Here is a 144179-nt window from a genome sequence, read left to right on the forward strand (position 1 = left end):
AAATTCTGTAAGAGAGTAGAAAGGTAATTTCCACTTTATTCATGCTACTAATTCTTAGAGAATGATAATTTCTGTCTGTAGCATTTAGTACAAGGCAGTGCCGAGACCTCCTGTAGTCATTCTGCAGGATGCCCCACCGGCAGTTCAGGAGCACACTGGTGAGAAAGATTCTTTCCAGGAACCTTATAGACTACAATCACTTCAGATGCGGCGAGTACCAAGAAGGCGACAGTGCTCTGATTTTTCTCAGTGGATCCCCACCTAAGTTGTAAAATGGAGCCTTAACTAGCCTCCTAATTTATCTTCTCCTGTGGTAAAACTCACGAAATTTCCTGCCCAGTTCCCTACCCCTCAAGGCACCGAGTTGGCCTGGCCAGTACTGAAAAAGTTTTTCCTGCTATTAACCTAGAAGAAACGTAAAACGTCAATTATTTTCTGTGGGCCGTCCTGCCATGTTTACACAGTTCTGCCTTATCCTGTGTCCTTCAACGAGTCAGAAAGCTTGGGGTGACTTGGGTTCTTATGACTCGGAAAATGCCAGGGCAGACAAGCAGTCTCTGAGCAAAATCAAGAGGCACCCAATTAAGACTGTTTGCACAGATGCAAAGGCACAGAAATTTATATGGCAAGGTCTGAGGTCCAAAGTTTGTTTTGTTTGTAATTACACACCCAACCAAATGCATAAATTCCCACAAAATGAGTGTGGTGAAAACGTCGTCTTTTCTATTTTCAAACTGAAATATGGAGCTCATAAAGACGAAGCTGTCATAAATTTTCATTCTCGGGGATAAAAAGACTTCTAACCAGGAAAAAAAAAACATACACCCCAAATAGAACAGTGGTAAACAGTGTTTATTCAGGCAATGAAACATGGAAAAAATATATTAGTAATCATTATAATAATTTCATTTGTGTGAGTATAACTTTTACAAATATTTACCTGACATATAAAAGGGAAATTACTGTGCATATAAAATTTATGCAGATGATTATTCCACACAACACAATCCTGACAGCAGTAGTCAACGCAGCGTCCACTCCTCCAGGCAAGAGGCTCCTCACACACTTCATGGCACCCGTGGGGACACAGTGGAAGCAGATGTGCAATTAGCGTTCACTTGTTGGCACATTAGTACGAATGGGATCTACTGGCAAACACACACTTGTAACAGCAACACAGAAAAGTTTACCGCTGCCTCTGAGATTTGAAAATGCCTGGATCCCGCGGCACTGGGGGAGAAGGCCCACGCCTGGAGCTGTGCGGGCGGAACCCACAGGCTGCCCTGTGTCTGCACAGGCGGCGCTTCCAGAGTTCAAGTTTTCATAGGTCCACTTGAAAGTTATTCATAAACACAGAATGTCGGTTAACCATGTGACTAGGAGATACTTTTTGGAATTTATTTTAGATACCACTAAAAGGCAGAGGAGGAGAAAGTGGCATCTTTACAGTTCTAAAGTGAAGAATCGACACAGGGAAGGTTTAAGCTCCACTCAGCTCCACGCCTGGCCTCCTGCAAATGAGTTAAAGCGTTATGCAGACCGCCACAGGCCAGCGCCACGCCTCCACGTTAGAACTACAACCCGAAAAATATATATATATGTGTAATAGCTGTAACCATATTATAGTTAATAAAGTCATTCCTTAGGAATCTCGTTTGTCCAAATCTAACTGCATGCTAAGAGGCACAGAAATGGGATTGCATTTGGACAAAAAGAACTACGAAAAGTGCAATCTTTAGTCTCCAGAACGGCTAGCTCTGGGCACTAAGGAATGGGTCCTCGCTGGAAATGCTGTCATTTACATTATTTTCCAGAGGAGATCCTTAGAGAGAAGTGTCTATTATATCAAGTTGGGAGACTCAAGGTTTGAGCAATAAATTGCTTTTTTAAAATCACAAGAATCTGGAGGCAAAGTCTTTTTGAACAGATGTCTCCCCAAAATAGTTCTTTAATAAAATCCTTTAAGAAGATGACTTCTTAGACCTTTGGCTTGACCTTCTGGGGTTCCCAGACTATATTTGTTCTTTAATAAGCAAATAATAATCTGCTATCTTCTAAGTTCTTCAGAATATATACATCTTTACTTTAAAATCCTTTGCCCCAGTCACTGACTCTTTCAACACCTAGTTTCTCTCTTCCCAACAAGAGGATAAAGTAAGAAACCCAAGTCCGAGAGCAAGCTTGCATGGTTGCAAAGCTACAGAGGCAGCAGTGGGGTCCAGTTCATGAGATGGCTACCAATGGTAGTGAGAGACCAAAAGGACATAAAAAGGGAGCCTCAGAGCTTTCACTCCACTAAAAAGGGATGTGCTGAATCACTTCCAACTAGTGTACATGACTCTCCAGCGCTCGCCCTTTAAAAACTCCCCTTTGCGCGTGAGAGCCACCACAGAGCCCCTTGTTACGGGGTTTGAGTGAGTGCTCCCCTCTGAGTGCTTGCAGGCAGCCCAGGAATATTCGAGGCCGTCTATACTCCCCATTATAACAGGACGGATTCAGGGCTGTTCAACAAGTATCTAAGCATTTGTGAGAGCTGCACAGTGCGGCACAGGTACAAAGGGTAACTGGCTGGAAAAGAAATTCGACTTGAGCTGTCCTCCCGAGCGAACTGTAAACCTCCCTTTGACCCCATATCATTCTGGAAGGCTGCCAGATCCTCAGAGTTTCTCACCACCATGTGGTCTGCACTTCCTAATTTGGGCCGGGTCTGAAGAAGCTAGAGATCACGTGAGAAAACTGGGCTTCTCAATATTTCCAGAACAGTTTTACAGAACAAAAGGTTTGGGCAGGTCACCAGCTCCCAGGAGCTTCTCCAAATAAAGTAAATCTCCAGAGGTCTGACAGTAACTGACCAGCCAACCAAGTGACAAACTGGTCGCTCTGTCTTACATTAAACCCTCCAATTAAAATACTTTTAGGTAAAGACTATCTATCTACACTTTGGCAAAGTCAAAACCTTAAGACAGGGCTCTGGATCCAGAGCCTCAACAAGATCAGCTAACACTCCCCAACCACACCCGGGCCGGCAGCTGCCCCTCATTTCCCTCGCCATGTCTCTAACAGGGTTTATTCTTGCCCAGCTAACAAGTAATTTGGCCCTGACATGTTGGGAAGCACATCTCCGGGCTGTATTCTTACTCTCCAGAGGTCTAAAAGTTTGGGGTGTTTTTTGGCTTATTTTTAAAGAGAAATAAACAAACATACTTCATACCGCCCAGTACATTCTCTTAATTTGCCAGCTGTAAGCTACATTTTTATTCGTGTTGGGGAATATCCACCCATTAACTAAGAAGGGAGAACATTTCCTGGTCACGGGCGTGGTTGAGAGGCCAGCGGCAAATATCACTTAACAGGGCCCCTTTCTTATCCTTTGTGCAACAACTTCACTCACTAGGGTCTAGTTCTGAAGGGATCCCTTCCGCCAGTGCGCGAGGGACGGATTGTCATCACTTGTTTTAACACACAGCTACTTCTCTTTTCATACACAAGAAGCCTAAAGAAGATTATGGATTTATAATGGAGACCACTATAAGCCTTTCATGCTTAAAACAGATCAATGCAAAACACGGACATGTCACCAAGACACAGCAGCAAAAAGGTTTAGCAATGCTTCTGTCTGCAAAATGCAAAGTTAATTTCCCTCGTAGCAGAAGACTGAAAGAGGAAATCAGCTCCGCCAGCTGGAGACACTGGCCCTCCACTGACACTGTGACTACAGGACAGCGTTCACACGAGACCACAGCGACTGCTTTCAACGCCCAAATGATTGTCAAGTCACTTCTTCAACCACAAATCATTTCTGTCCTTTTTTGTACAAAATGTTAAGACAGTAGGCTTTAAAATACAGCCCAAGCACCAATTATGATAAATGCATATTGGTAAAACGTGACTTCTGGCTTTAAAAGACATTATTGACCTGCCTGGGGCCAAAGATTGCACCCTGTGAAGAGTACACTGCTAAGGAAGAATTCATTTGCAAAGATCTACAGAGGTTCTCCACTAGGCACGATTCACTGCTGAAGCTGGATCATGCAATGGTTTTACGAGAATGGGACGAAAACTTACACGTACTGAATATAGTGCACATTACGGTGAAGACTTTCAAGGTGTTAAGATTAAGACAAAAGAGTGCTTTAAAACACTTGCATGGATTTGGTTTTGCCTGTCAAATGGAAGGGAATTCACTGACCTTACATGGAAAATTTCCAGTGGAGGGTTAATGGCCCCACCACTCTGAACTGAGTCCAGGAAGAGCTTGAGGAATTTGGTTTTGTGAGTGTGAGCCTGCTCCCTGCGTGCCCCTCCTCCACTATTCAAATGATCTTTGTTTTAAAAAGATTCAAAACGCGCTGATTTCCGGAGTGGTTCACATGCTTCTTACTGCCCATTGTGTTTAAAATTCTACTATCTTAAGTTTGAAAGGATTTTTTTTGCCTTGAAAAAATCTGAAGAACAATGTATCACACTTGTCCAAAACCAACTGTTTCTTCACTGTATAATTGCTAATGGGGTTACACCTGCCTCTTAATCAGAGAAGGTCATCTAAACCTTTTACAAGTAGATTTCCCTTGCACATTTCAAATAAAGACAATAAAGAGTAAATGTTAATTTTGTAGCGACAAACGGAAGCAGAGGAGACTAAATGGTTCTAGGACAGACCCGCCAAACCCCAGCTTTGAGGGGTTCCCCAGCTGCTGTTCACGCAGGAAGCAGACACTTTTGGTCTTAAGACTCCCCCAAAGGGCCCCACTCATTAAGGCTGAGGAGCATTCAGATCCCAGGGCAACAAAACATCACAGCAAAACCTCCTCCCCAGATGTGAAACCTGAGTGCTGGGTTATGAGTCACAACAGGCAAGGGGCTGGGGGCTTCACATCTCCAACCCTCCCAATGCTGAAGTGGCATTCTGAGCCAGGACTCTATTTCAAAACAGGGTTTTACATTTATGGAAATATGCTCTTCTGTAGAGAGTTCTTATTTGACTACGCTTCAAGGCAAAAACAGCAGCATATGTAAACGCGTGTGTGTGAGTGTGTGAAAATGTGCGCTCTGAGTGTGTGAAAATGTGCGCTCGGAGTCCCTTCTTGTTTATAAACTGGAAGTAACAATAAGCCAAATTATCTCCTCAAGTAAAGCCACTAATATGGAAATTAACTTTAAAAGATTAAATAAGCACAAACAGACACACAGTGGACAGGAAATGATCCCAAACAGTAGACACAAAATCACAAATTGAACGCACCCGGGAAAGCAAAGATGACTCTAAAACGAACTAAAGATAGAGAAACCACAAACCCAGACTGAGCAGCCTGTCTAAGTGGACCCACTGCTGGAGAACTGAGAGGCTCCAGGGCAGCCAGACGCCGCTCCTTCCGTGACTGTGCGACACTCCAGGGCTCCTTCCAGAGCTGTTTCGTTGGCAGCAAAGCGGGACAGGTAGCAGTAGGCATGTGCTTTTTTTTAAAGGTTTTTTTTTTCTCTGCAAAGGGGAAATTATTCCTGGATAAGGCAAGATAATTGTGGTCACGAGAGAAGCAGCCAGATGCAGCTCTGCTGAGCTAACAGGGGGAACTCAGTCAGTCTTTCCCAGCTTTGCAATCAGCTCATCACAGATTTTCGTCAGTTCTTCGATTTCTTGGTTCTGAAAGACAAATGATGTATGATTATGCAGGCCAGCTGTGTCCTGAGATGAAGGCCAATTACAGCTAACTAGTCCCAAGACTGGCTATACTCTATCTAGACATCCTAACTCGGTGGTTCTTAACTCTTTTACGTAGAGACCCTTTAGAGAAAGGAGGGCTATAGCCTCCTCTGGAAAGTGGTCATGTGTTCACAAGGTTATGCTTGAATTGAGTAGGGGCTGAGGGCAGTCATCAGCTCTCTGCGGCTTGTCCATGAACCTCTTAGTGCTCAAATTTTCTTGTTATCACAGAATTACCTGGGGTACTTGTTAAAAACATAAGTAGGCGAGCCTCACTTGATGCATCAGCATCTCCAGGGACCTGGGATTCTGGAGTCTGAGTATCTGAGGGAACACTGTCTTAGGGGTTATTGGACCATGATAAAAACCCCAGCCCTAGCTGAATGGATGCCATAGGCATGAGTACGTATAGGAGACAGTCAGAAAAACACCAGAGGGGTACAAAAAATGAAGTCTAAGAATCACTGAGTAGTGAGCAATAGGCATCATCATTAACACTGGTTTTTATTTAGCTACAGCAGAGTTTCTCAACCACGGCACCACTGACATTTTGGGCGGGGTCAGTCTCTGTTGTGGGGGCTGTCCTGCATTGTGGAATGCTCAGCAGCATTTCTGGCCTCTACCCACCAGACGCCAGTAGCATCTCCCAGTTATGACAACCAAATATACCTCTAGACGTCCAAATGTCCCTTGGAGGGTAAAACTGCAATGAAAGGGGAACATGACTTCACATACTACATAAAAAGCAAAAACAAAGAAAAGAAGATCGCCTCAGAGCCCAACCAGCATGCTGCCCTGAACTTCAGTGAATGTAGCCCCCTCTCTGCCCCCTGCCTGGGGCTGGCCCCCACTGATATGCCTGGGAGTTGAAGGGTTTGCTTCATCTCCACCTGAATCAGTTCACAAAGGAGCTGGAGTAAAGGGTCTGAGCAAAAAGGCAAGGCCTCTGTCACCGAGACCCACTGTAAGCTACCACTGCGAGGAGGAACCACCACGCGCCCCTCTGTACCTTCTGCTGAAGGGCCCTTTCCAGGGACTCCACCCTCATCTGCTCCTTCCGGAGTCCGGCGTGGAGAGCTGCGCTCTCAGCCTTTGCTTTTGTTCGAACCTGAGCAATCTCTTCATTGGCTCTGTTTATGGTGTTTTGTTTGCAGAACAAAGGGACAAAAAGCACATGGTTAGTCATCAGCCACAGCTAAAGAGTCAGGGTACTAACCGCTGACATCTGTGAGACACAGAGCTACAGAACTGACTTCACAAATAAGAGGAAAAAACAGCAATCGGTGACCTAAATAATTCAATTGTAATTTATAAAAATTCAGTTTATACACAATTGCTAAGGAAATTTCCACGGTGCTAACCGATGGTAGAATTAATCTCAAAGTTCACAGTGCCCTTCAAAATTCATATGTCACTAGAAAATGGAATCACATGACAGTTTCTACAACAATCTCGGATTTTTTTAACCAGTACAAGAGCAGACAGGATTATCTGTGGGACTGTCACAGCTAAAGAGTCAGGACACTTACCAATGACATCTATGAGACACAGACCTAAAAGTGACTTTAATAATGAGATGCAAAAGGAAATTTAAAAAAGCCATGAATGTCAGTTGATAAACAGCCAATTAACTGATGAAAGAATGCTAAAAAGTCACTAGTAATCAGAGGCATGCAAATTAAAATGATAAAATTTATCAGATTGGCAAAAATGAATAAGGATGATCTTGTCTCATTCTGGCCTAGATGCCAGGAAAGAGACAGGCTCAGGTGCTGATGGGGGAATGAAAACTCTTTGTGGAGGGCGAGGTGGTGGTAACTACTACAGTTTAACGTGCATCCGCCCTCTGAGCCAGCAGCTCCCCTCTAGGGATCCAGCCACAGCAACACCCCCCGGCACAACGGTGAGTGCACAAGGACGCTCACCGCAGTGCTGTCTGCATGGAAAAGAGGGTGAAACTATTTAAACGCCCCTCAATAAAGGAATGTAATAGTCCTATACCTCATAAAAATCACTAGAGTGAACCATATGTTCTGACATGGAAAATGGCCATGACATACTATTAAGTGAAAAAGGAAACTTGCATTATTTGACTCCAATATTATTAAAAAAAGAGTCCAAAAACATTTTGGGTAGTATTTGTAAAAGCACAGAGAAAAGACTGGAAGGACTCATAATAAACCTTTAATAGCAGTACCTCTGGGGGTGGGAATGGGAAAGGCAGAACTTAAAAGGTTTTACAAACAGGAAGACAAGACAGCAAAACGCGCAGGTATGGACTACTTTCTACTTAAAAATTAAAGTTGGATGCATCCTTCACACTACTCCCCAGCACAAATTCCAAATGTGTCAGATTTAAAGATTAAAAAAATTAAGGCATAAAAGGATTAGAAGGAAAATAAGGAAGAATATTTTATATTCGGCACAGGGACCATCTTTCTTACTATAACAGGAAATCCAGAAGCTGTAAAAGAAATGACCAATAAATTTCATCACATAAAAATAAATTTCTGCATATCAGAAACAGCACAGGCAGAGCCAAAAGATAAATGACAAACTGGAAAAGTTATTCACAACTCATATTACAAAGGGCTGGCATCCTTAATACATAAACATATTTACGTACAAAATATATAAACTGATAATAGAAAACCATGCAAAGAATAGAGTTATTCACAGTAAAGCAAATACACTTACAGTCGGCTGCTAAAATATGTTCAATTTCAGTCATAAGATAAACACAAATCAAAACTACATCAAATAAAGTAAATGCTCTGTTCCTTACCAAAAACGAAACAAGTAAATTGAAACACCATCTTTCACCTATGAGATTTGCAGGAAACCAAAAATGTGATCTGTTGGCAAAGCCATAGGAAAAAGAGATGCTCTCATACATTATGTAGGGATGTAAATGGATAAAAGTCTAATGAGGGCAATCTGACAATACGTATCATAACTATAAACTCATACATTCTTTGGCCCAGCAATTCCTTTTCTATCACACAGATAACTCACATGCATGCAAGGTTACTTATCGCAGCATTGTTTGTAGCAGATTTTAAATAACCTCAATGTCCAACAGGAGGGGACTGGTTAACTAAATAACACATTCCAACAATGGAATAGCATATTGCTATTAAAAAAATAAGGAAGCTCTTCATGGATTGAGACGGAAAGATTTCCAAAATATACTGCTAAGTGAAAAAAGCGAGGTATGTGATCATCTGTACAAAAAAGGAAATTCTCACCCCGTAAAAAAGAAAGGTAATCATGTGCCCTGATGCAGGTGTTAGCTAAGGCTTTAGTGGTGCCACAGGTAAACGCATCAAGTCAACACTCACACGCCTCAAACTGACACAATGTTACATGTCAATTATATCTCAACAAAGCTGGGGCAAAAAGAAAGGGGAAAAAGTACATCTGGAAGGATAAAGGCATAGCAATTACTCAGGTGAGGAGAGAGGCAGGAACCCCGGGTGGCGGGGGATGGGGGATGGGGTGGAAGGACAGACGGTGTATCTTTTAAATTTCTGAACCATGTGAAGATTCTACCTATTCAAAAAATTCAATAAAGCGGGCGCGCACACACAGACACAGACACACACACACACAGAAGCAAACTGGAGTTGCAAAACGGCGATTTTTTTCTTGCCTCCATCAACCTTCTGACAGCATCAAGAAAAGTGAGATTCTCATGTGCAAGCTCTTACTTGTCTAGTTTCTCTTCCGCGTGGATTTTCAGCGCCTGATATCGCTGTTCCTCTTGTTTAACTCTGGCTAAGTAATCCTGAGCACACTTTTTCAGGGCTTCTTCATTCTGTTCCAAAGTGACAATTTAAAATAAAAGAAACAGGTCATTTTGTTTTTTTTCTACTAATAACATATACCATGTATCAGAGTTTTCATTTTTTTAAAAAATGAGAAAACAATTCAGATGACTTCACATTACACTCCATGGTAATCTGAAACAGGCACAAGTAATTCTCATTGAAGACATTCTAGATAATTTCTTCATGTATTAATTTTCAAATCATACAGTAAGGCTCAGTTACACCAACACGCCTACTTTAGGAGGGCAGTTTTTAAAAACTGAATGGCAACCTGATTCCCATTTTAGATAAATTGGCCAATCTTATTTTTATTTTAATATGAAAACAAAGAATGTTCACTGCTATAAATGTGTCTTATTGATGGTATGCAACTAAATTAAATCAATGTGCATCTAAATTTGAAACTTTACACTTACTTTCTTCTAGAATACACAGCCTGAATTTTTCAGTGCCTTGGCCAGAATCCTTTTTACTTTTACTAATATTAAATTGGTGAATAATGAAAAAGAGCATTTCTAGAATAATCCTAAGGTCTGAGGGCTCCACAGTTCTTACACTCCGTGCCACACTCTGTGTCCAGGATTTACTGGCCTGAGCCAGGAAAGGAATGACCAAAACACGCCACCCTGTGGGCCAGATGCCTGAACAACCCCAGAAAGAAAAAAGGGGGGAAAAGACTTCACTGCGACAGAAGATAGAAGGCTGAGAGAGACCCTGAGTCCCTACTGAAAAGGCTACCCACACCTCTGGCATACACCTTTGAAGATTCCTTACCAAGAAGACACACTAGCAAGGAGATAGAAGGAAAAGGACACACTACCTTCTTGAACCCTTCCAGAACGCCCTTCAGGTTCTCGTATCTCCGGAAGAGATCAGAAAGAGACCTTTCCACAGAGTTCAGGTCAGCCAGGGCCTGCTCCTTCTCCATGGTCAGTTGCTGGAAGCTTTTCTGAGAGGTCATACTTGTCCTCTGTTCATCTTCTGTGAATCACAATCAAAAGCACGACATATCCATCCAGCAAATGGTTAGCAGCTGCCCTCCAGGGGCTCAGCAGTGCTGGGCAGGGGGGCGTGGGGGGCAGCAGCAGTGGACGGAACAAAGCTCCCACTCTCAAGGACTTGCATTCCAGTGGGGGCAGACGTAAGTGATAAGTCATGGGTGGGGGGCGGGGGGGGGAACGAAGCAGGGAGAGAGGGGCCAGGGGTTCCTTTTTCATACAGAGCAGCCTCTCTCAGAGAAGAGATGTGAGCAGAGGCCCAGAAGGACTGAGGGCGGAGCCAAGAAGCTGGCAGGAGAAGAATACTGCACACAGAGGAACAGCTGGGCCACGGCCCTGTGCTGGGAAGGCAGAGGGGACATGGACAGAAGCTGTCGCTCCACTGCTTCTGTGCAGGGAGACCAGACCGCGATTTAGGCAGTCGGTCCTACAATATTGCCTACGAGAGGCTCTAAACGCAACACAGGAGGATCAACCGCTGTCGTCTTGTAAAGGCCCAGTCGGTCCAATACAGGGCAAGCCCAATTGCAGTGGGCTAAGGACACTGCCCCACAACAAAGACACGCCCCCCAGGGGGTGTTCACGATGTGGCTGGGCCATCAACACTCGGGGTACTGGGTGGAGGGCTATGCACAGAACTCAAGAGTTTGCTCTCTTCCAAAACGAACCTAACTACAGTTGATCCTTATTATTCGCAGATTCCGTATGTGTGAATCTGCCCACTTGCTAAAATTTATTTGCAACCTCAAAAAAAATACTGCTGGGCATTCACAGACATGCGCAAAACGGCAAAAGATCGGAGTCACCTGGCATGTGCTGCCCTCAGCTGAGGCTGAACAAGGGGATGCTCTGCCTTCTTGTTTCATAATGTAAACAAGCATCCTTTCCACAGTCCATTTAGAGCCACATTTTTTGCATTTTTGTGCTTTCTGCTGGTGACTTCATTGTTTAAAATGGCCCCCAAGCTTAGTGCTGCAGTGCTGTCTAGCGTCCTAAGAGCCAGAAGGCTGGGATGTCTTCCAGGAGGAATAACATGTGTGAGACAAGCTTGGTTCAGGCACGAGCTATAGCACTGTTGGCCATGAGTTCACTGTTAATGAAGCAACCACACACGTTCAATAAGACGTCTTTAAACAGAAACACACGTAAGACAAGGCCATGTACTGACAGAAAAGCTGTGACCAGAGGCTCGCTGTATTTTCCCTAGGAGCAGTGGTTCTGTGTTCGCTAACTCAGCGTCTGTGGCGTCTTTACATAACAGAACTACTGCAAATAACGAGAATCAACTGTATCTACGCGATGCACAAACTGAGGCCTGTATTCTGATTTGAAAACCATCTATGGATCCTAGGCTCATACCTTAGGAAACAATTTCCTTACCAATCATTTGGGCAATGGTCTTTTCATATTCAGCCACAATTTTCCTTAAAAAAAAAAAATTATTATCAGAAGAGGATTTTCAGACAATAGATGTTGGAGAAATGCTGCCCCAAATAATCAAACACATTAACATATACTGAAAAATTTACATAACCCACTTGTCTGCTTTGGGGCTCTCATTTTTTTTTTACATGGATGTAAGACTTGTTAACATTCAAAAAGGTTTTCCTTAAGATTTTATGTTTAACAAGCCTTTCACTCTATTTACAGAAAAAACTGCCCTCACTTTTTCTTTGCACCTCTGTGAACGACCTCAAGGCAACAGATTGATTCTGCCTAGACAAATCAATCTTCTACAAAACAAGTTCATGGTGCTGCTGGGGCTCCTCTGAAGGATCTGACCTGAGTCCTGGTCCCCCTGGCCCCAACCCACCCTTGCAGGCAGTCTGTCTCCTCTGATTCAGTTACAAGTTTTATTTTATTGTCCTAATTCCAAAAGTATTTCAGGTAGTCAAAGACTTTAAAGACCACCTTGTCGTATTATTCTTTTAGCGAACTGCAATAATGTTTTCCTTACCCCGTCCAGTCACAGAGCTCCATCCTGTGACCCCTCAGCGAGAAATGCTGGCTCCCCCGCCCCTCGCTGGTTGTGCCCATTACGGTGACCCTGCATCCAAGTTTCTCATGGTGGCTCCTGTGAGCTCTCTAAGGGCAGGAGCTGTCCCTTCCTCTCTACCACACCCAGCACGGTGCCTTACACCCATTAAATGCTCAAAAAAACCCAAATACAAGAGCCACAAGATAGAGCGAACATATTTAAAATGCTTCTTAATCATTCAAGTGCTGACCAAACAGCACATTCTTTATTTATTCTTTTTTTCTCCTCTTCTTTGATACCATCTTTAGTTACTTCACCGTGCCTAACCCTAGAGAGTGAGCAGCAAAAATAAAAAGATTTCAATTTAAAGTCGATCAATTTTGTTTCTTAATAATATGCTTTTTAGAATCTATTTCGTGGTTATGAAATTTGAAGCGACCATGTATAATTTTAGAAAAGCATTAGGAATTATAATGCCTCCATAATCATGTCAATAAATCTTATTACTCTGTATTTTAAACATGTATTTTTGCACAAATTTAGGTCTTTTCAAACGACAAGAATTACGTGGGTTCTGCTTACTTGTAATGTTCTGAACAAGGTGAAATAAGCTACAGTATTTGAACAGGGTAACAGGTCAGCAATACTCATGCAATGACATTATCAATCACAAATTAAGTGCAGATAGCAAAACCCTAAGTTCTCAACAGCTGGCTCTGTGGTAAACAGATACGTTCATTGCTTCATCTGTATTAAATCTAACAAAGTAGAATGGTACCCAACCCCACCCCCAAACCTCCCGCCTAACCTCATCTCCAAGACTTCTTGTCGAGTTTCTTCGTATTTTTTCTTCCATTCATTTGCTTCAATTTCTTTAGTGATTATCTAGATTATAATAGAGATAAAGCTTGTTTTTATCTACTCAATCTATTACAGTTTGAATTTAAGATCAGAGAGCTAAAACAACACATAGCCAGGTCCATCCCAAGACATTCAATCTACGTTAGGAATATAAAACCTCAACATCCATATATAATATCATAAGCATTTGGAAAAATGTGCTCTCAGCCACATAGCACACCGGAGCGTGGCCACCAGAGTACAGGTGAGCAGGAGATCTCCCAGGGAAATTCCAAGTGGTACTTACAACCTCTCTAAATCTTCCCTCAGTCCAGGGTCTGGCTCTCAGCTCGGTGGGCCCAGAACCCTGACTGGGACAGGGCACCAAGAGCAGAGCCATCTGTCCTGTAAACTCACCTTAATCACAGTGGATGCCAGGGCACCAACCTTACTTAGGACACAAAATGAAACTGCCACAAGATGAGAGCGCTAGAAGTTGGCATGACCAGCATATTCTCTTTTGACAGAGATTTCCAGCTGCTTGATAAGAAGGGAGCCAGAACGAGGGGCCCAGAAGTTCAATGCCTCCAGCCAGATGCCTGGGTCTCATTACAGGCAGGATCTCGTTAGTCAGACCAGAACCCACATCCCTGTTTGGGATGCCCTTGCCAACTGGAAAAAAATACTCTGAATTTACTGCCTCAAACTCCCTTTGCCCTGGGTGGGGCTCCGAGGGGATCCACTGTTCCCATTTTATTATTCTCCTCTGTGCTTCTCTCTTTCTCATTGGTACATTCTTTATTTTGGTGCCTTTAATCAGGATCTCAAGATCCTAGAAGCCAGCTGTCTGCCTCAGGTGACTAGGGACATCTTGGCTTTGCTCCACTAGGTGGCCATCTTACAGCTTAACTCTCGGGAAGAAGATGAGGCCAGTTTTCTCATTCACAGGATTCTGGCGGACCTCCTTACCTCTGCTCCCCAGTCTGACAACAGGACTAGCTCACATCCCTCATTACCAACCTAATGCTACTTTTTAAAAGCTTTAAAAGACCGACCTCAGAGGTAGTTAACTACTGTCATCATATTATAAAAATAAAACTGCTACATCAAGGGAATTACCTTCTTAAAAAAAAAAAGGGGTGGAGTCATCAAGAAACACACAAACCAAACACGTAAAACAGAGCACAGAACACAGCGAGAGGGTGGTAACTGAGGAACTGTGCATAGCACTGTCTTTCACATTTTCCCCATCGCCCAGGAAAGGCCTGGCAGTGACCTATTTTGAACAGAGGCTGCTCAAGAGACACACTACAGGAAATCAAGAGTTGAACTATTTAATTAAAGGGCAGACGAAGGCAGGAAACAATTTTCTATTATTGCAAGTCTAGAATTTAAGGAATTTTTAGGCATGAGCATATATCCTCTGTAAAATGAAGGCACTGATTTAGTTACCTACGTGGGTAAAGTTGGCAAAATGTGATATTTAAAACTTCAAGGCTGAAAGATAAGCAAGTGTACAAAACTCTCAAGGATATTTCAAAGCGTCAGCTTTTTTCTCTGGGTACAGAACGTCAGGACTCCAGCACCAATGTGGAGTTTTACAGGGAGCCCTTTTTACAAACTAAACAGGCTACAGGAAATAAGAACTTCCTGCCGGGGAGAACTCAAGCCAACAGAGATGGAATCTGGCCACTGGCACGTGGGCGTTACAAAGAAATGGAGTGATAGGCAGACAGAACAAGAAAGCCTTTACCTCTTCTCGTATCAGGGTGAGCACGGCTGTCTTATCTGATTCACTGAGGCAGATGCCATCCAGCGGGCTCTCACCTCCACAGGCCACCGACACAGGGGCCTTCTCCACGGGGGACTCCAACAGTCCCTGGGGGAGAGGTTCCAGTTAAAACACCAGTCTCCAGCTTCTTAACCCAAATATCCTTCAATAACCACCTCATTACTAAACTGATCGCATCCTTCTAAAATATATTTCAAGGAAAAAAAGCAGCAGAGGAAAACTTTAAAAAAACCGAATCTAGTAACAGTGTTATCGAAAGGATAAACTATTCTAATGAGTATTGGGGGTGGGGTGGTCTTAGCTCCTGTGTAATAGAGCCTAGAGTTTTCTTCCTATGCAAAAAGGAGAAAGTGTAATTATCATAGTGGTCAGTCACCAAAGAGTCACATACATAAAAGAGAAAAGCACCCATGGTCAATGTCTCATTTGGATGTGTTCCATGTGAATAAGTTTCAAAAAAAGTGTCAACTCTTTTAAGTACTGATGCTTTGTGTGTATTTTCTTAGCCGCTTTGAATGAAAATGTTTCTAAAATGCACTACTAACTTTCAGGCCTAAGGCAGTAGAAATGGCAAATATATGTGAACTCTGAGCCCCACCCATGGATGACTCAGGGCCACCAGGAACTTAGCTGCCCTGCAGGGATGCTGTGTGGTAACCCAGCGATCTGTCAGGTGCACACCGTGATTTGTTCCTCCACAGACCCGCCACATGAAAGTCAAGGTCTGTGCCCGGGCTTCTATTTTGTGGCTCTTCCTTGCCGTTTTCAGTTCCCTTCTGGCAGCACGTCACCTTCTGCTGTGCCAGCTTGCATTTATCATAAACTCAAGTTCCAGAAAACCACATTTGGTTAGTATTTTGTTTTCATAAGAACAGGGACTGCATGCTATTTTCCTTCCTAAAAGACATTTTTTGGGCTACTTCCTCCCACCTATATAAGTAAACTTTTTGGATAAATGGGAAAGAAGCTGATCTAATAACATGTAAAATGCCAGCCAAAGTGACCTGGGAATAATTTTTTTTTAGGATTAGGGTTAGAGTTAGGGAGTATTTTAATAATCTTAAATGACAGTATAACTGATCAGTTAGTTATTGATTATAATTAATCAGTTCTCTGATATCTTGTTGGAACCAAGACTGAAGGGAAAGTCCCAAGGTCAACTTAGACCAGCGGTTTTTAAGCTTCTCAGGGTGTTACAGACTCACCCTCTCTCTAGAAAATGCTAAAACACACACACACAATTTTTGCAATACAGCTTCACAGACCTCATCCAAGAGCCCAATACACAAACCCCTGCAGAGGCCACAGAAAGGGGAACTCAGAAGCCACAAGCTGGCAGTGCCATTTCCAGCAGCATTTGGGGAGGGCGGCCCACCATGCTGACAGAAGTCCAAGGTGCCCCATGAAACATTCTATCTTGGAATAGATCCGTCACTAGAGCCAGAAGCCACTTGCGGGCAGCCTCTAACATGGCCCCCGGTGACCCCCACCTCCTGGTACTAATCCTCTCCTGTAGTCCCTTCCCCCTCAGTGCGAGCTGGCCCTAATGACTCGCTTCTAAAGAACAGAATACGGTAAAGTCATGGGATGTCACTGCTGAGACTAGCTGACAAAGACTCCAGCTTCCACGCTGTGAGAAGCTCCATGAAGAGACCCATGTGACAAGGAACTGCTGTCTCTGCCAACAGTTATTGAGGACCTGAGACTTGCCAACAGCCACGCAGGTGAGTTTGGAGCGGGCCCCACCCCACGCAGAGCCTGGAGGAGACCACAGCCCTGGTCAATACCTTGCTCGCAGCCTGTGGGAGACGCTGAGTCAGAGGCACCCAGCAGAGCTGTCCCAGGATTCCTGACCCAGAAACGATGAGAAAATAAATGTTTGTTGTAGATAACCAGTACACCCTGGACATCTGAGTCAGCCCACTAACTTCCCGTGCCGTTTCTCATCAAGAAATTTTCTCAACATCTTGCTTCCTGTCTAACCCGTCTACGGGGAGACAACGCACTAGGTCAAGCCCACACATTGGTTCACCTTGTTGTTACATTTCTGATTCTAATTTAATACATTTCAAACCCAGTCTTCGTGAGTTTTTATGACTCTAAGTCAGAATACCCAAGTCGAGTCAACTCCAGGAAGCAGCCCGCTTGTGCCGCCCAAGACCCTCATGTTAGCAAGAATTTAGGAAATAAGTCAAAAGTTTTCTTAGTAAGCAAAATATCAACGTCTAGTCTAGAGCTCAGCATCACTTCCACTTGTTGAGGGGATAAATGCAGTCAGTCTGCGCCCTGTTTAACAACTTAATGCTAACACATGTGGGGCCAGAAGAAGCAGCGTTCTGAGTCAGAGGTGGAAGGTCAGACCTCAGATGCTGGCGAACATGTAATCCATGTAATGTTAATCCAGCTGAGCGGGCTCTGCAGCCGGGGGCTCCCTCCTGGCCACCGCGCTCTGCTGGACAAATGCCACAAGCCTCATGGCTCAAAATGCAACACTTACAAGGTGGTAAGGGCAGGAATTTACGCCATGGCCTATTTTGGTGATCTCTTCCCCTAGGATTTAACATGCTACATTCCTTAGTCCTTTAAGTTGTTTACTGAACACTGTAGAAAGCCTAAAGAATCCACCTTCATAAAAGGTTGGTCCGACAGTCTCCTTCTAGGCTGGGCAATCTAGTATGTGTTTAATAAAGATGCTAAATTGATCAATCACACCCTTCCAAAAGGGTCCCCCATTTCATGTCCCCTAATCCTTCTCCTTGTCCCACAAAGCACTGGCAACTGAGGGCCAACAACAGACAGTGGAACTCAATGGAGTCCTGGTTGCAAATTTACAGCAAGCACAGATGCCACAAAGTAATTCTTCTTGCTGACGTCCTTGCGGTGGGAGACCTGTCACAACATGCTGACTGTGCTCATCTCATTTGTCCTTGAACTCACTGGGGCAGGACCACCCCCTTCTCTTCTCTCTCACTGAGACATGCTTGGAAAAGCCAGATGAACTCAATGTTTAGAAAGCTGAAGACGTCTTAAAAAATAAATTGACTCCTAAGTGAAAACTGCTGCAGACCAACAGGTGAAAAGCACGATGAGACTTAATACCCACTTCCTACCCTGCTCTGGCCTTAGTTATCTTGCCTGGGCCACCACCTACCACTGGGCATGAGCCTGCTACAGGGATGCACTTGAAGCACAGAGAGGCTTAAAAACTAAGTGCTAGATTACACAGTTTTCTGTATTCCACATTTTGAATCTTGCAATATCTTTATGCAACGTTTATTCAATATTCTAAAGAAACAGAAATTAATTTATCTTTGGAAGTTCAACTGGAGTTACTTTTCAAAGATCACAACATATGATACGTTGTTCAGCAGCTGCCTCCAGAGACAAGCATTCCCCACTTTCCTTTCTCTCTCTCTCTCCCACCCTTTTCCTCTCAACGTCACCCCACCTCACACTGGCCCAGCACTTCACAGTTCCTCTTCCCTGATATTATTGCCTCTGGGCCTCACACCCACTCCACGAGGCAGATATGTGCTGCTAATTCTAGGGATGAATAAGCTGTGAATCTGGAAACGTAACCAGTTTGTTTTGAGGACTGGGTGAATCACCTAATCCTGCAGCCACGCGGACCAACGCCTGGTCCACTGGGCACAGCCTTCTTCCAGCATCCTGCTGCTACTTTCACACACTGAAAATACCAGAAAGTGCTTGGAAAACTTCAGAAGGAACGGGTCTCCCCAGCGCACAGCCAGGCTGTTTTGTTTCCAGCCTCCCACAGGTGGGGATGGCAGCACCCCTCTCACCGCTGAGGAAACCCAGGCGTGAGCCCATGAGGGACTGAGCTGGGATCAGATGACGGGGCTCCCACAAGAGTGATCTGCCCAGAAACAAATGTCAGGAACGTGTGAGGAGACAGCGCCTGTGCTTGTGCCTGTCACTTGTGAAGGCCAGTGCTCCTGAATCCTATGTGCACAGCTTCCTCCTGCTTGTGCTTCCACAGCTCCTCCTCCACCATGCACCTTCGCGTTTGCTCATTCTGCGTCCTCTGGGGAAATATCATGGGTCACACCCTAACAGGGAGTCCTGAAAACAATTTAGTGGGACAAATAATCTGCATTAAAAAAATGAAATAGAGGGGCCAGCCCAGTGGCATGGTGGTGAAGTTTGTGCGCCCTACTTTGGCGCCTGAGGTTTGCAGCGTCAGATCCCGTGCACGGACCCACACACTGCTCATCAAGCCAGGCTGCAGCAGTGTCCCACATAGAAAAGAGGAAGACTGGCATGGATGTTAGCTCAGGGACAATCTTCCTCACCAAAAGTAAGAAATAGAACTGAAAATAGAGTGAATCACATGAAGAAATGTAAAAACTATTTGGCGCAATTTGTTCTATAAATATATAAATACATATGTTGTGACGTGTCATGGATATTTATTAGTCAAAATTTTTACTGTGGATCAAAGTAAAGAATGTTTCCATCACAACTTCATCTAATCCTACGGTAGCTTCAATTATCCCCTGGGTCCTAAGGGCCCTCAAATCTATTAAAGCTCACACTGTGTACTTACAACCGCCTGCTGCATATAATGATTTAGAAACTGGTCCCACAGAAGTCTCAAAGCCACCTATCTAAAAACACACTTCCACGATCCTGCTCCTCCTCCTGCATTCCCCATTTGCTGACTCCCATGATCAGCAGCGTTTACTGTGGCAGGTGCTGAGGCACAGCAGCGAACAAGACAGGCACGGTCCTCACCTTCACCAAGCTTTGGTTTTCTAAGAAAGGCAGGGAGAGCGGGGAAGTGACTCAAAGGGCTGGGTTCACAGAACTGGAGGGAACTCCATTCGGTTGGGCAAGTGTCAGATGTGCGAGGGAGGGAGGAGACAGCTGACACTGGAGAGGGAGGCAGAGTCCCACCACAGAAAGCCTCGCTGGTCACAGGAAGAGTCTGAACTTCTCCTAAGACAAGGAGAGCTGATGAGGAGGCTTACGCAAAGAGTAACAAGGTTAGTTTTGTGTTTTAAAACGTTACCCTGGCTTATGTAAAAGGATGAGAGAATAAACCTGGGAACAGGAAGAGTGGTTGGGAAATCGCCAGCTTATTTTAAAAGACTGGTGGTCGTGGGCTTGAAAAAAGTAGATGGATTTACAATCTATGGTTTCTGGACAGTGAAACCACAGATCTTGCTCGTAGGAATAAGGAGGAAAGAGTCGCAGAAGATGACTCCAGGGTTGTGGCTCAGACAACTAGGTGGACAGTGGTGCCATCTGTTGAAATGAGGTCCCACTGGGGCAGGTTCATAGCAACACTGACCACTTGGATATTCAAGGAAGAAACCTTGAGCGGCCTTCGTCAACCTCCCCTCACCATCACCGCCCCAGCTACCATGTACGTCCCCAAGGTCACCAAGCAGTGATGGTTCTACCTGTAAATCTCTCTCAGCCTCCATCCCATCCTTTGAACTTTTACTGATCATGATGCTCCCTACTTAGAACCCCACAATGGTTATCTACTGCTTCCACCATGAATCCCACATCTGCTGGCACAATGACTATGGCACACTGTGGAGGGGGTGATCTGGGCCTCACCCACAGTATCCTCCAACCACGTGAGATTACTAATACCTACAATAATGTGCATGCTTTTTCTCACTCCCTGCCTTTGCACAGGCCAACTCTCCTGCCTGGAACAGGCTTTCTTGCCTTAACTGCCTGGCAAATCCCATTCTCCCTTTAAAAAACTTAGTTCAACTGGAGGAACCAGCAGACACCACCTTAACCAAGTGATCAAAGTCACCCCAACTTTAATGATATCTACAATGTCACTTCTCTCATATTCATGCCTAAATCTATTAAACTGAACTTAATCATGAGGAAACACCGGACAAAACCAAATTGAAAGACATTCTACAAAACAACTGACCAATACTCTTCAAAAGGGTCAAGGTCAGGAGAGACAAAGACCGAGGAACCGTCACAGATTAAAGGAGTCTAAGGACATGACAATTAAATACAATGTGGGATCCTGCACCAGAAGAAGGACGTTACTGGGAGAACTGATAAAATGAACAGTTTATAGATTAGACAATAATACTGTATCAGTGTTGATTTTGCTAACTGTACTGTGATTGCATAAAATGTTAACATTTGAGGAGCAGGGATGAAAGATTTACGGGAATTCTTTGTATATTTTTGTAATCTAAAGTTCAAAAAAAGATTTGCTCTTAATTAGCTCAAATTCAGCCATCCTGACACCTGCCAAGCAGCCGGTCAGCTCTGGCTCCCACAGCCCCTGGAACACGTTCTGTTACAACATTCACCACAGGGTATCACAGGTTTCCATTTGTATCTGCAACCAGTGGTGTTCAAAAGAAATATAATGCAAGCCATCCGTAATTTCAAGATTTTCAGTAGCCACATTAAAAAAGTATAAAGAAACAGGTGAAATTAATTTTAATAACATAGTCAACCCAATATATCCAAAATATTACCATCTTAACATTAATTGATATGAAAAGTTAGAAACATTTTATTTTCCTTTTGTTTGTCCCTAGTCTTCAAAAACTGGTTGCACTTTACACTTACAGGACACTTCAATTCAGACTACAGCTCAAGTGCTCAGCAGGCACGTAGCTACCGTATCGGATGTCTCAGGATAGAACAGGAGCTCCTCAAGTGAAGAAACTGTGTTTTATTTGTATTTCATCCCCATCACCAAACACCGACTAGAATTTATTTAATTTAATGCTTCAAAACAAATACTGAATAAATGGAGCTCCACTTACCCACCCCCCCAACCCCGATGTAGGAACTTACAGGCACGGCGGGTCCATCTTTTTCCATCTTCTGGCACATCTCTTTCTCTACGCCTAAAACAGAGAGTCATTTTTATGGTTATCCTAAGAAGTCAGTTCCTTTCCCTCCTAATAAAAGACACTTGGAAACCCCAGTGCAGGCCCAGAAGCACATCTATGGGCACATGAGTAGCATTTCAAGGTTTTCAAAGGAGCACTCGCCTTCTGTCAATTGAGGTACTGCGTTAAAAGTCCAAGAGGTTCAGAAGAAAGGAGTGCAAGGTCAGCCATAAATGGATCCGCGGTCCACAGGTGAAAAGAACAGCAAGGCTGCCCCCTTGTGTCCATGAAAATTTTGTAAATGAGTTGTACTAAGCATGAGATTATTTCAGAAAGAGGAACAATAACACTGAATGCTATTTTATTACTAAATCTGAGTGGATTTAAATTCCAGCCCAGAAGGGAACCCTCAATCTAACCAACGTAGCAGATAAAACAAGAAGCTTTAACTTTCAATGCCTCAAAAACTAAATTCATTATCCTCCCCACACCCTTCAAACTGGTTTCCTCTTCTCCAGTCTACCTTTCACTCCACCACCAGAGGCAATATTGGAAAGAACCCAACTCTATGCTTTTCCTAATTAAAGGAATATGCACTCATTGAAGACAATTTTAAAATTTGGGAAAGCACACAAAATTTTAAAGCTATAATCCTCCACATAGCAGTAACAAATTACTATTTTAGTGTACTATCTGTCAATAGTGAACTATTTAAAACATAAACGTGAACATCACTACTCTGCTTAAAAACCTTCAATGGCTCCCCTATACCTACAGGATCAACCCAGATTCCTCAGTGTGACCTCACTGACCCTGTAGTCACAGAGAGCTGCTGGGCGTTTTACCAACACAGCAGGTTCCCTCCCATGTCTGTGAGAGAGTCTGGTTCTCTGGTGCACATCGATGCACGTACCTATCAAGACCTAGCTCAAAGGTGACTCTCCCCAGGAAAGAGACTCTGGCTCACCTGACAGAGCCAGTGCACCCATCCTATCTTCATACACCTCCCGCCCCTGCATCACCATCGCCTCTGCTTGTTTCAAGGACATGGATAACCAGTCACATACAGAGTAACACCCGCAGTTCACTAACTGAGGACAACACTATTTCTAACAGAAACCCGGCTCTATAAATTTCCATGAAAGGAACCTCCTGCTAGTGAGGAATAATATAATTCAACAAATATCTACCATGCACCTGCACCAGAGGAAATGCAAAGATTCATGGTCCTTAACTTCAGGAAGTTCATCAAAGATACCCTTCTATGATTAACACATGGAGCAGGAATGGTAAGAAGAAATGTGGTGGGAGCGTAAGGCACGGCAGGAGCCAAATGACATTTTTGAGACAGAGCTGAAAGGATGGGCAGCATTGAACAGGAGATGGCAAAGAAAGGTATTCCAAGTAAGAGACATAAGTGTAGGTACAAGAGTACTCAGGATTAGCCCGCACAGCTGGGTACAGGGGCATAAAGGGAAACGGCAAACAAGATCTTTGGGAAACGGTCAAGCAGAAGAAGGCCTGGGAAGACATCTGGAACAGTGCCTGGCACATTTATTTTACAGACGGGAACTGAGACCTGGGGACCAGGAGGAGGCCGGGGAATAACTCTTGCCAAGTCTGATCTCCACCTGCTTCCTTGGTTTGATGAGAGACCATGATTTTTTAAATTCTAAGTTGCAAAGCCCCAAATTAAATTATGATGCTGAAGATCTAAGTTTTTAATAAAGTTTAATGTAGTCAGGAACATGGTTCTAAACATTTCTCAAGTCAAGTTTAAGGCCACAGAAATACCTTGGTACCTCAGTTCTACAATGTTCTCAAGAGTCAAGAGCGAGAAGCTTCAGCACAGGTCAGTCTAGGTTCTTCTTGGAACTTTAAGAAGGATTTTATAGGGCACTGGTCAATTTTAACCTACCACATCTGTGAGCAGAGAAATTTATAATAGTCTGGGGTCATGAAAGCAGGCTCTTCACACATCAGCACTGTGGTTAGAAGACCATGGAACCAGACTGCTGGGGTTCGAATCCCAGCTCTACCATTTACTAGCCAACAACCTTGGCTGAGTTACTTAACTTCCGTGTCTCACTCTCCTTCTATGAAAAATGGGAGAAAAATAATACCTAGCAAGGAGCACTGAATTAACATACGCAAACCACGTAGAACAATGCCAATACGGAGTGAGGCACTAACTGTGTTAGTTATTATTATTTCCCTAAGTTGAAGAATGAGCGTAAGTATCACGACATGATTACAGGCCACTATGCTTTAAGATATGACCACATTACATAACTCATTGAAAAACCCAAGCAGTCTCATACATCACGTCCCCTGTGCATCCTGCCACACTTCTCCAGACGCCCCTGCCGCTTCGATAAGACACCCCTTTGGGTCCTTTTCTAGGTATAGAAGCAAAGCAGAGATCAGCCTCCTAAATCTATCCTTCCAGTGGCCCAATGCTCTAACCTCTAAGGCGTCTCCTGCGTTAGGCTTTCAGGCATGTCCATGCTTATGTACATTAGAAAGATGAAGATATGCTTCCATACCTGCTTCTGAGGATGAAAACGCATGATTTATGGTAGACACAGGAACATTGGAACATTCAAAGTACTCCAGGTCTTCCTCTGGCTCACCTTTCACCTCGGCCCCGGTTGATTTCTGACCAGATGACGTGGATGCCAGTTTCTCCTCGTCGGTAGCATGGCCATCCCTACTAGAAATGTCTGAAATCTGGGAGATCACTGCTCCTTCATCCTGGGAAATGATGAAGACAAGATGCTACTGTGTAGGAGGGCAATCCGTGGGGAAAGCGACCTCTCAGGAATGGAGCAAGGCAGCCGCCATTCCACACGGATGTTCAATAGATCTGGGTACAAATCAAAGAGGAAGCTGGGGTCTCCCAACCACGCAGTGCTGTGTTTTCTAGAACCTAGCTTCTGTAACTCAAATCTGAGACTTGAAAAATTAAGGTTTTCTAGCCTAAATTTATTTTTTAAAGATTTTATTTTTCCTTCTTCTACCCAACCCCCCCCCCGCCCCGTACATAGTTGTATATTTTTAGTTGTGGGTTCTTCTAGTTGTGGCATGTGGGACGCTGCCTCAGCGTGGCTCGATGAGTGGTACCACGTCCGCACCCAGGATTTGAACTGGGAAAACCCCGGGCCACCAAAGCAGAGCACACAAACCCAACCACTCGGCCACAGGGCCAGCCCCTCTAGCCTAAATTTATAAGCAAGAAGTTGAAGCGGTCCAAGGCAGCGGTTTTCAAATATTTTATTCATATGCTTCCGAATTTCTTTTGAAAATCCATGTACCCCACTGTATCTTCAGGTGACATTTAAGAACTTTTCAGCATAAGTTTAATTAACTGGAAAGGATATAATATCTGGTCTATTTTAAATACCGGCCTTGCTTAACTCAATCTAGTTATTCTAGTGATCTCATACTCTACGATCTATATAAAATCTATTTAATCCTCTGTGATCTATTTAAAATCAAATACGAATAGGCTCTTTAGTCAGAAATTTACATTATTCCTTTTCCTCTCTGAATCTGTATCTCCACTCCACTTTCACCAAGAAATTATTGCAAAGAAATGCATTTGCACACCTGAAAGTCTCTTAAAGGCCTCCCTATCATACTTCTCTGTTAAAAAAGTTAAAAATTAAAAAAACTTGTTCTATGACCATAACTCTCTAAGTATTAACATCTTTTCTTCTGGAGAGTTTTCATTACAACTACTAGTGCACAATTTATTCTAAAAATGTTACGACTTTCGAGAAGTACTATCAAACACAAAAGTAAACTTTTACTAAAAATAGACATCAATTACATTTTGTTGCATCAATTTAAAAAAAACTTTTACAGTGCAGTATGTGTTATTTTTCTGAGTCAAATTTCTCATGGTTCTTGCTGCCTCCTTTAGCAGCATTTAAAAGTGGATATTTTATATTTTTAATAGATGAAGAATAAATCAAATTGCAAATCTTTTAAAAAAAATCTTAAATCATGTACCAAGGTTTTGGTCCAGATTGTGTTGGATAAGTTAAACTTAAAATGCATTTTATTAACCAATGACTGTATTTCTGTAATCATCATTTATGCTGAAATAAAGTTTTAAAAAGGAAAAAAGGATCTCATCGCAATCATATGGGCCTGGGTTTTTCTTCTTTGTTTGTGTTTCCCAATGAATTCATATAGTCATGGACAAATATTTATTGCTAGAATGAAACAAGGGTCGGCATCAATTTATTCCTGTTTCTCATTTTTATAATTATAATAAGAAGCCTTATTTATATAAACAGATGAAACAGGAGGAAGTTCTGTACTAAAACTTTCTCTCAATTCTTTGCACCGCTTTCCAAGTTTTGTACCAAAAAATTATACCACCAAAAATTATTTTTTAATTGAGATATAATTGACATAAAACATTGTATCAAAAATTATTTTTAATGGTCTAGGGCTGACAACTCAGGTTCTCCTGTTTTGCTGAAACCATCTGACTCAAGAAAAAAGAATGATTCAGTCGTTAGAGTCAATCGCCTTCTTAAAACCTGCACCCACATTTCAAATCTCCCCTTTGCTTGGTGCCCCAGAGGTGTCCACCCAGTGATAATGCATCTTAGTAAAAAGAATGAATGACAGGGAACTTTACCAAGCAAAAGTGGGAATAGGGTAATTGTGAAAGGGTCCCCTTGTCCTCAGGGGCCTTCTCAGATCAGTTTAGGAAGGTAAGGATCTGGAAATCGGTTCCCTAAAGCTGACTTCTTAGACACCCACTGGAAAGTCTTCATTAACGCCCTCCCCCTGGGGGGATGGGGCTGCAATCTCCAGTTTGGGAACCACTGGTCTAAGAGACATTCTGGAGACAGGCACAGACATACCTGAGAACACTCATCCAAAGCAAGAGACTGCGGTTCATATTTCTTCACCTTACAGCCACTCCTGGAAAGAAAAAAAAACAAAAAACAAAAAAAAACAGGCCGGTTTGGAATCACATTGGCAACTTCCGCGCTATGAGATGGAGCAGAGGTAGCAGTGTGTGCAGACAGAAGCCAAAGCATACAGCACCACACGAGTCACACATCTACAGTCAGAGGTGGGAACACCTTTTATGTCTCGGAATCTCCCGAGCCAGGGCAAGCACAGAACTATAGCTCAGCTCGTTCCCTGAAAAGACCTCCTCACGTGCTTCTGGGGACGTTCAGTCCCGGGACTCTGACCCCTCCAGTTCAATTACAAGCCACCAAAAGCCTTTCGGAGAGCAGCCTTAGCACCCAGAGACATTCCGTTCATCTGATCCTCACTCACTTGACAAGTCATTGGAAAAATTACCACGCCGGACCAGATTCTTTAAAAATTCTTTATTGCACTAAAAGCCACAGAAGTCTGATAAGACAGCTCCAGACCTGTGGGCTAACAGAGAAGAACTGTGGTCAACACAAAGTATAAAAATAAAAATATTTGAGTAAATTGTTACTGTTCCTATTCAGTAGTAAGATGGAAAATGAATGTCATGTATTGTGCAAAGGCCGGAACTGGGGAAAGCTGTTATTTTTTAACTAGCACATAATTTGTGATGTCAAGGCTGGTTCGGATTCTGTTCTGTTTTTAAGGAATTTAAAATTTCCAGTGAAAACGCCACTCTGACAAAGAAGAAAAAAATATTGCAACTTGTTCTTCTAGGGGGAAAAAGACAAGCATGTGAGTTACCAGAATGTGCACGGCCACTATCTAGTTCATGGTTTTCCTTACGAACGCTCTTACTAAGTGCTACCTCCTGCCACCAAACTTGAGTTAACTCTCAAATTTATCCCCTGCTCCAAGCCAGCAGCCTTATCCCAACAAAAAAGGGCAATTATTTCCAACATTAAATAGCAGAGTAGTCCCTGAAAACACCACTGGGATGACCTCGGGGCCAAGCCAGCACTCGGTATCAAAGCGCCACGTGAGGCCAGCCAAGCCAGGGAGCGCAAGCTCTCGCACCTAAGGCCGATGGCCACTCCTCTAGGGACAGACAATTGCAAGGCTAAGCTGACTCATGAAGTGGCAAATGAAATGCAAAAAATCATCAGAAGGTCAAACTCAGAAAGGGAAGCCAACATGCTATGGAAAGATGATCTGGGGAGGCTGGGAGAGGAACTGCCGACGGTCCCAGGGCCAAACCGAAACAACAGCAGGAGTACTTACAACAGAAAACAGAGAAATTTCACTTGCTCAGTAGTCCTGATGCACCAACAAAATCAGAGACAGGAAAGAGACAGACAGATGGAGAAAAAAATCATGTAAAGCCTGGAATATTTATCTCTTCTGGCAGATGTAAAGCCTGCAAAGTTCTTTCTACAAGGTGACACACACTAAAACTGTCACACTCGTGAAGGTCATCACTGGCCAGTGGATGACTATCAGCAACCTCAACTCTAACGGAGTAAGACGGTGGCAGAACATTCGGAAATGCCACATATTCAAATTCAGAGATGAAAAGTAAGCTTGCAAGTATTTGTAAATGTATAAAACCAACTTCACTGCTGAGAACACTTACTCTTAAGTGTCTAGTCATCAAGAATAAAGGCAATGCATGAAGAAAAATATAATTGAAAATGTATCTGCTTATATCTACAGTAGACGTATATCACTAAGAAGCTTAAAATGATTTACCTAATTTATCTTATTTGGTCCAGAAAAATCCCAATCTTAGTACGTCTCCATTTTACAGAAGAATCTGAGATGCCAATTATATGCATCTTTGAAAAAGCCACACAAGTAACCTGTTAACAGATCTTCTGGCTCTCCACTAGACTCGACCTCCACGTGTATACTTCTAGTCCCTACCAACGGAGGGATCTGCCAAACAAAATGCCAGCGTTACACAAGAGGGCGAGCACCCTTCTCTTGCAGAGAGAACAAGGGGACAAGAGTTTTGATTGCGTAAGAGTTAAAAAAAAAAATCTGTAAAGTATATTAGATCAAGAAGTTCATTCACCAAAAACAGAATAGGAGGAAAATGCTACCAGGTGAGGGTGGTAGGACTCGAGAGAGGGTGCTTCTTGCTACTGAAAATAAGGTGTAGGACAAATTTCCGTCCCTCTGGCCCAGATTTATCCTTATCTAACATGAACACACTGGCTACATACCGGCAACATGGGGCTGAAAGGAAGGCTCCCAAATGACTCCTTAGCAAGCTGGCTAGCCAGAGGCAACCTTTATTTAGGATATCCCATGTTAGGAGCACCAAGGCGATGGCACGGCCAACACGCACCCCAAGCACTGTCTGGACCTGTGTAGCCAATCTTAGCCACAGAAGGGCACTCTGAGGACACCAGAGCAACGCTGTTTTTTCAGGACCATTTAACTGCCGGTGTACAATCAAAGAACAGATCGAGAGCTACTGATGACACCTCCTTCCCCTTAGACGTTCAGGGGCATCTTCAGCGGTTGCTGAAGAACTGATTCCTAACAAGCTTCTCGGTTCTGATTGATACTCTCTGCACTGTAAACCATTAAACCTTTCTTTCCACTATAATTCACCACACTGTCTAGCATTTTTCTTTAATTCATAGTAATGCTGAAAATTATTTCCCTGACTGGTCTATGGTGACGAGAAATATGGCACCTCTTCTCATCTTTCCTTTTCATATTTCATCCTCCATGTCTTTGCTCCTTCTTTATACCTAATTGTTAGTAAAATGTCACAAGGGCCACAAGGGAGTATTGTTATCAACTCCATTTTTGTGATAAGGTGACCCTGTGACACATTTAAACTGACACGGAACGTGGCCTGAGGTAATCAGTCTGGGAGCTCCAAGGACCTTGCAAAAGGGGCTGCAAATTTCCCAGGAGAAGAGGAGTGGGGGAGACAACACACAACAAAGGACTGACTGACTCAGTCCAATTTACAACATCGTTCAAAACATTCTTGATTCTTATTGGAAATTCACCTCCTTACTGATGGAGCCAGAAGCTAAACATGGAGACTTAAGAATTCTCACCAACTTTTAGCCATAGGTTTGTTTCCAACAAAAAGCATAGCTTTCTGTTTTAACTGAAAAGACTTCTGTAAGACCCTTTTCTACACGTTACTGATACTAGACAGGTAATCTGCAGGCTTGGAATTTTTGTTTTATTCATAGAAGATCTGAAGATGGTGCCCAGCACTGACACTCAATTCTGTACAGAAAGCGAGTCCTGCCAGCCCAGATAGGATTTCTGAAAACTATCAAATCTCTACCTGCCTATCTCATGCCATTCTTTTTTTTACAAAAAACAGGAAAAAAGTACCCAAGCTAAGGGAAAAACTGCCCAGCTGAATAAGCTGAGGATTCAGAAACAGGCAGATATCTAAAAAGGAAACCTGGTATTTCTGAGTCCACACAAGAGTCATCGACACAGTGAGGAGTGCAGCATAAAGTTAAAAGCTTTGGGTCTGCCCCGCTGCCCCTCAACGATAACTTCAGTTCACCAAAACCAAAAGCAGCTGCTGCCAAACTCACAGAGAGTACACAGAACACAACGCCCGCTCCCACCGTCACTCACGTTATTAAACGCGACTTTGCCTTCTTGGGTGATTCTAAGATTTCACTGACATGATTACCCGAGAGCGAACAAAAGTCACTGCTCGTTAAAGCTGTCGTTGGTTTAAAGGGATCCATGGATTCGTCGAAGTTATCTGGGTCAAAGTGGTAGGAGCCCTTAGAGGAGAGGGTGGGGGAGTTCTGCAGGGTGGAGCGGCCCCCAAAGGGACTGAAGTTGGGGCTGTCCCACTGGCTGGGGTCCAGCTTAGAAGGTGCTGGGGAGAGAGCAGCACTGTCTGCGGCTGGCTCTGGGGGCTGCTCTGGACCTTTGGCGACTACGGGCTTATTGACGCCATCCTTCTGTACCTTGGGAGTCAGTCTGTTACCCAGTTTCCTGCCAAGTTTCCTTGGGAGGGCTTTCCTGGACTCGACATTTTCCACATCTTCTGTGAAATCAAACTCGAGTTTCAGAGGTGAGCTCCTCGACTCCTCCAGCAGCTCAACCCCTGAGTCGTTGGTGTCACTAGGAGTGCCTGATGTCTCCTTAATGTCAGGGGGAGACTTCTGGATCCTGGCGCCTCCCAGCAAAGAAGGATCTGTGTTCCCATCCATGTCATCAGGACCGAATGGATGGGATGCCCGGGGGAGAGGCGTGCCCTCCATAGCGGTCTCGGTTTCTGAGAAGTCGCCAACTGTTTTCTTTCGCAGAGAGACAGGTTTGGGCTTTCTTAGCTTGCTTCTGCTGGGCACAGGCTCTGGACAGGAGCTCCCGGCCTTCAGATCCGCTTCCGAGGGAGCCTCCAGTGCAACCCCCATGGTGCCTTCGGTCATCGCCTTGTCCTGGAGGGCTTCTGGGGTGCTGGAGGGCAAAGCATCCCCTAAGGCTGCGGTCACACGGCCATGAGCTGCTTTTGCTCCAAGAGCCACCGAGATATCCGTGGAATTCTTGGTTTCTATTGAAAATGGCCTCACCACCGAAATTTTGCTAATATCATGTTCTACCTCTTCTTTGAAATCCTTGACTGAGTAAGAATCGACAGCCTGCGGGGATACCTCATTTTCCGAGGCTCTAGAACAAGTCTCAGATGAACATTTTTCAACCACTTCTGCGACCAGCTGTTCATCAGCTTCTTGTGATTCTAAAACAAAACACAAAAGCGGTCTATTAGAGAATTATCTTTTTGGCACTGGTAAATATTCTCTACCATCTGAAGCCACCTAGACCAACAGCAAACTCTTCCCTTTCTGCTTTTCTGAAGCCTCTCCAGGGTTCGGCAAGTGCAGCCTGAAAGGGAACAGCTGGTACTACACCCCAAAATGAATTTTCCCACCCCAAACTCTGTGTGTGTATTATCCAAGTTATACAAATAATGATTATACCAAACAGAGCTATTTAGGAAAAGGCTAAATAGATCATGGGCCTACTGCAAAGTGTGTTAATATGATGTTAAAATTCTGTAGGTTAAAACTGGTCTGGAGGAAACTTCAGACACCAGCCGCTCAGGAACCGGGATCAGAGCTGGCACTGACACAGTTCCAGGCACTGCCTGATGGTTTCAGGGCCCACATTTTATGCGGTAAGCAGATTTTAATCTTTGGATATTAAAAACATAAGTATTCACTACTCCACAGAATAGAATTTAAATAATCAGACTGTTTCAAATTAAATGAAAAACCCACCATGACCAGCTCAGAACCCCTTCTCTGCAGACTTAAAAACTAAAAGAACCAAATAAAAAAACTAATTTGAAAAAGCAGATATAAGTAGCTTTAAAAATGAATAGCCCTTATTGTACCAAGACACGGACCATAAAACAACAAAGTTATTTTCTTTCTTTAGAAGTTCTGTCTCTAAGCTGAGCCGGACATTCTCTCAAATCACTTGTGAAAAATAAAGATCCTTCTTAATTGGGGTCTTATTAGAGAAATGCTGCAATTAGGAAGGTGTTAATGAGGGCATTTCTTCAAGGCACTAACTGAGACAGCGCCTTTCCTGACTTAGATATCTGGAAATAACAACAGACCAGCAACAAAAAATGGAAGAAACGGGTTATTATCACGGGGTCCACGATTTTAAAGGAAACTCACAGATGCCCCTCTAATCCTCCTGCCTAATCCTAATCCAGGATCAAAGAGCCAGCAATTGCCAGGACAGTTTTAATTTAACGCACACTTCTTTTTACAGGACTCCGCTCTGACTGGAATCGGGCAGTGGCTTACAAACCATATTCTGCAGAGGCGCTTTAGATACGCTACCACTGTCCAGTTTAAGTTTTGTTTTTAAATATATAGATAACTATTATTAAGACTGTAATTTTTAAACGCTCTCAATGTATGATACCTGGGATTTGCTTTAACGTACTTCAAAAGTATTTTTTTAAAAAAGAGAAAGTAAATGTGGCAAAATCTTGATAACTGTTGAATCGGGGATGGGTATATGGGAGTTCTCATTGTACTATTTTATCTGTCGTAGAGTCTAAAACCTTTCAAAATAAAAAATTTTAAAACACCTGCATTACACACAAAATTTTAACAAGAATGTTTTGGAGTGTCCTGACAGTTTAACTTGTGTGTGTGCATTCTCCTATTCTCTCTCTCCATATATTCAAACTGTTATGAATGTGTTATTGATTGTTTCTTTGTGCTGACAGGGGGTGAGGTAGACAAGTAACAATGAAAATACAACATCAAAAACCAGGGCTGCAAAAATCTACATGTGTCCAGGTGCAACGGTTAGAGGCCAGGCCAGGTCTGGGCACACCTGCTCAAGCCCTAGCATCAGTCATTGTATAAGATCTTGATCACATCACAGGAGAGATAGTTCTCACTTACTTTATTTTTTACTGCAGGAACATTGGTTTATAACCTAAGTTTCAGGTGTACATCATTATACTTCCATTTCTGTGTAGACTACATCGTGTTCACCACCCAAAGACTAATTACCATGTGTCACTGTAGTTATCACTTATTTTAAGTTTTGGTGCTTACTGTCAGCTTTTTAGGTTCAACATCTGTGGCATAATAAAAAATATTTTTGTTCCTAGCACAGATCTCCTAAAACCCTTGGAATCTCCAGAGTGGTAAGAGTGCCTTTGTATGCTAATGAGATGACTGGTGGCCCCTGTGCAGCTTCAGGATGGGGGCTGGTCACCAGAAAGACCAGGCCGTGATTGGAGGGTTAGAACTTTCAGCCCCACCCACCTTCACTTCAGGGCAGGAGGAGGGGCTGGAGTTTCAGCTCAATCACCAACGGCCAATGATTTAATCAATCGTGCCTATGTAATAAAGCCTCCATAAAAACCCCTAAACAACAGGGTTCGGGGAGCTTCCAGGTTGACGACCTCCGTAAAGAGCTGGGAGGTGGCGTGCCCGAGGAGGAGAGGGTACAGAAGCTCTGCGCCCCTCCCCCACACTTCGTCCTCTGCATCCTGACTGCTATGAGTCATTTTAGCGAATTATGGAAGCTGAAAAGCGGACTGTGGAAACCCCCAAATTTATAGCCAGCTGGTCAGAGGTAGTGAGACTCATGACTGACATCTGAAGTGGGGGGCAGTCCCGTGGGACTGAGCCCTTTATATTCCGGGTCTGTGCTAACTATGGATAGGTAGTGTCAGAACTAACTAAATTGCTGGACACCCCAGTGGGTGTCAGAGAATCTCAAATGTTTTGCAAAACAAGGAATTTGCCTTGAAACAGTGAATATTTAATAGAGACAGCCACAAAAGTATCTGAGACTTTTAAAAATGATACTGTTAAACATTTTAATATTACACTTTCTACCAAAAAGATCTGAACTCATGAGGAACCACTTTATGTACTTTCTCTAAATTTTACACCTACAAATTAAGAAATTAGATGAAGAGGGAAATGCACATCAAAACTACACTAAGATATCACCTTACACCCATTAGAATGGCAAAAATAACCAAAACAAAAAGTAACAAACGTTGGAGAGGTTGTGGAGAAAAAGGAACCCTCATACACTGCTGGTGGGAATGCAAACTGATGCAGCCACTATGGAAAACAGTATGGAGATTTCTCAAAAAATTAAAAATAGAAATACCCTATGACCCAGCCATCCCAGTACTGGGTATCTATCCAAAGAGCTTGAAATCAGCAATTCCAAAAGTCCTATGCACCCCAGTGTTCACTGCAGCATTATTTACAACAGCCAAGATGTGGAAGCAACCTAAGTGCCCATCAACTGATGATTGTTTAAAGAAGATATGGTATATGTATACAGTGGAATACTACTCAGCCATAAAAAAGAATAAAATCGTCCCATTCACAACAACATGGATGGACCTTGAGGGAGTTATGTTAAGTGAAATAAGCCAGATAGAGAAGGACAATCTCTGTATGACTCCACTCATATGAGGAATTTAAACATGTAGACAAAGAAAACAGATTAGTGGCTACCAGGGGAAAGGGGGGGTGGGGGGTGGGCACAAAGGGTGAAGTGGTGCACCTACAACACGACTGACAAACAATAATGTACAACTGAAATTTCACAAGATTGTAAACTATCATAAACTCAATAAGAATTAACTTAAAAAAGAAATTAGATGAATTGTTAGATATTATTGGTAACAACTTTGAAATACAAATTTCTCTCTGCTCCTTTTTCAGGCTTCTGGAACAGAAGAATAGTCTCAAATACTAAGTGGAATTGTTTAGAATGATCATTTGTCACTACTGACTTGTGTAAATCAAGTTTCTCTCAGTAACATATAACTCAAACACTATTGAAATGGAAATAACTAGATTTTAATTAGACTCTGATCTAGTTAATTTGTATTTTTCAATCTCATAAATCCCATTGTTTTAAAAACTCAAATTCTGAATCTTTACAAGTATAATATATTTCATCTCCCATGATCAATTTAATCTTTTCCAAAATAGGTCTATTTACATCATCCAAGTGACACAAACAATAATTAGATTCTCTGAGCTCAAGATAACCCATTGTGGTGCAACTGAGCACAAAGCAAATGCAATCTTAGATCACAGTCAGATAAACAAAAATACCAATGACAACAATACTAACTCAAAAGCACTGAGGGCTTGCATGGACCAAGCCGTGGGCTACTAACAGCACACCTCGATTATTTTACTGGATCCAGACAACAGTCTTATTAGCTCATTTTAAAGATGAGGAAAACGAGGCTTTAAGGAAGGTCAAGTCCAAGGTTACACAGCTAGCTAGTGGTAGAACCAGGATGCAAACCCAAGTCTGTCCAACCCCAGGGCCCGACTGCTGAAGCATTATGTTGGATCCACCTCTTGATGCCAGAATCAATAAGTAGTTTTCCTGGAGTATCCTGATCACATAATATCTGGGATTGTGAATTCAGTGGATTCTGAATTCAGTTCTGAACTCCTCATCTTAAAAAAATCAGGGACAAAAGTGAATGCCCCAAGACGAATGTAGATGAAGATGGTTGTGTCAATAAACAATTCTAAATACCTTAGAATTAAGGTATTTAGCCTACAAAACTGAGAAACCTCATAGGGTCTTTGAATACTTTAAGGGCTGCTTAGATAAAGGGATTAAATTTATTTCAGCTTCAGAGAATAAAATCAGATAATGTGGATTACTGAAAGAAGGAAACAGACTCCAACTCACTATAAGAAAGAAAACTAACCAAAAATGCAGTGGGTGCAAAGAAGCGGCTCCCTATCTGTCAGTAAAACAAAGAACAGCTTCCATACCCAGGCCAAGGCAGGGCCTGACGCCTGGGCAACGCTGGTGAACACACAGCACTACACAACAGCCAAATAATGCACATTCTGGACACGCTTAAGGAACCACGGCTCCCTCACAGAGAACGTCTGCACTGGCAGTCAGAGGACCCGAGCAATAGGACTGATTTTGCTGTTAACCAGCTCAGGGACTTTACACGTCACTTCAGCTTTCTGGGCCTTAGTTTCCTCACTGATAAAATGAAAAGTTTGAGCTGAAAGATCCTTGAGAGCCCTCTGATTTCAGGCCTTCAAGAATTTAGATATTTAAGAGATTTATAGCAATTAAATGGTCAGACTCTTTAAAGTGTAATCTGTAAACATATTTTCTGGACGGATTCACTCATTCAGTCATTCAACAAATACCTGAGCATTTTTTATGTACCAGGCTCTGTACTAGGCACCGGAGATAACAGCAGCAAGCAAAAAAGACGAGGTCTTGGCTGCCATGCAGTTTAGAGTCTACTAGGGAATACAGACCTTCATTAAATAATTACTGAAGGAATGAGGGGGAGACAGAAAATGGAGGAATGGAAAGCAGAAAGGTACCACGCCTGCAGAGCCCTGCCGGCCCTGTTAAGAATTCCCGTTTTTACCCTGAGAGCAAGAGGAAGCCACAGACAGCTTAAGCAGGGGGAATAAAATCAGATGTATGTTTTGAACAGCTCACTCCCCTTGCAAAGTGGAGAAGGACTGGAAAGGTCAAAAAGGGACAGCGAGAACTGCTAGTATGTTATTCTGGGGGCTTCGACTAGGGTGGTGCTAATGACCAGGAGGAGAAGAATACAATATATGAGACAGAAAATGGTAAAATTGACACGGCTTGGTGACAGGTTGGACATGGGACTGGAGTAGAAGGAGGTATCAAAGATGATTCGTATGTTTTTAGCTTGTGGAACGAGAGGATGGTCTCACCGTTCAATGAGATTCAGGGAACACCAGCAAAAGAGCTGGGGGGCTGTCGAGTGGGGCAAGGAGTTTGGCCTTTGACACGCTGAGAGCTGTCTGGGACTCTGAAGTAGAGATGCTGAGACGGCAGTACGCTCAGAGAGGAGATCTGGGCTGCGAATAATATTTGACTTAATTGAAGCCATGGATGTAGATGTGAATACTACATAATTATAAGTTACCTCCATCCTACACTTTCACCTTTGAGCCTTAGCATATTTTAAATCTAAATTTTGTATAGTGGTTGATTCTTTTTTTTAAAAAAGTTTATCTAAAAAGGATTAATCCAATTTAAAATAAAGTTAGAATTTTAACCATCTTTGTAAATTAGAAGAGTAATATTATTAATAAGGATATCATAGTTATATAGGAAAGCGTCCAAACATTTAGAGACGCATATTGAAATATTTATGACATGCTACTTGGAATTTGTTTTAAAAACACTTAAGCAACAACAGAAAAGAAAAAGAAAATAAGAGGATGGTAGAAGGAAGTCCAGGAAAATCTTGATCATTATTTAATCTGGGCAGTGGGAATGTGGAGGGTCTATTTTTGTGCATGATGTTGGAAGCTGATGACAATAAAAAACAATTTTGCGTGTTACATAATTTCTCTCCCCTTCTCCCCTCCTTGCCGTTGACTTCTACACATTTATCAACACGCTCCCTCTTGGGGGCGCAGGGCCCCAGTACTTCAGTCCTCTGTGTTCTTCCCCACAGGCCTGAGATAATTTAAGGGGAAAGGGTGAGGCTAGAGACAAGGAGAAGGTAGGCATCCCTGACGGGACTGGTTCCTCAAGGACACGAAATCCAAGTATTTGTGGGTTCCCCATCTGTAGATTCAACCCACCTTGGATCTTGGGGGCCCACTGTACAGTCTTACCAACCCACCTGCCGTTTTTCCTTCCTCCTGTCGTCCCACCTCTCACCCACTTCTTGGAACCCTTTTTCTGTTTCTCCATTCCTTGACCATCAATCCCAGGCCTCCCACAGACCAAGGGGAAACCTGAGAGCTGCCTTTCACTTACCTCTCTCCTAGCTTTCCATTTCTGCCCTATTCTTCGTTAGCAAAGGGCAGAACCTCCCTCTTTCCTCCACATCTATCTACTCCCTTTAGATCCTCATACCCTTCTCTATCGGCTGCTTTTACCAAGCTGAGAACCTGAAACTGTAGAAAGGGAGAGTACCTCACAGTGTTAGGGAACAGGGCAGGCAGCCTGAAAGCTGGGGAGGAAGGAGGAATGAAAGCGAGAATGTGTCTCAGTGTAGGAGGAAAGTTCCAACCCCGCACAGACCCAGCAACCCAGGATGCCTGTAGCTCCAGGGATTAAAGAGTTTTATCTGCAGCATCATAAAGCATGCACCCACCGTGGAGGAACGGGGAAGGAAAACATCACCCCTCATCTGAATTCAGCCCCAGCTGAGCAGGCAGTGAAGAAGCTCCAACAAGAAGACACTCCGGGGACCGGCCCGGTGGCTGAGTGGTTAAGTTCGTGCGCTCCGCTTTCGCCAGGTTCGGATCCTGGGGGCGGACATGGCACCACTTATCAGGCCATGCTGAGGCATGCCACAACTAGAAGGACCCCCAACTAAAATATACAGCTGTGTGCCAGGGGGATTTGGCGAGAAAAAGCAGGAAAAAAAAAAAAAGAAGAAGACACTTGGCCCAGGCATTTCTTGGCTAGCTCAGGACAGGTGCCAGGTAGGCAGGCTTGCCTGGTCCTACACCCAGACCCTGCATGCCCCTCTGTGGTCCAGGATCTTCCGTCACCAGTACAAAGTACTGACGGGGCAGGAGGGAGTGCGTTGGAGAGCACTGCTCACTGCCTTAAACCAGAGTTGGAAATTGTGAGAATGTAAAACCGGAAAAAATCAATTAATCCCATAATTCAAAAAGGTATGTTTGAGGATGATTTTATTTGCATTTACATTCTCTATCAGCAAGTGTCCCAGTACCAGCTGGCCCCACATATCTAGTGCTGCCCTAAAAGAGAACCTAAACTTCAAGTGTCACACCACAAGTAACTGTCAGTAAGAAGTCAAATCTCCAAGCTGTCAGCAGGCTCCATTCCCAATCCCCCATCAGCTAAAGTTCCAGCCACAGCCGTCAGCCCTTGATTTTCATCTGACAACACTGTTATGTAACTAACCTACGTCTATTCATCCTTCCATTTTTACAAAAACCCTATATTCCTTAAAAACCTTCCTCCGGGGTGCTGAAAAGCTCTCTCCCTGGAATGAGGCTGATGAGCTTGGCCGATTCTGACAAGCACAGCATTGCCTGGCGGCATAGCGAACACAGTCAGTCAGAGATTAGATCAGCAGATGAATTCAAAGCAAGCAGAGGAAATCCAAAAATAGACCAACACTTCCACTTCTGCCACATTTGTTGTTGTTAATGAAACGCTTCCTTTCAATAACCAGCCTCCCCAAAATCTAAAAGGTTGTGTGAATCGCCCGTGGGTGCTCTAAAAGAGTAGATGCCTTTAATGCTCATGCAGGATACAGATTTTCTCATGTAGAAAGAGATTTTCCCTCCCCCTTTATAATATCAAAAAAAAAAGGCACCAAATGCCAAAGTTTTAAAGCTGAGGTAACAGCTTGACATTCTTGTTTGCACTCTGGTATGCTGAAAATACACTGGGTTAAAATACAAGTTTATGAGAAACTTTGAAAGCCTTAGTAGAGGGGAAATGCCATTAGCACAAAATATTTTTGAAACTCAGAAGCGTATTCAGCTAACATATACTGGGAGCCTACTTGGCTAGCTGCTTTCACATGTACAATCTCATTTAAGAGGAGATAAAACAGCAACCGTTTGGAAAACACTGTATATTAACATTTCAGATTTGGCCTTATTTTCAAATATGCTTGACTTTTTCCCCTCAGATTTTAACTTTTTGGCAAAACGTTGTCTGCAAGCTCCTTTTAAATCTGTCCCATCACTTCCTCTCCTTTAGCTACAAGAAGCTCCCTGTGATGATTTCTAAATACCTGATATGTAAAGCGAGAAAGCTGCTACAACGTGACAGGCCTCCTGCACTGCAGAGCCACACGCACTGGCCTCCTTCTGACCTCAAGACGAACACAGTGTCTCACACCCAAGTCTAAGATACAGGGTCTGACTCAGAGGCAGCAGCCTTCAAACAAAATCTCAGAATCAATATAAGATAATGAGCATCTTCTATAATAATTCGGGAAGCGTTTTTAGGAAAATTTTCAAAGGGTTCATAGAGCCCCTGAAATTTAATGAAAAATGACGTCAGAGCATTCCCCAAGGGAGAAAACCCACAGCCTTCCTCACAGTGGGGCATTTAGGAAGCACTGCTCCAGAAGACTGCACTTTGGGACCACTTCTAGGGTCCTCCGAAGGGCTCCCCTCATTACTTTGTAGTTGTAACTTCAATCACAACACTGGGTTTAAACTCAAGCTACTGGGGAAAAAAATCTCAACATCAAAGAATAAAGCTTGTCACCTCTGAGAACACTCAAAAGGAATGTGTTGCAGGGGCTCTTTTAAGCAATTTTAAGGGTGGACTAAATCTCTGAGAGGCAACATTCACTAAAACACAAATTCAAATAGGTTTGTTTAAACAAAATTCAGTCACCTTACTTCATACATGTCAACGTTAAGACTGGACTGAAGGCGGGCTGGCCCCATGGCCTAGTGGTTAAGTACGTGCGCTCCCCTTCAGTAGCCTGGGTTCAGTGGTTCCATCCCGGGTGCAGACCTACACCACTTGTCAGCCATGCTGTGGCAGTGACCCACACACAAAATGGAGGAAGGGTGGCACAGATATTAGCTCAGGGCTAATCTTCCTCAAGCAAAAAAAAAAAGAAGACTGGACTGAAGGGTGGAGCAGCCCCCTAAGGGGCACTGGACATCAGGTGGAAGTTGCTGGGGTTGTGGTCTGTCAGTACACCGGTGGTAGGAAGGGATACTTGGACAGGCTACCCTGGGTTGGGAAACCACCTTCGTGGCACAAACTCAGGTAAATACTTTCCTTGTCTAGAGGGTGGTTCAGACTTTGTTCTGCAGAATGCAGCATAAGGTCAGGAGACAGCCAAAGTATGGCCTAAATCTGCAGACCTTTCTCCACTCTACTGACAAGGAGCTCTTTTAACAGCCAGATATTTACAGGTCATTCATTTGAAGGGAGAGCCAGACTGCCAGCCTGCCCGGCAGCCTCACTTGGGCTAGTCCCACTGGGAGGTCAGGCATTGTGAAGCCCTGGTAGACAGGCTCACACGCCAGACGTGCAGGAAACACAAGGGTCATCACTGGACACCAGATAAGCTGGCTGCCGCAGACCTAGTATAGAGCAAGAGAAGAACATAAAGGAAGAAAAGGGAGGAAGTCGACCACTGACTACTTTGTCAGGCACCAGGACCAAGCATTTTACAAACAAAAACTCACGTAATTAAAAGAAGAATTAAAGACAACACACAGAAAGAATCTCATGTCTTAAGGACTTTACCAACTGGAGGTGGCAAGCCGCGACCAGACCATAAATCCTCCGCCTCATTTCCCATTTAAAAATATACTGTCCATGGTGCCTTCCAATGAACAACTGAAATTAAGAATAAATTCTATATGATAAAGGGTTCAACAAGTAAACAATTAAAAAAAAATACATGGCCAAAACATATTGGAAAAGTATGCCCACTTTCACACAATCAATAAACAGGATACTATATTTTTTTTTATTAATGTTATGATAGATTACAACCTTGTGAGATTTCAGTTGCACATTATTGTTAGTCATGTTGTGGGTACACCTCTTCCCCCTTTGTGCCCTCCCCCCACCCCCCCTTTTCCCTGGTAACCACCGATCAGATCTCCTTGTCAATATGTTAACTTCCACCTATGAGTGGAGTCATATAGAGTTCGTCTTTCTCTGACTGTCTTATTTCGCTTAACATAATACCCTCGAGGTCCATCCACATTGCTGCGAATGGGCCAATTTTGTCTTTTTTTATGGCTGAGTAGTATTCCATTGTGTATATATACTATATCTTCTTTATCCAATCATCAGTTTCTGGGCATGTAGGTTGGTTCCACGTCTTGGCTATTGTAAATAATGCTGCGATGAACATAGGGGTGCAAGGGACTCTTGGGATTTCTGATTTCAGGTTCTTAGGACAGATACCCAGTAATGGGATGGCTGGGTCATAGGGTATTTCTATTTTTAACTTTTTGAGAAATCTCCATACTGTTTTCCATAGTGGCTGTACCAGTTTGCATTCCCACCAACAGTGTATGAGGGTTCCTTTTTCTCCACAACCTCTCCAACATTTGTCGCTCTTGGTTTTGGATGTTTTTGCCAATCTAACAGGTGTAAGGTGATATTTTAGTGTAGTTTTGATTTGCATTTCCCTGATGATTAGCGATGATGCACATCTTTTCATGCGTCTATTGGCCATATTTATATCTTCTTTTGAGAAATGTCTGTTCATGTCCTCTGCCCATTTTTTGATCGGGTTGTTTGTTTTTTTGTTGTTAAGCTGTGTGAGTTCTTTGTATATTATGGAGATTAACCCTTTGTCGGATAAGTGGCTTGTAAATATTTTTTCCCAATTAGTGAGCTGTTTTTTTGTTTCAATCCTGTTTTCCCTTGCCTTGAAGAAGCTCTTTAGTCTGATGAAGTCCCATTTGTTTATTCTTTCTATTGTTTCCCTCAACTGAGGAGTTACAGTGTCCGAAAAGATTCTTTTGAAACTGATGCCAAAGAGTGTACTGCCTATATTCTCTTCTAGAAGACTTATTGTTTCAGGCCTAATCTTTAGGTCTTTGATCCATTTTGAGTTTATTTTGGTGTGTGGTGAAAAAGAATGGTCAATTTTCAATCTTTTGCATGTGGCTGTCCAGTTTTCCCAGCACCATTTGTTGAAGAGACTTTCTTTTCTCCATTGTAAGCCCTCTGCTCCTTTGTCGAAGATTAGCTGTCCATAGATGTGTGGTTTTATCTCTGGGCTTTCAATTCTGTTCCATTGATCTGTGGACCTGTTTTTGTACCAGTACCATGCAGTTTTGATCACTGTAGCTTTGTAGTATGTTTTGAAATCGGGGATTGTGATTCCGCCGGCTTTGTTTTTGTTGCTCAGGATTGCTTTAGCAATTTGCGGTCTTTTGTTGCCCCATATGAATTTTAGGATTCTTTGTTCAATTTCTGTGAAGAATGTTCTTGGGATTCTGATTGGGATAGCATTGAATCTGTAGATTGCTTTAGGTAGTATGGATATTTTAACTCTGTTTATTCTTCCAATCCATGTGCATGGAATGTCTTTCCATCTCTTTATGTCGTCGTCAATTTCTTTCAAGAAAGTCTTGTAGTTTTCATTGTATAGATCCTTCACTTCCTTGGTTAAGTTTATCCCAAGGTATTTTATTCTTTTCGTTGCGATTGTGAATGGGATTGAGTTCTTGAGTTCTTTTTTCTGTTAGTTCATTGTTAGTGTATAGAAATGCTACTGATTTATGTATGTTGATTTTATACCCTGCTACTTTGCTGTAGTTGTTGATTATTTCTAATAGTTTTTCTATGGATTCTTTGGGGTTTTCTATATATAAGATCATGTCGTCTGCAAACAGCGAGAGTTTTACTTCTTCATTACCTATTTGGATTCCTTTTCTTTCTTTTTCCTGCCGAATTGCTCTGGCCAACACCTCCAGTACTATGTTGAATAGGAGTGGTGAAAGTGGGCAACCTTGTCTTGTTCCTGTCCTCAGAGGGATGGCTTTCAGTTTTTGTCCATTGAGTATGATGTTGGCTGTGGGTTTGTCATATATGGCCTTTATTATGTTGAGGTACTTTCCTTCTATACCCATTTTATTGAGGGTTTTTATCATAAATGGGTGTTGGATCTTGTCGAATGCTTTCTCTGCATCTATTGAGATGATCATGTGGTTTTTGTTTTTCATTTTGTTGATGTAGTGTATCACGTTGATTGACTTGCAGATGTTGAACCATCCCTGTGTCCCTGGTATAAATCTCACTTGATCATGGTGTATAATCTTTTTGATGTATTGCTGTATTCGGTTTGCCAGAATTTTGTTGAGGATTTTTGCATCTATGTTCATCAGTGATATCGGCCTGTAGTTCTCCTTCTTTGTGTTGTCCTTGTCAGGTTTGGGAATCAGAGTGATGTTGGCTTCATAGAATGTGTTAGGGAGTACTCCATCTTCCCCAATTTTCTGGAATAGTTTGAGAAGAATAGGTATTAATTCTTCTTTGAATGTTTGGTAGAATTCTCCAGAGAAGCCGCCTGGTCCTGGACTCTTATTTTTGGGGATGTTTTTGATTACCGTTTCTATTTCCTTACTTGTGATTGGCCTATTCAGATTCTCCATTTCTTCCTGATTCAGTTTGGGGAGGTTGTAGGAGTCTAGGAAATTGTCCATTTCTTCCAGGTTGTTCAATTTGTTGGCATATAGTTTTTCATAACAGGATAGCATTTTTAACCCTTCAGATCTGTAAAAACTAACACATGATGACGGTCAGGAACAGCAGCCAGGTAAGGCGGCCAGGAGGCACTCCCGTACATATTGTGGGCAAGTCAATCGTGGGATCTTTCTGGAAGTAGCAATACCTACCAAATCCAGAATGAACAGATGCTTCAGATCATGATTTCCAATGCTAGGAATTTACTTTAACTATGCTCACAAAGAGGACCAAACACACATATGTACAAGGATGTGGATGTTCACTGAAGTGCTGGTTCCCACATGTTTTTTTTGTGCTATTATAAAGTATCACAGGGGCCTGATAGATAATTTAAGGCACAACACTCCACTGGAATACTGTATGGGCGTGGAACAATGAAGGAGACCTGTGTGTGCTAATGTGGGAGCATCTCAGACAGGTTAGGTGGAGAAAGCAAGGGGAAGAACAGTGCGTACGGCCTGAGACCCTATTCAGTTTAAATATACAAAGACATCAACTTATTATATAAGGCAGGGGAAACTCATCAGTGATTGATGCCTTTGGGGAAAACTGGAAAGAGGCTTTCAGTATTGTTAGAATTTTCTAACAAAGAAAGGGGAAGGGGTGGGCACACATGCAACCTAAGTATGGGCCCTTTTCATCCTCTTTCTACTTTTGTTAAAAAAACAATACATACATAACCTGAATCAAGTTTTTAGACCTAATTTCCAGCTTACAGGAAATGAGGAAATAGATAAATCCCAAAGATGGGACAGTACACAGACAGTGGCCCTCTGTCTTAAACAAAATGAAGTAAGAAAAAGTGGTAGAGGAATGGAGAGAAGAGATTAATACATTAAAAGAGACCAAAAAGACATAATTCTACCAAATGTAACATGTGACCTTGTGTGGATCCAATGGTAAAAACTGTTCTATCATCTGCGCTGTATAATGAGACAGCCACTAGCTCTATGTGGCTATTGAGAACTTGAAACATGACTGAAGAAGTGAATGTTTAATTTTATTCAATTTTGGTTAGTTTAAATAGGCACGCATGACTAGCGGCTACCTTAATGGACACGGCAGTTTCCTAGGGGACGCCATTAACACATCCAAACGCCACATTTGTTAACCATTTCCCTATGCAGAGAACTCGCAGTGTCAGCCTTTTGGCTGAGAACAGCAACTTAAAAAGTGACATGAATGAAGAGAGCAATCCCTCCCTCTCCAGCAAATCTAAAACGCTGCAGAGCGTGCAGGTGGACATGTCCCCTGTTGGGGTCGCTTCTTTGCGCTTAGCACCACCTGGCACAGGACTCCACCCTTCCCCCATCCTCCACGCTAAAATATACATTCATTTGTTAAACTAATGACAGAAACACTAAAGTCATACTACACGTCAGGTAATTTTTAGAAGTCCAATGCACTATCCATTGTGCTACAGAGCCTGTCAGGTAATTTTTGAGGGTTTCCAAATTTTTTTGTCATTATAATCATTGTTGTGATGAACATTTTCATGTATATCTTTTCACACTAGACATCTGCGGTATAATAAAAATGGCCTTTGCACAAGGTTCTTGGCACAGGGCTCCTAAAACCCTCGGAAATTTCCGGAGTGACAGGAGTATTCTCTGTTATTCATAACAAGCCCCTTTGGATCACACCTGAGTTTAACGAGGTATCTCAGGTGGGGCCCCTAGACAGCTTCAGGATGGGGGCTGGTCACCAGAAAGACCAAATACGTCATTAGAGGGTGGGAACTTTCAGCATCCTCCTCCCAACCTCTGAGGACCGGAAGGGGGCTTGAGATTGGGTTATAAAAAGTCGTGAACAGTGAGACTCAGAGAGCTTCCAGGCTGGTGAACACATCGAGGTGCAGGAAGGACGGCATGCCTGGAGAGGACAGGAAGCTCCACACTCTGCCCTATCATCTCTTCCATTTGGCTGTGCCTCAGCTGCATCCTTTGTAATAAACCAGTAAACTATTCTCCTGAGTTCTGTAAGTCACTGTGGCCCGGACAGTCAGCCTCAGAACAGGATTGAATGGTAGGACACCCAGGCAGTGTGTGAACCACTCAGAAAATCAGTGTTTGAAAAGACACCACATATCTGATGTCAAGGAAAAACCTTCTCAACCACATGTGCTATTTACTCCCATTTTCATGTACCCTATAAGATAAGAGTTTGTTCACAGATAGTAGAGAAATTCAGTCTTATTCAGTAGCAAGGACAAAGGTTCTGTCTCCATGTGATGGAAAAAGCAGCGTGATTTGTGATTACCCAAGGCTTGATGATCTTCACAAGGGAAACCAGGCAAATCCCCATGCAACCAGACTCTGCAAGATTTCCAGCGGTGGTACCCAGCCCTACGTCCTCCAGAAAAAGAATAAAGAAAAAGTCTCCCCAGTCACTGTTTAACTCCCTCATGACTAGCTGTCTGACTCCAGTTCAATGACTAAAACAAAAACAAAAACAATATATTGTGGTACAACAACAGTAGAAATAATGTTCTGAAGTAGTTATTGACATGGAAAGACATTCGCCATGTACTATCAAAGAAAAGTTATACAAAACCCTGGGACACAGCCTTGGCCTCTCTTCTAGACTCACCCACAGATCTTTTGTTGTGCGACGATCTTCATGCAATAAACCTTAGACAAGCATTAAATTATCCCCAAATGTTACAGATACATAAACAAATTACTAATAGTAAGCCAATTCCCCCATCCTGAGGCCCAGAATCATTCTTATGAAGCACAAAAATCTCTTCTCAGCCCAAACCTAATCCTCTTCTACCCGCTTCTCCTTTGTCTTCATTTCACCGTAGGACCCCTACTCCCAACCTCAACCAGCCACCTCTCCTTGTCTTCCCAAGACAGAAGGGTGGAATTTATTGCTAAGGGCTGTTTTTGAAATGTCTGCCTCCTGAAAAATTCTTCATAATTACACTACTATTGTAACTGTGCTTGGAGCTCCAGATACATTACTTTATTTAATCACAACAACCCTGTGAGGTATTTCTTAACCCCATTTTACAGATGAAGAAACTGTGGCTCAGAAAGGTTAAAACCCAGACAGGGAGGGAGCAAGGGAGAAGGAAAGCGAAGGAGGCAATGCAGCCAAATCTGGGGCACAGGCAGGTCATGGCTCAACCACAGTAGAAAGCCTCTCAAATAATTCTAGAGCTATCTTCATTCATCTGATTTTTCTTCATTCAGGGGGTGACTCTGAGAAAACCCATGTGGGATCAGAGCCAAGGAAGAAGGGTTCCAGGCTGGAGGTTCAATGCTATGGTACGACCCAGTCAAGTACATCAGTCTGTGTTGTTGCATCTACTGAGGGGCGGGCATCTGAGAGTCAGGATGGAAGCAGAGGGGCAGCTGGTTTCTAGGAACAAACCAACAGCACCATACTTCTGAGTGCTCAGAATGAGATGAAGAATCCATATGACTAAGCTGGGCTAGACATCTCAAACAGATGCAACTGTTCCTACTTCCCTGCTCTAATCTATCCTCACTGGTGGAGGTTTCACACAACCCTCTAGGTTGTAATATGTCTCATACTCAGCAAACCTCAATCTGACAACTACGGAATAGGATCCCTGGTTACTAAGACACTGGCCTGGATTTCTGAACTCAAGCCCAAAGTGTGAGTCTCTGCTATTCAGGGCCACATAAATGATATGCAGAAATCCCACAGACTTGGAGGGCCCAGCCGTGATAGTGAAGCTTTACAAATGTATAATTGACTGTAAGCCACAGTACTAAGAAATTCTACATAAAGATCCAAACCAGATGTTCAATGTCACACTCCCTAACTAGTTTAAACTGTTAGCTTCATCAGGACTTGAAGCCCTAAAATCAAATGACAAAATACTTTCTGAGATAATCATCTAACCAACCAACCTCAGGCCCTTATGACCCGCAGCATACACTGTTTTAGGCATGAAGAGATGATAAAATAAGTGCGTGGGGCTTATAATTCAGTAAAGGAGATAAGAGTCACACTCCGAGCCCCTTTGCAGAACAGGTAAGTGTTGAGTCGTGAGGAATAACTACCACCTTCTCTTATGATTGCCACCTCACATGTTTTTACACAGAAAACACTACCACCGAGAGATTTCTGATTTTAAGGAGTCAGTTTCTTGCGTCACCAACTTCTCTTCCCTTTCTAAATGAGTTATTTCCTCTTTGGATTTGCCTTCGTATTGAGCAAGAAAACCTTCTAGAAGCGTTATATAAAATAATTCTTTATTTTTGAAGGCAGCTGGGTTGTATTTTTCAAGGACCTTATTATTGACTTAGAAGCAAGCTGGGACAAGGTGAGATGAACGAATACAGTGCATCTAAGGTATGGGCTACCGGAGAGGTTAGTGAATCAGTGACTGGATCAAGCTCAGTACGTCCTCAGAGAAGAAAAGGAACAGCTACTCTCAGGGCGGGCTGGGAGCTGAATGGGCCAGACCCCAAAGTTGATTTCCTAACGGGGCACTGACACCCTTTGACCCTAACAGTGTAGGAACTATGTTCTGCTACCCTCAAGAAATAGGTACACGGGCCCCAAAACCATGTTAACTCCCCCTCCGACTTAACCTCAGTTCATATTCCTTTGGTAACAAGGGCAACAATCTCTCCCCTGAAATGCAATTCACAAAGGAGGAGCATAGTATAAATATTAAATTGCATAAACTGAAGACAGTGTAACCTGGTTATGTTTTCCTAGAACTAAGAATTTAGCACAAATAAAATACTTCCCACTTGATATGATCTTCAAAGCACTTCCATAAACATTATGTAACTTGATTCTCAAACTCTGTGAAAAAGGCACAGCAGGGCTGATTAATTCCATTTAAAAACAAGAAAATGATACTATGAGTAACTGTATGTTAACAAATTTGATAACTTAGATAAAATAAATTCCTAGAAAGACCCAAACTATGAAACTGACTCATGGGGAAAGAGAAAATCTAAATAGATCTAAAACAAGTAAAGAGATTGAACTGGTAAATTAAAAACTTCCCCCTGAAAAAAGTACCTGGACCAGATTGGTAAATTCTATCAAATATGTATAGCAGAATTAATATCAATCGTTCACAAACTATCCAAAAAATATAGGAGGAGGAAACACTTCTCAACTCATTCTATCCAGGCAGTATTACCCTGATGCCAAAACCAAGCAATCACAAGAAGGAAAAACAACAAACTACAGACCAGTATCTCTTATTGAAAACAGATACAAAAATCCTAGACAAAATACCAGCAAACTGAATGCACTAACATATAAAAAGGATTATACACCATGAACAAGTGGGATTTATCCCAGGAATGCAAGCGGTTTAACATCTGAAAATCAATTAGTGTAATATACCATAGCAATAGAATGGAAGACAAAACCCACATGATCGTCTCAATATACACAGAAAAAGAATCTGACAAAATCCAACATCTTTTCATGATAAAAAAGCACTCAACAAACTAGGAATAAAAGGAAAACTCAACTTGATAGAGGACATCTATGAAAAACCTACAGCTAATGTCATACTTAATGGTAAAATACTGAACGCTTTTACCCTAAGAGCAAGAACAAGACAAGAATGTCAACTCTCACCACTTCTCTTCAAAATTCTACTAGCCAGGTCAATTAGGCAAGAAAAAGAAAAAAGCACATCCAGACTGGAAAGGAAAAGTAAATCTATCTCTATTTGCAGATGACATAATTTTGTGTATAAAAAGTCCTAAGGAATTCACCGAAAGACTACTATAACTTAATAAATGAATTCAGCAAGGTTGCCAGATACAAGATCAATATGCAAATATCAACTGTATTTCTATATACTTGCAATGAAAAATCCAAGAATGAAATTATGAAAACAATTCCACTTATAGTAGTATCAAAAAGAATAAAATATTTAGAAATAAATTTAACAAAAGAAGTGCAAGACTTCTACTCTAAAAACTACAAAGCATTGTTTGAAGAAATTAAAGAAGATCTAAATAAATGGAAAGACATCCCATGACCTAACAGAGTCATGTGTCTCTTAACAATGGGGATAGATTTTGAGAAATGTCTTGTTAGGTGACTTTGTGGTTGTGCAAACATCATAGAGTGTACTGAAGGGGAACAAAATTTGCCACCCCAAAATGTGTCTCTTTAACATGAGGATTATTTCAGGCTGATTATTTTTAAGAAACAAAAGACTCAGAAAGTTTTTCTTGTTACCTCCCCCTTAACTGTCTAAAAAAAGTTAGATTAAAAAACCTATCTCAGGAAGTGAGCCATCACCTTTACATAACATGAACTAGGTTGGAGACAGGGAGGAACCTAGAAGAGCCTGTTTGCTGGGCTCCCCTCTGTGTCCTTCTGTTTCTGTGTGGCCAAACACATTTTTCAAATGTTTGCTCCTTTTCACCTACCTGTGAACTGCCTTCCTTCCCTTTGAAGTCACTGTCTCTCTCCAATGCCAACATCTTGTGTTGTCTTTAGCTGAGGATGGTATTTAAGGTGAGGGCTTTGGCCATTTTGGTGCATTATTCAGTTTTTCTGGGTTTTTCCCAGGGGTACATGTTATTTTGTTTGTTTTTCTCCTGTTAATCTTAGAACAGCCAGAAAAACCTAGAAGGGTAGAGGAGAACTTCTTCCTCCCCTATAGTACTTACACAAACCTAGACAGTATGGCCTATGACATATCTAGGCTCTAGGGTACTAACCTTATGGGACCATTGTTGTACATGTACTCCATCCTTGACTGAAACATCATATTGTTAAGATAACAATACTTCCCAAATTTATCTACAGGTTAAACACAATCTCTATCAAAATCCCAGCTGCCGTCTTTGCAAAATTAACAAGCTGAACATAAAATTCATATTGAAATGCAATGGACCTAAAATACCTAAAACAATCTTGGGGTAAAAAAAAACAAGTTGGAGGACTCACACTGACTGATTTCAAAACTTACTACAAAGCTATTGTAATCAAGAGAGTGTGTACTGGCCTAAGGAGAGACATATAGATCAATGAAACAGAATCGAAAGTTCAGAAATCAACCCTTACATCTATGGTCAATTGATTTTGTACAAGGGTGCAAAATTAATTCAATAGGGATAGTAACAGTCTTTTCAACAAATAGTGCTGGGGCAAGCGGATATCCACGTGCAAAAGAATTAAGCTGCACCACTTCCTCACAACATATACAAAAATTCACTCAAACTGACCAAAGACCTAAATGTAAGAGCTCAAACTATAAAACTCTTAGAAGAAAATGTAGCAGTAAATCTTTGTGACCATGAATTAGGCAAAGCCTTCTTAGATATGATACCAAAAGCACAAGGGACAACAGAAAAATAGATAAACTGAACTTCACTGAAATTAAAAACTTTTATAACTTTAAATGACACCGTCAAAAGAGTGAAAAGATAACCCATAGAACGGGAGAAGATATTTACAATCACATATCTGAGAAGGGACTTATATATCGAATACATAAAGTACTCCTACAACTCTCTAAGATAAGAAACCCAACTAAAAAGAAGGCAAAGAATCTAAGTAAATGTCTCGCTAAAGCAGATAGACAAACAACCAACAAGTACATGGAAAGATGCTCAACATCATTAGAATTAGGGAAATGCAAATCAAAACCACAATGAGATACCACTTCATACCTACTAAGATGGCTACAATCAAACAGGCAGATAACAAGAAGTGTTGGCAAAGATGTGGAGAAATTGAAACCCTCATACATGGCTAATAGGAATGTAAAATGGTACAGCCACTTTGGAAAATAGTTTGACAGTTTCTCAAAATGTTAGAAATAGAGTTACCTCATGACCCAGCATAAGATATATACCCAAGGTTTATACCCAAGAGAAATGAATATACTACTAGGCACATACCCAAGAGAAATGAAAACATACATCCACACAAAAACTTGAACATAACTACTCATAGCAGCATTATTTATAACAGCCCAAAAGTGGAAATAACCCACACGTCCATCAACTGATGAATGGGGAAATAAAATATGGTATTTCCATACAGTGGAGTATTAATTGACAATAAAAAAGGAATGAAGTTCTGACACATGCTGCAACAGGGATGAACCTTGAAAACATTATGGTATGTGAACAAAGCCAGTCACAAAAGACTACATACTGTGTTATTCCATTTATATGAAATGTCAAGAATAAGCAAATCTATTGAGACACAGAGTAGATTATCAGTTGCCTAGGACTGGGGGCTGGAATGGGACAAAAACGGGAGGGGGGGTGACTGCTACTGGGTACAGGGTTTCTTCTGGGGGTGATAAAACGTTCTAAAAATTAGATTGAGGTGACAGTTGCACAACTCTGTTAATATACTAAAACCCATTAAATTGTACCCCCTTTAAATGGGCAGATTGTATGGCATGTGAATTATCTCTCAAAACTGTTAAAAAGAAAAAGAGAGCACAAGGAGGCTCAGAGGGCAACAGAGCAGGAGCAGTGTGCTGCACTCCTAAGAAAACCTTCCACCACACCACAGACTCACACTTCAGAAACGCTTTCGTCTTTTATGTGTGTCACTTGCAGGGATGCACACTTGAGAGAGGTGGCAGATCTCACCATCACAGCAATGTGGGATTTTAACTTTCTCTTGAGGAAGCCTACAGCGTGCTAGATAAATTCTATTTACAGAAAGAGGCGAAAAGATGACATCACTCCTCACTCCCACAACAGATACAGCCAAATCTACGAACCATCCTAGAGATATGACAAGTGTCAAGCACAAAAGGCTTCTATTTTTTTGTGGGGAGGGGGGTAGTTGTTTTTTTCTTTAATTCTAATTTTTAACATTTGACTTCTTCCAAGACCTCCTTACACACTCCTTTGCTAAAACTACCTATTTGCTGCCATAACATCTGGGGAAGCCAAGGAGGCCAAGAGGTCCGAGAAATACAAGGCAGCTAGCTCCCTCCAGACTCTGAGCTCTGCGGGGCCTTACGCCCTGGTCCCCTGAAACCCCAAAGCAGAAACCGAGTGCCCAAAGAGTTGATGCTCCATCAGGGCGCACTGCCGAGTGAATGCCTGATCCATAAAGGACTCCTTCTCACCTGATTAGCTTTTTTATACAGAAAAAAGTACAGATAAAGCCGCTCAGCTCTACACAACAGCTGCAAAGGAATGACACTTGTTCATCATTCAACCCTCTCCCTTTGAAGACCCCTCCTCTGTACATGACGCCTGCGCCTTGCCCTCCCACCCCCTACCCTCCCATGTTTGAGCAAGGGCTTCAGGAGGAAAACAAGTGCGACTCTGGCACATGGGCCACCCCTTTCTGCTAAAGAGGTCTGACCTGAGGGGACTGTTAATAAGGTGCATTCAGGCAAGTGTCCAAAATTCGCTGTTTTTTTTTTTTCAGTTTCATGCGTCCGAGTTCCCAGTCCCTCTGATTCCCCCAAAGTTGAAACATACTTTATGTTTGTACTTTCTCAGCCACTCGGTCAACAGCCTTAAAATGGAGAAGTGGACATGATATTCCGTCCGGGGGGGACAACGAGACAAGAGGGACTTTTCCAGGAATGCTAGGGAGAACCTACGGGCGTGGCTGCAGAGCTCACACTGCGCTGACAACCACTGGGGCCCGAGGTCTTCCAGAAGCCTGGGAGCAAGCAGGGGGTCCCAGTGGGTGAGTCGAGGCAGGAGAAGGCAGAACATCCTCTTAGGTATGCCGTAATTTTAAAATGTCATTACTTAAAGCAGAAAAATAACACCAACACCCCCCCCCCCCAAACTGAACCCAGACAAGGAACTAACTGTGCAAATCTCCTCCTCCACACCCTCCAAAAAACACCAAAACAAAAACATCATGAGGGGGGCAGGTGGAATTTTAACTGCTTTTGTGAGACAGGGCACCAGGTGCCACATCGTTCTCCTGAGATCCGCTTCCAACTCCTGAGAGAAGCTCACTCTAAAGTATGAGCCTCTTGATAAGCTGAAAAAGGTTGTACCAAGGATGAAGAAAGTACTTAAAATTCCCAAACCCATGCCTTATACTATTTTATTTATAAAGAGACCCAAACCGTGTCCTCCAAGGCCAAGATTACAATCAGGTGAGAGGCAGGGCCCACTCACCAGGAAGCCCTCTCCAGAGAAGACGAGCTAACAACGAATTTGTCTTCTCCTCTAACTCATGAGATGCCCCTGAGCTTTGGAAGCATCTGGATTTGTTTGAGGTTACATTTCAAATAGAGTCGAAACCCCTACCACAGACAGAAGTCTGAGAAGGCCTCCCCAAGATTGCAGCAGCAGGAGCAAGGAGAGAAAGAGCACGTGCTAACAGATGGGGCTCCTCTGCAGAAATGTGAAATTGTGCAACTTCACTCTGTTGCTGCCAAACAACCATAATGTGCATCTCTTCAGAAATAATTACTGGAGAATTCAAAATACCAACTGCCTCTCTCACAAAGTAGCAACCACCCACACAGAGCTGGGAAGCTGATGCAGGATAAAGAAAAGTAGGGAGGAATGTTCGGCAAGAGAGGAGACTCCAGAGAGAGCAACAGCAGCCGGCACACCAGTGCACGAGACGCCTCCACAATGGGACACAGACCCTGGCTGAAGCCCATGTTATTTCTCCTGCCTCTTCTGCTCCTGCACCCTAAGAAAGGGGGCAAAAGGAAGGGGTGGGGGAGGCAGTGAAGAGGCCCCAGAGGGAGAGAGTAATGAAAACATTTTGCAGTCTTTGGAATTACACCCTTTGGTATAAGTTTAAGGGCCTGGTGGGAGCCAGCCTCCAAGATGGCCTCCATTGAGTCCCACCTCCAGGTGTTCTTGCCCTTGGACCAACATGTGTAACCAAAAGGATACTGCGGAAATAACGGAGTATGATTTCTAAGGCTAAGTCATAAAAGACTTTGCAGCTGCCATCTTGCTCTTGGATCACTCGCTCAGTGAGCAGTCAGCTGCCATGCTGGAAGGACACTCAAGCAACCCCATGGAGAGGTTCATCCATGAGGTGAAGAACTGAGGCCTCCCACCAACAGCCAGCACTAACTTGCCAGGCATGAGTGAGCGACGTGGGGAGAGGATCCTCTGGCCCCAGTTAAGCTTTAGATGACTGCAGTCCCAGCCAACATAGTGACTGCATTCTCACAAGTAACTCTAAGCCAGACTGCCCAGCTCAGCTGCTCCCAAATTCCAGACCTATAAAAACTATGGGAGATAAGAAATGTTTATTGTTTTAAGCTGCTAATAAGTTTGGAGAAATTTGTTATGCAGCAATAAATAACTATACAGTTCTCTTAGAAACTCCTCTTCCTACCCCAAAATAGCTGCAGAGTCCCGGGAGGCTGCACACACCTCCATGCACCTGCCTCTCCTCACCCATCCAAGACTCACAGGTGGCAAAGGAAAGCAAAAGCTATTACTGAATGTGTCCCATCCCCTCTTTATTTCTCACGGACGAGCTGAAGCTAAGCATTAGAGAAGCAAAATGTTTTCAATCTAACAGCACCGCTTACCCAGGGAAGCTGGGTTTGTTTTTTTTCTTTTGCTTCTGGAATTGTGCTGCAAACTTCTGACGTTTGAGATTCTTAAAATACATTTTATACTTCATACATTATATGTGCCAGGTTAACACACGTGGAGGATGAATTTTTTGCTGAATTTTTTTTTAATTACTATCACTTAGGATCCTTAAGAGGATGCTTTCCCCCACCACACACTCTGCCCAGCTAACATTTTAAGAACCTTTATTTCCTCTGATAAGTCTTCTCTTCAATCTGTGAAGAGAATCACACATTCACTGGGGAGGGAAGCTGTAGACTACGTTCCAAGGAGCTCTGGATGTGTGATCTTAAAAAACTGAATTTCAGGGCTGGCCCCGTGGCCAAGTGGTTAAGTTTGCACACTCTGCTTCGGTGGCCCAGGGTTTCACTGGTTTGGACCCTGGGCACGGACATGGCACCACTCATCAAGCCACGCTGAGGTGGCGTCCCACTATGCCACAACTAGAAGGACCCACAACTGAAAATACACAACTATGTACCGGGGGGCTTTGGGGAGAAAAAGGAAAAATAAAATCTTCAAAAAAAAAATTTTTTTTAAGCTGAATTTAACACTCTGCCCTACTACTAGTAGTAAAGGCTCTGGCCTGGATTTCCCAATCTTTGGAACAGAACTAACACGTGTCCTATCTCATAGCATCATTGTTATAAAAATCAAATAAGATGCTGGAAAAAAAAATCTACTTGCTTCTAATACATCCAATAAACAAGGCTGAAACAGAAAGCTGGTGGGCTGCTAGGTGGGAGTCTTGCAGTGGAAAAGCTAGAGAACAGTAATTTGTTGTTATATTTCCAGCAATGACATAGGAAAGATGGTACCTGGACTGGATAGGAGAACACTTGTATCTGCCCAACAGAACCGTCAAATTACATTTTTCACTTGTGAATTAATCAAACACTCCATTCGGTTACTATTCCCTTGTGAGTTTAGCCATCATCAATCTAACCCCTGGGGATCCAATCACGTTTGTATGAACTCATAAAATTAGGTTCATGTACAGGCAAAGGTGAGGGTGAGATCTTGAACTTACAAACAGCAATCCCTTTCCAGGCCTAACATTGACAGTTATCGGACAATTTAGTAACCTTCAGTTATCAAATCCCCACTAAGACGGCTGTTTTGGGTGGACAAACCATAATTTTCCTGTTACTAATCTGAGTGTAGGAGATTGTGACAAAATGGTTCATACCACCAGGACTTCCTTTGAACAGTATTACTGGTCACTTGAAAAAGACACTATGACTACTCTTTAATTTCAATGTTTAACCATTGTTTAGGTGGAGAATTAAATGGTAGAAACACAATTTTAGAAGGGTTTACACACACACTCACGCACACACACACGTAGAGAATGCTTCCACCACCAGAAACTATCAAGGTAAGCTATATTGCTTTATTTGATGCTCAGGTAAGCCCCAAATGGAAGAATGAAAGTTTGAAATGAGTTTGACCATTATAATATTTCTTAGGAAGGGCTTGAATTTACTATGCATCTTACAAGAAAAATACTGCTTTGACAGTCACCAAAAATCTTTACTTTCGCCAGGCAGACCTTGCCCCTGCCTCTGCCCTTGAGTTCTTTATTAAAACACGGTGGTTCCGTACTCTCTGAGGTCTCTGCTGGAAAAACTATGCTTGTTTCCCTAAGAAGGCATTCTCTTTGGGAGGAGCACCATAAGAAGAAGAGGTACTCCCACATGGACATCACACTAACTCCCCAGAAGAACCAGACTCATAGACTGACTGGAACACCTAACAAAAAATGTTTGTACAGGGGCCAGCCCGGTGTATAGTGGTTAAGTTTACCTGCTCTGCTTTGGCGGCCTGGGGTTCATGGGTTCAGATCCTGGGTGCAGACCTATACACTGCTCATCAAGCCATGCTGTGGTGGCATCCCACACACGAAATAGAGGAAGAGTGGCTCAGATGTGAGCTCAGAGACAATCTTCCTCAAGCAAAAAGAGGAAGACTGGCAACAGATGTTAGCTCAGGGACAATTTTCCTCACGAAAAAAAAAAGTTTGCACTATATTTGCTGATACATGTAACCCAAATCCTGAAAACTGAAAATCGAAGGCATAGAGCTGAACAAGATCTTCATTCTAGGTCTTATATATGTACAGTCTAAAGCATTCCAATAAATATACCTTATTAACCACACAACATATACCAACAGTTTACTATATAAACAGTCAAATTACAAATTCTCAAACACCCAAAGTTACACTGAAAATACTTAATGGGCAAAAGTTAAGTCTATATGTTTGTACTTGTAGCAAATGATTCCAAAATTCTCTTCATTCTTCCCTAATTTCCTTTTTTCGTAACTCCTCAGATCTTTTAGTCAACTGAAAATCAGGTACATTGACAGACCAACCACATCATTTCTGTTTTGCAAGGGAGACAAACAGCCACCCAAACCAGTTTCTCCCTAAAGACTTCCCAGACCATATAGCCTACACCAACGGGACCCAGTACCCATTTGTTAATTAATCAGGTATAGCCTTGCTGCCCTTTTTAAATTACTTAAACTTTGTACTTTTTACTGAAATTGTCCTAAGTGTGGATCTAGGTTGGTAAACTTTTCTGTAAAGAGCCAACGAGTAAATATTCTAGGGTTTTGCTGGCCATCTGGTCTCTGTTCTGAGCACTCAACCATGCTACTGTACTGTGCAAGCGGCCACAGACAACACCTACATGAACGAGTGTGGCTGCATTCCAACACAACTCTAAGGACCCTAAAAATGTGAATTTCATATAATTTTCACGTCACAAAATATTTTTTTTCCAACTACTTAAAAATGTAAAAACAATTCTTAGCTGCAGGGCAGAACAATGATAGGCAAGAGCAGGCAGCAGGTCTGATGAGGTCTCCGGGCCACAGTTTGCTGATTCCTGATCCAGACTACCAAAACTGCGTCAACAAACAACCCTGCACTCCCCACAGGCCTCCAGCAGTAAATACCTGCGGACTGATCCTGTTTATCTCTTTCCTTCTATTGGGAGGACTACAGAACGTCTTTGAAATTTCCAGGCATCTAATTAACACATCAAACAGGATAGGTTTAACTTGTTGTTCCAAGGGCGTAGGAGAGCTTCAGCATGAGTTAAGATTCTTTCTCAAAGAAAGGTAACAATGGGTAAATACAGGGGAGTGGGGAGGCTCCAGTAGCAAAGGATATCCGCTGCAGCTTTTACAGGCTAAAACACTGAATTTCAGATTGTACCTCTTTCAAGTCCTCTCCTAGGTGACGTCTCCTCACTGGCACACCTCCCCGCAAAAAGCACAGCAACAGCAGCAGCTTAAACACCCTTTGTGGGGGAAGGCAGACAGACAGCAAACACAGAACCACCAGCCCAGACACACTGGAGCCACCACTCTGGTATCTTCAAGAAACCTCTTGGGCTATAGTTTTATTTTACCATTAGACTGAACTGGCTTCTATCTGTGGCTTAAAAAACCCCCCACAACCTCATCCACTGTTTTAATTCGAGAATGACATACAACTCTGTCTTAAGAAGAGTTATTACAGAGTTCAGATACTGTAAGTCCCTAAAAAACTTCCCCTCCAAAAATTGACTTCAGAATAGATGGCGAAGCTTCCCTGAGTTGAAAGACGTTACAGTGGGGGCCATGGGTATGGTATACAGGATACAGGCCACACACTGGAGTGCCACCATACACTGGGAAGCCAGGATCTTCTACATGCGTTAACTCCGACCCATGGCTAGCTAACAACTCATAAGTCATCTCTCCAGAAGATACAGTCTCATATAATCTACACCTGCTGTCCCACCATGTTCTGGAACCACTGAAACAGGACAGACTAACTTTATCAGGAGCCAAACAATCAACAATCTGGGGAGAAAGAGAACCATCCAGACCCAGGAATTAGACTTCAACATGAAATGACTCCCCAGGGATTTTTGCCCACTGATATCTGCCCTGCTCAGCCCTCCTCTTTGGTTGTACTCTCACATTTCCTGTGGACACGGCCAGCAACAGGACTCAGGACTAGCTCTAGAGGATGGGTGGAAGGCGCCCTAGAAGGCAGGACACTACCAGGCTGAGGAGCAACCACCCTATTATTTAAAGACCCTAAACTGAGAGACTTCACAAAAGGTAGCGGCTGTTTCCTAGACTGTACACCCCCCTCCCACCCCTCCACCATAGACGTGGTCTGAATCATGAACTGCGTCCCAGAGCTTTCCTGGTCCATGACTCTCTAAAAGAAAAATTTTTAGAGAGAGTGAAAAACAGAGTGTGAGCTGGAAGTTACCAAAATTTGTAATAATGAGTCAGCGGCACAGGAAGGACCAAACAAATGGGTCTCTATGGCTCTGGGGGTCTGGCCATACAGGCCTCTATTCAATTAGCAAAGAATCTGTCAGGATGAATCAGACTACCAGCTACCAGAATGGTGAGGAAGGGGCTGGCCCTAGCTGAGGGCAATTCAAAGAGGCTTTCAAACAGCTACTCAACTTGTCTTGTGAGCTTTATTCAAATTTGATAGGAAGGCCACAAAATAGTCCTTTGAAACTTGCAAATCTCCCTTCTGGTGTGCCAATCTAGAGAGAAGAAAAGGGAAGGCCTGAAGAGCAAGCGACATCTTCCGTCACTGAGAGTGCTACAGAGCAGCGTCCACATGCAGGTTCCCCAAGACATAAACTTGCCTGTTCCCACGCAGTCTCTGCCTAAAACAAAGGGGAAAAGCAGCCAGGGGCAAGGTGAGGGCAGTGCTGAATTCTCAGCAGGGGAAGCACAGAATGCAGCCCACACTGTGAAGTAAAACCAAATCACAAAAAGCTGCTCTCATTTCACCAACAGTTCCAGCTCCATCAGGAGTCTATCCCAGAGAGCCTGACTTCCCTGGGAGACCTGTGAAGAAGTTACTAAACAATAAAATACGGCAACTGTTGGGAGGAAAAAGTCGCAATCAGTTCAAAAACTAGGTAAGTGGATAACTGAAAGCTGGCTCTATGTGCCACTGTTGGGCGACAGTGACAGACACTGGAATAGAGAAAGCATGCAAAAAGGACAGACACCTAGAATCCCTTCTCCAGAGAACAGCCAGCTAGCAGTTTTAAAAAAGAAGTCAAAGCACGAACCCTCTGCTCAAAGCACTCTGTTGTGGGGTGAGCTGTGTTCCCTCAAACATAACGCTGAAGTCCTAACTCCCCATACCTGCGAATGTGACCTTATTTGGAAATAGCATCTCTGCAGATGTAATGGAGTTGAGATGAGGTCATACTGGAGTAGGGTGGTCCCCAAATTCAATGACTGGTATCCTCATAAGAATGCCACGTGAAGACACAGAGACACACAGGGAGAAGGTGGCCATGAATGAAGGAGGCAGAGACTGCAGCTACGTTGCCACAAGCCTAGGAACACCAAGAATTGCTGGCAACCACCAGAAGCTAAAATAGATGAGGAAGATTCTTCCCCAGAACCTTTAGAGGAGTATGGTGCTTCCACACCTTGATTTCCCACTTCTAGCCTCCAGAACTGTGAGAGAATACATTTCTGTTGTTTTAACACACTCAATTTGTGGTACTTTCTCAAGGCACTCCTAGGAAACTAACACGTCCTCCACGGCTTATCTCACTCAGAAAGAAAATCAAAACAGCATTACAAAATGTTCTGGACCGCCCTTTACCTGGCTGGCTTTGGCTCCCACAGCGCCCTGCCAGTCACTCCACTCCAGCCACACTGGCCTCTTCACTGGTCCTCAAACATGTGCCACCCTCCCCCAGAAGGCCTCACCCTGTCCCAGGCTGGTCCTGTCACAGTGCTTCGCTAACGCCATTCCCTCTGCTAGAAGGGTTCTCTCCCTAGGAATCTGCAAGGCTGTCCCCTCAACCTTCCTTCAGGGCTCTGCTCAAGTCCCCTTATTAGTAAGGCTCTCCCCTACTTCACCTTCAGCATCTCCTGTCCCCAGCCCATATACCCCTGCCCTCCTTCCCCTGCTTTACTTTTCTCCACGATACTTAAGACAAAAGCTGACATATGTATTTTGCTTAACCTTTCAAAGGTCCATCTCCTTCCATGACGTTAACTTTGAGAGCAGGACTCTTTCACTGCTGAATTACAGCACATTCTATTCAGTGAACGGATAAACGAACTCTATCAGGACGGGAGAAATTTTACTCAAAACTGCCCATATGACAAAAAAGGTTTCTACTAATTAAGCAGAACAGCAGAAGCTTCAGCAGATGAAGGGGAGGCTCAAGGTTGGGCTGAGGGGCCAGGAGAGAATCTCAGCGCCAGGTTTTCTTAGGTAGACTTGAGGGCTCACCACCATCGCTGTGTAAAAGAGGGAGACGTAAACAATTCTGAAAAAGCCTCTCAAGATTCCTCATCTAAAAGAGTCAACTCTTATCTATAATTGCTGTCTCCAGCCACACCCCGTGGAAAGTGAGTTAGCCTGAGAAATTTGTGAAGCCAGAACTCTACGTCCCTCCACCACTGCATCACTACACACATTTTTGTCTTGTAGGGGCTGAGGGGATGGGCCCAGGAGGAATGTCTGATAACCACAATCTCATACTGCAAATGCACAAACTGCTTAGGAAAGAAAGCCTCTGACCACCACACTCCTAAAACGCAAACAAAAAAACACGTCAAATAAGCCAGCTTCAAAGCAGCGTTTTCTCAGCAGAGAGACAATCCAAACCTTTTTATGTGGCCCAAAGTTAACACTTTTCCTTCCCTCATTTACATTTCCAAAATTTTAAAACAAAAGAGCCAGAAAATGAAAGTCTGTCTTTACCTTGGGTTTTGGCCTCGGGTCCTGCCAATCCCAGAGATGACTCACAGGATTCCTTGAGAGGTGATCTGATAGGCGTTTCTGCTTCGGGAGTCTCAAAATTACCTTCAGAATCCGAGCTGCCAAGGGGGAAAAATGAGGAATTACCACTTTCAACGGTATTTCCGACACCCTTAGGAATGTAAACATCCACAAAGGCTAGTCCAGGATTTCTGCCTAACTTTACAACCCACTGGTCCTCAGCACGGACTCGCCTGTGGGAGCTGCTGCGGGTTTTCTAGCAGGGCCCTCCTCGGGCTTCTGTCTGGCATCCTGTCGCCCTGATATCTCCTCCATCCTCCGGAGCTTTTCTCCAGCACCATTTATTTTTGAGGTCATCTTTCCCTCTGACACCCAAAAAAAGCGCTTTCCAACAGACTCCTTTTCTCACAAGAGCCCTTTCCCAGAGGCTTAAAAATTAAGATTGCCGCCCACCCCCGCTTAAAACACTAAGGCAATTCTCTCCATGTCGCCTTTTTCCTCGGCAGGCCTCTACCTGTTTGGAATTCATTCGGCCCGAGGCTGAAAATGCTGTCACCTGCCTTCCGCAATCACATGGGTGACAGCTCAGCAGAGACCACCATTTCTCACCAGCTGCCAGGGGCCTGTCATCACGCGACCTTCTCTACCATGGCTGCATTTTCGGGACACAGTGGAGCCCCAGGAGGGCCTGGGAGCGACTCCTTCCCCACAGTGGGGGCCCCAAGTTCCACCGGGTGTGATCAACGACAGTGTCTATATGTGCGTGTGTCTATGTGTAGGGGCGGGGGGTGGGGGATTGAAGCTTAGAGAAAGTGACCGAGGCAGACCGGGATGCGGAGAGACTGCAGATTCTGCGTTAGGTTCAGAAAGCTCATACTGAAACGCGGGAAAGAAAATACACGGGAGGACAGAACATCCTGAACTTCCGAACGCACAGCGAGGACCTGGTTACGGGCAGGGACGTAGCATTGCCGTGAAGATGGTTACGCGGGTGGGCGACCACACACACGCACACAGAATGAGCCGCAGATGGATGGATGGCAGCACGTTTGCATCTCGGCAGGGATGCGTGTACTTGCCTGAAACTCAAGGATTTGGTCTCGGCTTGCGAGTCCTCCTCCTCGGGGTCGCCCTCGGGCCCTCCGGCCTCGTCCTCTCCGGCGCCCCCGCCGCGCACCGCGGACCACGTCCATTTCGCCCACTGCACGGGGGACAGGATCTGCCACGGGCTGAACGCCATGAGCGCGGCTCCTCCGGCTCCAGCTCCTAGGAGGAGGGGAAGGGGGAAGAGCCTTTTTTCCCTTTCAAAATGGAGGGAACCGGTGACAGGCGCCTGTGAGCGTTTCCAGCGGAGGCGCGGATGTGGTTAAACGAGCGCCGTCGGGGGCCCGGGTGGAGCGCTTCCTCTTCGCCGGCAGGCAGCGCCGCTTCCTCCTCGTCCTCCTGCCCAAACCGCGCGGCCGCGGCGCCCCCGCGCCGGGCCCCTTCCCGCCGGGAAGACGCCTCTCCTGGGGCCTCCGCAGGGCCCGGCTCGGGGTCTCGGGGTCTCGGGGTCTCCAGCTCCCGGCTCCCGCCTCCGGCCGGCCGGGCGCGCATCAGCTGCGGCGGGAGCCGCGCCCCAGGAGCCGCCCCCTCGGACCGTACTACTCGCGCGCCCGGGCGGGGGCGGCGGCGGCGCCGGGCCTTTGAAGTCGGCGGCGCGCCGGCCGGATCCCCCCCCGCGGCGCCACGCTGGTCGCGCCTGGACTGCGGGCAGGGGCTTCCCGGCGCGGCTCTGGCCGCGGGCCGAGGACCCAGGCGCCCCCAACAGCTCGGTCAGCCGCCGCAGCAGCGGAGACCCACGTTCTGGGTCCGTGTCCGCTGGACTTTCCTCCTCCATTTTTTATTTTTATTTTTTCATCCTGCTACTGTGACTTAATGGCCTTGGTGATAGCGGGTCGCACAGAAGTTAAGCCCCTTAGAAGAAAACTTTGAGGCCGCTGTTGATTGGTGCTTTTCTCCTCCCTGACATTGACAGCGTGGAAGATTTCAGCCCGTTCACCTTCAACCCTGTCCTCCCAGGATTTGGAAAGCCCTCAGCAACGCTACAGGAGTACCAAGGACTGGAATTTTAGAGGCGTTGTCCCTCCCCAGTCCGCACTCGTGGACGCTCCGTGGCCAGGTCTTGGGTGAGGGGTGCTAAATTGCCCCGTGAAATTATAGCCTGATCGGTTTTCCATTCTCCGTTTTGAGGATTTTTTTCATAACTCCCAAGTCTTTGATTTCTGACTTCGTTAGCTGCTTCAGAATGCCAACAGGCCTGGTGAAGGCAGCCTTCCAAATAAAAACCCTCTTTATGTTTGAAGGCAGAGGGGAATAGCAGAGCTCTCCTCGGAGTTTCTTCATTTTCCATTTAGGGACTGCTTCTCAGAATGCCCAGTGCACAGCAGGCTTCACGATCTCCTTGCTGGAGAAGGCGTTTCTCGTACTACTGTAATTTCCCAGAGTGGCGGTGGATCTAGCAACAAACTCAAACTCGTGCTGAAAGTCCAGGAGACAGACCGACCCCCTGAAAGGGGTTGGCTCATATATTGTTCATGAATCCTGAGTGTCTTACACATTCCATAACAAAAACAAAAGCAAAAATAATGCCAGATAAGGCGTGGCAGGTAGTTTTACCATGACAGAAGCGCAGGGGTTTGCCTGGAGTGTCGAGAAAAGGGTGGGGGTGACAGGAGGCTTTAGAATGCATCCAGCTCCCCCCCGAGAGATAAACAAAACTGTCACTACTGTTCTGGAGACTAGAAACGTGTAAAGTAAGCAGGAGTCTTTTTTTTAGGTCCACATGAAATGTGCCACAAGACTCTCCAACAGTCAGTATTTTTAGGTTTATGGCTCACTGCATAAACCTTCAGAATATAAGGTCCCCCAGGTTCCTGGATTTGACATAAGTGTTACCTGTAATAATATTACCCTATGTATATCAGTATTTGGCATATACTAGGTTCTGTTTATTCAACCCCGACTACTTCTCAAACCTTTTCATTCCTCTGCTGTTGTGACTGACATAGTTGTTGCACTCCTCATTTTTCATAGATCTACTGTAAATGTCCCCCAACTGGTTCTACCTTTCAGGGTTTTCTCATGTAGGGTCACCCCTGCCTGGCTGATCTGTGACTTGTGCTCTAGTCTTGCTGTTCCTGCTCTCCTCTACTCCCCACCCTTTGAATTCTTAGCCATAATCAGTAGAGAATTAGTTCTGAACCTTAATGTCCAAGAATCATCGGGGATGCTTCTTTAAAAACACAATCCAAATTGCCAGCAGGATCTGGAAAGCCGTATTTTTACCAAGTGTCCTGGGGAATTTTTTTCACAGGATAAATCTGGGAAACAATGAGTAGGTTGAACCAACTAACCGAAGCTTCTGGAACAATCTCCCTTTCGCCTGCAGAGTTTTACACATTTCCTCCCCCCTCGCCCCACCTCAAGCTCCCAGACCTTGACTACCCAAACTTCCTTCATCACCCAGCTCTTGTCTTCTCTGGGAAGGCAGGCTGATTTCTCCCTCCTTTCTACCATCTCTATACCCCAAAGATTCACTGAGAATTTTTACTGTGGCCCTTAGATACTTCTGATAGGGGACCCTATTAATAGCTACACCAGGACAACAGACATAAACCAGGCCGCCCCATGATGTAAGGTCACCCGACACTCACCACACTGTACGTAACGATTTGTTTACATATTCAGCCCACTTCTGGACCATATGCTTCTCAACAGCAGGGACCACATTCGTATTTATGATTTATTTTTGTTTCCCCAGAGATTAGGACAGGGCCACACATTCAGTAGGTGTTTCATAAATGTGCAGAAAAGGAATATTCTAGTTTACAAATAGACCTTATGAGTTTGGCTAGGATGACAAATTCCTACAGCCTGACTCCTGGGGAAGTCACGTTTTTGAACCAGCACAGAATGGAACCTGGGACAAGCGATGGCCCCAGTAAGATAAAGCCCAACCTATACAGCAATTTCCTGAAACTAGAGAATCAAATGCTCAGTTTCTGAAAAATCACTCCTCTGCAAGCTCCTGGCCTTAATGTGAACAGCAACAAAGTAAGTAACTACTCACCAGCTTGAATTGATTTTATTGTCTAGAAGTACAAGTAATGGGGATAACTGATACATCAATTTTCCCATAATTCTGGGAAAGAAAGGGCAATGTCTGACAACAGATATCCTAACCAAGGTAAACCATCATTTTGCTGCTACACCTTACCTTCGCAGAGCAGAATGTCTGCTAATATATAACCGAGTAACCAAATTAAACGTATTTGTTTTGGAAATGATCTTAAGCACAGAAAGGGCCCCATCTATTCTCTTCCTTCCTCTGCTTCTTGCCCTTCACAGAAGCTTTGGATCAATACACCATGAAAATCTAAAATGTAACCCCTTATAAACACTCCACAATTGTGGCCAGGCCAGGCACACACCTTGCTGCTAATGGCTGCTCCACAGGGATCTGCAAAATGGGTCTCTTTGGTAAAAAATAAAACGAAATAAAACATATGAGAAACCAAACTCAAACAGGCAAACAACTATCCATTTGGTAGCACAGTTACTGTGGGAATGCCTGCAGGAATGTGGCAGGAGGTGAGGGACACAGGCAGGGTGGGGCCAAATTGAGAAGGATCCTGTACACCTGCTAAGGAGTTGATCTTAACCCAAGTTGAACATGCTTCTGTAGTGGGGGGAGCAAATACAAGTCCCCAGATAATGTAAGGGACTGACACGGCCTGGGTGGTAGCTGGGCTATCTGGAGAACACTGCCATGCTAAGCAGTGGCCCCACCCAGCTCCTGGTGCCCAGTGTTGCCATTTAATAATCTTCCAAGAGAAACACAAGTCTTGGATTTTATAAGACATCTTCCAATCTTCAATGTTCTTACTAATTCAAATTGTTTTAAACCTTGTGGAGGCCAACACGGTGCAGGACAAACAGCCATTTGTGCTCCTGCAGGGCTGGTGGGGGCTGGATGGCCAGAGAGGAGTCATCGGGCTTTGAGCAAGTAACGTTTCCACTTAGAAAGATCATTCTAGCAACAACCTGGGGGCTGGGATGGAAGGAGTGAAGACTGGGAGACCTGTGAAACTGCTATTTTCCCTGCCCTAAACTGCCAGAGAAGGGAGACAGCCTCACCCCAGAGAGTAAAGAAGCAGAAGGGGAATTAGTATCTTTAGCTTGCACTCCACGTCTTCAATAAGCATCAGAGCTGTGAGCAATCCGAGGACAAGGAGAACACTTTTCCAGTACAAGGAGAAGAAGACTACTACTGCTAAGGAAACTGAGTTTCTGACAGTCGGTGGAGTGAGGAGGCATCTGTGTACGTACGAAATGCTGCTGAGGGAGTGGAGGAGGCAGGGAGGAGCGTGGGGCCCAGATGGCACTAGGGAATCGCAGAGATAAAGTGACCGCTGAGAAAACAGAAAGGCAGGCAGGCAGACAAGCCCATCAACTTATCTATTCTTATGTATTTTCTAACATTTTAGGAATTTGATGAGCAAAAGTTACCAAGATTAGATGCCAGATTGGTGATGTAAGCAAAGTGGCTGGGCAGCTCCGAAGCGCTTAGGAAGAGCACGGGCCCATACGAAACAAACAGCTAATGGCAACCAGGTTGAGGTACCTCAATGGAACCTCACCAGAACATCACCCACGGCTGCTCCCTGCTTTCTGAGAGCCACTTTGTTCACTGTTGAGGTTTCCACAACGTGGTGGGGAATGCTCTGCGTGTGGTTACTCCATTTACCGGATCACCAAATGTCCTCTCCTCACTCACCAAGCCAACACACCCTCAATCCTTAACTTGTTTCTTGAATATTTCAATGTAGAGGGTCTCCAGGATGTCAAGATAACAGTACCTTCTATCAATAAAGTTTCATCTGTCCTTATAAGCATTCTCTCAGGTAATGGGGCAGGTTTTCTCATTCTCAATTTGCTGATGAGGTAACTGAGACAGAAAGGGCAGCCAGCTGCCTGAAGTCACACAGCTAATGAGTGCCAGAGCTGAACCTAGGGCCCTGGTCTCCTGACTCGCAGTACCTTCACGCTGTTTCAAACTGGAAGAAAGCAGGATGCCCTTGCTGCCACTCTGTACCTTGCGATTCCATTAGCTAGACACTCCTCTCAATTTGTTGCTGCTGCTGCAGTCCTGGCTTCCTGCCTACCTGGCACGGGCTGTAAAGTCACAACTCAGAATGTCTATCTCCATCAGTGAGGAAGTGCCTCTGCCAAGGCCTGCTTTTCTGACCCACCTCAGTTCAATCAGGCAAGAACATGCTGATGTCTGTACAGAACAGCATTTTCAATAATGGCACTCGACAGTATTCAAATGTCAACATTACAGTCTTAACCTTGCAAGATCAGATGTTATCCTTTACCTCTAGGCCATAATCACCCACAGAATTTCAATCTTCCCTCCATTATCCAAACACACCCAAATCAGGGAATTTGTACTACGCATGTACACTGAAAATTAGATCATAAAGAGAAGCTCCTTTGTAATTTTTTAAAAGAGAAAAGCTAGGGCCAGCCCGGTGGCGCAGTGGTTAAGTGTCCTGCTTCGGCAGCCTGGGGTTCACCGGTTCGGATCCCAGGTGTGGACATGGCACCGCTTGGCAAGCCATGCTGTGGTAGGCATCCCACATATAAAGTAGAGGAAGATGGACACGGATGTTAGCTCAGGGCCAGTCTTCCTCAGCAAAAAGAGGAGGATTGGCAGCAGATGTTAGCTCAGGGCTAATCTTCCTCAAAAATAATAAATATAAATTTTTAAAAAATTTTTTTTAAAAAAGAGAAAAGCTAGATTTATGTCCACAGTTAAGACTCTTTCAGAGCTCCAGGAAGATTAAAAGGGATCCAGATTGCATCCATTAAAGACTTGGCCAACCTCCCCACCTAGGGCCTGCTCACAGACCCTTGTCCCGGCTTTGCTCTGGTGAGCAACTCTTGTCAGATCCAGCCTCTGATATATTTTGTTCTCTATCACAAAAGTAAAGTTTGACTTCCCCAGAAAGTATGCCATTCGACCCAGGTCACAATCAGCTGTACAGCAGAACTGCCACAAAGCAGAGTTATACACTGTCAGCTTTCAGACAAGCGGGAAAAAAAAGCAAATATGTTTTATGGTGTTTACATTAACCTTGTGTCACTTAAGAGCCAGTTCTATGAGGTTCTCTCTCATCCCCGTCAGATATCATGACTATGTTTATTGACTTTATTATAAGAAAGTTCACTTTAGTTCTCTACCCTGGGATGTAAGAGTATGAGAGAGACAGCTGTTGAGCACAAAAGACATAAACAGAATTAGGCCAGTCTGTTCATTCTAAGTGAGGAAATTAACCCCAGCACTATCCCTAATTCTTCCCACCACCTACCACAAATCCCAACTCGAAAACAAGCAAACCAAAATTAAACACAAAAGATCCACATAGAGAAGTGAGCTATCTTTAAATTTAGAAATATCTTCTATTCCAGTGGATATATTTGGTTTTTCCTGCAAAACAACATTATTGCAATTACAGAGCCTGTTAAACAGGTATATCATCTTGCAAAATTACTGACTTAGCAGATTTTGTTTTCTTCTGAAGACAAAACTTTTGAACTTATGTTCCTTTTTAGCAGCGCAGCCATAAAGAAAAGTGGGCCCTCCGAATCAGAGAGCTTTCTATGTAAAGCCTCAGACAAGAAAAGCATCTGAAACTTTCTAAGGTGTTTGTGAATGTACATTTCCAATGGTGAACATCACTCCAAATTTGAGAGATCTACTTTACTTCATTTCCCTGGGCTGGGGGAGGGTGGAATCTAAGGCTTGAGTTAAAGAGGCTGAAGGGATTTAGGAAATTGAAATAGAAAAATATTCCTTCTCTCGCAGACATTTTACTCCCTCTACCCTACCTCCGAAATAAAATAAATCTCCCAAATACTGCATCTGGAAGACTAGAACATTGAGGACATGGCCCAGATTTCCCGAGATTATCGCGATAACGAGTATCCTACTCACTATCCTCGTGAATACATGTCCCCATTTTCAATTTATGAATCAGTGTCACTAAGAAGCTAGAAGTAACAGATTGGAGGGACACCTGGAAAGGGCAGCCGAGATGCACTGGTAGGAGGATGTGGGAGAAGTGTGCACCCAGAAGAGAGAATAAAACCACAAAAAGTTTTCCAAAATATCTGAGACACCTACTCCTCTATGTCCCCACTCTGGGGACATGGGAGGATTTCATTATAGTAACTCTGTTGTGACCAATAATCTTCCTGTGTTTCTAAGAGAGAAAAAGATGGGAAACTAAGATGGAAATTCCATGACATGCTTTGCAGCCTCCTGTTACTTCCAGCTTTTATTTATTTTTTTTTGCTGAGGAAGATTTGCCCTGAGCTAACAGCTGTGCCAATCTTTCTCTACTTTTTAGTATGTGGGCCACCACCACAATGGCTGTTAACCCAGCAGTAGGTCCATGCCCAGGAACCGAACCCAGGCCACCAAAGCAGAGCGCGCTGAACTTAACCACTAGGCAACTGAGGCTGGCCCAGCTTTTATCTTTTTAGAGAAAAAGTTTAACTGCTGTATTTGGGTTTGAATACTGTGTGTGAGAATTGAAGGAAAATATGTCCTTTTACTTCTTTGTTATAGTACGAAGCAAGGAGAGGGGAAACATGTCCTTTTTGGGTGTGTTAAAATTTTTTCAAACTCCAAATATTAACACATCACTCATTTTCTTCACTAATAAATGTAAGCTAAATGACTGGCTGAATAAACGGATAGACATAATGTTCCAAGTTGGCAAAGGTAAATATTGTAAAGATGGCGATACTACCCAATTAATTTCTAGGTCTAATGTGATTTCAATGAAAATTCTTAGGGGGTTTTTCTTAGGATTTGTCACTATTTTTCAAACGTTTATCTGGAAAAATAAACTGGTGAGCATATTTTAGATTCTTTAAAAAAAGACTCAAGAGGGGATTAGGTCTATAAGATATTGACACATTTATGTAAAAATAGGCATATCGTTGTTCTGTGAAACAGAACAGAAAGCCCAGAAGAAGACCCTACAAGACAGAGGAATTTATGATGTGATAAAGAGGATGTTACAATGCAGTGGGGAAGAGAAGATTATTTAATGAATGGTTGGAGAGTAATTGGTCGGCAACGGGGAAAAAAGATCAAGTTAAACGCTTACCTCAGAGCACAGACCAAGATAAACTCCAGATGGATTAGATGGCTAAATAATAAAAATCAAACCATGGAGAGAAAACAACCTAGAAGCAACAGAATCTGTCAAAGCTCTGTCGGAAGGATGACTGTCCAAACTTCGAAGTAATTAATGAAATCACACACAAAATAGAGATCGCAGATTTGGCTGCATACGAAGCATAAAGCTTCTACATGTCTGCCTTCAAATGAAAAAGGAAATCGACAGGCTGCGGAAAATAGTAGCAGCCAAAAGCTAGTATTGTTTTTATCTCAGGAACTCATGAAAACCGGTAAGATCGTCCAAACCCCGACAGAGAAGGGAGCAATGATAACTGCTTGCTGTGCATCAGACACTGTGCTAAGCGCTTCGTGTGAATTATCTCATGTAATCCCCACCCCCTTGCCCCACAGTCTCATGAGGAAGGTATTATTACTGCGTTTTTTTTTTTCTTAAACAGGTTAAGTTGGCTACATTTTCAACCTCTAGAAGGGCTCCTGATCTGGGCTTAGCAAGGAAGGGTTTCAGAAGACCGGGATCTCCTTGAAACTATATGCAAACTTACGCATGTGTACGTATCTGTGCCCGTCTCTCCCCGTCCTCTTCCCCATTTACAGTCAAGCTCCACTCCAGGAACGATGCTTTACACTAATTGATAAAGATTAATTTTCAAATCTGAAAGTGGAACCCACAGAAGATTCTCTTCCTCCAACAGTTACAAGGAAGTTCTAACCAAAGAGGCCCTCACATGCGGCCCAGACCTGCCACAGATTACTACAAGCAGCAGCAAGCTTGGAGGACGTACAGTGGTGGAAAGGGGAAGAAGGCCCAGTGGGCAGCCTGTGGGTCTAACGTCAGAGACCCACAGTCTGGTGACCAGAGAGTGACCCTGATTACAAGGAGGCATTTGCCTGGAGGGCCAAGGTGCCATCCAAAGGGAGTTTCTCCAGGGACTCCTCCTGATACACATGAGAGTCCTGAAAGACACACAAAATTGGGGCAGGACATAAAAGGGGCACTTTATTAAGCGGAAGATGCGAAAGAACCAATTTCAGCGTCTCTCTTTGGGGTGCTCTCTCTTTTGGTGTATTTCTCTTTAGGGTGGTTTCTTCCAAGAAACTATGTTGATGAGGCAGTTAGAACTACTAGGAGCCTCTTCCCCTCTGGGAAAAAGTGGGAACTGAGGGGGGACTCAGTGGGGCGTGGGGGATTGGAAGAGGCTGCCATGGTCTGACTTTGCAGAGCAGGAAGCTTAAGAGTTTGGGGAGCTCTCTTTAATAAAATACAAAAAGACCTTGTGAACACAATGCTGGGCCCCTTGGAGACCTGGGAGGGGGCCTCCGCCAATGAGAGGTCCTGAAGTTTAAGCTTCACTAGCTTCATGGTAAATTCAACCATGCCCAGAGGGCAAAAGAGTGGCTCAGGATTGGGGCAGCTGGCTTCAGTGTGGAAAGTGAACACACTGATATACTGAGGGAGGGTCACACTGACCTCCTCTATCTTCCTAGAGGAAATGAAATATTTTAACCATTGGAAACTTGATAAAACTGTCAAAAGATATCTCCTACACAAATTGGAAAACATAACTTATGGCTCCATTCCTTCTGTACTGGTGTGAATACAAACACACACACACACACACACACAATTTTAATTAAGATAAAAAAGAAAAACAGTAATGCTGCTTCGGCAGTGTGTGCCGAGTGTACCCTGACCCTTTGAATTTCTACAAGACCATCACGGCACGTTCTAACTTCCCCCCACATCCATTATTTCCGTATTTCTTCTGATGAAAGAACCCCCTCGGTTCTGCTGGGCACAGAGCCACCCAGCTAGAGGCCACACTTCCCTGTTTGCTCTGCAGCTCAGTGTCACCTTGTGACTCAGTTCTGACCTGTGGGATGTGAGCTGAGTGGCAGATGCAACTTTGGGGCAATGTCTCTAAAAAGAAAACTGCTTGCCCTGCACCCTCTTTCCCCTGTCCAGTGGGCTGGGGGTTAGCCAGCTTCTATTGTGTGGACAAGGACCGCACTTGGGAGATGGTGGAACAACGAGGCAGAGCCAGGCCAGGCTGACCCTATGGAGCAGAGCATCCTGCTGCCCTATATGAATTGCCATCTGAGGACTGTTAAGTGAGAGAGAAATAAAAGTCCATCTTTGCGCCACTGTACTGCTGGGTCTCTTGGTTATGGCGCTCTTACCTCCTCCCCTTAACAATACAACCTCTTTTCGGGCATTTCAGCATCTAAACTCCCTTAGATGGCTATATGGGAAGACCTTGCCTTAAATTTCATTGCACATCACTGGAAGCAGGATTATACTTAGGTTCCTTCAAAAATTCATCTTATATCTCAGTGGCATCATTTTTCCTCAGGCCAGAAAATTCCCCAACCAGGAGACTCTCCTGAAAGCAGGACTGAGCCCACCCTCCCCCTCCTGTAACGACTTGAGTTGTAATACTGCACTTCTGGCAATTAGGCAGTTGCATCTTTAAAGATGATGGGTGTGGACAAGAAAGCTGCAGTGGGCAGGGAGTCAACACCTGGGTGCCTACAAAGGCCAAGTCTTCCAGGCAGAATAGATTTGGATATTATACAAAGGATATTATCTTCTTTGGGGAGATTTCCTGGAAAAATAACATAATTTAATCAGTCTAGAAATACTATATAATAGATATGAGTATTTTCCCAATTCAAAGGCTAAAATAATAACTGACCCACCTTCTATAAACGAATTAATCATTGTTGTTCTTTGGCTGTAACACTAATTGGTGTTAGTGACGATCTCTAGCACTCACCCACAAAATATTTTTTTAGAAACATTTTCTTATGGACTGATAACTGGTCAAGTTATTGTGTTGTATTATCTGACAGAATTACCAGAAGCAACGTTATCCTTACTGCTCTTCTTGGTACCTCATCACGTAGGATATATAATCATATGTATTTTCTATTTCCTTTGGCCAAGGCATAGAGAGCTACCGAGTGGAAGGTATTGTTTTAAATTGTTTTCTGAACAAATGATAAGTCACTGACTCCAAACCTAAGCATCCGTCCCAGATCTCACAGAACCATAGGAATTTTTAGCTGGAAAGGACCTTTGCCAAAGATCAGTGGGCTCAATATCCTTGTTTTCAGACAAGCAGATGAGTCCCCAAAACGGGAAGGACTGCACAGGGAGCACTCAGCCACCAAAGTCTGCAGGATGAGGACAAGGACCTCTGGTGGAAGTGTGAATTCTAGGCTTTCTCCCCAAACCTAAAGGGTATGCACCCTTAGTGTGTGTAAAAGAGATACAACTTACCCCCGAAATTCACCTCATTTTAAAAGGCAACGAGATAGCCAGGACTGATGGCCCACTGGTTAAAGTTTGGCACGCTCCGCTTCTGTGGCCTAGGTTCGGTTCCCAGGAGAAGAACCACACCACTCGTCTGTCAGTAGCCATGCTGTGGCAGTGGCTCACATAGAAGAATCAGAAGGACCTACAACTAGGATATAGGACTATGTCCTGGGGCTTTGGGGAGGGGGAAAAAAAAGCAACGTGAACTATTTTGTAAAGCGAAGAATTCTTTCATATACAAATAACACTGTGCTTTGTTTGTAAAAGTATTTAAAATACCTTTATTGTTGAAGGCAAAATAATACATCTCTTCATTCTTTCATTTAATCATTCCACAAATTTTATGACAAAACAGACCCAGTTCTTGCCCTCATGGAGCTTGAGTTTAGTAAGCAAAGAAAGAAATATGTAACTTACAAACTGTCGTGCATGATAAGTAAGCAAAGTGCAGGGGGCTATGAGAAATGCCAGGGGGTGGCATGGGGGGACTAGTGGACATAAATCAGGGAGGCCGCTCTGAGGAGGTGACACACAGAGGCCTGAGGGATGCACCTGGGAAGCGTGGGGGTAACAGCATCCAGCACAGGGAATGGGAGCCTCTGCTTTGGGGCCAGTGTGGCCACAGCGAAGTGAGTGAGCACTGAGGCTGGTGGAGTGGGAAAGAACTTTTTACATGTGAAATCCAACTATTCCTATTTTTCTACTTATTATCTGTCTTTCCCCACTAGAAGTATGCTTCGTGAACACAAAGCACCTTGTCTGTCTTGTTCTGTCTGCTCAGTAATATTTAGTGACTGAATGAATAGACGAAACCTTCCAAATCCACCTCTTACATACACATAAGCCCGTCCTTAGGAGCACGGATAGACAGACGGACAGATACCTTTAAAGAAATGGCATTTAAATATATACATTGTCCCCTACTCCTGTTTTCATCATAGCTCTGCTCCTTAGGGGAGGAAGTGGAACCAGGACGTGCAGCCAAGGCCCTTCTGGAGCCCTGCAGAGCCCAGGCTTCCGCTCTCTTCTCTGAGCTGCATAACAAGCCTTTGTGTGTCTACGTAATTTACATAATTTGCTCCCATGGAGGGATATTTAGGGGCTTCATTGTTCCTCATTGTAAACAAAATGGTGATGAACAACCCTGTGCATACATCTTTTTACACATATATGGTTATTTCTTAAGAGTTAAAACTAGAAGCGGGATTGTAGTGTCAAAACACACACATTTTATATTAGGAGACATAGAGCCAAATGGCCTCAGAGTGGTTGGACTGGTTTACATTGTTAAACGACGTGTATCCGACAGTCTTTCCCTCAACTTTAACCAACATGGAGTTCAGTCAATCTCCTAAAACTTTGGCAAATAGGTGAAAATGAAATGCCATTGTTGGTTTTACGCGAACACATCTGATTGTTAATGCAGCCTGAACATCCTGTAACGTATTGTCGGAAATGCTAACTGACTTCCTTCCTTCCCGCCCTGCCTTCCTTCCTTTCTTTCTTTTTTGGAAATGAAGTGTTTAAGTCCTTTGCCTTAAATCAGGAATACCATCTGTGTGGTCCCTGGACCAGCAGCATCAGCAGCATCTGGGTATTAGAAAGGCAAATCCTAGAGCCCCACCCCAACCCTACTGGATCAGACACGCTGGGGTGGGCCCAGCCACCTGCGTGCCCTCCAGGTGAAGCCGATACAGGATGCTCGCTAAACTCCCTTCAATCAGTGTGTTTTCAGTCACACCATGGACCCTCACTCTCTATACAGGAAATGTGTCTCTAAGCTCCACACTACAGACAAAAAGCTTTTTGATCAACAGCAAGTTCAATATTTCCTCCTTAAAATTGTATTTATGGGCTGAATATCAGTTACTATTTCCTTTCATCCATAACATTCTGAATTACCTCAGCAAAACTCATGCGTCCACAGCATCACCAGCAGCTAACTTGCAACAGCTGAATTACAGCTGCAAGAGGGACTCCTGATTCTTGTCTGCCTAACCTCATTCCCCCTTCTTCCAGGAATAATCTCTATTTTCTTTGAGGCGCCCTCCCCCCAGCAGGGTTGTGGTTTGGATAGCTCCTGATGCAGGGGTGGGAAGGTGACTCAGGCCTGACTAGACAGCACACCCCACCACAACCCCCCATCCCCCACCCCCACACTTGGTTCAGCAAAGAGCACATGACCCAAGGCCATCCAACTTATGCCTCCTGACAACCTCTCCAAACTTTTTCACCACTACCCTCCTATTTCCTGTATCAAATCTGGACCCCTTCAGCAGGATTCTGAGGAAAATTCAGCATCCTCAGGGAGGGAGTCACTCGAAAAGCTGCCTGCTGGAGCCACCCATTGGAGAAATGACCTCTACATAGTAACAGCAGTCACCAGGGCACAGGCTGAGTGTGTTTGGGCGATATCAGTGGACAGTACAAGCAGAAATGTGACTCTGCGCTGGGATTAGCCAACATGATGGGCATTCTCATTAGTCACTGGCCTCTTGGTTCAATAATCCCTTTATTTAAGACACTCGGTAAGCCTCAAGTAATGACGGCTGGCAGACACATTTCCCAGGCCGGTGGGTGCCAGAAATGGATACACCGAGATTGTGTGGCAGCATTCTTCAGCTTCATTCCAAGGCTCCTGGCACATCTGTTTGGTAAAAAGTGGCCTCAGATATTCCCAGAATCCTCCCTCCCTCGCCAACACCATCAAGGGTCAAATTTAAAGAAATGCCCTAACTCTCAGAGATGTGAAGGTGCCCTTGTGCTGGAGTCTCTCTTTTCTCCCTTTAGATGTTGAGGGTTTTTTTCTTAAATAAGATATTCAGAATCGCTTTACCTTCAGCATCCACACACTAATTAAACTCACTCATTCAAAAACATCTGCCGAGTGCCTCCAGCAGGGGCAAGGCTCTCCGAGACAACGACTGATCGTCTCTGCACTCGACGTGCAGGGAGGCACGTTAGAGAGAGCACAACGCAAGGAACTGACCGGCTTCACCCAGCCCGAGCCTCCCAGTGAGGAACGAGGAGGAAAGCGCAAGTATGACCAAAAAAGGCAGCGACAAGATTCCGCTTCCATAGAGGGCTTTCAGACCTGCGAAGGGAGAAGGGGCGGGGGAGGGCGGGGGGAGGACGCGAGCGAGAACCGGAGGGCGCCGTGCTACTGGCTGCAGAGCAGAAACGTGAACCGCTCCCCTCCAGCCCTCCTCGAGATGATTCGGAAGGCAGGAAAGCGGCGGCTCCTGGGGAGATATTTTCATGCTGAGAAACAATGCAGCATCGAAAATCCTCTCCGCTTTGGAAAGAAGGTGAGAAACCTGGGAGCTGCGGCTGTCAGCCAGAGCATTCACGCTCTGTGCAAGGCAGCCCTGGACGCGCTCTTCGGCTCAGCAGGGGAAACCAGTCTGCTGGCATCTCGGTGGGGAAACTGTCACGGCGCGTGAGGAAGGATTTGTGGGAAACTCAGGGCGGGCAGCACAGGTGCACACTCGTTCACACTCACACACAGAGTCACAAACACAGTGACCCCCCCCCAAACACACACACCCATCACACACACTGTCACACAGACACACCATCCCCACACATACATACATACACCTCCCACACACAGTCACACGCACACACATCACACGCACACACACGTACAGTCACACACACACAGTCACAAGCACTTTAGTCCCAACATCAGACCCTTCCTAGCCCCACTGACCATTCATACAGGGGTATGGAATCAATCAAACAAGACGGACAATTACAGAGATATAAAAATAGCTTTTACCTTAAAGAACAAGACCATCAACTGAGAAAGGGCTGCCAAATGAGAAAGACAAGGAGAAATTAAAAAGTGTAGGCCTAGGGCAACAAAAACCGAGAAAAAGAGATGTTGGAAGAGCCAGTCGAGTAAGTATTGGGATTGTGTGGGTTTTGGTCTCTGGGAACTCTCCTCAGGAGCTGGGATAACCCACTCCTGTTAATGAAGGATTGGCATTGTCTCTCTCTATGAAGAAAGCCTTGGTCTGCTGTACAGCTACCAGCCGGGAGCTACAGCAGCCACCAGAGGGCACCAGAAAGTTCTGCCACACACTGAATCAACAAATTCGTTTTGAAGAGAATTTCTTCAAAATTCTTCAAGATTTCTATTTCTATAAATATAAAAAGCCACAACGAGCACCCTCTGCATCTAACACAGGGTGTTCATGCTGCAATTCAACCAGCGAACACCAATGAACAACAGGAAGGCAGGGGAAGACTTCCGACCTGTCGGAAGCCGCTAGTTACGATCTGAAGCATGCTATTAGGAGGAGTGAAGAGAAATAACACCCATGACAGGAGGACCCTGGCCAGCAAAAGGAAATGGAAGGATCAAAAATTCAGTTTCGTCCTCCCTCATTCCCTAATCTATTTTCTTTTCTCCTACATGTACTGTAAGTTAGTATCAGACGACCTTCTCATTTTACCCCAGTAAAGGCGATGACTGAAGAAACAGTCTTGCTCACCCTCAGTCAGGCCGACCTCCGCCAAAAACCAAGGGGCTGGTAGCTGGCGCCCCCTGGTGGGAGGACTGGAGAATAGCACCTTCCCCCTGGCAAGGAGCAGCAGGGAGGTAGCAGAGGGGAGGAGGCCGACTCTAGACTACAGGACCTCTGTCTCTCTTCCTCCCGCTCTTGTCAGCCACTCCTGAAGTCTGGGCACATTTCTTCTAATCTCGTCCTCAAGAAAATCTGCCTGGGGCTGGCCCCATGGCCGACTGGTTAAGTTCGCTCGCTCTGCTGCAGGCGGCCCGGTGTTTCATTGGTTCAAATCCTGGGCGCGGACATGGCACTGCTCATCAAACCACGCTGAGGCGGCGTCCCACATGCCACAACTAGAAGACCCACAACGAAGAATATACAACTATGTACCGGGGGGCTTTGGGGAGAAAAAGGAAAAAAAATAAAATCTTAAAAAAAAAATTTCTTCTACAAAAAAAAGAAAATCTGCCAACCTCCACTTCAGATGTCAACTGTAAAGGTGGCCCATGCTATTCAGAACTTGACTGGTGTTCTCAAATGTCACCACTATGGGCCACTGGACATTCATTAGGAACCACAGGTTCACACATGGTGAAACCAGTGAATACATTACATAGGTTTGAAAGGCAAAGCAAGGAACCAGGGAGGGGACAGAGACAAGAAGACCCTATCAGACTCGGAAAAATGCTTAGGAGGTGATGCCTAGCAGGTAAAATGCCAGGCATCTTCCCACCATTATATCTTGTCCAAGCCTTCCTAGTTTTGTTTTCTCAAACCTCTATTTAAGAACAATTTTGATGTAGCCATAGAAACATAACATTTTGCAGTTGTTAGGAAAGCAAGACGCACAGCAAAGAAACCCAGGAGAGGCATTCTCTCAGCTCTGTGTAAATGCAATACAGTAGACAAGTATTTATCTACAGAATGGGCTGGACAATGTTTCCTCATTTACTTTCCTGAAACTATGTTATCAGTAGGGAAAGAGCCATAAAAACTTATTTTCTAGCAGATAAACAGAAGCCTCTGCTGGTTAATGAGTTGCCAACGTGGCAAACCCCCTCTGGAAATGACTGGCAAGCTTGTTGCCTCTGCTTCAGCCAGGTTCACTAGACCTGAATCCCAGCTCCACCATTAACTAGCTCTGTGGCCTCAGTTTCTCAACTTTTCCAGGTCTCAGTTTATTCATCTGAAAAATGGAGATAATAATATCTCTTTCATAGGGTCCATGAAAAGATTAAATTGGATAATGCGTAGGCTTCAGGATCTCGGACACTCCTAACTTTTGTATATTGTCTGTATGTGTATTTTCATTTGGAGAAAGCCTATAAAAGTTTTATATTATCAAAGGGATCTGTGACCCAAAGAAGTTTTAAGAGCTAATGCTCTAAAGCAAAGCATTTCGGCAAGACTCCTGGGAGCTCTCTGCCTTACCAGTGACATGCCACGCTGTCAGGCTTTTACGGGGACACACAGCACAAGACAGATGACGGTTATATTAGAACCAGAACTATCCCGCTTTCAGAAAATAGCCATGACTTTCAAGTTTCCATGTGATGCCCCTAAATTTAAGCAAGCCAAATATAATTTCATTTGCTACAACTGTTATTAATAATAGTTGCAGCAGACATACCAAAGGATTGGTCAAGGTGAAACTGTACTATGTACAGGCAAGAAAACCCAATTACATCCAAAGTATCCTTAACAGTAAGAATTCTGAGAATGAAGAAATGTCAAAGTGAAGAAGTCTCTCTCCCCAAGGTTACCGAGTCTCCAGGGGTAGAAAAGCTGGGAAAGGAAGAGGAGAGAACAGTGGTGTACCATTTGCCACTCCTTATATAAATCTGCAAGGACTTGATGTCATATGCCTGTGAAAAATAAAGTCTAGACTGTCCAAGAAACATTTAAGCGTGACAAAGCACACAGACGACCCGAGAGCGTCCAAAGGCACCACTGTCTCCATGCAGGAAGCTACACTGTTGAAAAGGAAATCTTCACATGGACTGCAGACTGACCTTGGTCGCTGCAAAATCTATGAGAAAAGCTCCATTATGAATATTCTTTTTTTCCCAGCTCTGCACATTCCCCTCCAGTCACAAGGTCACCTCCACTTGTCTGAGTCCCTGGCAAATGCCCTGCCCCCAGTATTATAAATGAACACTCAGATCTTAAACATTTAGAAATGCTTTTCTCTGGTCATGTAAATTCCTACATAAGTAATAAATAATATTCAGTGCCTGAACATAAGAAGGCAGTCAATTAATGTTTGTTGAATGAATGAGAATGGAAAGAGATAAACCATCAAGTGTTAGAAGGAAAGAGAGGTTATAATGCTGAATTTTAAAAACGGTATTACAAATCTGTGAGAAAAGAAATGATTATTTAATACTTAATACTAGTGCTGGAGTTAACTTGTTAGCTATTTTGAAAAAAAAAGTTAGAGTCCTATCTTACACTAGGGAGTCTAGAAATTTCAAATAGAGTAAATAGTTTACTATAAAGAAAAGGAAGTCATAAAACAACTAGAAGAGAAAAGTTATCTCATCTTGCAATAGGGAAGAGCTTACTAAGCATAAAGGCAGAGGAAGAAACCCCAAAAGAAAACACGATAGGTTTATTTATATTAAAAAGTAACATGATTACTAAATGTACTAATGTGGAATTCCGGATGGGATTCTGGAATAGAAAAAGGATATCAGACAAGAACTAAGGAAATATGAATAAAGTATTGACTTTAGTTAATAATAATATACGAACGATGGTTTCCTTCATTGTAACAAATGTGCTACACTAATCTAAGATGGTAATAATAGGGGAAACTGCTTGTAGAGTCTACGGGAACTCTCGGTATATCTGCTGAAATTTTCTGTAAATCTAACACTGTTCTAAAATACAAGCTTAATTAAAAAATACTTCTCCCTCAAAATAGAACAACAAAATAAAGGTAGACAAAGGTTAATAGATTTGTATAACACAAATGGCTAGGCATATAGGTCTCTGGATTCAGGCTGTCTAGGTTTAAATTTCAATTTTGTCACTCATTTGCTGTGAGACGGTGGGCAAGCTACTTAATTTCTCTGTGCCCCTTTCCTCATGTGTAAAATGGGAATTTAAAGCTGTACCTACCTGATAGGGTTATTCTGAGAATCATTTGAGGTAATGCACGTAAGACACGAACATCTTCCTAGCACGTGGTAAGTGCTCCATAGATGTTAGCTGGCCTCATCAGATAAAGAAGTCTCACAAATAAATACAGAAGAATTAACACTGAAGTATGAAATTGGTGAAGAGAAGTAAATTAAAAATTAAGGAATTACAATTGGCTAATATGGAAAAAAGTTCACTCACTGATAATGGATAACAAAATTAAAACAAGATTATATATATATTTTTTGCCAGTTCTTACCAAACTGGCAAAGATTTAAAATGGCAGTCCCCAGCACTGGGAAGGATGCTTTGAGCATATAGAGAGGATGCTATACTGCTGGGGGGAGTATAATTTGATACTACTTTTGGGGGAATAATTTGACAACATATAGTAATATATTACAAAATACAACCTTTAGAATGTTCACATTCTTGGACCCTAATTAAACTTCTAGGAATATATCCTAACTTTTTTTTTTTTAAAGATTTTATTTTTCCTTTTTCTCCCCAAAGACCCCCGGTTCATAGTTGTGTATTTTTAGTTGTGGGTCCTTCTAGTTGTGGCATGTGGGATGCCGCCCTCAACGTGGTCTGCCGAGCGGTGCCATGTCTGTGCCCAGGATCTGAACGGGCGAAACCCTGGGCCAGCGAAGCAGAGTGTGCGAACTTAACCAGTCGGCCACGGGGCCAGCCCCTATCCTAACTTATTAATCAGAGATGCATAAAGAATTATAAGAATATTTATTAACTGTGTTATTTATATGAGCAAAAACCGTAACCAACCTAAATGTTAACCATTTAGGAAAAAGTTAAATAAATTAGGGTGCATGTAGACAATGTACCATTTCAGTATAACGATACAAAGCCATGTTTATGTTAAGCGAAAAAAAGACTGCAAAACATATATACTAACCCTATTTTTGAAAAATATATTTACTGGAAAAAAGATTGTAATAAAATGTACTGACACATTAACAGTCATTTTTGGGTGATGAGATGATGAGTGGTTTATTTCCTTTAGAGGTTTTTGGGTTTTCTAAATTTTCATATATTTTTTAACATGCTTTATGATTATAAAAGGCATATATGTTTGTTATGAAAAATCTGGAAAATGAGAAAAATGAAAACATTTATACATTCTACTGAATCGCTAATACAGAAAAATGAAGACAAGTTCGGGGGCTGAAGAGGGGGAATCCAGCCCCTGGACATGCTGCCTGGGTGGGCAGTGTGGGGCTGGGGAGGATCACAGGAAGCTGTGGCGTCCCCCGCCCTTCAGCTGAGCCCCTCTGCGAGAACACTGCTCCCCAGCTCAGTCCAGGGCTGCCACAGTGGCTTGGCCAACTCCTCAGCTGAAAACCTCGATCTATGGCTTCTGGAATTAGGTCTAAACTCCCACATGGCCACAGAGACCTCTCCACCCAGCCCTCATCCAGCTCTCCAGACCCACTGCTTCCCAACCCCGCAGTCCACTCCACATCCACCCTGCCCCAAAGCCTCACCACCGCCCAGATACGACAGGCCCCTGACACCGCCAGGCCACGCTGCGTAAGTTTTCCCTTCTCCTGGACTGCCCTCCCTTGACCCCCCTTGCCTGAGAACTCACTCATCCTTCAAGACTCCTTCAAGGGTCAGACGAGCGTCTCTCAGGACCTCTGATCCTCACAGTGACCTCTGGGATCCCGCCCACATCTGGTCCTCTCCGGATACTCAGTGCCCACAGCAGGTTCTCAGCAAATATCTTGGGGTGAAAAGTGTGGCTGGAGGAAGGTAGAGGGGAGGGCGGGGAAGGAGAATTCCTGGGGCAGCCTACTGCCACCTGAAGGCAGTCTAGCATTCTCCATGCAAGAATTCTCTATTCTCGACTGTCATCAGCCAAGAAGAAAAAACCAGAGAGAGATCAAAAACAAACAAAAACCCAAACACGCATCCACACACACAAACTCAAGAAACCCCAAACAGCCAAAACAATCTTAAAAAAGAACAAGGTTGAAGGACTCATACTTCCTGATTTCAAAACGTACTACAAAGCTACAGTAATCAAAACAACGTGGAACTAGCATGAGGACAGACATATAGATCAATGGAACAAAACAGAGAGCCAAGAAATAAAACCTCACATATATGGTCAAGTGATTTTCCACAAGGGTGCTAAAACCATTCAATGGGGAAAGGATATTCCTTCAACAAATGCTGCCAGGAAAAGTGGATCCACATGCAAAAGAACGAAGGAATCCTTACCTTACACCATATGCAAAACGTAACTCAAAATGGATCAAAGACCTAAACTTAAGAGCTAAAACTATAAAACTCTTAGAATAAGACATAGGGGAAAATATACACAACACTGGATTTGGCAATGATTTCTTAGATACAACGCCAAAAGCACAAGCAACAAAAGAAAAAATGATAAATTTGATTTCATCAAAATTAAAAACTTTTGTGCATCAAAGGACACTATCAACACAGGAAAAAGGCAATCCACAGAATAGGAGTAAATATTTACAATATATTTGTAATATACTGTATTATATATAAATATACAAATATATTTACAAATATTTACTCCCTGATAAGAGATTAATATCCAGAATATATAAAGAATGCCTGTAACTCAACAACAACAAAACAACCTAATTCAAAAGTGGGCAAAGGACTTGAAGAGACATTTCTCCAAAGAAGATATACCAACAGCCAAAAAGCACATGAAAAGACTATCAACATCATTGATAATTAGGGAAATGTAAGTCAAAACCAAATGAAATATCACTTCATACCCATTTGGATAGCTTTTTTTTTTGGTCAGGAAGATTGGCCCTGAACTAACATCCGTTGCCAATCTTCCTCTTTTTGCTTGAGGAAGATTGTTGCTGAGGTAACATCTGCGCCAGTCTTCCTCTATTTTGTATGTGAGATGCTGCCACAGTATGGCTTGACGAGCAGTGCTAGGTCCACAGCCAGGATCCTAACCCAAGAATTCTGGGCTGCCAAAGTGGAGCACGCGAACTTAACCACTATGCCCACCCCTGGATAGCTATTAATTAAAAACACATAGAAAATAACAAGTGCTCATAAGCATATGGAGAAACTGGAACTCTCATGCATTGCTGGTGGGAATATAAAATGGTGAAGTGCTATGGGAAACATTTTGCTGGTTCCTCAAAAAGTTAAACATAGAATTACCACATGATCCACCAATTCCACTCCTAGGTATATACACAAAAGAACTGACAGCAGGGACTCAAACAGATACTTGCACACCAACATTCATGGTGGAATTACTCACAATAGACAAAAGATGGAGGCAACCCAGTGTCCATCAGCAGACGAGTGGATAAACAGAATGTGGTATATACACACAATGGAATATTACTCAGCTATTAAAAGGAATGAACGTCTGATACACGCTACAACATGGATGAATCTCGAAGGCATTGTGCTAAGTAAGCCAGACACAAAAGGACAAATATTGTAAGATTCCACTTATATGAGGGCCCTAGAATAGGCAAATAGAGATGGCAAGTAGAATGAAGGTCACCAGGTGCTAGGAGAGAGGAGAATGGGGAGTTATTGTCTAATGGGTGCAGAGCCTCTGTGTGGGACGATGAAAACGTTCTGGAAATCGATAGTTGTGATGGTTACACAACATTTGAATGTACTTAATGCCACTAAATTGTACACTTAAAATGATGAAAATGGTGAATTTTATGTTATGTATATTTTAACATAATTTAAAAAAGGAAAAAAAAGCCCACCCCACGATAGCCAGAGAGAGTGTCCTCAGAAGACAGCCCACCGTGTTCCACGGCCATTTGGACGCCACACTCCATTTCCTGATCCTGGGTCAACAAATTCACGTGCCCTGCAGCCCACTCTGGCTACTAACCAACTCAGGTGTTAGATAATCCACTTCACTAGCTCAGGACACCAGCAACTGTGCCCTTCCTTTATTTATTTTTTCCCTTTTCTTGTCTTGATTTTTAACACTGAAACATGTACCAGCTGGGAGAAGCTGTGGGGTGGAGGTGGGGGTGAGGCGCCACTGGACACTGAAGCTAAAAGAGGGAAGAAATTGTGGAGCAAAACGACACCTGAATCCTCTTCGAGTTTCCACCGTTGATAGAGCTGATCTTACCTCGGAATGATGCGCAGAGAGGGATTTTCCTTCCCGTATTAACTCTTTTCACTATTTCAACCACAGCTAGAAGTTGTGATATCTAAACTCAACATATCCACACAGATATTCCCTTCTCATGCCATTCAAACCATTTCCTTTGGGGCTGGCTTCCCTGGAGATGGGGCCAGCCAGTACCCCCTAAGAATCATATACTTCCACATCTGTCAAGTCCCTCCTCCAAGTTAAATACTATAATTCTTTTAACTTTTCCTCATATAGCTGGCCTTTCTGGCTCCTTTCCACCAACTTTCTCTCAATTTCTCTTAACTGTACATGAAAACATTTTACATGGACCTTTAACAAATTTCTATAGCAAATGTCGACTTAAATGTTTTGTTTTGTTTTTTCCGAGGAAGATCAGCCCTGAGCTAACATCTGCCAATACTCCTCTTTTTGCTGAGGAAGACTGGCCCTGAGCTAACATCCGTGCCCATCTTCCTCTGCTTTATATGTGGGACGCCTACCGCAGCATGGCTTGCCACATGGTGCCATGTCCGCACCCGGGATCCGAACCAGCAAACCCCTGGCCATGAAATGTTCCCACTTAACTGCTGCGCCACCAGGCAGGCCCAACTTAAATGTTTTTAATGACAACAATAATTGTGTGGTGAGGAGGTAGTGATCAGTATTTTGAATTTGAAAGCAATGGGTTTCAGAAATATTGTTCCCTACGTTTATTTATTTTGAACCATGCTTTCTTGTGTCTAAAACTTCAAAGCCAGCACCTCCCTCCTCACGTCGGGGACATCTATCCCACAGTGACTTGCCCATCCAGGGGCACTTCGGCCGAGTGGAACTGACTATGCAGCTCACTAGACTATCGGAGAACCTGCACTGAATTCACTGCACGGCAAAAATGCTCAGGACCTCAGAAACTCCTCCTGACTTTGCCACCAACCTATTCCACGATGATATATTCCAAACGCAAACAAAGATTGGTCTAGAAATTTAGTAAGAATTGACAACAGGTGCATATCCTGCATTCCAGGCAGACAAGCCCAACAAGCCCTGCATGAATGAGTGACACACCATATTCCCTAAAGCATACCAGGCTCTGCTCTATGTCATGCCTCAAATCTCTCCACAAATTACTTACTACTCTTAGAACACCGACCCTGGCCACATGGCTGAAAATAATCAACTATGGAATCAGTGATTTCAAATATTTCACCAAACTACCATATCCCCAAACACATGTCCATCCTCTTGAGAGCCCATCTTTCTGGAAAATGGAAATGAACTGAGGAAAAAATTAACTTGAAAAAGCTATTGCCTGGCTTCTTCTCTAAGAGGCCTTGTTGAATTACCACACAAGTCAACCTCCCCTTCGGAAGAGACCCTGCCTTGCTCGTAAATATACATCCCAAAGAACCTAGCATGGCGTCCGGGTTATCGGTACATACACACGTAAGTGTATCAACAATGACTCAGGTAGTGAGCACTCATTAAGAACCAAGCCTTGCACTAATTGTATTTGCCACTTCATAAAGCCGGTATGACTACTATTGCCATTTTAAAGATGCTGAATCTTGCCCAACGGAAGAGTTAAATGATTATTTTCCAAAGCTTCCTGAACTAAGCCAGCAAGCCATCTAGCTGGAATTCCAACCCAGATCTCCTCACTCCACAGCTTCTGTTCCTTCTCACCACACTGTGCAGCCTCCCTGAACAAATGAAGGGAAATTTCCCCTCGCTCTTACCAATGCCAGCTCATCTGTTTCCCTGGGCGTGGGGAAGGGAGACAGTTATAATTTTCAATAATAATGAGTTTTATCTTAAAATTGGACATTGCTTTTCATATACATCCAGACTTGTTTCCATTTCACAATACAGCTCTGGTAAGAGAAATTCATCTGGTTAATTTTAGCACTTGATTAAACGATTCTGAAATATAACTGTGAACATTCTGAAATATAATTTCTCCCTTGAGACAAATGTCAGTAGAAAAGCATTACTTGTGTGATTTTCATGTATTTATTTATTTTTTAACAAAGGAACAATAGATTTTGAAAACGCAGCAGCCTGAGTAGGAGAACTTCCTTGAGGTCACCGTTATCCACGACAGCCATATGTCCGGGAGGAAATGTGCAGCCGGGTGACATTAACAATGAATCCCCCACTCTCTTATACCCTGGAGAGACTTGTGACTTGCACATCTGAACAAGGCAGGACTTGGATAAAAAGCATACTTTCTGCTTTTTGTGTATACTACAGGCATGGAATTGCATATTCCTAAAGAGTCTGTCACCTGGCACGTGCCACATGGTTTGTAGGGCTGACTCATCAAGCAGAACCAGCACACTCTGAAGAGGCCAACAATCCCAATACTGCCCACATGGGTTTACCTGTTTCTTAATGTATTCACTTTAGGACAGGCCATCCCTGGGCTGTATTCCCAGGTGAAGACCAAGCATGGGCTTTTATCTTCATCATTTTTAGGCAAGCTTTGCTAAACACATAAGGTACATGCAGAACCTCATTGGACAGAGATCCTCTATCTATTGCCAAGCCATTGGATAATCGAATTGGGAATCCAGCGCCTCACCCTCACAACTGATCCTACAGAGAAGGCACCGAGTCCAATTCGTCAGATGCCTTCAGTGAACGAGTCCAATATTGTCTTCCACGTTACACAAGAAAACCAGCCGCACATTCACAAAGATTAAATAGTCAACTTTACCCTTGGCTTAAACAACGTATTGCTCAGAGAGAAAACTATCACTTGCTTCCTATATACATGACCCTGTGTCACCCAGAACTGCCTATGAAGCGAACACGGTTTTCACTCCCTTTTCACAAGCAAGGAGACAGACACAGAGTGGTTATGGAACAGATTAAAGATCCCCAGCCATCCCGCAACACAGCCTAGAATAACACCCAGGGCTATGTGACCCCCAAATTCTTCCTCTCAGTGTTTTAGTGCCTCTCACATTTTCTTTTTAGAAAGTTAAATCAACTTTGGCAATTTCCTCTTCTTAAGTGTTAAACCTTGCTGAGTCAGACTTCTCCCTTGTTCAGGAGGAACTAAAGAAAGAAATGGGGTGTGTTCCGCCAGTTGACATAGAAGTTGGATTGTTTCTGGCACAGTCCAAACTCTCCTGTGGGAGCAGCTGCAGCAGGAACTCCGGAGTCAGACAACCTGGGGCCACCACCTTCTAGCTGTGTGACCTTGGGCAAGACACTTAATCTCTCTGTTTCAGTTTGCTCACCAGTAAAATGAGGGCAAGAGAAACTAACGCCGCGTTCTTGGAGATTAAGTAACACACCAAGTATTCAGAACAGTGTTTTGCACATTTTAGGTACTCAGTAATTCTCAGCTATTATGATGAATAAGCTGCCTGAACTAAGTTTAGATTAGTGATCACATGTAAACACCAAGAGGCACGACTAACACGTCTATCGTTTGGATATTCGCGAAGGTACTTTTTCTCGAAAAGATGATCAAAAGCCCTCCCATGGCCCAGGCTGCCCGTATCCGATGGCTAACAGTACCTTTTTCAAACTAAATACCTTCGGCATGGGCTGAGTTAAAACAGAGTATTGATTCTTGGACATTACCTCACCTCAAAGACACACACACACTAAAAGATTTTAAACTAAACGCTTAAAGATTGTTTGGTTTCTCAAATAAACAATTCTCAACGAATCCTCTCTCTGGCAAGGACGGCTATCTTTCAAACCGTGCAACTTGCTCTAAATCACGTTCTCTAAAAATGCCCCTTCGCAGCCTGCATTTCAGTACTTGGTGTCCCCAATTGTGGCTGTCCCAGAACAAAAGCCTGATTGCTTCTGCGACAATACAGCCCTTTCTCTGAGATCACCCTGAAGCCCTCAGAACAAACAAGAGAGGGAGTTCTCGTGAGCAGCAAGCACAGCATCGAAATTCCCGGACCCTGAAGGCCAACTCGAGCTGAGTTATCTCTGAGACTGGAGTCCCTTTCTAACATCTACTCCTCCCCGCCAACAGCTTTGTCTCGCGAATGTTTCAGAGTCCTTGAGGACACGTGTGTTTTCCTGCCTGGAGAAGTTCGGAAAAACTCGAGGTCCCCTTCTCCCACTCGCGCCGCGTGAACAGGCGCCGGACAGCAGCCCCGCCTGGGCGCGATCTTGTCGCGATGGGGTCGTGGCCAGGAGCCACCAGGGCCCAGCAGGGCGAGGCTCGGAGGGGGACGTCCCACCAGGCCAGCCCCGGAGCCCCTGTGCCCCGCGGGGCGGGCGCGAGCCCCACCTTCCCAGCCCTGGGGATAGGCACCATGCGCTACCACTCCCGGCTGGCTCGCAACCCCCCAAACGCGGCCCCGGGGAGGGCTCTGGGACTCACGCGGTCTCTCGGGGTTTCGGGGGCCTCTCCCCGGCCGGCTCCCGGGCCCTCGGGGTCTGAGAGTGGGAGCCTCCCATGCTCCGAGCTCGGCGCCCCGGCCGCGGCCGCCCGTGCTCCGCGGCGCGCCGGCTCGCCCCGGACCCTGCGCGGGGAGGGCGCGGGCGGAGGAGGAAGGGTGGGGCCGAGGGGTGGGCGGGGGCGCTGGGGAGCCCGGCCTCGGGGTCCCAGCCGCCGCGAAGGCCGGCGAGAGGACGGTGCTGGCGACGCGGCCAACTTCTCCGCCAATTGCAGGGCTCCGCCTGCGCCGCGGCCCGGGACACCCGCCCGGGGACACCGCCAGGAGATGCTGCGCGCTGGGGCCCCGCGGGGCTGCCGGAGGGACTCGGGGGGCGGGCGCCTCATCCCCAGCGGGGGAGCCCCTGGGCGGCCAAGGGCAACAGGTGGAGTGGGCGGGAGGCCTGGGCCCGGCCCGGGAGACGTCACTCTGTCTGCCCGCCCAGCCCTCGGGGGGCGGCGGCGCTGGGGCAGCCGGCGGGGGTCTGGGGAGCCCCTGCGCGGGGCCAGCAGGGGAGCGGCTGGCAGGCGCCGGGCGGGCGGCTCTGCAGAGAAGCACCAGTAGGGGGCGGTGTGTGGGCCGGATGGGCGACCAGGCGCGCCCTCGCCCCCGGCAGCTTCTCCGGCACAGCGCGGGAGGCAGGTCTGGGCTGAGTGCTACAGAAAGCTGGGTTAGCCCTGGTTCTGCCCCCGGCTACCTGGGTGACTTGCACAGGTTACTTCACCCTTTCTGAGTCTTGTTTTCTCCATCTCTAAAATGAGGGAGTATGTTCATTTTTTACCTCTTAATGACCCTTCCGGTTCTGACAACCAGTGAATAAATTCTCTTCCAAACTCTCTTAGGAAAAAAATGCACCCTAACCTTCCCATTGCTCCTGGGATCCACCTAATACTACACCTAATAACTCCCTTTTCAGAATATTTCATGCTCTTTCTCACCCATTCCCGTCTCCTATCCACCTCTTCACCAGCAATCTCTCCTCCAGCCCCGCGTTTTGTTTACGAAGATCGAAATGCCCTCTTCTAACACCTGTTTATCCTTCCAGACCCAACTGAAACCTCCCTTCGATAACACCATCCTGCAACTCGACAGTACATCCTTTTTGCTGTTGCCTGCCTCCTCCACTAGAATGTCAACTCCCTGAGGACAGAGAACTTGCTTTCACTGTTCCCCCGACACCGCTTGGCCACAGTAGACACTCACAATTGCCGAGAAATGCATTTACCCCAGACACGTGTTACCACCTTCCTCCCCAGTCTTCCTATAGCAGTTAACTCCTCTAACACGGCGCTTACAAGCTTATTTTGTAGTGATCTCTTCACTTGTCTGTCTGCCCACTGACTATGAGTCCTTTAGCGGCAGGAACGCTCTCTTATCTCTGCATCCAAGCTAAGTGCCTGGCACAGGGCCTGTATCCTGGCTTATATACAATACATATTTGCTGAGTGAATGAATGATCCTGTGGTGAGGCACACAGAATGGTGTTCAACATTAACTTCATTCTTGCCTGGAAGCTATAGGAGAATAAAAATGTGGCTACATTTTCATGTTTCCAGAAGGGATCAGAAAACTCATATTAGAGACATATTTACAACAGATCCCTCTCTTTTATGTCCAATTTCGACTGCCTGTTTATGCATTATCTTTATTACGGCCAGTGGATTCCTGGAGTTCAGGATGCTCCCACATTGTAGATATATACAAGCAGAGTATTTGAGGGTGGGAAAATAAACATTAATTAGTAAAAGTGTAGTAAGACTGGAATTGAGATTTGATCGGAAGGATTTCAAATAGTTGAAGAAAAGTTGACTCTTGGCAGACCAGTTTTTTAAAAAGTTCAAATTCTTCACACATTCTGTCTAGAATACTTCAGCAATGTGATGCACGTGCCATTGATATTGCAAACATAACCGTGTCAGAGCTGTGGTCCCCTCCAGAGGAACACTCAGCCTCTCCTAGTGAGAAAGGTCTTTATTCCCAGTGGGTCATTCCAAGGGAAAATGGGAGGGGAAGTGACAGGAGGGGAGGGTGGGGTTGGAAACGTTTTCTTTCTACTTGATGGACGAGATGGGCTGTTGGGAAGAGTTTTATTACTACTAGTGCAGAAAGGTACAGGGCAGTGCCACTAAAATGGTTTAAAAGAAAAGGAAAAAAGTGAAGTCCATACCCTACGGTGGTGCAGAGAAACTGAGACAATGAAGGGAAAAAGGAGTCTGCAAAATAATGTGAAAAGTTGTCTACATGGAGCCCAAAGGGCATCTCTGCAGAGATGCGTGTGTTTACTGGTTTTGCTGCCCTGGCTGGTACAGAGGCATGGGCAGTCGGGGCTCCAGTGAAGGGAAGGTCTTGTCTACAGGAAGTAAACGTAGGAAGGCTTTTCAGGGAAAGTGCCCAGGATAGCCCTGAGAGCCCCAGACACCCCTCTTCCGCGTAACATATGATTTGTCCTTCTCATGGAAGGAAAGCCACGATCTGTTTCTCCATCCCAGAGACAGGCTGCAGATTGCCAGCAACGGAACGGCCTATGGGATATCTCCAAATTTTCTGCTTACTATCCCTGGGTTTAAAATTCTTCTTGATTTTTATATTGCAATTAAAAACAAAAGTAAAAAGCCTCAGCATCCCTAATGCAGATACAGAATCGTTGTCATGCCATCACAAGTTCTCTGAGGAAAACTATTAAAGGAATGGAAACACCTCCTCCGCCTTGGTGTAGTTCTGAAGTTGTGCACTCAGAGGCCAGCTGGAAGTCGTGGACAACCTTCTGTCGTCTGACCCATTGACTGAGCAAGTAATGCCAGTTCTGGGGCTCGGAACCATTTACACAGCTGAAGCGTTCTTCAAGTGGAAGGCAAGAGGCTAATAGCTGGGGACCACTTGGTATCACGTTTGACAGGAAATAAAGGGAGAATAAAACCTGACTATTTTATGGTGTCCTGTACTTTCTGCCTGACGTGACCAAAGAAGGAGAAAAAAGAGCAGAAGAGAGGAGGGGGCAGCCTGCATTTTGCAGTCCCTGGGCAGCGGGCTGCTGAACGTGATGGCTGGCTGGAGTAGAAGGAGAAAGATGCTCTGTGATGGAGTCTAGGAGGGGTAGTATTTGATATCCAAGGTTTCCATTTGTGCATTATACTTCTGTCAGTAAGGCATTTTTTAAACCTTGAAAAAATAGTAAAGGAAGAAAATTTTAAAAATTGAAATTCAAGACTGCCCTGAGGGGCCAGCCCCATGGCCGAGTGGTTAAGTTCTCGTGCTCTGCTTCGGTGGCCCAGGGTTTCACCAGTTCCAATCCTGGGCGTTGGACATGGCACCGCTCATCAAGCCATGCTGAGGTGGCGTCCCACATGCCACAACTAGAGGGACCCACAACTGAAAATACACAACTATGTACCGGGGTGCTTTGGGAGAAAAAGGAAAAATAAAATCTTTAAAAGAAAAAAAGACTGCCCCAAGATTGCAAAATACACCCTTCAGTGCCAAACCCTACTCCTAGAACGCTCCTTATCCTCTGTAGAGAGATGGGAGCTAACATCTATTGGATCCCAGGGACTTTGCTTACAAAAGTAACCACACTTAGTCCTCATAACACTGGGAAATGATGATAACAGTAGGTAATACTTGTTGAGCACTTTTTATGTGTCAGACTCTGTTCTAAGTGCTTTAGATTTATTGACTCATTTAATGTTTATCACCACTTTGGGTAGGCACTTTTAGTATCCTCACTTTACAAATGAGTAAAGTGAAGCATAGAAAGATTAGACATGTCCAAGGCCACACAGCCAAGAACTGGCAAAACCAGGACTCAAACCCAGGTAGGCTAGTTCTAGAGCTGTAACATAGAGCTTAGCCTTTATGCTCTATTTCTTTAATTTTTACACTGTGCACACCATTTTAAGACAAAGAAATTGAGGGTTAGAGAAGTAAATGGTGTATCCAGTATTTAAAATAATTTCTGTCTTGGTTACAAAGCTTATATTCAACATGGATTTTTCCCCCCAGCAATCATGCCAAATGACTACTACCCTTGAAAGTAGCCATCTTGGGAAGCTGCATGGTTCTCTCAGAGCTGCACCCTCTGTCCTCTTTGGGAAATTATTTAAATGCCAATTTACAAGCCAAAGGATACAATTGGATTTACTACTTAAGAGCCACATATTGTTCTTGGAATCAGGTAATATAAGTACCCCAACATTGTTTTCCTTTTCCAAAATAGTTTTGGCTATTCTAGGTCTTTTGTCTTCCATATAAAATTAAAAATAAACTTGTAAACTTCTTTTTTAAAAACCCATTTGGATTTCCACAGGGAGTACATTGAATCTATTGAGTAATTCGAGGGAAATTGCCTATTTAACAATATTGAGACTCCCAATCCATGAACATGGAATAACTCTCTATTTATGTAGATCTTCTTGAATTTCCCATAATGTTTTGCAGTTTTCAGCCTCCAGGTCTTGCACGTCTTTTGCTAAATTTATTCCTAAGTATTTTTATGCTATTGTAAATGGAATTGTTTTATAATGTTACTTCTAAATGCTGGATGCTAGTATGTAGAAATAAAATTGATTTTTGTATATTGTATCCTGCGACCTTGCTAAATTCACGTATTACTTCTCATAGCTTTTTCATGAATTTCCTAGAGTTTTCTATATGATGTCACTTGCAAATAAAGACAGTTTTACTTCTTTATTTACTACTTCTTTACCTTTTTTCCCTTGCCTTGCTTCAGTGGCTAGGCACTCCCATACAATGTTAAATAAAAGTAGTAAGAGCTAACATCCTTGCCTTGTTCCTGACCTTAGGTAGAAAGCATTGAATTCTTCACATTGCAGTATATTAGCAGTTGGATTTTTGCATATTTCCTTAATCAAGTTGAGGAAGTTCTCTCTCTCTCTTTTTTTTTCCCGAGGAAGATTAGCCCTGAGCTAACATCTGCCAATCCTCTTTTTTCTGAGGAAGACTGGCCCTGAGCTAACATCCATGCCCATCTTCCTCTACTTTATATGTGGGACGCCTACCACAGCATGACTTGCTAAACGGTGCCATGTCTTGCACCTGGGATCTGAACCAGCGAACCCCGGGCCACAGAAGCAGAATGTGTGGGCTTAACCACTGCACCACCGGGCCGGCCCAGAGGAAGTTCTCTTTTATTCATAATTAGCTGAGGGTGTTTTTAAATGATAAAAGGTGTTGAATTTTGACAAATGCTATTTCCGCACTTACTGAAATAATCATACTGTTTCTCTCATTTATTCTCTTAATTTGTTGAATTATATTGATTTTTGTATGTTAAACCAGTCTTGCATTGTCACTTGATTGTGGCATATAATCTTTTTACATGCTGCTAGATTTGGTTTGCTAATATTTTGTTGAGGAGTTTTGCATCTAGAGTCATGAGGAATATTGGTCTGTAGTTTGCTTTCTTAACGTGTCTTCATCTGGTTTTGGAATCAGCATAATACCAGCATCATAAACTAAGTTGGAAATGTTCCCTCCTTTATTTTCTGAAAGAGTTTTTGAATGGTGGGTATTATTTCTTCTTTAAATGTTTGATAGAATTCACCAGTGAAGCCTTCTGAGCCTGGAGTTTCTTTGTCAGAAAGTTTTTTAATTCCAAACTCCATTTCTTTAATTGATATAGGACTGTTCGAGCATTCTATTTCTTCCTGGGTCAGCTTTTTAATTTATGTCTTTCCCAGAATGTGTGCATTTCACCTAAGTGGTCACATTTAGTGGCATAAAGTTGTTCATACTACTAATAATGGATTGTTATTCTTTTAATGTCTGAAGGATCTGTAGTGGCAGTCTCTCTTCCATTCCTGATATTGGCAATTTCCTTTTTTTCTTGGTCAATCAAGCTTGAGATTTACCAATTTTATTAGTTTTTTTAAACGACTAGCTTTTGGCTTTGTTGATTTTCTCTTTTTTATGTTCTCTATTTCATTGATTTCTGTCTTTATTATTTCCTTCCTTCTGACTGTTTTGGGTTTAATTTGCTCTTCTTTTTTCTAGTTTTTAAAGATGGAAACTTAGATCAGTGATTTGAGACCTTCCTTTTTTCTCTTACAGGCATTCAAAGCTATAAATTATTTCTCTCTAATTGCTACTGTAGCCATAGCCTACAAATTTTGATATATTGTATTTTTTTATCATTCAGTGCAAAATATTTTCTAATCTCTCTTGTGATTTCTTCTTCAACCCAATTAATATTTAAAGTGTGTTGTTTAGTTTCCAAATATTTGGAATTTTCTTAGTTATCTTATTGTTCATAGTTTCTAGTTTAATTTTGTTGTGGTCAGAAAACAAACTTTTAAAATTTATTGAGAATTATTTATGGTCCAGAATATGGCTATCCTGGTAAACATATCGTGTACACTTGAAAACAATGTTTATTTTGCTATGTTGGGTAAAGTGTTCTATAAATATCAATTAGGTCACCGTGGTGGATAATGTTGTTAAGATTTTGTCTTTGTTGATTTTTGATTGTTTATTCTATCAATTTCAGAGAGACACTAAAATCTCCAATTATGATTGCCTATTTCTTCCTTATTGCTTCATGTATTTTGAAGTTATTATTGAGCACAAATTTGCAACTTTTATGTTTTCTTGATTAACTAACACTTTTTATTATTTTGAAGTGCCCTTCTCTATCTTTGGTAATACATTTTGTTTAGAAATCTATTTTGTTTGATCCTAATATAGCCACCCCAGCCTTCTTGTGTTTACTCTTTATACAATATATCTTTTTCTACCCATCTACCTTTGATCTATCTCTGTCTTTATGTTTAAAGTATATCTATTTGCCTTTTTAAATGACCTTTATTTTTTAGAGCAGTTTTAGGCCCACAGTTAAATTGAGCAGAAAGTATAGAGTGTTCCCACGTATCCCCTGCCCTCAAACACCCACAGCCTCCCTACTATCAACATCCCACACCAGAGTGGTACATATGTTACAACCAGTGAACCTACATTGACACATCATTATCAGCCAAAGCCCATGTTTACATTAGGATTCACTCTTGGTATTGTACATTGTATGAGTTTTGGCAAACATATCATGACATGTATCCAACATTGTAGTATCATACAGAATAGTTTCACTCCTTTAAAAATCCCCTCTGCTCTGCCTCCTCATTCCTCCCCCAACTCCACTTCCTGACAACCAGTGATCTTTTTACTGTTTCCATATTTTGCTTTTTCCAGAATGTCATGTAATTAGAATTATACAGTAGGTAGCCTTTTCAGACAGGCTGCTTTCACCTAGTAATATGTCTTTAAGGTTAATCCATGTCTTTTTGTGGCTTGATAGCTCATTTCTCTTTAGTGCTGAATAATATTCCTTTTCTGGATGTACCACAGTTTATTTATGCATTCACCTACTGAAAGACATCTTGGTTGCTTCCAAGTTTTGGCAATTATGAATAAAGCTGTTATAAATATCATGTGCATATTTTTGTTTGTACATAAGTTTTCAACTCATTTGAGTAAATACCAAGGAATGCAATTGCTGGATCATATGTTGAATATGTTTAGTTTTGTAAGAAACCACCAAACTATCTTTCAAAATGGCTGTACCATTTTGCATTCCCACCAGCAATGGATGAGAGTTCCTGTTGCTCCACATCCTCACCAGCACTTGGTGTCATCTTTGTTTTGGATTTGGGCCATTCTAATAGGTTTGTAGTGGTGTCTCATTGTTTTAATTTGCAGTGTCCTAATGATATATGATGTGGAGCATCTTTTCATATACTTATTTGCCATCTGTATATTTTCTTCAATGAGGTGTTATATTTGGCTTTTTTTATCCATTTAAAAAATCATCAATTTCGATATTTTAGTTGGAGTGTTTAGGCCATTAACATTTAATGTATTTATTGATATGGTTGGGTATGGATCTATGATTTTATTTTTTTGTTTTCTATTTTTCTCTTCTGACATTTGTTTGTCCATTTCTCATTTCCTGCCTTTTTTTGGATTACTTTAATATTTTTTAAATCATTCCATTTCGGTTTTATTTATAGCTTTTTAGCTATAGAGTTTGCATTTTGTTTTTAGTGGTTGAGCTATAAATTACAAAGTACATCCTTAACTTTTCATAGCCAGTTTATAGTTAATACAGTACTTCATGTAAATTCTAGGGCCAAAAAGTACAATTTCTGAAAAAAATATTCACCAGACGGACTTAAGAGCCAAATGGACATGTTAAATGAAAGAATAAGTAAACTTTATGACAGATCCATCAAAATTACTCAAGATGAGTAATAGGATAAAGATCAAAAATAAAATGAACAAAATCTCCGAGACTTAGATGATATCAGACAGTCAAACGTACAGGTAATTGAAATCCTAGAAGGGGAGAAGAGATTGAAGTGGGAAAAATTTTGAAAAAATGATAATCAAACACTTCCCAAATGTAATAAAAGTCAGAAATTTGCAGATACAAGATGCTAGACAAACACCAAGTAAAATAAACATACAGAAGTCCACTCCAAGCACGCAGTCAAAATGTCATAAGTCTAGAAAGCAACAAAAAAAGAGATTTCCATTTGGTTCTTTTCTGTTGTTTCTTTCTTTCTTTTTCTTTCTTTCTTTCTTTTCTTTTTTTTTTTTGCAGGGGAAGATTCGCCCTAAGCCAACATCTATTGCCAGTCTTCCTCCTCTTTTTTCCTTCCTCCCCCCCACCCCCCAAAGCCCCAGTACATAGTTGTGTATAGTTGTAAGTTCTTCTGGTTCTTCTACATGAGCCACTGCCACAGCACAGCTACTGACAGACGAGTGGTGTGTTTCCGCACCCAGGAACTGAACCAGGATGCTGAAGCGGGGCACATCGAACTTAATGGCTAGGCCATCAGGGCTGGCTCTATTGTTTCAATTTTTCTGCAGAAACTTCCCATTTCTCTGCTGAGATTTAGATTCACTGAAGACAAGTTTTTTTCCCTTGTTTTTTTTTTAAATTCACTGAGGATAGCTATCAAACACTTTAAAACCCTTGCCTTTTAAATTCCAACATCTTATTCATCGCCAAATTGGATTTGATTAAGTTTTCTCTTAAAAATGTGTTCACCTTCATGGTTCTTCATATGTTAGGTAATTTTGGGTTGAATCTTGGACATCGTGAATGCTAAGCTGTGAAGATTTCAGGTTCTGTTATTTTTCTCTGATGAGAGTTGTTGTTCCTTTGTTTAGCAGACAATTTTCTTGTTGGGTTTGAACTGCAAACTCTGTTTCTTGGGTGGCAGCTCCAGTCTGAGTGCAGGTCTTTTGTCTTCACTTGAGCTGCTTTGAGTGTGTTCTGTGCATATGTGGTTCAGGGTTGATCAGAGATTTGGTTTGGGGATCCACTTGCAGGCTCTTTCCTTTTTGGGTTCTCCTACTTTTTCAGCATTCATGATTTCCTGGCTTCACTTTTCTTGGTGTCCAGAACAGAAAGACTGTAGTTTTTCATATACATCCCTCTGCTACACAAACCACAATGTGGACTACACTTAGCCCCAGGCTGAAAGTCTAGGAGTTGGGGATTTATTTATACAGCTCCTCATCTCCTCTTCTCCAGATTAACATGCAGCCCCAGATGGATCTACTCCTGTTTCCTCTTCAGTACCTTCAGGTAGTCACTTTGTGTATTATGTCCAGGTTTTAGAGTTATTTTCTGCAGGAATGGTCATAATACCCAGAATAGTCTGTAATATCCAGAAGTAGAAGCCCATACATTGTTCTTATGAAGTGGTAATACTCAGCTTTATCCCCCACCTTATCCATTACCATTGTCCTGAGTGACCTCAGCTTGCTTTCAAAAATCAAACCTACCTTCACAGGAATGATGAAAATAATTTGCTATGGCCGGCACGGTGGTACAGTGGTGAAGTTTGCATGCTCCACTTTGGCAGCCTGGGGTTCACAGGTTGGCATCCCGGGTGCAGACCTAGCACCACTGGTCAAGTCATGCTGTGGTGGCATCCCACATAAAATAGAGGGAGGTTGGCAACAGAAGTTAGCTCAGGGCCAATCTTCCTCACACACAAACACACAAAAATAAAGAAAGGGAAAGAAAAAAAAGGAAAATAATTTGCTATGGGCCCTGAAGACAATTTTAAGGGATAAGGACCAAAGGAGTTGAGCAATGGAAGCACAACTGTATAATTGGAGTAAGTCTATAATCTCTCCAGGCGACAGAGACTAATAGTCTCTAATATCTGTTCTCCCCTCCTCTCTCAGTAAAACAAACAAGCAAACAAAAAGCAACCCTGAGTTTTAGCTGCTATGAATAAAAGCTACATTTCTCAGTCTCGCTGAACTTAGGTGTGGCTATGTTACTGAGTTTTGGTCAATGGGATGAAAACAGAAGTGTCAAGTTCAACTTTCAGAAAGCATCATTAATGGAGAGCGGGGAGGTACTATGGTCTGAATGTTTGTGTCCCTCCAAAATTCATATGTTGACATCCTAACCCCTAAGGATGATAGCAGATGGGAGAAGGGGCCTTTGGGAGATGCATAAATCATGAAGGTGAAGCCCTCAAATGGCATTAGTGCTTTTATAGAAGAGGTTCCAGAGAGATCACTGGCCCTTTCCACTGTGTGAGGACACAGCTAGGATACACCAGATATGAACCAGGAAGAGGCCCTCACCGGAATGCAAATATGCTGGTGCCTAGATCTCGGACTTCCAGCCTCTACAACTGTGAGAAATAAATTTCTGTTATTTATAAGGTACCCAGTCTGTGGTATTTTGTTAAAGTAGCCCAAAAGGACTAGAACAGGAGGTGAGCCCTTTTTTTGGCTCTTCCTTTCCCCTGCTGGCTGGCACGCTGATGGGATAGCTGAATTCACACAGCCATACTTAATCCCGAGGTTGAAGGAGCCTGAATCCATGACACCACGGAGCCTCTAAGCCTTCCCTGGATTGCCTACCTACAGATTTCTTTTACATGGGAGAAAAACAAACTTCTATGTTGTTTAGCCACTGTTATTCTGGATTTCTATAAGACTCAACCAAAGCAAATCCTAATCAACGTTCTGGGCATTAAATTAGGGAGAAGAAGAGTCCCATTACTGTAGTCAAATCAGCTGTACCCGGAAGAACTGTATTACTTAGCAGTCCGCCAGCAATCAGTCCACCCTATTCCACAGATAAAGAGTGCTATCAGAGTCTGAAGTCCAGCTCCGGCTGACTGTCCGTGAACCCTCCCCCAGCCAGCATCGTTCAGCAAATCTATGCACGATCCCAAAGAAACTTCCTCCAACTGGGTGTTTCCATTCTCTTCTCCCTCAGAGCAGTCCTGAGTGATTCATTCACTCACTCATTCACACGACAAATATATACAGACACCTGCCCTGAGGACTGTCTTAATCTGAATTCATCTTTGCAAACATGTCGTGAGCTGCCTGAGGCCAGCTACCAGCCTCACGACGACCTTCTGGCAAATCCATGCCCTAATTCCACGTCACATCATTGTTTTGGAACTGCCTAAACATAACAAAAAAATCAAAACTAAGGAACTGCTTCCTGGAACAGAGCTGGAAAGGCCCTTCAAGGCCGTCTAGTTCCACCTTCTTATTTAACATACGCAAACCAAGGCCCTGCCGTGCTGGAGACGTGCCCAAGGTTACAGGGTCAGCGCCCAGGCCGAACCAGGACTCAGATTTCCCCACTCTACCCAGTCCTTTGTTCTTTCCTCCATCCTTCTTTCCTTCATTTCCACTTAATCCAAATACCAAGAATACATATCCGTTAGTTTGACTAGAAAATTTTAAAAACTTTATTTTACAAACCATCCCCATTATACTCAGTGTCAAAGAGAGAAATTACCTTTGGTGGTTTGTCTTTGAATTTGTTCTCAGTTTACTCTGAAGAGTGAACACTCCAGCCACCCAGACCAGGAGCTTCTCTCTGACCTTGGAACCCCCGGGACTGAAGAAAGTCAACCCAGGTGAAAGTCACATGCTTGCTTACAAGGTAAGTTTTCAGTGCAAGTTTCCAGCCAATTACCTTTGGCCTAAGGCTGATTCTCAGAAATTCCTCTATAATTCCACCAGCCACTCTGTGTATGACTGTTCTCTAACACTTCATGCTAGCAAAGCTGAATTCTGGCAAAAAAAAAAAAAAAAGTCTTTGTTCCCCTATTTCAAGGTGATCCAGCTGTCACCTATAAGAAGCGGCCAGTTTCCAGAAGAAAGCTTGTGCTTCAGAACTGTGACCCTGCTCTCCTGCTACGGAAACAGCTGCCAAGTTCACAGTCTCAATCGGTATTCTCAGGAGAAGGACTGAAAGCGCTTAGAAAAAAAAGAACTTCTTTCGTTTTTTATTTCATTTACTTGTCATTTCTATTCCTGCATAATGCTTCAGGGACAGTACATCCTTTGTGTGCTTTTTATTGATTTTTTTTTTAAAAGTAGGCTATTTTTTGTGCCCTGGCATTGTTTTCAGAGACAGAGGCTGCCTATAATTCAAACATCCTGGACTCAGTAACCACAAGTGTCTTCTTGGAATATTAACTCTTTGTACTTTTTTGGGTTTCATCTAACTTCGGGGTAGTGACCTGGAGCAAGCTTTGGATATTTAAACATGGATTCCAACCCTGCTGTCTGGTCCTGGGGGTGGGAGGGTAGGGAGAGTTCATCCACCAATACTTTATTTCCTCTCTGACCCACCAGGCTCCGGCTTCAGTCATTCCACCGAGAAATGACAAAGTGGACAGAAAACCCAGAAGGCTGGCAGGAGTCCTGAGGGCCTGGGTTCAAGGAAGCACTTTAATTTGTGAGCCTTTGGCATGAAAATCAGTATGCATGGTTCATGGTATAAAAATAGCAGCATGCACATAAAAAGAAATGCTACTGTTTTCTGGGTGGGCAAACCAACAGCATGCATGGAGCCTGAAAATGCTGCAAAGCAGAAGCAAACATGCAAAGGAAATCTCTAAAGGGAGGCCAAGTTGATAGAAAATGTTCCTTTGGCTTGGAAGTTAAGACTGTCCTAAGAGGTCACATGGAAACCTTAATTATTTATCTTGGGACATTTGTGAGCCAGACAGAGCTGCCAAGTTACAAGAATAAAACAGGCTTTTAACTTTAAGCAAGTTAAACAAAAGGAAGATTAAGCGCAGGTAGAACAAAACGTCAGAGCCACTGTTTCTTCAGGAAGCCTGAAAGTTATCCACCTGCAGAGAAAGACCAGAATTGCACGGGAATGACTCTGCCCCTGCGGATGAAAATCCGGGGGTACCTATGGGAGTTAGGATGGAAGAAAATAAAACCATCACCCCTTGCCAGGCGTGGAATAGGCATAAACCTGTAGGGAGTACTGCTATCTTCCCTTTTCCATGTCCAGGGAGGGAGCACATCAGATCAGGATTTGGTTTGGGTAGTCAGCTTTGAATTTTTCAACTTTCTTGCCAAGTTTCTTACTCACAAGCTTTTCATCTATGTTCAACTCAGTGATCCATGTTGCTGTTGACACTGTAACCATTTTCTTGAGCATCTGAGATCTAAAAAGGTGTGGGCAGCAGAAGTGGGAGCCATAGACTCCATCTTTTGGCTCCTCGGCAGCTCCAGGAATAGTCCCTAGAAAAAAGAAGGGGCTCTTGAGGCCAGCCCTGTGGCCAAGTGGTTAAGTTCATGTGCTCTGCTGCCTTGGCTCAGGGTTTCGCTGGTTCGAATCCTGGGCACGGACATGGCACTGCTCATCAAGCCAAGCTGAGGTGGCATCCCACATGCCACAACTAGAAGGACCCATAACTAAGAATATACAACCATGTACCGGGGGGCTTTGGGGAGAAAAAGGGAAAAAAAATAAACAAAATCTTCTTTTAAAAAAAAAAGAAGGGGCTCTGATCCTACCTCTAGAACAGAGCAGGGCATAAGATGGTCAGCGCAAGAAGGGAAGCAGGGGCTCGAGCAAGGTGGAATGAATGTGAGGAACTGAATACCTCGGCTGCCTGAATCAAAGCAGGCTAAAGGACAGTCGTAGGGCCCAAGAACTGTAAGGGGCCATTGGGATCATCTGATTCCAAATCCCACCTGATGCAGGAATCCTCTGCTCAAGATTCCTCGGCCAATCACTGCTTGGAATTTTCAAAGATACTTCTGGCAGACACAGGGATGCCTGCACTCAGATCACTCTCCAGGAGAGGACTTAGCAACCCAACTCAAGGAATGTGGTTAGCTGATAACCTCCAGCTGTTAGTGCTTTCAGGGTCTGCCTCAACGTTTGAGCTGAGATCAGTCTTCTCTGGCAGTCTCCAGCCAATGGCTGAGCAAGGCAGCAGTTTAAAGTGCTGACCACTTCTGACCAACATGGGACTCCTCGAACGGGCAATCTCTGTGTTGGCGCTCCACATCGGCCTGGCAGACTTAGTCCAATCTGCATCAAAGTCTGAATGCTTTCCTGCCAATCTTGCTTTCTCTCCTTTTCCTTCCCCAGGTGTCACTCCTCAATAAGCCTTAATATTTAAAACATAGGGGATTTTTTTTTTTTAGGGCATGGAACTATTCTATATGACACTGTAATGGTGGAAATATGACACTATGCATTTATCAAAACCTATAGAACGTTATACCACAAAGAGTGAATCTTGATATGTGAAAATTAAAGAAAAGTTATTTAAGAGGCAGGGGATCCCAGGATGAAATGCAGTCTGTGACAAAACAATCTAACTGTATTACAAATGTATGAAACACTTTCACTGAAGGGGCTGTTGGGGAAAAGGTTCTGATCTAAGTAACTTTGGAAACAAGTGAGTCTGTAAGACTAAAGACAAAAGGAACTATACATACGCACTTCTATAAATCTAGCTGATAAAGTTGTTTCCCGTGGGAGTATGTGTTAATAATTCTAATGCCACTATACATGTATATTGCAATTGAACAGTGGAGTAAATGGATGGACGGCAGACAGTGGGAGCCAGGTTTCTTATTGTTGGAATTAGAAGTTCTGGATAAGCAAGGGGAGGTCTAGATGAATCCATGTGGGAATGGATTAGGGTTGGAGACATCAGTATGAATTCACGTTTTGCTTGATATAGATTCAGATGGTTACATATAGAAATATTTATAAATGTGTATATATACACAGGTTAGTATGCACACATATATCTTCTTGCTCTGTCATCTAAGAGGGCCTAGAAACGACAGCACCTCAGTAGCAGCAAGCAGACCTAACACCCAGAACTTAGTTTTCAATACCATTCTCCAATCAAAGGAACCAGGGCTACTTAGAGAAACAGCTGATTCTAGAACTGGGGCAGGAAATACGCAAGATGAGCCTGGAGCAAGCTGTAGTGCCAGAAAGTAGAGAAGTGCTCAAAAAACAACACCAAAACCCACATTGATAGGTGTATAACAAAGGAACACCGAAGCCAACTGAAAGAGTTCCCAAGGACCTAAGCTGGAACAAATTGGGCAACAAAACTAATAAATTAGTATTGAATTATAACCTAAAGCATAAAATAAAAACGCATGAGTCTCTACGAATATAAATAAGTGGTTTAACAAATAAATAAATGAAGAGAAGAGAGAAATATTCCATGAGAAGAATTCCAAATAATTTACTTAGATATTCTACTCTCAATGAGGCAACGCTTAACTCTCCGCTCCTTAAGCATAGGCTGTGCATAGTGACTTCCTTCCAAAAGATACAATATGGAAAGAGGGGGAAAAGCGAGTAAATTTACAGTGGAGAAGTCTGACAAACACTGCTTCAGCTGGTAATCAAGGTTAACACCAATGTTGATAGTACGTATCCTTGATATGACACGATGAAATGGCACTTTACGTCTGCGGTCTTCCACCCAAGAACCCGTGACCCCAGTGTAATAATGAGAGAAATATAAGACAAATACCAAATGAGAAACATTCTACAAAATGTGGGATCGGCAATCAAAACTTTTAAGGTCATCAAAAACAAGGAAAGTCTGAGAAACTGTCAAACCAAGAGTAACCTAAAGAGGCATGACTACTAAATGCTCTGTGGCATCCCGCAAGGGATCTTGGAACAAAAAGTGTACACTAGGCAAAAGCTAGGGAAACTGAAATAAAGTATAGACTTTAATTAGTAAGAATGCATCAATATTGGTCCATTAATTGTGACATGTACCACACAAACGTTAAATGATAATAATAGGGGATTCCGGATGTGAGTTATATTGGAACACTATACTATCTTCATAATTTTTCTGTAAACCTAAAACTGTTGTAAAATAAGAAGTTTATTTTTTAAAAACTCCCTTACATTGTTAAAATTAGCTTTATTATATTTAGTTAACATCTGCCTGTCAATAATTTTACCATCTTGAGTGACACTTGAGGATCCTCTGCCTGGATCCCTCCTAACCTGGATCTTCACGTGGCTGCCATTTGTTGTCATTTGGGACTCAGCTCAAACATCACCACCTAAGAGAGGGCTTTCCTAACTACCTAGTCTGAAGAGCATCCCTAGTACCCATCCCTATCATCTTACCTTGTCCTGCTTATTCTGAAATTATTTTGATTTTGTGTATTGTCTTGTAACCACCCTCATCTATGAAGCCCAGGCCCTCACTAGTTTCGCCCACAGAGATCTTCTCGAGTACCTAGAAAGGAGCCTGGAAATACAGCGGGTACTAAAAAAATACTAGTTGAATGAACAGATACAAAATTGGTCTACTTTCCCTCTACATGATAGTCCTTCAAACATATGATCCTGCATCCCTCTAAGTTTTCTTTTCTTCAAGCTGTAAATCTCTAGATTCTTCACATGCTTCTCATCTGACATAATCTCCTTGTACTGGATAACAATATAGCAGTAATAAAAAAATTTATTTATTTAGGGCTTTACCATGTGCTGTGCACTGTGTTAAGTAAGCACTTTTAAAACAGTCTTTTATCTTCACAAAATTTATGCTCTATGAGTCAGGTACTGTTGGACGATTTCTGGAATGTCATTATCCCACTTAAATAATGGCCCCAGATCTGAACTCTACTGACTAGATGCAATCTGGACAGAAGAACTATTACCTTCCCTGATGTATTCATCTACCAACATGACCTATTTGGGGGGTAGGTTTGCTTAAGCAGCAGTGAAGCAATGGTCACTGTTGTCTTCTGGCCAGTGGCCCTCACACTGGTCTGTGATGAGACAAGGAGCTTGTGGCCGAATGGAAACCAATTACCTCACCAAGTGCACTGTTTAGTTCAGCTGCCTTGCTTCCACAGAAGACTTTCTTGATGTAGGAAGCTGTGTGCTGGTCTATATTCTGGCCCAGGCGCCTCATCTCACTGTGGACTGGCACTCTGAGTAGCACTGATCTAAGACACAATTCTCAGCATTCTTTGCTTCTTCTGTGTTGTAACATACACTCGCTGTCTAGTGCATTCCCACTACCCGCCAATTTCTAGTAAATGGAACCATTCAGTAAAAATCCTAGAAAGAATACTCAAAGATTGCCCAGAAGGAGGGCAGTTGGTGAGAAGGTGGGATAAGGTGGCATAGTGGGAAAGTACTTAGATTGTGTCCTAAGATTTCTATTTTAGTCCTGGATTTGTCATTAACCAGTTGTGGGTAAGGAAATTCCCCTCTCCAGTTCTCATTTTCCTCATCTGTAAAAGGACGTGGTGAGCCAGGTAATTTCTGAGGGCCTTCTAGTTTTTGTGCTCTAGGATCTAACCCTTTGAGTCAAATGACTTCCACATAGTGAATATCCCTAGGCTAGGCCCTTCTACAACTATCATGTCCCCATCACATCGCCACCATTTTGCCTCCCACAGTGTTTTGCCTGGTGACTAATCAGCTGGCTTCAGAACGGGAATGTCACAGTGGTATCTAGCTGCCAGGCCCAAAGATAAGAGAGTTAGAGAGTCTAGCAGCTGAAAGTCATCTTCAACAACGTGTGGCCCCCAAAGATTGGGTAATGCTTTCGTCAAGCATAAGGTGTCATAAACATGTGCCATTAAAACTGCTCTGCAGTTTTCCGGTTCTGCATATAAAGAGCTTGGAGGTTGCCGCTTTGTATTAACAACCAGTAAAAAGCTGAACAGACTGAAAAATCAAGATCTCTTCTTGGATCTGTAGAGAGGGGAGGACACAGGGCAAATCACTGCCCCCAAGATTGGAGAGACAGTCAGGTGACTCAAGAAGTCACTGCTCACTGGAGCAGAAACTCATAAGCAGAAACACCATGGAAACCATGAATTGCTGGAGGCTCAGCGCCAAAAACTCTGAGAGTTAAAAACTCCAGGGGGACCAAGTCATAGAGGGGCCCCCACAGCATTGTGAGATTTATCTCCAGGAGTTTGGTCAGATTCCTAGAGTAAACATCAGAGAAAAATTCTCTTGGACTTCCAGCAGGGGGAGGGGGAAAGAAACCATTTTGAAACACTCCTGGAACAGGCCTTTTTCTTTTAGGCACTTGGGGGAAGATCAAAGTTTCTTTCAGAGTGTTTGTTCTTAAAAACAATCAAGCCAGGGGCCAGCCCAGTGCTGTAGTGGTTAAGTTTGTGCACTCCTCTTCAGGGGCCCAGGGTTCGCAGGTTAGGGCCCCAGGCATGGACCCACGCACTGCTCATCAAGTCATGCTGTGGCAGCGTCCCACATTCAAAATAAAGGAGGGTTGCCACAGATGTTAGCTAAGTGACAACCTTCTCTAAGCAAAAAGAGGAAGATTGTCAAGGGATTGTTATGTTAGCTCAGGGTCAGTTTTCCTCACCAAAAAAAACACAAAAAACAAAAAACAAAAGCAAGCCAAAGAGACACATTTGGAATGGCCAATTCTGATCCTCCACACTTGAAAATAACTTCTATTTTCCTGGTTCTTCATATGTCAGATAATGTCAGAGCATTCTGTTCTTCTCAACAAGGCCTCAGGGGAAACTAGTTAACCAGAGCCTGACCTGCTAGGGTATTATCGAGACTAACAGACGTAGGGAAGGAAAACACTCAACTCCAACCCACCCTCACCATCCTGGCCCAAATAAACAGGGAAAAAATCCTAAGAAACACTATAAAGTTCACAGTCCACAGTCATGGGTTCACTAAAAGACTGAGACCTAATCCTAGGACTACAGAACGCTTCTCCATCCCCACACCTCACCACCACGCTACTAAAGGGCAATTTACAACAGTTTCTTTTACTCAGTACATCATGTCTGGCTATCAAGAAAAAAACTCAACAACACCATCAATCAACTCGATATAACGGACATCTAGAGACAACTTCATCCAACAACAGCAGAATTCATATTTTCTCAAGTTCACATGGAACATTCACCGAGACATACCACATTCTGGGCCATAAAACACACCTAAATAAAAGAGTAGAAGTCATATGATGTCTGTGTCAGTGGACATTCCACAGTGGAATTAAACTAGAAATCAACAAGAGAAAGATAACTGGAGAATCCCCAAATATGTGAAGATTAAATGACACACTTCTAAATAATACATGAGTCAGAGAAGAACTCTCAAGAGAAATTTAAAAATATTTTGAACTATATGAAAATTAAAGCACAGTATCAAAATTTGTTGGATGCAGCAAAAGCAATGCTTAGAGGGAAATTTATAGCATTGAATGCATAGATTACAAGAGAAGAAAGATCTAAAAATCAATACTCTACATTTCCACCTTAGCAAACTAGAAAAAGAAGAGCAAATTAAATCCAAAGAAAGCAGAAGAAAAGAAATAATAAAAATTAGTGCGGAAATCAATGAAATTGAAAGTAGGAAATCAATAGACAAAATCAATGAAACCAAAAGCTGGTTCCTTGAAAAGATCAATAAAATCAAAAGACTATAGCCAGGCTTTTGAAGAAAAAGCCTATAGCCAGTCTTTTTTAAGAAAAAAGATAGAGGACACAAATTACTAGTATCAGAAATGAAAGAGGGACATCACTACAGATCCCATGGAAATTAAAAAGATACTAAAGGAATACTATGAACAACTCTCTACTCATAAATTTGATAACCTAGCTGAAGTGAACCAATTCCTTGAATGACACAATTTGCCAACTCACACGGGAAAAAAACAGGTGGTCTAAATAGGTCTATATCTATTAAAGAAATTGAGTCAATAATTAATAACCTCGCCAAACAGAAAGCACTGAGCTTCCAATGTGCCAAAAATGAACAAATGGAACTTGAAATTAAAAACACAATACCATTTACATTGTCACCCTCCAAAATGAAATACGTAGGTATAAATCTAACAAAATTTGCATAAGATCTATATGAGGGGAACTATAAAACTCTGATGAACAAAACCAAAGAAGAACTAAATAAATGGAGAGATATCTCATGTTCATGAAGAGGAAGACTCGATATTGTCAAGTTGTCAGTTCTTCCCAACTTGACCTATAGATTTGATGCAATCCCAACCAAAATCAAAACCAAAAGCAAGTTATTTTATGGATATTGACAAACTGATTCTAAAGTTTATATGGAGAGCAAAAAAACCCAGAACAGCCAATATAATATTCAGGGAGAAGAACTAAGTTGTAGGAGTGACACTACTCAACTTCAAGACTTACTATAAAGCTACGGTAATCAAGACAGTGTGGTATTGGCAAAAGAATAGACAGATAGATCAATGGAACAGAACAGAGAGCCCAGAAATAGACCCACATAAATATAGTCAAAGGAACAAAGGCAACACAGTGGAACAAAGCACATTTCAACAAATGGTGCTGGAACAACTGGACATCCACATGCAAAAACATGAATCTAGACACAGATCTTACATGCTTCACAAAGCTGACTCAAAATGGATCACAGACCGAAATGGAAAATGCAAAACAGTAGAACTCTTAGAAAATAATATAAGAGAAAATCTACATAACCTAGGGTGTGGCAAGGAGGTTTTAGATGCAACACCAAAGGCACAATCCAAGAAAGAAAGAATTAATAAGCTGGACTCGTTAAAATTTTCTGCTGTGCAAAAGACACTGTCAAGAGAATGAGAAGACAAGCCACAGACTGGGAGAAAATATTTGCAAAAGACATATCTGATAAAAGATTGTTATCCAAAATATACAAAGAACTCTTAAAACTCAACAAGAAGAAAACAAACAAGCTGATTAAAAAATAAGCCAAAGACCTTAAAAGACATCTCACCAAAGAAGACATACAGATGGCAAATAAGCATTTGAAAAGATGTTCCGCATCATATGTCATCAGGGAAACTCAAATTAAAACAACAATGAGATACCACTACACACCAATTAAAAGAGCCAAAGTCTGGAACACTGACAACACCAAATATCGATGAGGATGTGGAGCAACAAAAAGCCTGATACTTTGCTGGTGGAAATGTAAAATTGTACAGCCACTTTGGAAGACAGTTTGACAATTTCTTATAAAACTAAACATACTCTTACCGTATAATCCAGCAATCACACTCCTTGGTACTTATTCAAAGGAGTTGAAAGCGTATGTACACACAGAAATCTGCATGTAGCTGTTATAGCATCTTTCTTCATAACCGCCAAAACTTGGAAGCAACCAAGATGTCCTTCAGTAGGTAAATGAATAAACTGTGGTACATGTAAACAATGGAATATTATTCAGGGCTAAAAAGAAATGAGCTATAAAGCCATGAAAAGACATGGAGGAACCTTAAATGCATACTATTAAGTGAAAGAAGTCAATCTGAAAAGGCTACAAGCTCCATGATTCCAACTATATGACATCCTGGAAAAGACAAAACTATGGAGACAGTAAAAAGTTCAGTGGTTGCCAGGGTTGGAGGGGGTTGTGGAGAGAGATGAATAGGCATAGTACAGAGGATTTTTAGGGCAGTGAAAACACTCTGTAAGAGATTATAATCATGGCTATAGATCTTTATACATTTGTCCCAACCCACAGAATGTATAACACCAAGAGAGAGCCTTAAGTAAACTATGGACTTTGTGTGATTATGGTGCACCAATGTAGGGTCATCCTTGGTAAAAAAAAAAATGGACCATTCTGGTGAGTGTTGATAATGGGGAGGCTAAGCATGTGTGGGAGCAGGAAGCATATGGGAAACCTTTGTACCTTCCTCTCAATTTTGTTGTAATCTAAGACTGCTCTAAAATAATAAAGTCTTAAAAAAACTGTTCTGAAGGAATTCTCCTGTGCCTCTATCACTCTCTGTCGTAGGCTGAATAAAGACCCCGAAGACATCAGGTCCTAATCCCTGGGACCTGTAAATGTTCCCTTATTTAGAAAAATGTTGTTTTATTTGCAAATATGATCCCTTATTTGCAAATGTAATGAAGTTAAGGATTTTGAAATGGGCAGACTGTTCTGTATGATCTGGGAGGGTCCTAAATGCAATCACAAGAGTCCTTATAAAAGGGAAGCTGAGGAAGATGTCACACACCCAGGAGGAGAAGGCAATGTGGCTGAAGAAGCAGGTATTGAGGTGATGTGGCCGCATGCTAAGGAATAGTGGCAGCCACCAGCAGCTGAAGGAAGCAAGGAGCAGACTCTCTCCTAGAGCCTCTGAAGGGAGCGCGGCCCTGTTGACACCTTGCTTTCTGCCCAGTGACACTGACTTTGGACTGCTAGCCTCCAGAACTGGGAGAGAATGAACTTCTGCTGTTTTAAGCTACCAAGTTTGTGGTCACTTGTTACAGCAGCCACAGGAAACTAATACACCCTCCTCTTAAATTTCACCTTCCATTCATACAGATTTTTCTTTCTCTAATAAACAAAACCACATGTATCCATCAGGACCCTGGCAGGTAACACGCTCCCATCTGAGGGCTTAATAAAGTGACTGTTTGCAAAGGTCTTAATAAAGTTTGGGAGAACTCAAGAGATAGGCCAGTGGCCCAGTGCTGGACAATGGGGAACCCCTGCTACTACTCTAGCCTAGAGGGTCATGGGGATGGAGCTGTGTGGAAAGGGCCATCTGACAGAAGCCGTGGCCTTCAGTCCGGGGACACAACCAGCCCATGGCAACACAGCAGGAAAGAAGCAAGGGGAACGAGCACCTTCATGTTACTCTCTTCTCTCCCTCTGATTTCCTGCCCGTGGCCTCCAGTGGCTGAAACTAACTGGCCGTCAAATGCAAGGGAGGCATTCACGTCGGCCTCCTAGACACAGAGAAGGTGGAGAAGGGTGGAGAGCGGATTTATAAGGGCAGATGGAAATATCCAGCACCCATGTAATTTTCATCCCTTCTCAAGACCATCCACAGAACAGACTGGTTTTGTGAGACAGAGAGCCCCCTGGACCCTAGCTCTGTGACCTTGGTCTCATTCACCTCATCTGTAAAATGAAGGGTTTAGACTAGAAAGTTTCTAAGATCCCTTTCAGTCCTGATGCTTATGACTCTAGAAGCAGACTATATGCCTTATCAGGCTAAGGCCGACATGCCTAAGACTAAGGCTAAGTGCCTCGAGTCCTCACAGCTGTTCGTTTACTAAAGCATATGCAGACCTCTCTTTTCCATGACGCAGCTCTGCATCTGTGCAAGGATGTGCAGTGCGTGCTGGTTATCGAGCCACTCCAAGGAAAGGAGCAGACTGTGCTCACCCACGGCATGCAGACACATCACAGGCATGCTGGAAAACGCAACGTGAGGCTGGGAAACCAGGCTGGGCTCTGAACAGCCAACTGTCAGAGGCGAGGAGGCAGAAAGAAAGCAAGCCACTCACCCAACGGCCGGGGCAACAGTCAGTGGACACGCCTGCTTGTTCCCGAAGAAAACTCAAGGGGGCCTCAGCAGCTGGCGGCAGCTGGTGCAGCCCCCAAGCTGACCCAGTAACTAACTGGCAGGCCCAGCAAAGAGTTGGCTGCCAGCAATCATGCAGATGGTAATAATTAGCTAGAAAGTTAAACTACGGAAAGTTGCAAGGGTCCAGGAGAGCCCCATGTTGAGCAATGAACATACGCCAAGCCTTCCTCTGCTGCCTTGGGACATTTTGCTCTGTATTGTGTCTGCTTTTTCACCTACTCCTGTCTGCTTCTGTCTCTTTCGAACCTCCTTTTGAAAATAGAGGGTAAGGCTAAGGAAGAGAATGTCTTCATTATCCCTCCAGGGCTGAGAGTGCAGGGGCAACCCTCCCCCGATCCCACAGACCTTGGGTGGCCGGGGATAAACAACAGATTTCCTCCCTGCCTGTAACCCCACGCCTAGTCGTTAACTAGGACCCTCTGTAATTACTGGTGGGCCCCACATGAGCACTGGTTTATGGTGTGTGATTTGGGGAGGAGGGGTGTCTAAGAAGGACCTATATTCCAAAATCCTTAAAAATGTTCTCAAACTGCTGATTCCTAAATTCCGTTGTCATCTTGTTTCCAGCCAAAAAGTTAGATTCTTGTTGTCAACACACACTATTGAGATGTGTGATTGAAGGTTGCTCAGTGAGTTGAGGGCCTGAAGGCCTGTCCAGAGATGAGGAAGGAATGGGAGTCTGGATGTGAGAGGCTGAGAAGGTGGGTGAAGAGGGGGTGCTGGAAAAGAGAAAAGGACAAAGAGAGCGCGCTGTGGCTGAGGGATGAGTCACTGCATGCTGCTGCCCAGAGCTGTCCCGGTGGAGGCGGTGCTGGAAATGTTTCAAGAACTCAGATAAGCAGCTTCTCTATCAAGTATCACCGAAAAGCTTGCAATCTGGACCTCAGACTCTCAGAAAGGAGCTGGCCTCTCCAGCTATGGAGTAGATAACAACGGTGGCGTGTGGTTAGGGGGGCTCTGGGGAGTCTCCCTACTCCAAAATGCTTCTCCTATTCACTGCCACAGTGAAACCCCAAAGTCTGCCACTAGGGCTGTACCTGCATTTCCATTCATTTATTGGTCACTTTCCAGTGGCTTGCTAAAAGTCAAGCACTGGTCAAAGAGGGTTTTGATGGATAACAAATAGGAGGACTAATCTTGGATACGGGCTACCAAGGATGTTGGGTGCAGAGCAGGGCTCAGTGGGAGGCCAGCTCCGGGACTCTCTCTGTTTTGTCAGAGTGTGAGTGGGATCCCTGCAGAAAAGGAGGGAGGAGTCCCTGGAGACAGGGCTTCTATGGGAGGGCATGAGAAAGGCTAAGAGGACACGACACTTGGCCCTGCCTGACCGTGCGCTTGCTTGGATGCAATTGCCCTGTGCCTCTCCCGTCGGGCACCCTTCCTGTCTTCTGATGCCTGCTCTCCAAAACGCCTGAGAGTGTTTTGCTCAGACCTCACGTTGTGAGAGCTGCTGCTCCTTCCAGCCACTTCCAAATACAGCACCCTTCAAACAGATAGAAATGCTTAAATCAGGGAGGACTAGACCTATGAGAACCACCATGTAAGACATAAGCGCTCCTACCCAAATCAAAGTCCTGAGTTAGAATCCCAACCCTAGCACTTACCGGCTGTGTGTTTTTGCATAAACTATTTCCTTTTCTAAATTCTGCTGTCCTTATCTGTCAACTGGGAATAGCAATAGTACTCACCTGACAGTCATGAGGATTAAACAAATGAGCTAAGGGATATGAAGCGCTTAGCACAATGTCTGGCTTCTCGTGAGCGCTCAATAAGTGTCAGTCATTAATTCATTTCTTGCCTACTTTTACTTCCAGTAAGGCTGGCAAACTGACGCATACAACTTTCAAAATCATTGCAAATTTAATCTAGACTTAGGCGGTGCTCACAAATTTCTTCTTTGAGAAAGCCACAAAATTCTTTTGTAAGTCATGATCTGCTTCCTGTTTTTTTTTATCAGTTATATTTAGCTCTTAAATTTTATATCTCAGCTTGAAGTCCTAAAGCCATCCTTCCAAATATACAAGTGGTTCAGCCAATGGCATTTACTCATTGAAGGAAAACAACCAAACCTTTTTTTTTTTTTTAAATAACAACAGGTCAGAGGTGGGACTAATTTCCATAACTACAAAGATAAATAAATTATGCTTCATTTCTTCACAGGATCGAATTTGGCAAGACCAACCCTAAAGACTAGTCGTTTCAGTTCTACCCCTTTAAACCCTGGGAGAACATCTAAGCTCTTTCTCATGGATCCTAAGCTGCCTTTCCGGGACCCTGGGTCCTTCCCAGCAAGAGTCCAGACACAACCCTCCCCCACCCAGCTCACAGCTGAAGTTGTTGGTGTCCGTTTTATAGTCTCAAACACCAGTTACTTCTATTTCCGACTGCCATCTAAGGTTAATCCAACAATCTATCTTATGCACCACATATTTATTGAGCACTTGCTTGCTATGTGCCAGGCACAGTTCCGAATGCTTCATGTGATGAAGTCATCTTATCCTAATAATATCTTTGTGAAACAGATACTGTTACTATCATCCTTCTTCATGGGGTATTATTATCTTGATAATTTGCCTAATATCACGTAGCTAACACGTGGCAGAGCTGGGATTTGAATGCGGGAAGTCTGACTCCAGAGCTGGCTCTCTCTCCCTAAAGCACACCACCTCTCAGAGGAGAGGCGAAGTTTATCAGGGATCAGCTCGGACGGAGTCCTGACTCTGCTTTTTCACAGCAGCACGTTTTCTTCCATAGAACAGTCTGTCCTAGCCCTGTCACTCTGTTCCTCCCAGCCCATCCTCGGGGCGTCCTTTGCCAAAAATGTGAAAGAAACACTCTCACAACAACATCCCTCTGACCTCTAAAATAGGGCTGCAGAAACGTTCGAGGCAGTGTGGCTCAGACTTGGGGGACGGGGCCCCAGTCCCACCTTCAGCACTAACTGGCTGGGTGCCCCTGGGCAAGTCACTTAATGTCTCCACCTTCAGACTCCACATCAGTAGAGTGGGGAACACGCCGAAACTACCTTATAGGGCATTTGTGGGGATTACAGGAGCTAATCTGTGTAATGTGCTCAGTACAGTGCCTGGCTCAATAAGTCAGCTGTTATCATTAAGGAAGATCAATAATAGTTATTGTGATTATTGATCACATAGTCCATACCCGTGAGCAGAATTGAAGGGCACATTCAGAAAGGACTTAGAGAGAGGCCAGGTTGTATTATAAGCTCTCTGGGATCCTGCCCCTTGTCTGTTCCTGCACGTGAGGATGGGCCACCTGAGACCAAAGAACTCACCTCCTGAACCTGGCTAGCACCCACCCCCAGTGGGTTCCCCCGGGCAGGAGATGACCAGTAAGTAGGAGGTGATTGGGAAGGCCAAGTGACAGCCTAGACAGGGGCAAGCCAGAAATCCCTCTATAAATCAACTCCATTCCATAAGCAGTCATTTTCGGCCTAGACACAACATTACTTGTTCCAGGTTAGCAGTTCTGAAAACTGTCTTCAAAACTTTCTTTCAACTGGGCACCCCAATGTATAAGTCAGGTAAAGATGGAGCAGCTCTGTTAGAAGCGGGAAGATGAGCCTCCTGGAGAACCCACAGGCTCCCGCTGAACTCCTCCCAGAGGACCCTGCGTCCCCTCCGAAGAGAAATGATGTCCTCAGACCACAGTCCGAGAAACATTTTCTAAGAGAAACAAGTATATATACAACATGAACCCTGCCCTTAGGGACCTTCGAGTCATGTGAGCTGGCAGTTACAGTGTTGCCCTGGCTGGCAAGCCAACTCCCATGTCCCTGTGGAAGGTACAAACCCTTGCAAGGCATTGTGGCTACCTCCTACAGAACCAGAGAGCCCTCCGTGTTTGTACTGCACCTTGGAGGGACTGGGAAGTGATGCTTTCATTGTTCACCTGCTTCAGGAAAATAATCTTTGAAAATTAATTTACCTTTCACGACACCTCTGTGAGGCGGGGTTATCATTATCCCATTTTACCAATGAGGAAGCCTAGCCTGAGGACATTGAACTTGTCCAAGGTCTCCCAGCTTGACTGTGTTGGGACCAAGATTCGAACTCCAATCTTCCCGGTTTCGGAGCATGGCAGCCTGGACTCGAGCCTGAGGCTACCTCAGCTCAGATCCCTGCTCGGCCACTTACTAGTTGTGTCTCCAGCCTCAACTTCCTCGTCTGTAAAGTGGGGATGATGATGATGATACTCGCCACCTTGGAATGGGGCCTGACATACAGCAGGTGCACAAGAAGAGTTAATTGCTGTCTAGGGATCAGCAACTAATAGGTTATGACTAGTTTTGTTCACTTCATTCCCTCATTTGTTTAGCCTGTTAGAGAACAGAGCATGGCGGTATGTAGCTAAGGAGTAAAATGTGTGGTACAGAGAAGTAAAGCCATAGGAATTCAGAGAAAAGGCATCTGAAATGCTTATTTGTGATGCTTGTAAATTTTCAGGTACTCCTTGTGCAGAAGCCATGCTGAGTTCTCTGAGTCAGTCCAATGTCAGCACATGTCAAAGCTAGCCTTTCAGCGGCTGACTGCTGGGAGCATGTCCCTGATGAAGCCAAGGGCCACACGCAGTCTTCTGGGTGGAGCAGCTAGCTATGCCACAGACAGCTAAGCCTCTGGGCTCTGCCGGTAAACACACAGCACCCTTGGGGCCCTGCACCACATCTCCATGTCCCAAGGAACAATTCAAGGTGTAAGACTCCACGATGGTGGGCGGGACGGGGAAAGGAGAGAGCATCACCGGCCAGTCCAGGTCCTGGGTCACCGCTGCAGCCCAGTTCATCATGGTCCAAATGCCTTCTCCCAGCCCTTCCACTTCAGTCATTTCTCAATGAATCGATTCAGACCTAAAGGTCTTTATGAATGCTTCTTGACATTCTAGGGACTCCAAAGGGGGGGGGGGGGGGGGGGGAAGGAAAGAAAGAAAAGAAAAGAAAAGAAACAAAGAAAATCAGGAATTCCCAGAGATCTGCCATCACACTTTCCACACCAGTACTCGGATGAACCGTGTGCTTCCAGGGACCCAAGAACTAAACTGAAATTTGCAAAGACAGAGGGAAAAGAAATGCCGACCATCGCCCGGTGAGTCCACACACCCACAACACACACTCAACAGCAACAAAACGCCCTCAGCCCAAGTGCCTCGTTTTTGCTCAATGGATGTCAAATGATCCCAAGAATGTCCAGGCCCCGGTCCTACCTCTCCAGCTGTGGTCCCCAGGGTCGCCTCTCTCCCTTTCGCACCACCTGCTACGGCGGTTCCATCCTCTCTCTGGGGACAGCCAGCACCGCCGGTCAGGGAGGGTCCCGCGGAAGGAAGGGGAGCGCAGGCGCTGAGATCACCGACGTGGGGAGGGGATGGTCTCCGAACCCAGCACTTGGTTCGAGGGAAAAGGATGTTTTGTAATTCTTGGCTTGAATTTCCAGAGGCAGAACAGGAAATGTCCGCTGGGGCTGAGAGCTCAAGGGAAAAACGCCCTGCAGTCTCCCTTCAGAGGGGACCTTCCCGCGCGCTCCCAGCCCCGGCCCGTCTGGAATTTAAAGCTCCGTCTGAATCCTCCTGCTTTTCCCAGCTTACTCTTTCCTCCAGCAGTTTTTTTGTTGTTGTTCTTAATGGAACGTCAGCTTCGTTCCTGACATGCTGGAAAAATTTTCCTCTGCCTAAACTTGGCGCAGGAACACTCTCCTTGTGAGAGAATTTCTCCTGCTACACGGCTCAGTTTTAGAAGAGCGAGCTATTTGTTTTGCCAACTTTTGTACTAGCGACATTTTTGATGGATTATTTTCCCCCTGAACCTCTGGATTCCAAGAAATATACACATCCACATCCCTCTTGGTTGTTTTTTTTTCCCCTTTCTAATTGGAAAATAGCAGCAATAATAACTGGTAAAAGATTGCAGTGAAAATGTTCTTAAACTGTGGGTTCATAGGGTCCGGTCCAGGTCAGCCTTCTCCATGCTCACATCTCTGCCCACAGTGCTGTGTGATTGTGTGTGTGAGGGGGGGTATGTGGTAAGGAAGGGTAATGACCGTCTTCAAGGCCCTCTCTTGGTTCTAGGTCTTTCTATGATGGTAACACAGGAATTGGCAACCTTTCCAGATTGGGACCCAGTTTCAAGTTACAAACTCTGCCTCTTCAGCCCCCGGGGGTGGGGCTGGAAGACTCCTGGTTGTGATTCTTGGAGGCTCTGGGGTGTGAGTGCCTGGCGGGGAGAGGCCATCCTAAGATTCAGTTGTTGATAATGACCTGGAAGGCGGTATGTCTGTGACTTGTCAAATGCCACCACAAATTGGGAACCTTTAGGGTACCTGTTGACTCCTGCAATAAAACTCAGTAGTTCTCACATTGCTAATTGGGAATTCGTTCACAGACAGGAAATGAGAACAACGTCTCCTCTGTTCGATTTATTTTTGAAAAGTGGGTAATAAATTAACAGTGTAAGCAAAATCATAAGAAAAAATATTTTTTGCTAATTCCTCAGGTTAGAATGTTACAAATGTTTTAGAAGTATTCCTCATTTATAAAAATTATACTGCGTGCACAATGGGCTGAGGCTAGCAATTTTTAGATTGTTAAATTGGTGTACTGATTACATATTCCTTTCATCTAGTCAGGGAAGCAAAACTGACCTGGGGGTATTTTTCTGTTCTAATTTGCATTTTGTACCTGAACTTGAAAGTAATTGAAATGCATTTATATTCTGAAATTTAGAGATTCTGGCATTTCAAATCCATTTTGCTGTGGAAATAATCCTAATCAACAAAATTTGACCCTTCATTAAAAGTATTTCTTTAGATACCTATTTTGTTTTTTAACATATTTAAACGTAATAGTAAAATAAACAGAGAACTTCCTCACTTGGTTTTTGTCCCCGCATGATCCCAAGAATCACACTCTGAAAAGGGCGGGGAGACTGAGTCTATTTGATATCTAAACAATAGACAATGCACGTTGTTAAAAGATGGATCATGCCCCCAATTGAGGGCGAAAGTCTAATTCCACAGACTTGAATAGTGTGTGGCATAGTGGGCACAGCTCGCCACAGGGACGCAGGCATGCTGTCAGGCAGACTTGGTGGTGGCACTTCTGGTTCTCATGCTGAGAGCAAGATTCCCTAGATGTCACCTCTTTTCAGTTGTTAGACTATCTGCTTCAATATCATGAGTGTAGACACAGGCATAATGCTCTCACACTGGGCAGCGAAAGACAGAGCTGAAGGTGAGACAAAAACCCAGTCTTTTCAAGATCACAGCTAGACAGTGTTTCACAGAAGGCCAAGGCTTGCACTGGTTGTGGGTGAGGGGCCATACTGCGCTTAACTAGCTGTACAGCACTGAGTACCTACTGTGTGTGTCAGGTCTGTTTGAGGCCTCCTCAGATGAAAACAACTTTAACACGACAACCCTGTAAGGTATTGTTGCTCTCATTTTGCAGAAAGGGAGCTGGGGTTCCGAGAAGTATATTTTGTAATATTACCTATCAGTGCTAAGATTGTTCATGATTTGAATTTTTTTCAAGATTTATTTTTTCACGCTGTCTGTCTAGTCCCCTGACCCCTTACCATGTTCCGTGTTAGAATAGCAAGTATCATCCATTCATTCATTCCAGCCAAGAAACATTCAATGAACATCCATGTCCGTAGTACTAGGCCAAGAGATGAGTGCCTCAAACTCTGCCCTGGGGGTGTTTTTAATCTAGCAGGGGGAGGAGATAAACCTACCTGTGTCATTTGATGCAGCAATTCCACTCCTAGATCTATACCCACGAGTACGGAAGAGATATGTCCACACAAAAACCTGTACGCGAATGTTCACAGTAGCATTATGTGTAATAGCTGCTGATGGAAACAACCCAAATGTCCATTAACTGATGAGTGGATAAGCAAAATGTGATATGGCCGAACACTAGAATATTACCCAGCCATAAAAGGAAATGAAGTACTGACGCTGCCGCGATGTGGATGAACCTTGAATACATGATGCTAAATGAAAGCAGCCAGTCATCAAACACCACATCTTATACGATTTCATTACGTATATGAAATGTCCAGAATGGGCAAATCCCCAGAGACAGAAAATAGATTAGTGGTTGCCAGGGGCTGGAGTGGTGGTGGAACAGGGGCTTGGGGCTTGATAGCTAAAGGGTACAGGTTTCTTTTGGGGATAATGAAAATGCTCTAAAATTGATTGTGGCGATGGTCGCACAACTTTGTGACTATAGGGAAAACCACTGAACTGTACACTTTAAAAGGGTGAATTTTAAGTCCGTGAATTACATCTCAGTAATGCTAGTTTTGCTACTGCAAAAAGAATACATATATCTGAAAAAAGAACGCTATCTGCTTCTTTTGTGACCCACCTCAACTTCTAAAGTGCCATAGTCCATGAACTGTTTCTTGTTTCCTTGGCTAATTCATTTTGAGGTTTTATTTTGAGAAATTAAAGATGTTATCTGAGAAGAGAAAAGACGATGTGGAAGACTCAAGGAAAGAATCATTTCTTCTAGGAACAAATTATTCTGCATATCATGATTCTTGACAATCTTCCTTCTTTTGAGAAACAAATATCCCCAAGCTCTCTCCATCCTGCCCTCCACCAAAATTCATATTCAAGGAAGGATTTCAAAAGTCTGATTACACTGAGATTTAGGAGCCTGACAGCGACTACTGTATGTGCATTTAATTGGTGAGCAAATTTTTGGTCGTCTCAAGTTAATGAAATAAATTGACTCTAATTTTTCATCTCTCAAAAATGATCAAACTCCTTCGATATCCCAGAAACCCTGCAAGGTGCGGGAGCTAAGAGTCTGTCAGAGGAAGCAGCAAACGGACAAAGGTGGCAGGTTGTTCCAGGTGCCATAATAGAAAACACAGGTGTGATAAGGGCCCAGCGAGGGCGAGGAGCGTAGGTGTGGGGAAGGGCTGGAGGGGCAGGTGCGGTCACAGGAGCTCTCTGGAGCGGCTTCCGTAATTGATGGGAAACCACTGAAAAGTCTGAAGCGAGGGAGTGTCACGTTTTAGAAGAGCTGTTCGGAGAGCTACTGGGAATGCTGAAACTGGCAGCTTCACTCTAGAATGTCTGGCAATTGGGTGAAAGAGGTTTCATTATTATTATTGTTGTTGTTGTAAATTTTGAAGGACGGATTATGTGGGGGTAATTTAGCAGCAGCTCTCTGGTCCCTGAAATCCGATTTGCACAGTTACAGGAGGGAAAGACGATTCAGTGGCCCTCCTTTAGAGGCCATTACCAGAACAATCTTTCCTCAATGTGAGTCAGATGTCATTCTCGTGTATGTCCAGTAGATGGAGGCATTGCTGTTCCAGAAGGAAAACTCTCCAGTCGGTCTTCCGTGTTGCTCAAGCCCGCTGAGCCCCAGAAGTGGCTGCTGCTTACTCCTTTCCATTGGGCAGAAGACAAGACGAGTGGCCCAGAATTGTCACAGTGGAGAAAAAGCATGGGGTTTGGAACTGGACCAAGCCGTGTCCTAATCCAGACTCCTTGCCTTAGCAGTGTGACCTTGAGCACATCACTTCACCTCTCTGAACCTCAGTGGCCTCATCCAAAAAGTGAGGATTTCACAAGTCCACAATCTCTTACCCACATCTCCAAACTCCCACACTCTGAAAACAGGAAGCATTTCGTAACTCACTTGGCCAGCAAGACCTGGCCTAAACTGACCTGAAGTTACGTCTTTTCTACTTAGTGGGACTATCCTTACATTTCACTGTAAAAAGGGTTTATGTGTTTGATTACAAGGTGCTCTCCTGGCCAACTGGGGTTTGATATAACAAAAGGCACATGCGCAGTATCACCTTTCTAAAATCTGAAAAAAATGGAATCCTGAAGCACATCTGGCTTTTGGGTAGGAGATCGTGGACCTGCAGTACTGAGTACAGACGCTTTGAGGGGAAAAGGAGGTGACTTGTCCAAAGGAGCTGGCACAAGGGCTGGAAGAGTCCTCTGGGGCTTCTCTCTCACCCGAGCCCGTCAGAGTCGGGTCTGGCAACTAAGAGAAACCCAAGGGGAAAAGGCAAAGACTCCCTGTGCATGGGTTCATGTCGTGCATTCATATGACAAGGCTTTATTAAGCATGTACTACGTGCCAGATACTTTGTGAGTAATAGGTTTATTGTCTTCTGCTAAGCCTGTGCCATCCTTAGGGGTAAACTCAGAGATTGTCTTGGGCTCCACGAATTACTCAGGCTGGTGGGAGCCCGGACAGTCGCTGGATAAGGCAGACGCAGAAGGCAGTGGCTGCACAGATGCTGCTAAAAGAAAAGAGGAAGAGCCTGTCCCTACACTTGGCCCACCTGTGGCTGCCTTTCTGCCCGTCCCTAAACTTTTCAGACCATCTTTGATTTTCGCTCTGAAGATTTCACCTGGTTAGGCTTCTTCCCTGGAGGAGGGGTGGCTGATGGAGGCAGACAGAAGGTGTGACTGGGATGCATCTCCCGCCTGGGCATTTCGTGACTAGCGCGAAGGCTGGGGAATCTCTCTGCTGCCGGTTTAGATTCCGCACCAGTGTAATGGAGATAACCTTTCCTGCCCACTTCACCATCCTGTCTCTCACTTCTCCCTCCCTCAGCGACATCAAGCACTGGCAATTCTTCAAATGTGCCTTCACAGAATTCTCCAAATTCTGCCTTCCTTCCTTGCCTTTGCACAGGCTGCTCCCTTTTCCGGAATCTGCCTTCAGCAGCCCCTCCCTGCTCTCCCGTTTAATTCCTGTTAGTCCCTCACCACAGTCCGGGGCTAAGTTACTCCACATGACTTGTCTACTCTTCCTTTCCTGTCAGTGCTGGCCATCCCATGTGACCCTGTGCACACTGCCATCACAGCACTGAACATACTGCACTAGAGTTGTCAATGTCAGTGTCTCCCCCCCCATCTCACCCACCACACACACATGCACACACACACACACACACACACACACTAGCAGCACCTTGAGGGCACACCCTATTCTTCCTTGGATCTTTTGTACCACAGGGCTCGCCACTCATATAGATGTTGGTTGAATGAATGGTGGTGGAGATGGATGTTACTGTATTTATGAAGGAACTTTGAGCTCTTTGGGGGTAGGAGAAGACTCTACAGAGCAGAATGTGACATAAATCTGCAGTCACTGCAAGAAGAAATCTGAGACCTATTTTGATGTCAAGTCCTCGCCCTGCACGATCCATTGCTTCATCCCTGGGACAGAAACTCTACTTGTGGGAAGCACGCTGGGCTGGAAGTCCCGAAGCCTGGGCTTGGGACCCTTGTCTCTCACCAGCCAGCTATGTGATCATATCATGGACATCACAAGCCAGCTTAGCTTCCAGTTTCCTTATCAGGGCAACAAAAAGTCAGAGCAGCCGCTCCCTACAGTTCCTTCTTGTTCTCATAGTCTATGACTTTATTTTGGATCCATAGTACTGTGGGTTCACAGAATGCATGGTGACATCTAACCAAATTTGCAAGTCCTAAAAACAGGACATGTGTGAATGTGCACCCAAGTGCACCCAAGCAATGTGGGTGGTGGGCAGTTGGAAAGTTGCCACACAAACACTTCCACCTTTACAGACTGACTCCTCTTCCATCTTCAGGAAGTCTTTTTCTAAAATTCAAATAATTCTGGGTGCCACTTTGTTACCTTAAAATCACAGAGTTTCGAGGTAGAAAGGGGGTTAGTGGGTAATAGCTCAGTTAGCCTGTCAACACCTTGCAGGGATAGTTGGGGACAAGTGGGATGGGACAGGCTCTGACAGGCCCCTGGGTAGTAAGCCCCAGGGAGCCCTGCGAGCTGTCGATAGGAACATAAGGAAAGACCACAGGAAAACTTCTCCTACCTTGTTAGTTTCTCCCCTAGCCATTTTCAGTAACGCAGGCACTTCTACAAAAGTGGGACTTCTGTTCCAAATGCAAGGCATCCTCCACTCCCCCATTCCACTCTCTAGGCTTCCCTCCACCACACACCACTTGCTCCAACCAAAGATCTGGAATCTTTCTCTCCTTTCCCCACCTCCAGCGCTCAATCCATCAGGAAACCCTGTCATCTCTTCTCTCAAACATATCCCCCATCTGACCACTTCTCACCACCCACTGCTAAAACCCAAGTCTGCGTCACTGTCGTCTTGCTAGAACTCATGCCACAGCCTCCCGGTGGGGCCCCTGCCTCTCCCCTTGTTCCCCTAGGTGTCATCTCTATACAGCAGCCAGAACCATCTACTCCAGCTTAAAACCCTCCAGTGGCTTCCTGTTGCTGATACAGGAAGATCCAAACTCCTAACCCTGTCACCAGGCCCCCGCCCACCTCTCCAACCTCACCTGCCAGACTGCAGCCACACTGGCCTTCCTGCCCCTCCGACGTGCCACACGTTTTGCTGTTTCAGGGCCTTTGAAAGTGTTACTGCCTCTTCTCCAAATCTTGAGCCACAGGCCCACCCCTAACATTAGTGGGCCCGGGATAAGGGTATAAATGGAGGCCCACATGCCAGTAAACACTGTCACACAAGATATCTTCTATCCCCTTACCATGGCAAATGCCTTCATCATGACAAAATTGAAAAATATATGTAAACATATGATTGTTATCACTGTAAGTTAGCAAAATACAAAAGACAATTGAATTTAATTATTATTGTGCATATTTCGTGCTCTGTTAGTTGGTTGGTGATTTTTTTTTAAAGATTTTATTTTTCCTTTTTCTCCCAAAGACCCCCAGTACATAGCTGTATATTTTAGTTGTGAGTCCTTCTAGTTGTGGCATGCGGGATGCCGCCTCAGCATGGCTTGGTGAGCGGTGCCATGTCCGTGCCCAGGATACAAACCGGCGAAACCCCAGGCCGCTGAAACAGAGTGCACGAACTTAACCACTGGGCCACGGGGCCAGCCCATGGTTGGTGATGTTTAAATGAGTAATAAATAGAGACACATTATTCATAACTTATATGTTTGTTTCACAAAAATTAATTTTTTGCTGTCATTTAAGTGAAATCGCTAATGTAATGATTTCCAAATAATTTGTATTCTACTGAGATAAGTGATATAAAAGATTTAAAAAATATTATTGTCCTCAAAATGTACAAAATTTGTACATATTATCATTAAAAAGTAATTGAAAGTAAAAATTAAAATGGTTTTCATGTAGGCTTTCAAAAAAGTCATTTTTCTCAAACCTTCAAAATTATTTAAAATTAAATGCATATTATAGTTAGCAGATATGAAAAAAATTTTTTTCTGAGGACAATTAGCCCTGAGCTAACATCTGCTGCCAATCCTCCTCTTTTTCTGAGGAAGACTGGCCCTAAGCTAACATCCATGCCCATCTTCCTCTACTTTTTATATGTGGGATGCCTACCACAGCATGGCTTGCCCTGAGGTGCCATGTCCGCACCTAGGATCTAAACCGGTGAACCCCGGGCCGCTGAAGTGGAATGTGTGCACTTAACCACTGCGCCACTGGGCCGGCCACTGAAAATTTTAACTTAGAATTATTTAAATAAAGCTGAAGAGCTTTTTAGGAAAATGTATCTAAATTACATTAAGTATTCTTATTAAAAAACCAATTCTCTATATTAGTGTTAAATGTTCATGTGGTTGTCAAGGTAAAGAATTGGTGTACTTCGAGCGTCTTACATCTAGACCAGCATACATAGAACTTTAAAAGAAATATGAATTATTTAACATCACAAAGAGTTCCTCACACACCACGTGCAAATGTTGCAAATACCACTCTAATCCATGAGCATCTCCAGAACACAAAGAAAAACAAAACAAAAAAAATAGACGCTAGGAGCTCTGGGAAACAATTTTTCATGCAATAAACTATTGCACTGATGCTCTCTGAGAAGAAGGGTTTAATCTGTCCTTTCGCTTTCCTGAGCACTCCAGCATCCTAGTCCTCTCCATGCTCTTTGCACTCAGACACAGAGGTGCAGAGGCATTTCCCTGGAGTCCAAGCAGTGTTAAGTAATGACGATGCTCAGGGTCCTCTCACACCCGGCCCGGGGCAGGGGCCCCTGTTGCCTTGGTCCAAGGGTAGTTCCAGCCATAGAGTCACTACCTTCGATGTCTCTCAGACCTTCCCTGACCACCCTGCCTAACTGAAGTGGTACCCATCTCCCCACCCCAGTCATTCCCTATCCCATTAACCTAGATGCTTTTTTTTTCATAGCAATTAACACTACTTGAAATTACATTCTATCTTATTTGTTGATGAATTATCTTTCTCCCCCCACCATGGACTTTGTCATGTCTACTTATATACTCAGCCCTTACAAGATGGCATAGCACATGATAGGCCCTCAATAACTATTTGTTAATAATGGAGCACCTCCGACATTGTAATTCTAGAGGTACTACAGGAACCTGCATTTATTTATGCGATGTGTTAATGCTCACACTGTGCCTGCTCATACACGTCCACGACCTGTGAAGTCCAAAAAGCAGCACTGGTACAGCTGCGACTTGAAGCCAGTCTCTTACTCATAAAATTAGGGAGCCTTTCCTCTCCTGCTGGAGCGAAGAAGGGCCTTGAGGGTTTATCACACTGCCTTGGAACATACACCCATGGTGAGCAGTGCCACACATTTCTTCCCCTAGAGGGCAGTGGCTGCACACGCGTGGACAGCTGACTGATTTGGTCCATTAGAAGGTAGTGATGGGTGCCCGCATCTTCACCTAGATATTAGAAGACGGTGGAGACACTCTGATCACACCAAGACTGAAGTAACAGTCTTCAACCTTATTCACTATGTGTATTTCCAGAAAGGCTGGGACTTCTTAGATGGATCCCCTGCCTATATTGCATCTTTTTACAAGTAGGAAGTTAGAATTTAAAGCCAACACATCTCTGTTCCTTTCTGCTTTCAGAAAACTTATTACCCATGTCTCTAGTCTCTGCACTACTGGCATTTTGGGCTGGAAATATTTTTGTTGTGGAGGGGCTGTCCTGTGCATTGTGGGGTGTTTAACAGCATCCCTGGCCTCTACACACTAGCTGCGAGTAATACTCACCCCCCCCAACCCATACATACACAGTCGTGACAACCAAAAATGTCCACAGACGTCACCAAATGTCCCCAGGAAAGGAGGTGTGAAAGCACCCTATCGCCCTGGTTTGAGAATCTCCGCCTCATTGTTGTAAAAATCAAAACCCAAACTGCCCATGGAAAAGATGTCACGGAGTCTGCTAGTGAATTGTGCTTCAGAAGACAGCAGAGGAGGAATTCACAAATGTTCTCAACACAGGATCTTGTGATTTCCGTATAAACTTTTCTTCCAGTGACATTTAATATTTTATTATCTCCAAATGGCAATCATTTGCAAATTAAGTGGTGTTTATCCTCCTGGCTATGAACTCTGAAAGGAGCGTAGGGGATTTTTTTTTGTCTGCACAGTTCTTCATCCTTGCGAGTCATCTATCTCCCTTTTATTGCTCTTGTTCCTCCCTTGGCCTCCCCCTCCACCAGACAGGCTTAATAACTGGCAATCATCACATTGCAGGGCAAAGCGGTCGGCAAGTGGTCGGCAGCCGCCCCCGCGATGGGGGAATCAGACATTCACAGAGCCTGAGCGCTCTGGAGCCACTGCTGCTTTTGTTTTCTCGGGCAGACTGCAGTTTTGTCTCTTGGCTCTCCCTGAATGAAGAGAATCTTAAAACATCATGTGGCTGCAAATGGCTTCATACAAGCTGGAAGGGGCAGTAAACAGGAAGTCAACAGCAAAGGAGAAATAAAAGTGATCCGTCAATTAGGCTGTTAGAACGACTTAAATCCCCCCCTAGGCATCTGTGGGGAAAGCTGGACTGCATTAATCAGGCCTAGGCATACAGGCCCCAGAACGGAGCTGTAGGGAGGCCTGCCCGGAGCCAGGCAGGGGTGTGAGTGCCAAACCACTCTGAGAGCCAAAGATCTGCCAGGAGAGGCAGAACAATGTGGCCCACATGCATGCATGGAAGTCATCACAGCCAAGTTGCAGAACTTACATGACAATTTTTTATCCTTCCCTGGACTCAGATGAAAGGCTGCACTGTGAGAGGAGAGAACAATTGCCCTCGCGTTCCAGGCCCACGTCTGGCTGCTCTTGTTGTACTGTAGGCTTTCACAGTCAGAAAGAGACAACCCACAATGTTCTTGAGATACCCCCGGCACCGAGATTCCAACTGTGCCTTGGAATTCACTTCTTGGGACTCTGGCTGCCTTCTCAGCCCCAACCTGGCGCCTGTGGCTTCCGTGCGTGGTATCCTGACACAGTGGTGCCCCTCCAGAGCAGGAATCACTGCTATACTGGTTCAGACCCAGGTGCACCCTCCCCAAGAGTCTTTCCTGAAAACAGCCTCACACAGGATCTTGCGGATCATAGTGACTTCTTTGATGTCAGTCTTAAAGGGAAGGGATGCCTCCCAAGACTGAGAGAGGAAAAGAGAGAAGAAAGATACCAGCCTTCCCGTGTCTCGTTTCACAGGGAAGTTCAGATTGTGTAGACAGGGAGTTTTTTGGAAAAAAAGATGTAGGAGGTAGCAAACTAGCTTGAAATCAGAAAGTTAAGAAACATATGTTTAGGCCAGTTTTGAAGACTACCTGGGGGAGGCAGAGTGTGCTCTGGTTAAGGAGTAGCTCCCGCTCCAGGCCCCGTTCTTCTGACCCACTTATTTCATCGCAGATTATTCCGCAAATCCAGACACGGAAGGGGCCAGGGTTATGTCTCCTTACCAGAGGTTTCATGGTGGCTGGTGGGGACACTTTCAGGGAGGCCCCTGAGAAGACAGATGTTATGCGTGACGTAGAACAGGGTGATGGTGGAGCTGTAACCTCAATGCTTCCGAACCGGAGTCTTCAGCAGGTTGTTTCCTCACGGTTTCTTGGGGGAGGTTGAATTCTAGTGCAACTCACAAGACAAACAAACGCAAAAGCCCAAGTTTGTCATACAAGGCTGCACGACCATTCTGGTCCTCAGTGAGGTCAAACCTGAACATTTCTGCAGAGCCACGGCACTTTGTTAAATAACACCTTGCACGGTTATTCAATCTGTCTTGTATCACCCTTTAGGTTATAAACTCCTCCAGAGTGGGAAGCACCACCTACCCTTCTTAGGATCTCAGCGCACACACACAGGCATGCACACACACGCATACACATGACTTCTAGCGCAGTGCTATACACATAGTTAGTTGCTCATTATGCCATCACCAAAGTACAATTGTGTGGAATAGAATAGAATTGCAATGGGAGTTTGTGTAAGGGAGCAATCTCGGTGGGCTGGAGTGGTTGGAGGAGGGAGACGTCAATGGAGATGAGAGAGGCAACCGACAGTAACATACTGTGGTTCTTTTTTTTCCTTTTGAAAGTAGTGATTAAAGATAACGTGTAAAAAATTATGAAAGTATACGTATTCATTATAGAACATTTGTAAACTAAAGAAAAATATAAAGAAGAAAATTCAAATCAGGTAATTTGACTCCCAGACATTCATAAACACAGAATATGTAATTAGAAACTGTAACAAGTGCTGTGAAGAAACAGATAAAAGAGAATCAATAACCTAGAATCAGGAGGACCTGATCTAGAATAGAGGAGGCCTCTCCGAGGGTGTGACATCCAGCTGAGACCTGAAGGATAGGCAGGGACGAGACAGGTGAAGAGGAGAAAGGGCATACATAGTTTTTAAAAAGGTAAATCATGGCTCTCATATAAATATAAAATGAGCACGTGTCAAAGATTTTATTTAACTCATTAGTTAATGAGGGAACCAGTAAAATGATACAACTGGTTCCAAGGAGAATTCCAAGTACCATACTCCTCAATCAGGAATGCTGAAATGAAGATGTAAATAGATGCCAAACTGGCTGGAGAAAAATCAGCCGGCCCTCCCCTGGACAGAATTCACTGGCATACAGAAAATAGTAATTTGCATTCTTCTCAGTTACCTACAACTTATGCAGTTGTAAACTAGCTCAGAGAAAATGAAAGATGGAGATAATCAGGATGGGTAACCTAGTCAGGACACCCACAAATTTCCCCCCCATTTCAAAGTCCTTCCCAGTTTTTCCTGACATGTGCAAATGCCCTGGGGAAGGAATGAGCATAGTAGAACTGCAAGAAGAGGAATGTTGCTGGGATGTAATGAGCAGGGACGAGAGTGGGTTGAGAAAGGGGTCATGGTGTAAATTCCAGTGTGTAGCCTGTGTTTTTCATTTAATAAGATAAAATGAACATTTCCCCATATCATTGAATATCCTTTTGAAGCATGATTTTTAGTGGCTCCACCATGTTCCCCTGTAGTGGACTCACCATAATGTATTTATTAACCCCTCCTTGTCCATTTAACTTGTTCTCACTTAATATTCTTATATATGAATCTCTGTCCTCACATATCTCTGATTCTTTCCTGAGGACAGATTTCTACAAGTAGAATCTCTAGATCAAAGATTATTTTACAGGTGTTGATTAACAGAGACTGCTTTCAAATGTAATGTTTTAGGAAAATACTGAGGCGTGGAGAGGTAGACGCTCCGAGATTAGCTAGAAGGCCAATGTAAGGAGGAGGTGTGAAGTGGGACAGGGAAGAGGCTGAACTGGGGCCAGAGCAGCGGGGTGGAGTGGAGGGTCGGAAGAGAGGGTTGAGAAGCAGCAGCAATTTGGGAGTGTGGATTGTAGAGTGGAGGGGGGAGGAGTAGATGACTCCAAGGCATTGGGCTTGCATGTGCTTAAGACACACTTTGGAAATGGGCATATTTGGAAGAGAGACTAATCTGAGGGAAGAAGACACATTTATTTTCGGACATGAAGTGTGTGGGATAACCACTGAACGTCCAGAACCATAGGGGCAGAGTCTGGGCTGGAGAGGCAAATGGGGAGTCACACAGAGATCTGAGGGTTAAAATCAGGACAAAGGGGAATGCCTCCGTGCGAGGAGCCCTGGCAGAATCCCCCCTCTCAGGGGCATGCTTGGCGGACCCAGCAAATAAGCAAGCAGGAGACAAAAAGGTAGGAAAGCGTGTCCGGCAGGCAGGTAATTAACAATGTCAAATACAGCCCTGAGGTCAGAAAGAATGAGGACTAAGGAAAAAAACTATTGTGTTTGGCCAGAAGAAAGTCATGGTGGCCTTGATGAGAGAAGTTTCAATAGAATTGTGGGGGTGGATGGTCAGCGGTTAAGAGAATAGGAGATGGAGGCACTGAGTTTCGGCCACAATGTGGAGGATTTGGGCAGCAAAAGGAAGAGGGAAGTCTGGAAATTAGCTAGAAAGAAGGAGAGTCCAGTATTATTTTGTGTATGTGTCTTGTTCAGATTCCAACCCAGCAGCTTCCCTCCGCCTTTCCACATCCCCTACCACAGTTTCCTCTGCTTATTTTTCAATCCTAAGTATTTTTTCAACCTCAGAGGATATTATGTGGCTTCATGTGACAAGCACTTAACACAGAGCCAGGCACACAGTAAGCGCTCAACGAGTGTTAGCTATTGTTACTATTTTTATTAATTAAGAGTCTTTAGGAACAAAATACGCAAACTGAAGGAAGAAACATATTCCAGGGAGGGGTCCAGCAGGAGTGGTGATGAGGGTCGGGTCGGGGTGCTGTCCTCAGGAGGCATTCACTAGAAACATATAGGTCGTTTCTTCTTTTCTTGGTCTTGATTCTAGACCTTTTGTTGACTGAATTCTAGATATACTGCTTCTATATCAGATGCCCTAAAGGAGCCTGCATTTTGTTACTTGGCATGTGGCTTTGAGACTCTTCTCAAGGATTTCTTTCTGTATTCTCATTCTTTGCTCTGGGGTCAGTCTGAGGTTTTGGTCTGGCCCTGCCCCTTGGAACTGTGGAAGAGAACAAAGGAGAACTCCCGGGGGATAAGATCTGGGAAGACAACGTGCAGAGGGGAAACAAGCAAAACACAAACATGTGAGCAACTTGCTGCAAACACAAGCGCGGGGTAGAGGAGCCTAAGAGCCCAGGACTCCCGGAGCGCCTGGCAGGGAAACCCAGCCGGTCCTCACAGTGAGGCTCTGGGCAGGAGCCAAAGCCCAGACGGTTCTATTTGCAGGTCAAGGTGTAGGAACAGTGTGGGCCAAGGAGTAGACCAGGCAGGTCCTACTTTTCTGTAGCAAGATGACCGAATTAATCCACACTGTGGCCAGGCTGTGCAGAGAAGGTGTAATTAATTTATTTTGTCTAAAACTTTGTTGGTCTTCCCCCTGAGCCCTCCTTACCCACTGGTTAGAAAGCAAAAAGGTAACTAATTGTCCAATCCGGTTTAAAGCTTCACTAATTCAAACAGTCCCTTTGGGTAGGGTTCAGGGTGTGCTGGATAAAAATGCTCCTCCCCCTACTTCTCACCCTAATGTGGCGGCTGGCACACAGAGGAAGAGCTGTGTGGGGCTTCCAGAGGGAGGGCATCAGGGGCACCCTCAGCATCCTCGGAGGTCCAGCGAGCTTTCCTGTGTCTTCCCACTCGCTGCTTGTCCTGATGGCCTTCTCAGGTGAAACGGAGGCTGCTTAATACGCCATGTGGCCTCTCTTGGCTTGACTAGAACTCCACGCACTCCTAAGTAAGTTAACTTGGCTCTCCTGCTGCCGTGAGCCCCTCAGAGGACTGTCTGTGACTGCCATCAGGTCCCAGAGCTGGCATTCCACTCCACAGCCCTGGCTAGAGACACCTTCCCGGTGATCATTCTTGTCCTCCCAGCAACATCGCTGGTTGCCTTTCTTCTCAGTAGCAGTAAGCCCTGCTGTTACAAAAGCTGACTGTCTCATTGCCTGACTTTATAACTGGGCTAAATGTCAGCCTGGGAAAAAAATATCTACCATTAATGCTCCCCATATAATGAGACATGAGCCCTTGAATTTCTCTGCATTGACTGAGGCTTCAGACCAAACTGTTTGAACCGACCAGTTGTCTTGGCATCCGGGGGACATGGCTTTTTTTGGCCAGGCCTGAAAACTTGAGAGGTCTTTTATTTGAAACCCTCTAAACTCTGTGCTCAATGAGTATGGAAAGTGTTGCATGTGGAAATTGCCTTGGAGACTGAGAAACGTTGCCAAAAGAGAAACTTTCCAGTTCTTAGCTTTCAAAGTGTGCACTGTGCCATATGTCATGAGGTAATCCAGATTCTCTGAATGGGGGCGCCACAGCCAATGAAAGCAAGGACTCGACAGTCAGCAAATACAGTTCTAGTCACTAATCAGAGGCAAAAGAATTGGGAGGAAAGAGCGAGAGAACAGGCGACTGAGAATGTAAGCAGCACAAAATGGAGGGAGGCTGCCCTGGGGCCCAGAACTTCATATCAAGTTGAGGAGGAGAAAATACTGGAAAGTGTTCCTGAAGCAGCAGTGTTAACGTTAACAGATATCATCTGGAAATCAACAAAACTCGGATTTCATTTTTACAGATTTGTACTGAAAACCTGTTCCTGCCAGGGAACCTCAATTCTCAGAAGTCTCCAGCAGGGCCCTAAGATATAAACAGTCATTAGCGAAATCCGCAGTCGAGATGAGGTCGAAGGCCGTTGTCGTGTCCTTCTTATTTAAATCAAGAGTTGAGGTCAGACGTGACCAAGTGCATGGAGACGTGACGCATTTTAAGTAATTTCTAACGGACAGAGACCATCCTTAGAGACTCGCAACATTTCTTCAAGACTCTTCATTCCTCTCGAGTAAGGAGTGTCCTCATTCCGCCCCGGTTTAATTGCTCGCTCTGCCCCCCACCAATTACAGTTCTTGGAGGATAATGATTTAATGGATTTGTTAGTCTTTTTCCTCAACTACGCTACCCTCTCTCCATATTTGCATTTTAACAGGGCTTTTTGTAGATAATGCCTCTAAAAGAACTGTCTGATTGTGAGAATTTTTAGCACCCACCTAGTGGCTGAGGCGGCTGGGGACAGGGGAATTGCGTTTGGGGGGTAGGTACATCTCTCAAATCACCTTCTGCAGAGCTCGCTGCCCGCACATGCGCATTCCTGGCTGAGGCCGGCTGTGACTTCCTTTGGCCGGCCTCCCATCTCGTTCCATATCCTGGCAGGGTGAGCAGGGGTGTCTGTAAAAGGCTTGCTTTCCCCTTCTGCGCAGAGCATGAACTATTCATCGTTATGGGCCGAGAACAGTTCTTGCAGGTTTCCCTCCGTAACCGGGCAAAAACCAGGCCCCATGCGTAATTCCCGGCCTGCGTGTGGCTACTTCCAAACGCCTTTCCCCAGCACAAGACCTCAGCTTCTCACTGAATCTCAGGCCTGGCTTCGTTCTTTGGCCCTGCCGTGGATTGGGATTCAGCAGGATGGCAACTGCATGGCTGCCCAGGTACACTTCGGTGCTTCCTGCTGCTCCACACTGGACTGTGGGTCATTCCTGTGCTGGAGAAGGTCACAGGCTTGTTAACTAGATGGGAAGCAAAGACAGACAGGATACAAATTTTCCTAGAAAGACGCTAGCATGGTGTGATGTCAACACTATTTCCAACTTTTAGCAGTGACTACCCTTTCCTGCTTCCTGAGGACGACACTTCAATATGACTTCCAGCACAATTAAAATGAGCTGCTTTAGACAGAACCAAGGTTGAGGGGGCTGTAGGACTCAGAGCCACAATGCACTGATTTTTTTCATGTGACTTCTCAAGGGGGTGCTCATGCAAAACTGCAATTGGGAATGCACAGAATTTCCTAGTTTTATTTTTATTTGTTGCAGCATAAATTTTGCATATGCTTTATTTTTAGCAAGAACATTCACATTCATAATCTCATTTGAGCCTCATCAGAATCATTTGAGGTAGGTAAGGTGGGGATTAATTTTGCCCTTTGATGAATGAGGTATCTGAAGCTCAGAGAGCTCCCACAGTAGTAGTGAACAGGTAGCACTAATTCCATGTCTCCTAGCTGCTAGACCCTGTTTCTGTTGAGTCAAATCACCTTTTATTAAGACTCAGAGAGAGCCATGGGTTGGTCAAACCCCATCAAATCTTCTCAAACGGACATGTGCTTTTTTTCTGTCCAGCATCCTTTTCTTGGGGAATCACTCAGTCCCCAGTGCTGTAATAGTCATTTGGTTTGTCTGTGGGAGAACCCACCATGTCCCTAACTGAAGATATGGAGCTAAAGCCTGGCCAATCAGAGTATTCTGTTATCCTGGCCATAATGATTGGCTCAGCTATGAGCACATGACCTAAGCTGGCCAATCACAGCCTTCTCTGGGCTTTTTGTTGAAGCTCTTAGGAAACATGCACCCTCTTTCTCTGGGTCCTTGCTGACATGAAGCAAGTGTTTGACTGTGAATGAAGGCAGGCAGGGACAACCAGAGCTGAGAGATGGAGAGAGTCCTGATGTTCTTGTTTAAGCTATTGAGTTCAGCTGTGCCTGAAACTCTTCAGTGAGTCAATAAATCCCTTTTTTGCTTAAGCCAATTGGAGTTGTGTTTATGACACTTGCCAATGAAGGGAGTTATTGACTAATAAAAGTGCCAGCTCTGTCTTTCCGAGAATTAGGAAATTAACTCCTTAAAACTGTTTATTTGTAGTATGCTTTATTCCTTTCCACAAAAAAAAAATTTTGAGTTTATAAACATAAATAGGAAAAATAGGCAAAAAGCTGAAAATCAAAGGGTAGGTTTCATACATAAAATATATATCATGTGTATACGTATAGTACAGTCTTTATGTTAAACTGACAAAATTATTATTATTATTTAAAGATTAGCACCTGAACTAATATCTGTTGTCAGTCTTCCTCTTTTTTTGATTTCTTCTTCTCCCCAAAGCCCCCCAGTACATAGTTGTATATTCTATTGTAGGTCCTTCTGGTTGTGCTACGTGGGACACTGACTCAGCATGGCCTGATGAGTGGTGCCAGGTCCGCGCCCAGGATCCAAACTGGTGAACCCTGGGCCGCCAAAGTGGAGCATGCAAACTTAACTGCTCGGCCATGGGGCCAGCCATGACAAAATTATTTTTTAAATGTAATACCAAGTATTGTTGAGGGTGCTGGGAAATGCACACTGTTGGAGAAATTATAAATTGGTGCAAACTTTCTGGGAAGAAATTTGACAATGTTATTTATGTCCAGTGCTTGTCCATAACCAACAATTCTACTTTTAGGAATGCATCCAAAGTAAATAATTAAATAAAAAAGGATGTATGCAAAAATTTAGCTATAAGAATGACTGTTATAATCACTAAAAATCAGAAAACAGCCTGACTATCCAATGATAAGTTATGGGTCAAAAAAGGATATGTCCACCCATTGGAATATCATGTATTTATTAAAATAATAATGTGAACTGTTATTTAATGACCTGGAATAATACTCCATATTGTGGAACAGCTTTGGACTGCACATCTAAATTCTCTAGGCCATAGCTAAATTCAAATAAATTGCTCACTCTTGACTCCATGTTTTTCCAAAAAACAAAACAAAAAAGCCTATTTATTAGGTAGTTGTCATAATTAAAAATTGCGCTTCTAGTCTAACAGTTTAGATATTCTTGTTTGGGTCAAATTCAGCTCCCCGTAGCTGTGTGGTTAATTAGCCCCTCTTGGACCATGCGGTATCTATACACTCTCCATTTTTCAAACACGTGATTAGTATTGGAAGATTATTTATTGGTAGTGAGTTGGGTCTTAAGCATTGTCTATTCTAGACCAATGGTCACCAAAATATGTATATGCTCAAAACAAACCACTGGGCTATAAGAATAAAATTTTAGAACTTCTATTTATGGATAAACCTCTTTCACTTGTTATTTCTGATATGTTTTATAATGTATATAATACAGCTGGATAGTCTATAACAAATAAGTATACAAAGATTGCAAAAATGTTTTTGATGATAAAAGTGCATTCTGGTTATCTACTGCTGTGTAACAAACAAACCAAAAACTTAGTGCCTTAAAATACCGTTTTATTTTGTTCATGATCTGTGAATCAGAAATTTGTGAAGGACTCACCTGGGCAGTTTATATTTGCCCCAAGCAGCATCAGTTGGAGAAGCTCAACTAGATCTAGAAGATCCACTTCCAAGATGGCTTACTTGCATGATTGGCAAGTTGGTGCTGGCTATCAGTTGGTAGTTCAGCCAGGGCTGTTAGCTGTTGGAGGAGAAGGAAGTCTCAGTTCTTTTCCTTACGGCTTCTCCATTGGGCTGCTTGGGCTTCCTCATGGAATGGTGGCTGGGTTCCAAGAGGGAATGTTCCAAGAGACAGGAAGTAGAAGCTGCCCGTCTCTTAAGGCCTGGAGCAAGAAAATATCATAGGGTCACTTCCATCATATTCTATTGGTCAAGGCAGTCCGAGAATCCATCTAAGATTCAAGGGGTGGAGGCATAGACCCCACCTCTCAATGAGTAGTCTGTCCAAGAATTTGTGGCCATCTTTAACCCACCACATGGCATGTTATCATAAATGTCTGAAGACCACTAATTTACATAAACTAATTATGTGCCAGTAGCCCCATCCCCAGACTGGGGCTCTGCTCTCTTATATAAGGAATTCCTGCCCATCAGAAGCTGGTCTGTTCCCATGGTGTACCTCCCCAAAGCTGTTTCATCAGAAATGAGGCTCAACTTTTTCTCTTAACGGCTTATTTACTTCAAAGACATAGACAGAAGAATATACATAGGATAATGTGGGGGGAAATAGAATCTAATTGTTCTTTTTTTTTTTTAAGATTGGCACCTCAACTAACATCTGTTGCCAATCTTCTTTTTTTTCCCCCTTCTTCTTCTTTTCCTCAAAGCCCCGTACATAGTTGTATACTCTAGTTGTGGGTCCTTCTAGTTGTGGCATGTGGGACACCGCCTCAGCATGGCTTGATGAGTGGTACCATGTCCACGCCCAGGATCTGAACTAGTGAAACCCTGGGCTGCCGAAGTGTGCAAACTCAACCACTCAGCCATGGGGCCAGCCCGTAGAGTCTAATTCTTATTGGCACCACCGCTTTATCTTGCTTAATAAAACAGGGTTTGGCTAATAGTAGAAATAAAACATTTATCTGGTCAGGTCTTGATGACCTGTAAAAAAATTTCTCTTTTCCTATGGTATACTTTAAACCAAACTATATTGAATATTAACCTAAATATAGTGAGAATGATTTTCATGACTCAAAAGGATATGATTGTAACAGTGTTCTACCAGAAATTTCCCAGTGCACAGGCTGACACCTGCTTTCCTTTCTAATCGATCAAGTAAAATAACTACAAACAGAACTTACAAAAAGATTTCTCCTGTATAACATAATAAACTCTTGAGGAAAATAAAATGGGTTCCTAAATAGTATAAACCCACTTTTGTAAGAAAATGTGTGTGAGAGAGACAAGAGTAAAAGTTTTCATTATTTATGATCCTAAATTCTGCCATTAAGAAGAGAGGATCCTGAGAAGACCCTGTTGTTTTCCTGAGCATGGTGATGGGTGAGGGTGCAAATTAGAAAAAGTGAGATCATGAAAAATTGTTTTTCATGAGAAAAGGAAGAGATGTCTGAAGCAAAAGCAGAGAGGATGAGCTGTTTTAAGGGGTGGGTGGAGATAATTCTGCTGTAAGAAACCCTTGGTAAAAGCTGCATTTTTTGGCAATTCTTTTAGTTGTTGGATTGTATCCTTTTAGGGATGATTTTGGGAGATGTTGACGAGCCAGGCTAAGAACAAGGGTAGCGTAAGGAAGTTCAAGTCACTTATGAGTAACATCTGAATAGGAAAAGCCCAAGATATATGTACACCACATGGTGACAGTGCGCATCCCCAGATAGTGGGTTACAAAGGATGTTTATTTCATTCCCTCTTCATTTTTGTGTTTTTTGATTTCTCTACTAGTTGTGTTATTGAAAGGAAATTATTCTGAAACATACATGGACTTTGCAATCAGATCTATGTTAGAACCTTGCTTCACTACTTCTTATCTTTGTGACTTAGGGCAAGTTCCTCAAACTTTTAAAGCCTCAGTTTCCTCATTTGTATAAAAAGGATAATAATTGTACCTTACTCATGGGTAGTTGTGAGGATTAAATGAAATAATCTGTGTAAAGGTCTTTGAACAGTGCCGTAGAACTGGGTAGACACACAATAAATGGTAAAAATTATTATTGTTGTTGTTGATAAGAAAAGCTTGCTCGTGGTTCTCAGATCCTGAAAATGGCCAGCTTTTTCTACTCACTGCCAAGAAGTTAAGGCAGCATCTGGTTATGTGTCTAAATCCTCTAAAGAACCAACAGAGCAAAATCAACTGAGTTTTATCACTACCATCACAAGTCGTACAACGTATCATCATTATAAAGAAAAAACTTTTTGAGTTCCCATGGTGTGCAGGTCACTTAAGTTCTTTAGAAGTTAGACGCAGTCAATGTGGCCTCCATCTCGGAGCCAGGTCAATTCTGGCCACTAAAGCCCAAGTGCCCCGATTCCTAATTAAAAACACTTTAAGGGTAGGCTATACTTAGGACTGGGCCCACATGTTCTTAATTCCCAGTGAAGAATACACATTACATTTCAGGACTTCTGCACTAGCCAACGTGTTGTGATGTGGGGTTTGAGTTCTTGGCACTGTCATGTGACTAGCTTTTAATGTGGTTTCTGTTCCAGTCAGTTAAACTCTGGCATCTCAGAACTGACGCAGCCTGCCATACTGAAGATGAATTCTGAACGCAGACTAAGGCTGAATCTGCATGCCTGAGGGTGGATGGCACCACAAACTGCCATGGGGTTAATTAGCTGGAGGCTGCTTCAGTGCGGCAAGGCTGCACTGCTCAGGGCTTCCCAGCTGCTGCTGTGTAGCTTGGCTCTCTAAGACAGTGCACCTCAAAACATTTTTGGTCTTTGACCTCTTCAGTGGGAGGAAAAAAACCTTCAAAACCTGCACATTGCTGCTTGAAGCTACAGGGCAAACTTACCGGGATTCAGGAAACAGCTCACTTCTCTGGGCAAGATCTTCCCTGAGGAGCCTGGTGTTTATTCATTAAATTAAGTAAATAAATAATTCAGGCCTGAAACAAAAGCATAGGCATTGTGGCAGATATTACCAGTGCTTACCAACATCTGGTTCTCCTGTCTTTCCAGGCACACAAAAGACTAGACTGCCCAGCTCTCCGTGGTTAAATGGAGTCAGGTGGCTGGTTTATGCCAATGGGGTTTGAGCTGAGGAGAGAGCTATCACTCCTCAGCTGAAGCACTGAAGAGCAGGTCAGAGGTCCAGTCTCTCTCTTCCCTGCCAAGGAGACCAAAAGAGTCATGCGTTCTAGGTGTTGCAGCTACAGATGGTGGAGCCTCCATCAGCCTGGATCCTTGAGCTACTGATGGAGCAGAATTTCCCCAACACACACACACCCCTATCCTTGACTTGCAATGGACATGTAGCCTATGTGAAAAATAAATCTTTTTTGCTTTCAACTTTGAGATCTGAGGGTTAATTTGTTATCACAGCACAACCTAGCCTATTGTAACTAATTGAACTATCTCATACACATTAACAATATAGAGCCTGGTCTATAGGTCAACTGTAGGACCTATCATTGGGAATAGTCCAAGGGCCGTGTATGGTAAAATATAGAGGACAAAAGGAAGGCTTTCAGGGAGCAGCAGCAGTCCAAATTGCCAAGTTCAAGGGCCTGGAATACTGCAGTCTACTCTGGGATGGCTGGAGGCAGGGCAGAACTTCCAGGTGACACTCAGTCTCCGGAGTTGCTCATCCCAGGCACACCAGACTCCAGACTCAGGTCAACTGAACAGAGCAGCCCAACTCCCAAAGAGGGAAAGCATTCTGAGTTCACTGTTCACCCTGGCCTGATTAGTTC

The 144179-nt window shown here is 43.7% G+C and overlaps 1 protein-coding gene across 32 annotated transcripts; it reads right to left on the reverse strand.

Moving 5' to 3' along the window:
* Positions 1-831: 831 nt before the first annotated feature.
* On the reverse strand, positions 832-121144 carry TACC1 (transforming acidic coiled-coil containing protein 1). 32 transcript variants are annotated; one of them, XM_070598829.1, is made up of 15 exons: positions 120634-120764; positions 64026-64212; positions 62929-63044; positions 30526-31642; positions 28183-28218; positions 26877-26937; positions 24540-24747; positions 21956-22008; positions 15101-15226; positions 13316-13392; positions 11910-11953; positions 10352-10512; positions 9412-9518; positions 6711-6831; positions 832-5641 (listed from the first exon to the last, which is right to left on the reverse strand). In XM_070598829.1, the coding sequence occupies exons 2-15, from the start codon at positions 64184-64186 to the stop codon at positions 5573-5575; spliced, it is 2457 nt and encodes an 818-aa protein (XP_070454930.1). In that variant the 5' UTR covers positions 64187-64212; positions 120634-120764; the 3' UTR covers positions 832-5572. The 32 variants fall into 32 exon arrangements, with proteins under 32 accessions (XP_070454930.1, XP_070454917.1, XP_070454919.1 ...); XM_070598816.1 differs by lacking the exon at positions 120634-120764 and adding an exon at positions 91678-91960; XM_070598818.1 differs by lacking the exon at positions 120634-120764 and adding an exon at positions 91678-91957 and having other exon boundaries at positions 24627-24747.
* Between the last annotated feature and the right edge of the window lie 23035 nt (positions 121145-144179).

The sequence above is a fragment of the Equus przewalskii genome, chromosome 28 (genome assembly GCF_037783145.1).
Source record: "Equus przewalskii isolate Varuska chromosome 28, EquPr2, whole genome shotgun sequence".
NCBI lineage: Eukaryota > Metazoa > Chordata > Mammalia > Perissodactyla > Equidae > Equus > Equus przewalskii.

Bases quoted from the DNA above. Each gene is read 5' to 3' on its own strand.
- TACC1 (XM_070598829.1), bottom strand. From the start codon at position 64,186: ATGGCGTTCAGCCCGTGGCAGATCCTGTCCCCCGTGCAGTGGGCGAAA. The intron at 63,045-64,025 runs GCAAGTACACGC...CCCCCTTGGCAG, and splicing joins ACCAAATCCTTGAGTTTCAG to CTCGGATTCTGAAGGTAATT. The intron at 15,227-21,955 runs GTAAGTTCCTAC...CCTCTCCCCCAG, and splicing joins AAGATGGACCCGCCGTGCCT to GGACTGTTGGAGTCCCCCGT.